This window comes from Engystomops pustulosus, chromosome 7, assembly GCF_040894005.1.
Source record: "Engystomops pustulosus chromosome 7, aEngPut4.maternal, whole genome shotgun sequence".
NCBI classification, from domain to species: domain Eukaryota; kingdom Metazoa; phylum Chordata; class Amphibia; order Anura; family Leptodactylidae; genus Engystomops; species Engystomops pustulosus.
In genome coordinates, this window is record NC_092417.1 from 10,336,758 (window position 1) to 10,468,799 (window position 132,042).

Consider the following 132,042-nt stretch of genomic DNA (forward strand, 5'->3'; position numbering starts at 1 on the left):
TAACCCCAATGTCTCACTGCACAACCAGTCTCAGGACGTGATAGCGCCATTACTCAGCCAGGCCCCGCCCTTCCATGGAAAAACAGAGACTTCTAACAAATCACAAAGGGATTTTCTAGCTCAGCGGTTCTCAACCTGGGGGTCGAACGACCAAAACACAGGGGTCACCTAAAGCCATCGGATCCACAATTTTATTGCATTTTTTGGCACAAATACAATATTGTATTGTACATGGTTTGGGGTCACCGCAACATGAGGAACTGTATTGCGGTGTCACAGCATTAGAAAGGTTGAGAACCACTGTTCTACCTGGGGTGCACCAACCATGAGACGAGCAGAGTCTACTACCTCAGGCAGCACCACCTGCAGCAACATGGGAGGTGCACAGTTAACTGCTACAAAGTGCAACATCCCTGCCAATGCATAGGCAAGGTGGTTGTTGTGAATAGCGCCTTCCCCTTGTCAGGATCTATCTGGTGAGCCTGTGCAACTCTTCCAGAAGCTACTGCCTGGTAAACTTTGTAATTACAGCTGGAAGTCACCAGAGTTAACATGTGAAATGTTATTAACCAATGATATCCTTTGTAGTATTATTAAGCAATCTGGAGGCTGATTGGAGAGTGCTGTCACCTGACCAGGGGAGTATAAAAAACCCCTGGTGGGCGGGAGCACATGGTCTGTAGTTCTAGTACATTCTAGGGGCAGAGTGAGAAGCAGGTCCAGGGCGCAGCTCCTACAGAGCTGCCATCCAGACACACTACCAGGAAGCAGAGCTGCTATTCAGACACACTACCAGGAAGCAGAGCTGCTATCCAGACACACTACCAGGAAGCAGAGCTGCTATCCAGACACACTACCAGGAAGCAGAGCTGCTATCCAGACACACTACCAGGAAGCAGAGCTGCTATCCAGACACACTACCAGGAAGCAGAGCTGCTATCCAGACACACTACCAGGAAGCAGAGCTGCTATCCAGACACACTACCAGGAAGCAGAGCTGCTATCCAGACACACTACCAGGAAGCAGAGCTGCTATCCAGACACACTACCGGGAAGCAGAGGTGCCTCCGGCCATTGCCTGACACCTATAGCCAGTCAGAAGACTAAGCCCCTGAGCAGAGGTCCACTGTCCGGACTTGGCTCCATCTTTACCAGCCCAGCCTGAAGTTACTACCAGGCTGTGAGCAGCCCTCCCTGCGAACCAGCTATCGCCATCAGCCTTCCAGCCTGCTGAATCTGCTGCTGCTGTTTGGCCGTTGCTTGCTCTTCCAGTTCGAATAAAGAACTGTAAGTTGATTTGCACAACGTTGCCTCCATATGATCCCTGGATACGGCTGTTACCACCACGGGCTTCCCCATCCATTACCCAGGGACCTATCTTACACACACTCAGGGAGAACCAGTACATCAGCCTCTCCCTCCATATTTCTTGCACACACCACCGCTGGAGACCTGCCAGGCTGTAGGCCCGTCCTCCGGTCCCCAGGATGGCACCGTGACCACAACGTGCCCTAGGCCGCAACCGCCAGCCACTCCGGTATTCTGGGCCCCCGCTGTCTACAGCCACAGAAGAAAGGCTAGGCCCCGGTGGGAGATGTTGCAAAAGCAGCACCGTTCTCTGTGTAGTGGTCAGACCAGGTTACTGCATATAATCTGGTGTAATATAATAGTGGTGTAAGGTTATGGCTGCCCCTTCCCCCTGTGGAGCGGGGAGCTGACTACTACCTGCTTCACCGTTGCAGTCACCCCCTCAGGACGTATAGAGTTGTCGGACCCTCCTCTGCCAGTGTCTAACCCCACACCAATCCGATTGATGGGTCATCTATATTATTACCCCCTCCGTCTCGCCTGGACGTATCAAACCTGAGAATGTGATTACATTAAAAAGTTTCGAGGGGAATTCCAGGAAGGAAGAGGTTACAGTAATGGTGTAGCGTGATTCAGCCCGTCCCTGCGATTAGCATATACACAGGCGTCGCTCGCAGGCGTAACATACCTGTGTACGGTTCACACACCGCGCCGACCCCACAGCGCCCCCAATGGTCACCTCACCAAAATCACTCAAAAAAGTTGTGGAGGTCCTGAAGGGGACTGCTGTGCCACCCCCACCACTGCTAGCAGGGGGTCTATGTAAATATTAACCCTCCACTAGCTGGTGAATATTCCAGGGCCGTGTCATTGTGTTATGACGGCAGGTGTCCCTGACACAGAGGCACGAACCTCCTCCCCCTCTGCAGTCTCACAGGTTTCTGGGTTTCAGTAAATGTGAGTGTCTCCAGGCTGAGCCGGTGTATGCCAGGAGGAAGCAGCCGGGAGGGCATGGCCGCCATGAGGAAGTGGCAGACTATATTCACAAAGCAGACGTACCGACCCGCAGCGGTGAGTAACCCCAGGGGCATCACAGCAAAGGGGGCACAGGACAGGGAGGGGCAACCGCAGGCGTGGAGGGGCTCATTGGGCAGATATCACAATCAGTGGGTTCAGATACAAATCACGGAAAGGGACACTGATCTATTTTCTACTTGTGTTGAATTGATGTCCCATCTATTGTTCCCTGTTATCAGCTGGTTTGGGATATAGTGTCATTATTTTGGGATGAAGGTTTGGGAGTGCGGAGCCCTCACTGACAGCTGATGGTCAGTGATACACTCAGTGGGGGAGATTTTACTAGTAGTAAAACTGTTCTAGTTTCCTATGGAAACCAATCACAGCACAGCTTTCATTTTATAAACAGCTGTGGGAAAATGATTGGTTGTCCTGGGCAACTAGAACAGTTCTCATGATAAATCTCTTGCAGTATACAGCCAGTGGTGAGACCCCGCACAGGTATCTATATATATCATAGGCTCCAGCACTGTGGGGCAGATTTATCAAGTGTCTGAAAGTCAGAATATTTCCAGTTGCCCATGGCAACCAATCACAGCTCAGCTTTCATTTTACCAGTGCTGATGAATATTTTAAAAGGGAGCTGTGATTGGTTGCCATGGACAACTGGAAATATTCTGACTTTCAGACACTTGATAAATCTGCCCCTGTATGTCATCATATTTCCCTCCATGGGAAGTGTCAGGAGAAAAGCTGTTCTAGTTACTCACGGCAACCAATCAGCGCTTAGCTTTCATTTTATAAACTACAGTGGGAACATGAAAGAGTTCTGATTGGTTGCCATGAGCAACTGATAACATTTTTACTCAGACGCTTCTGTCCCCCAAGTGTCAGCGTGTCCCTGTCCTGTCCCCCAAGTGTCAGCGTGTCCTTGTCCTGTCCCCCCAAGTGTCAGCGTGTCCCTGTCCTGTCCCCCAAGTGTCAGCGTGTCCCTGTCCTGTCCCCCCAAGTGTCAGCGTGTCCCTGTCCTGTCCCCCCAAGTGTCAGCGTGTCCCTGTCCTGTCCCCCCAAGTGTCAGCGTGTCCCTGTCCTGTCCCCCCAAGTGTCAGCGTGTCCCTGTCCTGTCCCCCAAGTGTCAGCGTGTCCCTGTCCTGTCCCCCAAGTGTCAGCGTGCCCCTGTCCTGTCCCCCCAAGTGTCAGCATGTCCCTGTCCTGTCCCCCCAAGTGTCAGCGTGTCCCTGTACTGTCCCCCCAAGTGTCAGCGTGTCCCTGTCCTGTCCCCCCAAGTGTCAGCGTGTCCCTGTCCTGTCCCCCCAAGTGTCAGCGTGTCCCTGTCCTGTCCCCCCAAGTGTCAGCGTTTCCCTGTCCTGTCCCCCCAAGTGTCAGCGTGTCCCTGTCCTGTCCCCCAAGTGTCAGCGTGTCCCTGTCCTGTCCCCCCAAGTGTCAGCGTGTCCCTGTCCTGTCCCCCAAGTGTCAGCGTGTCCCTGTCCTGTCCCCCAAGTGTCAGCATGTCCCTGTCCTGTCCCCCCAAGTGTCAGCGTGTCCCCGTCCTGTCCCCCCAAGTGTCAGCGTGTCCCTGTCCTGTCCCCCCAAGTGTCAGCGTGTCCCTGTCCTGTCCCCCAAGTGTCAGCATGTCCCTGTCCTGTCCCTCCAAGTGTCAGCGTGTCCCTGTCCTGTCCCCCCAAGTGTCAGCGTGTCCCTGTCCTGTCCCCCAAGTGTCAGCGTGTCCCTGTCCTGTCCCCCCAAGTGTCAGCGTGTCCCTGTCCTGTCCCCCAAGTGTCAGCGTGTCCCTGTCCTGTCCCCCCAAGTGTCAGCGTGTCCCTGTCCTGTCCCCCCAAGTGTCAGCGTGTCCCTGTCCTGTCCCCCCAAGTGTCAGCGTGTCCCTGTCCTGTCCCCCCAAGTGTCAGCGTGTCCCTGTCCTGTCCCCCCAAGCGTCAGCGTGTTCCTGTCCTGTCCCCCCAAGTGTCAGCGTGTCCTTGTCCTGTCCCCCCAAGTGTCAGCGTGTCCCTGTCCTGTCCCCCCAAGCGTCAGCGTGTTCCTGTCCTGTCCCCCAAGTGTCAGCATGTCCCTGTCCTGTCCCCCCAAGTGTCAGCGTGTCCCTGTCCTGTCCCCCAAGTGTCAGCGTGTCCCTGTCCTTTCCCCCAAGTGTCAGCGTGTCCCTGTCCTGTACCCCAAGTGTCAGTGTGTCCCTGTCCTTTCCCCCAAGTGTCAGCGTGTCCCTGTCCTGTCCCCCCAAGTGTCAGCGTGTCCCTGTCCTGTCCCCCAAGTGTCAGCGTGTCCCTGTCCTGTCCCCCAAGTGTCAGCGTGTCCCTGTCCTGTACCCCAAGTGTCAGCGTGTCCCTGTCCTTTCCCCCAAGTGTCAGCGTGTCCCTGTCCTGTCCCCCAAGTGTCAGCGTGTCCCTGTCCTGTCCCCCCAAGTGTCAGCGTGTCCCTGTCCCCCAAGTGTCAGCGTGTCCCTGTCCTGTCCCCCCAAGTGTCAGCGTGTCCCTGTCCTTTCCCCCAAGTGTCAGCGTGTCCCTGTCCTGTCCCTCAAGTGTCAGCGTGTCCCTGTCCTGTCCCCCAAGTGTCAGCGTGTCCCTGTCCTGTCCCCCCAAGTGTCAGCGTGTCCCTGTCCCCCAAGTGTCAGCGTGTCCCTGTCCCCCAAGTGTCAGCGTGTCCCTGTCCTTTCCCCCAAGTGTCAGCGTGTCCCTGTCCTGTACCCCAAGTGTCAGCGTGTCCCTGTCCTGTACCCCAAGTGTCAGCGTGTCCCTGTCCTGTCCCCCAAGTGTCAGCGTGTCCCTGTCCTGTACCCCAAGTGTCAGCGTGTCCCTGTCCTTTCCCCCAAGTGTCAGCGTGTCCCTGTCCTGTCCCCCAAGTGTCAGCGTGTCCCTGTCCTGTCCCCCCAAGTGTCAGCGTGTCCCTGTCCCCCAAGTGTCAGCGTGTCCCTGTCCCCCAAGTGTCAGCTTGTCCCTGTCCTTTCCCCCAAGTGTCAGCGTGTCCCTGTCCTGTCCCCCCCCCAAGTGTCAGCGTGTCCCTGTCCTGTCCCCCCCCCAAGTGTCAGCGTGTCCCTGTCCTGTCCCCCAAGTGTCAGCGTGTCCCTGTCCTGTCCTCCCAAGTGTCAGCGTGTCCCTGTCCTGTCCTCCCAAGTGTCAGCGTGTCCCTGTCCTGTCCCCCAAGTGTCAGCGTGTCCCTGTCCTCCCAAGTGTCAGCGTGTCCCTGTCCTGTCCCCCCCCCAAGTGTCAGCGTGTCCCTGTCCTGTCCCCCAAGTGTCAGCGTGTCCCTGTCCTGTCCTCCCAAGTGTCAGCCTGTCCCTGTTCTGTCCCCCAAGTGTCAGCGTGTCCCTGTCCTTTCCCCCAAGTGTCAGCGTGTCCCTGTCCTTTCCCCCAAGTGTCAGCGTGTCCCTGTCCTGTCCCCCAAGTGTCAGCGTGTCCCTGTCCTGTCCCCCAAGTGTCAGCGTGTCCCTGTCCTGTCCCCCAAGTGTCAGCGTGTCCCTGTCCTGTCCCCCCAAGTGTCAGCGTGTCCCTGTCCTGTCCCCCCAAGTGTCAGCGTGTCCCTGTCCTGCCCCCCCCCAAGTGTCAGCGTGTCCCTGTCCTGTCCCCCCAAGTGTCAGCGTGTCCCTGTCCTGTCCCCCAAGTGTCAGCGTGTCCCTGTCCTGTCCCCCCAAGTGTCAGCGTGTCCCTGTCCTGTCCCCCCAAGTGTCAGCGTGTCCCTGTCCTGTCCCCCCAAGTGTCAGCGTGTCCCTGTCCTGTCCCCCAAGTGTCAGCGTGTCCCTGTCCTGTCCCCCCAAGTGTCAGCGTGTCCCTGTCCTGCCCCCCCCAAGTGTCAGCGTGTCCCTGTCCTGGTCCCCCCAAGTGTCAGCGTGTCCCTGTCCTGTCCCCCAAGTGTCAGCGTGTCCCTGTCCTGTCCCCCCAAGTGTCAGCGTGTCCCTGTCCTGTCCCCCCAAGTGTCAGCGTGTCCCTGTCCTGTCCCCCCAAGTGTCAGCGTGTCCCTGTCCTGCCCCCCCCAAGTGTCAGCGTGTCCCTGTCCTGCCCCCCCCAAGTGTCAGCGTGTCCCTGTCCTGTCCCCCAAGTGTCAGCGTGTCCCTGTCCTGTCCCCCCAAGTGTCAGCGTGTCCCTGTCCTGTCCCCCCAAGTGTCAGCGTGTCCCTGTCCTGTCCCCCCAAGTGTCAGCGTGTCCCTGTCCTGTCCCCCCAAGTGTCAGCGTGTCCCTGTCCTGTCCCCCCAAGTGTCAGCGTGTCCCTGTCCTGTCCCCCCAAGTGTCAGCGTGTCCCTGTCCTGTCCCCCCAAGTGTCAGCGTGTCCCTGTCCTGTCCCCCCAAGTGTCAGCGTGTCCCTGTCCTGCCCCCCCCAAGTGTCAGCGTGTCCCTGTCCTGGTCCCCCCAAGTGTCAGCGTGTCCCTGTCCTGTCCCCCAAGTGTCAGCGTGTCCCTGTCCTGTCCCCCAAGTGTCAGCGTGTCCCTGTCCTGTCCCCCAAGTGTCAGCGTGTCCCTGTCCTGTACCCCCAAGTGTCAGCGTGTCCCCGTCCTGTCCCCCCAAGTGTCAGCGTGTCCCCGTCCTGTCCCCCCAAGTGTCAGCGTGTCCCTGTCCTGTCCCCCCAAGTGTCAGCGTGTCCCTGTCCTGTCCCCCCAAGTGTCAGCGTGTCCCTGTCCTGTCCCCCCAAGTGTCAGCATGTCCCTGTCCTGTCCCCCCCAAGTGTCAGCGTGTCCCTGTCCTGTCCCCCAAGTGTCAGCGTGTCCCTGTCCTGTCCCCCCAAGTGTCAGCGTGTCCCTGTCCTGTCCCCCAAGTGTCAGCGTGTCCCTGTCCTGTCCCCCCAAGTGTCAGCGTGTCCCTGTCCTGTCCCCCCAAGTGTCAGCGTGTCCCTGTCCTGTCCCCCCAAGTGTCAGCGTGTCCCTGTCCTGTCCCCCCAAGTGTCAGCGTGTCCCTGTCCTGTCCCCCCAAGTGTCAGCGTGTCCCTGTCCTGTCCCCCCAAGTGTCAGCGTGTCCCTGTCCTGCCCCCCCCAAGTGTCAGCGTGTCCCTGTCCTGGTCCCCCCAAGTGTCAGCGTGTCCCTGTCCTGTCCCCCAAGTGACAGCGTGTCCCTGTCCTGTCCCCCAAGTGTCAGCGTGTCCCTGTCCTGTCCCCCAAGTGTCAGCGTGTCCCTGTCCTGTACCCCCAAGTGTCAGCGTGTCCCCGTCCTGTCCCCCCAAGTGTCAGCGTGTCCCCGTCCTGTCCCCCCAAGTGTCAGCGTGTCCCTGTCCTGTCCCCCCAAGTGTCAGCGTGTCCCTGTCCTGTCCCCCCAAGTGTCAGCGTGTCCCTGTCCTGTCCCCCCAAGTGTCAGCATGTCCCTGTCCTGTCCCCCCCAAGTGTCAGCGTGTCCCTGTCCTGTCCCCCAAGTGTCAGCGTGTCCCTGTCCTGTCCCCCCAAGTGTCAGCGTGTCCCTGTCCTGTCCCCCAAGTGTCAGCGTGTCCCTGTCCTGTCCCCCCAAGTGTCAGCGTGTCCCTGTCCTGTCCCCCCAAGTGTCAGCGTGTCCCTGTCCTGTCCCCCCAAGTGTCAGCGTGTCCCTGTCCTGTCCCCCCAATATTCATTATCCCACTACTAGGACAAGAGCAACCCACCTGAGAACGTCCACTTTTACATACTTGTTTTGGACAGGTGGCATTAATGAATATTAACAAATACATTTGGGCATTTACTCCCCCGGCCTTAGAGTTCAGTGAGAGTGCATTGTCCGAATATAACTCTGTGTGTGGCGATTCACTAAGATCCTGCACCCGAAATCTTGTTACACAATCAGTCCGAATCAGTTGGACCGCCACATGGCGCGCCCCGTAAATTGTCGCGTGGAGACCAGCACAGCTGCACCAGGAAAAGGGTTGCGTGCACCACAATCGCAGAGCAGACACCTGTAAATACCTGTGCAAGCCGAGTAATCCCCGAAAAAGGTGCACATCTCCACAAAAGTGAGCAGCGCGACCCTTAATAACTGAACCTTAATCTCTTATTTCCTAAAATAAGTTCCACGTTTTGTCAGCAGAGGGCGCTGTGTCCCTGGACATACAATTTTCTCCACGAAACTTGTATGTTAAATTTAAAGGAGTTTTCCCACCAAGCAAATCAGGCCCCATCCAAAGATCTCCACAGGTCAGGCCCCATCCACAGATCTCCACAGGCCAGGCCCAATCCACAGATCTCCAGAGGTCAGGCCCCATCCACAGATCTCCACAGGTCAGGCCCCATCCACAGATCTCCACAGGTCAGGCCCAATCCACAGATCTCCACAGGTCAGGCCCAATCCACAGATCTCCACAGGTCAGGCCCCATCCACAGATCTCCACAGGTCAGGCCCCATCCACAGATCTCCACAGGTCAGGCCCCATCCACAGATCTCCACAGGTCAGGCCCCATTTACAGATCTCCACAGGTCAGGCCCCATTTACAGATCTCCACAGGTCAGGCCCCATTTACAGATCTCCACAGGTCAGGCCCCATTTACAGATCTTCACAGGCCAGGTCCAATCCACAGATCTCCACAGGTCAGGCCCAATCCACAGATCTCCACAGGTCAGGCCCAATCCACAGATCTCCACAGGTCAGGCCCAATCCACAGATCTCCACAGGTCAGGCCCAATCCACAGATCTCCACAGGTCAGGCCCAATCCACAGATCTCCACAGGTCAGGCCCAATCCACAGATCTCCACAGGTCAGGCCCAATCCACAGATCTCCACAGGTCAGGCCCAATCCACAGATCTCCACAGGTCAGGCCCAATCCACAGATCTCCACAGGTCAGGCCCAATCCACAGATCTCCACAGGTCAGGCCCAATCCACAGATCTCCACAGGTCAGGCCCAATCCACAGATCTCCACAGGTCAGACCCCGTCCACAGATCTCCAGAGGTCAGGCCCCATCCACAGATCTCCACAGGTCAGGCCCCATTTACAGATCTTCACAGGCCAGGCCCAATCCACAGATCTCCACAGGTCAGGCCCAATCCACAGATCTCCACAGGTCAGGCCCAATCCACAGATCTCCACAGGTCAGGCCCAATCCACAGATCTCCACAGGTCAGGCCCAATCCACAGATCTCCACAGGTCAGGCCCAATCCACAGATCTCCACAGGTCAGGCCCAATCCACAGATCTCCACAGGTCAGGCCCAATCCACAGATCTCCACAGGTCAGGCCCAATCCACAGATCTCCACAGGTCAGGCCCAATCCACAGATCTCCACAGGTCAGGCCCAATCCACAGATCTCCACAGGTCAGACCCAATCCACAGATCTCCACAGGTCAGACCCCGTCCACAGATCTCCAGAGGTCAGGCCCCATCCACAGATCTCCACAGGTCAGGCCCCATTTACAGATCTTCACAGGCCAGGCCCAATCCACAGATCTCCACAGGTCAGGCCCAATCCACAGATCTCCACAGGTCAGGCCCAATCCACAGATCTCCACAGGTCAGGCCCAATCCACAGATCTCCACAGGTCAGGCCCAATCCACAGATCTCCACAGGTCAGGCCCAATCCACAGATCTCCACAGGTCAGGCCCAATCCACAGATCTCCACAGGTCAGGCCCAGTCCACAGATCTCCACAGGTCAGGCCCAATCCACAGATCTCCACAGGTCAGGCCCAATCCACAGATCTCCACAGGTCAGGCCCAATCCACAGATCTCCACAGGTCAGGCCCAATCCACAGATCTCCACAGGTCAGACCCAATCCACAGATCTCCACAGGTCAGGCCCCATCCACAGATCTCCACAGGTCAGACCCAATCCACAGATCTCCACAGGTCAGGCCCCATCCACAGATCTCCAGAGGTCAGGCCCCATCCACAGATCTCCACAAGTCAGGCCCCATTCACAGATCTCCACAGGTCAGGCCCCATCCACAGATCTCTACAGGTCAGGCCCCATCCACAGATCTCCACAGGTCAGGCCCCATCCACAGATCTCCACAGGTCAGGCCCCATTTACAGATCTCCACAGGTCAGGCCCCATTTACAGATCTCCACAGGTCAGGCCCCATTTACAGATCTCCACAGGTCAGGCCCCATTTACAGATCTTCACAGGCCAGGTCCAATCCACAGATCTCCACAGGTCAGGCCCAATCCACAGATCTCCACAGGTCAGGCCCAATCCACAGATCTCCACAGGTCAGGCCCAATCCACAGATCTCCACAGGTCAGGCCCAATCCACAGATCTCCACAGGTCAGGCCCAATCCACAGATCTCCACAGGTCAGGCCCAATCCACAGATCTCCACAGGTCAGGCCCAATCCACAGATCTCCACAGGTCAGGCCCAATCCACAGATCTCCACAGGTCAGGCCCAATCCACAGATCTCCACAGGTCAGGCCCAATCCACAGATCTCCACAGGTCAGCCCAATCCACAGATCTCCACAGGTCAGGCCCAATCCACAGATCTCCAGAGGTCAGGCCCCATCCACAGATCTCCACAGGTCAGGCCCAATCCACAGATCTCCACAGGTCAGGCCCAATCCACAGATCTCCACAGGTCAGGCCCAATCCACAGATCTCCACAGGTCAGGCCCCATCCACAGATCTCCACAGGTCAGGCCCCATCCACAGATCTCCACAGGTCAGACCCCATCCACAGATCTCCAGAGGTCAGACCCAATCCACAGATCTCCACAGGTCAGACCCCGTCCACAGATCTCCAGAGGTCAGGCCCCATCCACAGATCTCCACAGGTCAGGCCCCATTTACAGATCTTCACAGGCCAGGCCCAATCCACAGATCTCCACAGGTCAGGCCCAATCCACAGATCTCCACAGGTCAGGCCCAATCCACAGATCTCCACAGGTCAGGCCCAATCCACAGATCTCCACAGGTCAGGCCCAATCCACAGATCTCCACAGGTCAGGCCCAATCCACAGATCTCCACAGGTCAGGCCCAATCCACAGATCTCCACAGGTCAGGCCCAATCCACAGATCTCCACAGGTCAGGCCCAATCCACAGATCTCCACAGGTCAGACCCAATCCACAGATCTCCACAAGTCAGGCCCCATTCACAGATCTCCACAGGTCAGGCCCCATCCACAGATCTCCACAGGTCAGGCCCCATTCACAGATCTCCACAGGTCAGGCCCCATCCACAGATCTCCACAGGTCAGGCCCCATCCACAGATCTCCACAGGTCAGGCCCCATCCACAGATCTCCACAGGTCAGGCCCCATCCACAGATCTCCACAGGTCAGGCCCCATCCACAGATCTCTACAGGTCAGGCCCCATCCACAGATCTCCAGAGGTCAGGCCCCATCCACAGATCTCCACAGGTCAGGCCCCATCCACAGATCTCCACAAGTCAGGCCCCATTCACAGATCTCCACAGGTCAGGCCCCATCCACAGATCTCTACAGGTCAGGCCCCATCCACAGATCTCCACAGTACAGGTACCCGGGACCCCTTCTGACCCCTTGTGATCTATGGGGGTCTCACCCTTTCCTGTGGATACGGCATAACTTCCTTGGTGGGAAAACCCCTTTTAACCAAGAAAATAAAGTTTCCTGGAGACGTAAAACCACAAAAACAAATAATTGTGATGAGACTGATATCCAGCCATCACATATCTGAGGTTAATCTCGCAGACGTCCTGTAAATACCCAGGGGCTGTGGTCTTACATTCCATGTATGTGATAGGGTCTATATTTAGGTACATGTTGTATACGGTGCAGGTACCACGTCAGCGCCGTCACACTGGGTCATGTGTCCTCCGGGGACCCTGTGGATCCCCGTGCAGGTGTGGGGTGGGGGCAGGTGTGGGGTGGGGGCAGGCAGCACAGCGGCTTGGGATCCTTTATAATGAAAGTTCCCATTGAGCGACACATTGAGATTATATTACAGGATACAAAGGGCTTTTCATTGTGTTCTTAAATCCTTTGTGTCTGAGTATGTGCCCCCCCCCCCAGCACCTGTGTACACACCAGCCGGGGCACCTACTGTTATACTGCGTGATCCCTATCACTGTGTACACACCAGCCGGGGCACCTACTGTTATACTGCGTGATCCCTATCACTGTGTACACACCAGCCGGGGCACCTACTGTTACAATGCGCTGCTCTGCCCCACCCCGAGTGATCCCTATCACTGTGTACACACCAGCCGGGGCACCTACTGTTATACTGCGCAGCTCTGCACCACCCCGAATGATCCCTATCACTGTGTACACACCAGCCGGGGCACCTACTGTTATACTGCGCTGCTCTGCCCCACCCCGAGTGATCCCTATCACTGCGTACACACCAGCCGGGGCACCTACTGTTATACTGCGCTGCATCTGTCCCACCCCGAGTGATCCCTATCACTGTGTACACACCAGCCGGGGCACCTACTGTTATACTGCGCAGCTCTGCACCACCCCGAATGATCCCTATCACTGTGTACACACCAGTCGGAGCACCTAGTGTTATAGTGTTATACTGCGCTGCATCTGCCCCACCCCGAATGATCCCTATCACTGCTTACACAACAGCCGGGGCACCTACTGTTATACTGTGCTGCATCTGCCCCACCCCTAGCGATCCCTATCACTGTGTACACACCAGCCGGGGCACCTACTGTTATACTGCGCTGCATCTGCCCCACCCCGAGTGATCCCTATCACTGTGTACACACCAACCGGGGCACCTACTGTTATACTGCGCTGCATGTGTCCCACCCCGAGTGATCCCTATCACTGTGTACACACCAGCCGGGGCACCTACTGTTATAACACGCTGCATCTGCCCCACCCCGAGTGATCCCTATCACTGCATACACTCCTTATCCTCTACACTGCGTCTGCAGGGGGGGAGACACCACTACCCCTCCCCGAGTGATCCCTATTACTGCCTACACTCCTTATCCTCTACTGATCTGTTATACTGCACTGCATCTGCCCCACCCCTAGTGATCCCTATCACTGTGTACACAACAGCCGGGGCACCTACTGTTATACTGCACTGCATCTGCCCCACCCCTAGTGATCCCTATCACTGTGTACACAACAGCCGGGGCATCTACTGTTATACTGTGCTGCATCTGCCCCACCCCTAGTGATCCCTATCACTGCGTACACTTCTTATCCTCTACTGATCCTCATATACATCTTGTAAAATGTCAAAAAGTTATAATATAATAATTTTGTAAGATAAACACAAAACTAAACATTGATTCCTCCTCCCCTATTATATATGCAAACCCGGGCCAACGTATAGTCAGGGGGTAGTTGTGAATAGCGCCCTCTACCTGTCAGTCCCATCTGATGAGCCTGCGCCTCTCACCCGGAGGATAATGCAGGGAGGTCTCAGGTAATAACAGCTGAAGCCTCTGCCTGGACAGGCCATAGTTACATGGATGTAAGGGATGATGGGGTGATTGTCACTATGGCGCACACTGGTAGTCAAAAGTGATTCGGAGAGCACTTCATAACAAAACTGTTTATTGGTGTCTCGGTAACACAACGCGTTTCGGAATCAGCGGCGATTCCTTTTTCAAGTGAGGAGAGACTAAAAAAATATATAGGTACAATGTGTGTCGATAAAGGACAAGAAATTAAAAATAAAAAATAAAAGCAATCCATATAAAAATGCCCATAGAGTGTCAGGGCGATGTAGATACAACATTGCATGATATCATAGCATGGTATAAACTGACAAAAAACGTACATAACAAGTATTAATAGGTAAGCCAACATAAAATTGCATAAAAAGCATCAACTAAGTTTGATACAGAGTCCAATACAATGGATTAAGCATATATTGAAATTGAGCAGAAATATAAATAAATATAGATATAAAATAAATAAATATGAATGTAAATATAACTATAGATTCAAATAAATAAATGTGAATATAGATACAACAATAGATATATCAATGAATATATACAAATGACAGGATAAAAAGAATGTGGAAACTTAATCCATTGTATTGGACTCTGTATCAAACTTAGTTGATGCTTTTTATGCAATTTTATGTTGGCTTACCTATTAATACTTGTTATGTACGTTTTTTATCAGTTTATACCATGCTATGATATCATGCAATGTTGTATCTACATCGCCCTGACACTCTATGGGCATTTTTATATGGATTGCTTTTATTTTTTATTTTTAATTTCTTGTCCTTTATCGACACACATTGTACCTATATATTTTTTTAGTCTCTCCTCACTTGAAAAAGGAATCGCCGCTGATTCCGAAACGCGTTGTGTTACCGAGACACCAATAAACAGTTTTGTTATGAAGTACTCTCCGAATCACTTTTGACTACCAGTGTGCGCCATAGTGACAATCACCCCATCATCCCATGCATCTCATCCAGACCGGTGTGGCTACTGGGCTCTGATGATCCCGTCAACAGGCAGCACCTGAGTGGTACTCAGCTCAAGCCTTCCACTAGTGTTGTGCCTGGAACTTGCACAACTCTATCTGGTGAGCCTCATTCTTCCCTCCCCCATCTGAATTTGTCCATTGTTGTACAAACTACTACTCTATGAGCGCTTTTTGGTATCTCCCTGTTCGCCTTTCCTTTACATGGATGTAAGATGTTATCCAATCATGTGGCTGTATTGTAATCTGGAGTGTGATTGGAGAGATTCTACCATCTGACCAGGGGGAGTATAAAACCCCTGTGCAGGGGGAGCACATGGTCCAGACTTCCTCTTACCACCACGTCTCTCAGCACATGGTCTGAGTGAAGAGAGAGTCAGTGTGGAGAACACCTTTAGTGCTATCACAGACACTAATCCCAGGAACTGAGTCCGGAGACTCTAACCCAGAGCTGCGGCTTCCACAGTTTGGACACAGCTCCATCTCCATTATCCCGGCATCTACTACCAGGCTGGTGCCTTATCATGAGGACCCCTCTCCATGACCTCTCCGGTACCAGAATCTGCTGTGAGACCGTTTTGGCCATTGCCTGCTACCTGTTGTTCAATAAAGAACCGTGAGTTGATTTGCACAACATTGCCTCCATCTGATCCCTGGATACGGCTGTTACCACCACAGGCTCCCCATCCATTACCCAGGGACATATATTACAGACACTCAGGGGCTGCCCCAGGGAGAACCAGTGCTTCAGCCTCTCCCTCCATATTTCTTGCACACACCACCTGCTGGAGAGCTGCCAGGCTGTAGGACAGCCCTCCGGTCCCCATACCAAGCACCGTGACACTAACGTGCCCTAGGCCGCAACCGCCAGCCACTCCGGTATTCTGCTGCCTCCAGGCCCCAAGAAAAGGCCCCGGTGGGGCTCACCTGCCGCTCCAGCACCGTTCACACTGAGCAGCAATAATAACTATTACAGTACATTCACTGTGCAAAGAGCAGGCAGGGGAGGGAGGGGGATGGGGAGGAGGAGAGGATAAATATATGAGGAGACACAGGCTGCAGCCAGGTCATGTGAATGAAACTTATATACAGTACTGAAATAATACAGAATGCTGACACAGTATAGCAGAGTAACTGAGACCTGTCAGGAGCCCCCTAGAGGAAGGAGTGGACAATACAACACAATACAACAATTCTTATTTCAGCCACATGTGTGACCCCCAAATAGTCCCACCAGGGGCACTGCCAGCGCCGTGACATCTATAATACACTACAAACTAATGAGCAGATCCAGGAGTCGTGTGAGATAGTACAAGAGACACCATCCAGAGCCACCAGAGGGCGCACAACACATCACCTCAACAACTCACTTCATGGCTTTCCCAAAAGATGGGTGGAGCTATAAGAAGGTATAACCTGGGGATCTCCTGTATATAATGATATATGTACAGCCGGTATAACCTGGGGATCTCCTGTATATAATGATATATGTACAGCCGCTATAACCTGGGGATCTCCTGTATATAATGATATATGTACAGCCGGTATAACCTGGGGATCTCCTGTATATAATGATATATGTACAGCCGGTATAACCTGGGGATCTCCTGTATATAATGATATATGTACAGCCGGTATAACCTGGGGATCTCCTGTATATAATGATATATGTACAGCCGGTATAACCTGGGGATCTCCTGTATATAATGATATATGTACAGCCGGTATAACCTGGGGATCTCCTGTATATAATGATATATGTACAGCCGGTATAACCTGGGGATCTCCTGTATATAATGATATATGTACAGCCGGTATAACCTGGGGATCTCCTGTATATAATGATATATGTACAGCCGGTATGACCTGGGGATCTCCTGTATATAATGATATATGTACAGCTGGTATAACCTGGGGGTCTCCTGTATATAATGATATATGTACAGCTGGTATATCCTGGGGATCTCCTGTATATAATGATATATGTACAGCCGGTATAACCTGGGGATCTCCTGTATATAATGATATATGTACAGCCGGTATAACCTGGGGATCTCCTGTATATAATGATATATGTACAGCCGGTATAACCTGGGGATCTCCTGTATATAATGATATATGTACAGCCGGCATAACCTGGGGATCTCCTGTATATAATGATATATGTACAGCCGGCATAACCTGGGGATCTCCTGTATATAATGATATATGTACAGCCGGTATAACCTGGGGATGTCCTGTATATAATGATATATGTACAGCCGGTATAACCTGGGGATCTCCTGTATATAATGATATATGTACAGCCGGTATAACCTGGGGATCTCCTGTATATAATGATATATGTACAGCCGGTATAACCTGGGGATCTCCTGTATATAATGATATATGTACAGCCGGTATAACCTGGGGATCTCCTGTATATAATGATATATGTACAGCCGGTATAACCTGGGGATCTCCTGTATATAATGATATATGTACAGCCGGTATAACCTGGGGATCTCCTGTATATAATGATATATGTACAGCCGGTATAACCTGGGGATCTCCTGTATATAATGATATATGTACAGCCGGTATAACCTGGGGATCTCCTGTATATAATGATATATGTACAGCCGGTATAACCTGGGGATCTCCTGTATATAATGATATATGTACAGCCGGTATAACCTGGGGATCTCCTGTATATAATGATATATGTACAGCCGGTATATCCTGGGGATCTCCTGTATATAATGATATATGTACAGCCGGTATAACCTGGGGATCTCCTGTATATAATGATATATGTACAGCTGGTATAACCTGGGGATCTCCTGTATATAATGATATATGTACAGCCGGTATATCCTGGGGATCTCCTGTATATAATGATATATGTACAGCCGGTATAACCTGGGGATCTCCTGTATATAATGATATATGTACAGCCGGTATAACCTGGGGATCTCCTGTATATAATGATATATGTACAGCTGGTATAACCTGGGAATCTCCTGTATATAATGATATATGTACAGCCGGTATAACCTGGGGATCTCCTGTATATAATGATATATGTACAGCCGGTATAACCTGGGGATCTCCTGTATATAATGATATATGTACAGCCGGTATAACCTGGGGATCTCCTGTATATAATGATATATGTACAGCCGGTATAACCTGGGGATCTCCTGTATATAATGATATATGTACAGCCGGTATAACCTGGGGATCTCCTGTATATAATGATATATGTACAGCCGGTATAACCTGGGGATCTCCTGTATATAATGATATATGTACAGCCGGTATAACCTGGGGATCTCCTGTATATAATGATATATGTACAGCCGGTATAACCTGGGGATCTCCTGTATATAATGATATATGTACAGCCGGTATAACCTGGGGATCTCCTGTATATAATGGCGTATGTGGGTCAGTACTTGTAGTTCTGTTCATGCAGATCCAGTCAGTTTTATGAGTTTGTCGCCCATGTCGGGAATGCGGGCGAGCGGGTGACTGCTATTAGCCCAAATAAATGTCACATCCGGGGATTTGCATGAGAAGTTCTTTGCTTTGTAAATCTGAGCGGCCGGATACACGAGGTTATTTATCACCTCCAAAAGATAGAGAACCAATCTGCAGAGCATCGCTCCTCTACCTCCTGATACATAGTGATATATCCTGCAGAGCATCGCTCCTCCACCTCCTGATACATAGCGATATATCCTGCAGAGCATCGCTCCTCCACCTCCTGATACATAGAGATATATCCTGCAGAGCATCGCTCCTCCACCTCCTGATACATAGCGATATATCCTGCAGAGCATCGCTCCTCTACCTCCTGATACATAGCGATATATCCTGCAGAGCATCGCTCCTCTACCTCCCGATACATAGCGCTATATCCAGCAGAGCATCACTCCTCTACCTCCTGATACATAGTGATATATCCTGCAGAGCATCGCTCCTCTACCTCCTGATACATAGTGATATATCCTGCAGAGCATCGCTCCTCTACCTCCTGATACATAGTGATATATCCTGCAGAGCATCGCTCCTCCACCTCCTGATACATAGTGATATATCCTGCAGAGCATCGCTCCTCTACCTCCTGATACATAGCGATGTACATCCTGCAGAGCATCGCTCCTCTACCTCCTGATACATAGCGATATATCCTGCAGAGCATCTCTCCTCTACCTCCTGATACATAATGATATTTCTTGCAGAGCATCGCTCTTCTGCCTCTTGATACATAGTGATATTTCCAGCAGAGTATTACACTACTGACCTCTCTTCTGCAGCACATTGCTCCTCTACCTCCTGATACAGGGTTGTATCTCCTGCAGATTATTCCACTTCTGGCCTCTCTAGCTCTCTGCAGAACATTGTTATCCTGCAGATGATTGCGCCTGTGACTTCCTGTGCAGCTGTGAGTTAACCCTTCCTGTTGGCCTGTGTGTATGTGGGCCTCCTGGTGTGGGGCTGTACATGACATATTTTGGGAGAGCTGCAGATGTTTCTGCTGGGGATGCATGTCCGGGCCTGCATGCTCCAGTTTCGGTGGCTGACACCCTGTGACGGGTGTTTTGTTTGTGGATCCCTGTACTTTATCGAGGTAATAAAGAGAGACCCATCATCACCTGGCGGGCGCGCCCAGCCCTGTCTACACCAGAGCCGTGCGGCCTCCCCAGAGCCCCCCAGCAGGCCCTGCTTAACCCTTCACCCTCTGGGGTTCGCCTCTACAGGCCGCTGTCTACGGCGCGCGCAATCCTCTCTGACTGAGAGTACATGCATGCTCAGCCGAGACTTTCATACGGATATAATGTAACGTGACGAGGGTCTTGGTCGTCTCATATCTGTGTACACATGTACACTCAGCCCAGCGTTCACAGAGCTATTCCCTCTGACTCCTCCATACACATGTACACTCAGTTCCAGCGCTCACAGCGCTATTCCTTCTGACTCCTCCATTACACATGTACACTCAGCCCAGCGTTCACAGAGCTATTCCCTCTGACTCCTCCATACACATGTACACTCAGCCCAGCGTTCACAGAGCTATTCCTTCTGACTCCTCCATTACACATGTACACTCAGCCCAGCGTTCACAGAGCTATTCCCTCTGACTGCCCCATACACATGTACACTCAGCCCAGCGTTCACAGAGCTATTCCTTCTGACTCCTCCATACACATGTACACTCAGCCCAGCGTTCACAGAGCTATTCCTTCCGACTCCTCCATACACATGTACACTCAGCCCAGCGTTCACAGTGCTATTCCTTCCGACTCCCCGATACACATGTACACTCAGCCCAGCGTTCACAGAGCTATTCCTTCTGACTCCCCCATACACATGTACACTCAGCCTATTGTACACAGAGCTATTCCTTCCGACTCCTCCATACACATGTACACTCAGCCCAGCGTTCATAGTGCTATTCCTTCCGACTCCCCGATACACATGTACACTCAGCCCAGCGTTCACAGAGCTATTCCTTCTGACTCCCCCATACACATGTACACTCAGCCGAGCATTCAGATAGCTATTCCTTCCGACTCCTCCATACACATGTACACTCAGCCCAGCGTTCACAGAGCTATTCCTTCTGACCTCCCCATTACACATGTACACTCAGCCCAGCGTTCACAGAGCTATTCCTTCCGACTCCCCCATACACATGTACACTCAGCCCAGCGTTCACAGAGCTATTCCTTCTGACTCTCCCATACACATGTACACTCAGCCCACCATTCACAGAGCTATTCCTTCTGACTCCTCCATACACATATACACTCAGCCGAGGGTTCACAGATCTATTCCTTCCGACTCCCCCATACACATGTATACTCATTCCAGCATTCACAGTGCTATTCCTTGCGACTCCCCCATACACATGTACACTCAACCGAGCGTTCACAGAGCTATTCCTTCCGACTCCTCCATACACATGTACACTCATCCCAGCGTTCACAGAGCTATTCCTTCTGACTCCCCCATACACATGTACACTCAGCCTAGCATTCACAGAGATATTCCCTCTGATCCCCCCATTAGAAATGTACACTCAGCCGAGCGTTCACAGAGCTATTCCTTCTGACTCCCCCATTACACATGTACACTCAGTTCCAGCGCTCACAGAGCTATTCCTTCTGACTCCCCCATACACATGTACACTCAGCCTAGCATTCACAGAGCTATTCCCTCTGACCCCCCCATTAGAAATGTACACTCAGCCGAGCGTTCACAGAGCTATTCCTTCTGACTCCCCCATTACACATGTACACTCAGTTCCAGCGCTCACAGAGCTATTCCTTCCGACTCCTCCATACACATGTACACTCAGTTCCAGCACTCACAGAGCTATTCCTTCCGACTCCTCCATACACATGTACACTCAGTTCCAGCGCTCACAGAGCTATTCCTTCTGACTCCCCCATACACATGTACACTCAGCCGAGCGTTCACAGAGCTATTCCTTCCAACTCCTCCATTACACATGTACACTCAGCCCAGCATTCACAGAGCTATTCCTTCCGACTGCTCCATACACATGTACACTCAGCCCAGCGCTCACAGAGCTATTCCTTCCGACTCCCCCATTACACATGTACACTCAGCCGAGCATTCACAGAGCTATTCCTTCTGACCTCCCCATTACACATGTACACTCAGCCGATGGTTCACAGAGCTATTCCTTCCGACTCCTCCATACAAATGTACACTCAGCCCAGCGTTCACAGAGATATTCCTTCTGACTCCTCCATACACATGTACACTCAGCCGAGCATTCACAGAGCTATTCCTTCTGACCTCTCCATTACACATGTACACTCAGCCCAGCATTCACAGAGCTATTCCTTCCGACTCCTCCATACACGTGTACACTCAGCCCAGCGCTCACAGAGCTATTCCTTCCGACTCCCCCATTACACATGTACACTCAGCCGAGCATTCAGAGCTATTCCTTCTGACCTCCCCATTACACATGTACACTCAGCCCAGCGCTCACAGAGCTATTCCTTCCGACTCCCCCATTACACATGTACACTCAGCCGAGCATTCACAGAGCTATTCCTTCAGCCCTCCCCATTACACATGTACACTCAGCCCAACATTCACAGAGCTATTCCTTCTGACCTCCCCATTACACATGTACACTCAGCCCAGCACTCACAAAGCTATTCCTTCTGACTCCCCCATTACACATGTACACCCAGTTCCAGCGTTCACAGAGCTATTCCTTCTGACTCCCCCATTACACATGTACACTCAGTTCCAGCGCTCACAGAGCTATTCCCTCTGACCCCCCCCATTACACATGTACACTCAGCCGAGCGTTCACAGAGCTATTCCCTCTGACCCCCCCATTACACATGTACACTCAGCCGAGCGTTCACAGAGCTATTCCTTCTGACCTCCCCATTACACATGTACACTCAGCCGAGCGTTCACAGAGCTATTCCCTCTGACCCCCCCATTATACATGTATAGGTCATCCTCCAGGTCAGACAGGAAGCTGCTGCCTGTCGTGTCCATCAATGAGGTCATTGGGAATCCCCCCCCCCCCCCCTATTTCCAGGATCCCTTTAAATCTCCACGATGTCCCTTTAAATGCCCAAATCGTATTGAGTGACATAGAGGGTCATGGGGACACTGAGACAGAACATGAGGGAATCATCACGTCGTCTGCGTCACCACTAAAGCCACAAAGAACATGTGATGAGGGATAAATTACAGCATAAACATTTCGTGAAATTTCAGCTTCATGTATTTAATATTCATTAAAATCTCCTCTCGTTTTGTGTATGCAGGCTCAGCGCAGACCAATGTGTCTCCATGGCAACAGACTACAAATAAACCCGGTGTAGTCTGATCCTGATGTCATTATAGTCAATGATGGTAGAAGAAGGGGAGGTCACAGAGGGGTCATTCATCAAGTGGTTTTTGTTTTTTTGGCCTAGATTTGCAACTTCTACAGCCATGTTCCCCACTGCTAGACACACGTTTCCAGACTTCTGAAAGTTTGTTTGTAGTCTGATACCATGGAGACACTTGGTTCTGCAGAGGTGCTGTATACAGTACATGGTGTATTCGTAATCACGGCTATTCCTTTATTTTTAGAAAAAGATATGGGAAATGATCATACACACCTCATACACACACCTCATACACACACCTCATACACACACCTCATACACACCTCTTACACACCTCATACACACCTCATACACACACCTCATACACACCTCATACACACACCTCATACACACACCTCATACACACCTCATACACACCTCATACACACACCTCATACACACCTCTTACACACCTCATACACACCTCATACACACCTCATACACACCTCATACACACACCTCATACACACCTCATACACACACCTCATACACACCTCATACACACCTCATACACACACCTCATACACACCTCTTACACACCTCTTACACACCTCATACACACACCTCATACACACCTCTTACACACCTCATACACAGTATACACACCTCTTACACACACCTCATACACACCTCATACACACCTCTTACACACCTCATACACAGTATACACACCTCTTACACACCTCTTACACACACCTCATACACACCTCTTACACACCTCATACACACCTCTTACACACCTCATACACAGTATACACGCCTCTTACACGCCTCTTACACACCTCTTACACTGATTATACACACCTCATACACACCTCATACACACCTCATACACTGATTATACACACCTCATACACACCTCATACACACCTCATACACACACCTCATACACACACCTCATACACACACCTCATACACACCTCATACACACACCTCATACACACCTCATACACACCTCATACACACCTCATACACACCTCTTACACACCTCATACACACCTCATACACACACCTCATACACACACCTCATACACACCTCTTACACACCTCATACACAGTATACACACCTCTTACACACACCTCATACACACCTCATACACACCTCTTACACACCTCTTACACACCTCTTACACACCTCTTACACACCTCTTACACACCTCTTACACACCTCTTACACACCTCATACACACACCTCATACACACACCTCATACACACACCTCATACACACCTCTTACACACCTCATACACAGTATACACACCTCTTACACACCTCTTACACACACCTCATACACACCTCTTACACACCTCATACACACCTCATACACACCTCATACACACACCTCATACACACCTCATACACACCTCTTACACACCTCATACACACACCTCATACACACACCTCATACACACACCTCATACACACCTCTTACACACCTCTTACACACCTCATACACACCTCTTACACACCTCATACACACACCTCATACACACCTCTTACACACCTCTTACACACCTCATACACAGTATACACGCCTCTTACACGCCTCTTACACACCTCTTACACTGATTATACACACCTCATACACACCTCTTACACACCTTACACTGATTATACACACCTCATACACACCTCATACACACCCCATACACACCTCATACACACCTCATACACTGATCATACACACCTCATACACACACCTCATACACACCTCATACACTGATTATACACACCTCATACACTGATCATACACACTTCATGCACAGATTATACACACATCATACATACATGATACACTGCCGGCTCAGATTTCTCTTGATTTCCTGCCACATGTAACCTTATATAAACCCACAACCTCACACCTCACCGGGATCCAACCCACATCTGCCCACACACATTCCTCAGCGCCCCCCAATACCTCCCCAACTGGGGGACAGGACAGGGACACGCTGACACTTGGGGAGAGGACAGGGACACGCTGACACTTGGGGAGCAGGACAGGGACACGCTGACACTTGGGGGGACAGGACAGGGACACGCTGACACTTGGGGGTACAGGACAGGGACACGCTGACACTTGGGGTACAGGACAGGGACACGCTGACACTTGGGGGGACAGGACAGGGACACGCTGACACTTGGGGGGACAGGACAGGGACACGCTGACACTTGGGGGACAGGACAGGGACACGCTGACACTTGGGGGACAGGACAGGGACACGCTGACACTTGGGGGGACAGGACAGGGACACGCTGACACTTGGGGGACAGGACAGGGACACGCTGACACTTGGGGGACAGGACAGGGAGACGCTGACACTTGGGGGACAGGACAGGGACACGCTGACACTTGGGGGGACAGGACAGGGACACGCTGACACTTGGGGGGACAGGACAGGGACACGCTGACACTTGGGGGGACAGGACAGGGACACGCTGACACTTGGGGGGACAGGACAGGGACACGCTGACACTTGGGGGACAGGACAGGGACACGCTGACACTTGGGGGACAGGACAGGGACACGCTGACACTTGGGGGGACAGGACAGGGACACGCTGACACTTGGGGGACAGGACAGGGACACGCTGACACTTGGGGGACAGGACAGGGACACGCTGACACTTGGGGGACAGGACAGGGACACGCTGACACTTGGGGGCACAGGACAGGGACACGCTGACACTTGGGGGCACAGGACAGGGACACGCTGACACTTGGGGGACAGGACAGGGACACGCTGACACTTGGGGGACAGGGACACGCTGACACTTGGGGGACAGGGCAGGGACACACTGACACTTGGGGAGCAGGACAGGGACACGCTGACACTTGGGGAGAGGACAGGGACACGCTGACACTTGGGGAGCAGGACAGGGACACGCTGACACTTGGGGAGCAGGACAGGGACACGCTGACACTTGGGGGACAGGACAGGGACACGCTGACACTTGGGGGGACAGGACAGGGACACGCTGACACTTGGGGGGACAGGACAGGGACACGCTGACACTTGGGGGGGACAGGACAGGGACATGCTGACACTTGGGGGGACAGGACAGGGACACGCTGACACTTGGGGGGACAGGACAGGGACACGCTGACACTTGGGGGGACAGGACAGGGACACGCTGACACTTGGGGGGGACAGGACAGGGACATGCTGACACTTGGGGGGACAGGACAGGGACACGCTGACACTTGGGGGGACAGGACAGGGACACGCTGACACTTGGGGGGACAGGGACACGCTGACACTTGGGGGGACAGGGACACGCTGACACTTGGGGGGACAGGACAGGGACACGCTGACACTTGGGGGACAGGACAGGGACACGCTGACACTTGGGGGGGGGGGGGACAGGACAGGGACACGCTGACACTTGGGGGACAGGACAGGGACACGCTGACACTTGGGGGACAGGACAGGGACACGCTGACACTTGGGGGGGGGCAGGACAGGGGCACGCTGACACTTGGGGGACAGGACAGGGACACGCTGACACTTGGGGGACAGGACAGGGACACGCTGATACTTGGGGGACAGGACAGGGACACGCTGACACTTGGGGGACAGGACAGGGACACGCTGACACTTGGGGGGGGGGCAGGACAGGGGCACGCTGACACTTGGGGGGGGGCAGGACAGGGGCACGCTGACACTTGGGGGACAGGACAGGGACACGCTGACACTTGGGGGACAGGACAGGGACACGCTGATACTTGGGGGACAGGACAGGGACACGCTGACACTTGGGGGAGAGGACAGGGACACGCTGACACTTGGGGGACAGGACAGGGACTCGCTGACACTTGGGGTGGACAGGACAGGGACACGCTGACACTTGGGGGACAGGACGGGGACACGCTGACACTTGGGGGGACAGGACAGGGACACGCTGACACTTGGGGGACAGGACAGGGATATGCTGACACTTGGGGGACAGGACAGGGACACGCTGACACTTGGGGGGACAGGACAGGGACACGCTGACACTTGGGGGGACAGGACAGGGACACGCTGACACTTGGGGGGACAGGACAGGGACATGCTGACACTTGGGGGACAGGACAGGGACATGCTGACACTTGGGGGACAGGACAGGGACACGCTGACACTTGGGGGGCAGGACAGGGACACGCTGACACTTGGGGGACAGGACAGGGATATGCTGACACTTGGGGGGACAGGACAGGGACACGCTGACACTTGGGGGGACAGGACAGGGACATGCTGACACTTGGGGGACAGGACAGGGACACGCTGACACTTGGGGGGACAGGACAGGGACACGCTGACACTTGGGGGACAGGACATGGACACGCTGACACTTGGGGGACAGGACAGGGACACGCTGACACTTGGGGGGACAGGACAGGGACACGCTGACACTTGGGGGGGACAGGACAGGGACACGCTGACACTTGGGGGGACAGGACAGGGACACGCTGACACTTGGGGGGACAGGACAGGGACACGCTGACACTTGGGGGGACAGGGACACGCTGACACTTGGGGGGACAGGACAGGGACACGCTGACACTTGGGGGACAGATTAGTGGTTATGATTCCTGGCTGCGGCACATGAGGGGTTAAGCCCCGGTGCAGGGGGAGGACTCTGCGGATGGTGACTCCCATCTTCCTGGGAGGCTTCTCCCTGGTCCTGCTTGTGTCACTGGCGCTGGGCAGGATGAGCGCTTAGTCCTTGCACTTTCTCTCCGCACCATGAAGAAGATCTTCTCCTGCTCCACTTCTCAGTTCCCTGTAAGTGACTCCTGTTATGGGGGTGTATGATGGGGGTGGTAGTCCGGTAACAGGACAGAACTTGTGGCACTGATACCTTGTCTGTGCTGTGACCTGCAGATGTGGCGGAGCTTGTCCTGGAGATTGGGAATGTTATGTGTGTTACATGGGACTGCACCTACATTACTACCTGTGTATGTTCTGTATATGTGACAGGACACTATATACCAGGTCCCTGCGCTGCTCGTGTAGCACCGGGTGGTGCAGGGAGAGGTGTTTGCTCAGTTATCAGACGTGTACAATAATAATATACAGACATCATTGTGTTACCTGGGACCTGACATGGAAACAGCCAAGTCTCTGGAGATAAACCGTAACCAGCCGGATATCTACCAGACAGCGTCACCACACAGGGGGGCAGTATTATAGTAGTTATATTCCTGTACATAGGGGGCAGTATTATAGTAGTTATATTCCTGTACATAGGGGGCAGTATTATAGTAGTTATATTCCTGTACATAGGGGGCAGTATTATAGTAGTTATATTCTTGTACATAGGGGGGCAGTATTATAGTAGTTATATCCCTGTACATAGGGGGCAGTATTATAGTAGTTATATTCTTGTACATAGGGGGCAGTATTATAGTAGTTATATTCCTGTACATAGGGGGCAGTATTATAGTAGTTATATTCTTGTACATAGGGGCAGTATTATAGTAGTTATATTCTTGTACATAGGGGACAGTATTATAGTAGTTATATTCCTGTACACAGGGGGCAGTATTATAGTAGTTATATTCCTGTACATAGGAGGCAGTATTATAGTAGTTATATTCTTATACACAGGGGACAGTATTATAGTAGTAATATTCCTGTACATAGGAGGCAGTATTATAGTAGTTATATTCCTGTACATAGGGGACAGTATTATAGTAGTTATATTCCTGTACATAGGGGCAGTATTATAGTAGTTATATTCTTGTACATAGGGGGCAGTATTATAGTAGTTATATTCTTGTACATAGGGGGCAGTATTATAGTAGTTATATTCCTGTACATAGGGGGCAGTATTATAGTAGTTATATTCCTGTACATAGGGGGCAGTATTATAGTAGTTATATTCTTGTACATTGGGGCCATATTATAGTAGTTATATTCTTGTACATAGGGGGCAGTATTATAGTAGTTATATTCCTGTACATAGGGAGCAGTATTATAGTAGTTATATTCTTGTACATAGGGGGCAGTATTATAGTAGTTATATTCTTGTACATAGGGGGCAGTATTATAGTAGTTATATTCCTGTACATAGGGAGCAGTATTATAGTAGTTATATTCCTGTACATAGGGGGCAGTATTATAGTAGTTATATTCCTGTACATAGGGGGCAGTATTATAGTAGTTATATTCCTGTACACAGGGGGCAGTATTATAGTAGTTATATTCTTGTACATAGGGGGCAGTATTATAGTAGTTATATTCCTGTACATAGGGGGCAGTATTATAGTAGTTATATTCCTGTACATAGGGGGCAGTATTATAGTAGTTATATTCCTGTACATAGGGGGCAGTATTATAGTAGTTATATTCTTGTACATAGGGGGCAGTATTATAGTAGTTATATTCTTATACACAGGGGACAGTATTATAGTAGTTATATTCTTGTACATAGGGGGCAGTATTATAGTAGTTATATTCCTGTACATAGGGGGCAGTATTATAGTAGATATATTCCTGTACATAGGGGGCAGTATTATAGTAGTTATATTCCTGTACATAGGGGCAGTATTATAGTAGTTATATTCTTCTACATAAGGGGCAGTATTATAGTAGTTATATTCTTGTACATAGGAGGCAGTATTATAGTAGTTATATTCCTGTACATAGGGGGCAGTATTATAGTAGTTATATTCTTGTACATAGGGGGCAGTATTATAGTAGTTATATTCCTCTACATAGGGGGCAGTATTATAGTAGTTATATTCCTCTACATAGGGGGCAGTATTATAGTAGTTATATTCTTGTACATAGGAGGCAGTATTATAGTAGTTATATTCCTGTACATAGGGGGCAGTATTATAGTAGTTATATTCTTGTACATAGGGAGCAGTATTATAGTAGTTATATTCTTGTACATAGGGGCAGTATTATAGTAGTTATATTCTTGTACATAGGGGGCAGTATTATTGTAGTTATATTCTTGTACATAGGGGGCAGTATTATAGTAATTATATTCTTGTACATAGGGGCAGTATTATTGTAGTTATATTCTTGTACATAGGGGGCAGTATTATAGTAGTTATATTCTTGTACATAGGGGGCAGTATTATAGTAGTTATATTCCTGTACATAGGGGGCAGTATTATAGTAGTTATATTCTTGTACATAGGGGGCAGTATTATAGTAGTTATATTCTTGTACACAGGGGGCAGTATTATAGTAGTTATATTCCTGTACATAGGGGGCAGTATTATAGTAGTTATATTCTTGTACATAGGGGGCAGTATTATAGTAGTTATATTCTTGTACATAGGGGGCAGTATTATAGTAGTTATATTCTTGTACATAGGGGGCAGTATTATAGTAGTTATATTCCTGTACATAGGGGGCAGTATTATAGTAGTTATATTCTTGTACATAGGGGGGCAGTATTATAGTAGTTATATTCTTGTACATAGGGGGCAGTATTATAGTAGTTATATTCCTGTACATAGGGGGCAGTATTATAGTAGTTATATTCTTGTACATAGGGGGCAGTATTATAGTAGCTATATTCCTGTACATAGGGGGCAGTATTATAGTAGTTATATTCCTGTACATAGGGGGCAGTATTATAGTAGTAATATTCCTGTACATAGGGGGCAGTATTATAGTAGTTATATTCCTGTACATAGGGGGCAGTATTATAGTAGTTATATCCCTGTACATAGGGGGCAGGATTATAGTAGTTATATTCTTGTACATAGGGGGCAGTATTATAGTAGTTATATTCCTGTACATAGGGGGCAGTATTATAGTAGTTATATCCCTGTACATAGGGGGCAGTATTATAGTAGTTATATTCTTGTACATAGGGGGCAGTATTATCGTAGTTATATTCCTGTACATAGGGGGCAGTATTATAGTAGTTATATTCTTGTACATAGGGGGCAGTATTATAGTAGTTATATTCTTGTACATAGGGGGCAGTATTATAGTAGTTATATTCTTGTACGTAGGGGGCAGTATTATAGTAGTTATATTCTTGTACGTAGGGGGCAGTATTATAATAGTTATATTCTTGTACGTAGGGGGCAGTATTATAGTAGTTATATTCTTGTACGTAGGGGGCAGTATTATAGTAGTTATATTCTTGTACATAGGAGGCAGTATTATAGTAGTTATATTCCTGTACATAGGGGGCAGTATTATAGCAGTTATATTCTTGTACATAGGGCGCAGTATTATAGTACTTATATTCTTGTACATAGGGGGCAGTATTATAGTAGTTATATTCTTGTACATAGGGGGCAGTATTATAGTAGTTATATTCTTGTACATAGGGGGCAGTATTATAGTAGTTATATTCTTGTACATAGGGGGCAGTATTATAGTAGTTATATTCTTGTTCATAGGGGGCAGTATTATAGTAGTTATATTCTTGTACATAGGGGCAGTATTATAGTAGTATATTCTTGTACATAGGGGGGCAGTATTATAGTAGTTATATTCTTGTACATAGGGGGCAGTATTATAGTAGTTATATTCTTGTACATAGGGGGCAGTATTATAGTAGTTATATTCTTGTACATAGGGGGCAGTATTATAGTAGTTATATTCCTGTACATAGGGGGCAGTATTATAGTAGTTATATTCTTGTACATAGGGGCAGTATTATAGTAGTTATATTCCTGTACATAGGGGCAGTATTATAGTAGTTATATTCTTGTACATAGGGGGCAGTATTATAGTAGTTATATTCTTGTACATAGGGGGCAGTATTATAGTAGTTATATTCTTGTACATAGGGGGCAGTATTATAGTAGTTATATTCTTGTACATAGGGGGCAGTATTATAGTAGTTATATTCCTGTACATAGGGAGCAGTATTATAGTAGTTATATTCTTGTACATAGGGGGCAGTATTATAGTAGTTATATTCCTGTACATAGGGGGCAGTATTATAGTAGTTATATTCCTGTATATAGGGGGCAGTATTATAGTAGTTATATTTTTGTACATAGGGAGCAGTATTATAGTAGTTATATTCCTGTACATAGGGGGTAGTATTATAGTAGTTATATTCCTGTACATAGGGGGCAATTTTTATTAGTAAAAAACAAACATAAATACAGAAATACTTTTCCATCAAAATAAATCATAGATCATTCAGTATAAATCATACATGTTCATAAAAAATAAAATGTATATTAAATGTAACTTAAGAGTCCATTTTAGCTGAAAGGGAAACAAAAAAACAGAAAAAAAATAAATGCTTCCACATTATATAATCAGACATATTTCACTCCAGATGAATGTTCCTCCAAAGTCTTATATTCTCCCCCTTTTTCCTGACCTCTAATGACCGGATCCACCTGAGCTCGGACATGATGAGACTTATGGCCTTATGATGGTGGAAGTCCTCGCTATGGATGGACACTCTGGTTCTCATGTGCCAGTGGTAGTACTTGATGACCTGGATCACTATATACATGGTCTCCTGGTTGGTGTTACTTACAGTATGTGTCACACCATAGAGGATCTCTGGGTACCTGAGGGACTGCAGTGATGTTAGTCTTAGCTTGGTGGATATGTCACGCCAGATATTCCGTCCACCCCAGCACTCTGATATAAAATGGACCATAGTCTCCTCTGTCTGACACCCGAGGGGACACATACGATCTACCATACTGAGGAACTTAAGATTCCCCCTGACAAACAGTTTCCCCTGTAATGAGAGCCAGGCGATGTCACGAAACTTATGGGGCAGCCTCCGACCATTCAGAAACCTCAGGCTGTCCTTTAGGGTGGTGGTTGGACAGTCTGGAAGTGCCAGCTGCAGAGAATAGAAGGTCCTACAGACTCTGGAGTACAGATCTCTCCTGGTATTACTTTCAATAAAAGACTTATCTATCCCCCATTTCCGTAAACACCTGAGACCATACTCCAGATACTGGGGGAGGAAGCCAGGAGTCCATCGGCCCCTCTTGAGACTGCCGCCTCGCACCCAAGACTCTGCAAAAGGCAATATCCAGTCCCTGACACTACTTACCCACAGGAGACCATTATTTGAGTCCAGGCTACCGAAATTAACTTTCAGAAACACTGAGTCAAAGAAGACCCTTGGATTTAACATATCCAGCCCACCCTCTCTCCTCTGCAGGTAGGTGATCCCTCTTTTTACTGGGTTCAACCTGTTCCCCCATAAAAGTTGGAAGAACAGGCTAAAGAGCCTAGCGGAGGAAGATTCTGGCAAAGGAAAGACAACAGAGACGTAGAGGAAGACAGGGACCAGGTAAGTCTTCAGCAGAGCAACCCTTTCTCTATAGGTCAGCCTCCAGTTCTTCCATCGCTGAACCTTTACATTTCCGGCTTCCAACTTCTCCCCCCAATTTAGTGCAGAATTATCTTCCCTCCCGAATTTAACCCCAAGGATTTTAATATGGGTGGAGGCCTTTACAAACTGTGGCAGATCAAAGCCAGGAGCAGTATCCAATGTCCAGAAAGCTTGACTCTTCTCAAGCTTAACCAGAGACCCGGAGGCCTCTGAGTAACTTCTGATGGCTGCAGACAACATCTCCACCTCACGAGGTTCAGATATCACCACAGTCACATCATCCGCGTAGGCAACAACATCCAGGGGCAAGCAATGGGGGACCTGCACCCCCTGAAAATCACACCGCTGCAGTGATCGCAGAAACAAGTCTATGGCAAACACATACAGCAGTGGACTCAGGGAGCAGCCCTGCCTCACCCCCGCCTCTACCCTGAAAGTGTCACCCTGCCAACCATTGATCAGAGGAAAGCTCTTCGCCTCTCTATATAAAGTTCTCAGCCAATCCACAAATTCTCCCGGAATACCGTACTTTGATAAAGTTGCCCATAGATAATCGTGGTCAACCCTGTCAAAGGCTTTAGCCTGGTCCAGACCTACAACATATCTCCCACACCTCAGAGCTTTACATCTCTCAAACATCTCCCTTATCGAGAGGACTGCTCCAGAGATGTTCCGCCCTCTTACTGTGCCGTACTGAGAGCCTGCCAACAGTGCCGGGGACAAACAGACTAATCTAGAAAAGAGGATTTTTGCCAGAATTTTCCTATCAACATTCAAGAGGGCGATGGGCCTCCAGTTCTTGATGTCACTTGGCTCTTTCCCTTTGGACAGCAGAATTAGCGATGAGACCCTCATGGATGGAGGCATCAGGTGATTTTCTAGACAATTTCTGTAAACATCCACAAGGATTGGAGCCAAGAGGTCTCTGAACTTCTTATAAAATTCTGCTGTAATACCATCTGGACCTGGTGCCTTCTTCAGATGTAACTTATCAATGGCCTCTTTTATCTCCTCCACTGTTATTTCTGCTGTCAAAGGAGAAAAGTCCAATTCTCTAGTATCAGGGCCTGGAGTTGCCTCCAAGAATTGGGTCACTTTTTCATTATCCAAAGCCTTCTTCTGAAACAAGTCAGTATAGTACGATCTCACCACTCCCAGGATACCCTCCCGAGACTCTTGTAAAACACCCTGGGAGTCAGTGAGACCTGCGATCAGTTTCTTCTCTACACGCTCCCGGCAATTCTCAAATGGATCCGGTGCCCCTCGGGTTCCATAGTCCCTTTCCACTACCAGGGAGGTGTACCTACTGTACTGATACTGCCTTATCTCAGATTTCAGCCGGTCAATCCTTTGTTGGTCATCCCCACCCGCCGAATAGAGTGACTCCAATTCTTTACGCAGTCTCAGATACTGGCTGTACTTACTTCTCCCCTTCTTAATTGACAGTTTCTGTAAGAGGGACCGGATCTCCTCCTTGACGTCCTCCCACCAGTCAGCCATGTTGTCATAAAAATCCACTCTGTCCAGTTGGTGCAGCAAAAAAGATGAAATGTATTCCTGGACAGAAATATCATCTAACAGACTAGAATTTAGTCTCCATAGTCCTCTTCCAACATCAGGATACTTAGAGGAACCCAAACAAAAATATAAGGCAAAGTGATCCGAATATGGGACATTCCTTTCCATTCTCTCACTGATGGCTTCAGTAGGACTTACCAGAGCGAGATCTATCCTGCTGCTGCGTCCTGCACAGGTGTAGGTGAACTTTGGACTCCTACCACCCTGTACAAAAACATCAGACAGGCCAGCCTGCTGAATAATACTGTTAAGGACCTTACAGTCTCTGGTAAGAGGCCTACTGTTCCTGTCCCTGGTGGTAGTGGTGGCATTAAAGTCCCCGGCCATGATGACAGGAATTGATGTGAACAGATAAGGCTTTACATCGTTAAAAAGCTGAGTCCTTTCGGTCACTGTCTGTGGGCCATAGATGTTAATGAGCCGGAGTCTTCTGCCTCTGATGGTGACCTCTAGCAGCAGGCACCGTCCCATCGATATCTCAGTGAGTCTGTGGACGGTGACATCATGGGTGTTAAACAAGATGGAGACCCCGGCATAAGGCTCCACAGCCAGCGACCAAAAGGAAGGACCAGACTGCCAATCTCTCTCCGCCTCTCGCATGAGACCCAAGGTGTTTAAACGGGTCTCCTGTAAGAAAAACACATCGGCATTGAGATATCTTAGATGATCATACACAACATGTCTGGTCCTTCTAGCCCTAATACTGTTTACATTACTGGTGATCACAGTAAGATGGAAGTCTGCCATTAGAAAAAGAAGAAGAAAGACCATCCCCATCATCATAAGTCAGAGTCAGAGTTATCTTCCTGACTACCGGTTTCCATATCCCATACTGACTGAGACTCGGCATGAAGGGGTTTCCTTTTTGTGGGAGGATCCCCCCCTGGATCATCATCATACTCCTCCATCATGCGCTTCAGTTCTCTCTCTATTTCCTCCTCTCCATCTGACTCGGACAGTACGCTGTACCTATTTGTGGTTACAGTAACATCAGCCTGACTCTGCATTTTCATTTTAGAGGGTTTTTGGACGGTGGTCCACGCACTCTCGGGTTTTCTGGTGCTCTTATCCTTCTTCCTCTTTTTAACACTATGATTTCCCCCAGTGGTCGGTGTCAGTTCGGGGGAAGGGACAGGCACTGGCTGCTCTATAGGCTGCTCCACTACCTCCATGTCTCCCTCTGTGTTACCTGTCCCTGGATGGTCCGGGGTAGCACCACTAATATCTGGGGTCTCTGGCACAGTACACACTGACCCTGACAATAGGGCCTCCTCCTCCTGCTCCTCTTCTGGTACATCTGCCCCTTCCATTAGGTCTTCATCGGGGAGGTCCCTACAGATGTTGTGCCAGGCTTCAGGACAGTCTCTGTGGGGGTGACCGATTTGACCACAAAGGTTGCATCTGATGGTCTGGCAGTTGGCGCTCACATGGCCGAGGTCCCCGCACAGGGTGCACTTCACTGTGGTGCAGTTACTTGCCACGTGACCTGATCTCCCACACCTAAAGCATAGCCTGGGCTGACCGACATAGAAACACACACCCTTCTCTCTGCCAATAAAGAAGGAGTTGGGGAGGTGATGGGTGATGTTCTGGTTCTGATGTAATTTAACCAGGACCCTCCACCCCCCGGTCCAGATCCCATCCTCATCCCTGGTCTTGGTCATGTCTGACATGAGGGTGCAATGTCTCTTGAGCCATATGATGATATCTTGAGGGGGGACAGACTCGTTCCAGAACATTATGGTGACAATCGCTGTATCTAGTTTGGAGATGGGAATGAAACTAAACTTGTTCCACCCCTCAGTATCTCTATAACGGGGTTGTTGAGCCCAGAAACGGTCCAGATTAGACATCAGCTTGAAGCTAATGTCATACCCCTGTCTGTCAGGCAGATTTATTACGGCCAGGATGTCGGCTGGCTGGAAACCCATCTGGGTGCATAACATATCCCTCACCACGTGCCTCCTGTCAGGCAGATCCTCCTTAGCCCCTCTATGCCTAAACCTGACAACGTTCCTCCTCTTGAAAGCCTGGCCGGTGTAATGGGTGCTAGAGGAGAAAAATGGGGAACCCCGACTCCATGCATTCCCTGATGACTGACCCCTGTCCTGCTGTAGGGGATGTGTGGGCCGGGGACCATCAGTAGTAGGGGGCTGCTGACCACCCGGACCATGGGGCTCTGCTGTCTGTGGTGTAACTAAGGGGGGGAACTCTTCAGCCGTAGATTGACCCGCTCCCTCCGCAACAACATCAGGGCCCTCTGTGTCTCCAGTTTCCATATACTGCACCTGAGATGCCTGCTCAGCTAGGACATTATCCACAGAGACATCAGCAATTTCAGACACTTCAGTAACAGAAATATCAGCAATTTCAGACATATCAGCAACACTATTAAGAGCATTAAGCTCCTGCAGATCACAGTCCTGAATGTCCTGCTCACATACACCCCTCACCACACAGTTCTGTGTAAATACATCCTGAGGTGCTACAGAGTTACCTTCTGGTGGGAGTCCAGAGTCCTCCTGAAGTGCACTGCCACCTGGGACTTGTGGTGCCTCCTCCACTTCACTGCTGTTATCAGGTAATAGTCCACGGACAGCTGGAACTTGCAGTGCCTCTCCAGAGGTTGCTGGGACTTGTGGTACCTCACCAGTGGTTGCTGGGACTTGTGGTGCCTCACCAGCGGTTGCTGGGACGTGTGGTGCATCACCAGCGGTTGCTGGGACGTGTGGTGCCTCACCAGCGGTTGCTGGGACGTGTGGTGCATCACCAGCGGTTGCTGGGACGTGTGGTGCATCACCAGCGGTTGCTGGGACGTGTGGTGCATCACCAGCGGTTGCTGGGACGTGTGGTGCATCACCAGTGGTTGCTGGGACTTGTGGTGCATCACCATGGGTTGCTGGGATGTGTGGTGCATCACTGGGAGCTGTTGCAGGACTTGGCTGTTGCTGTCTTTTCTTATACACGACTCCCTCCTCAAAAGGCAGAGTAGCTGGTTGCAGTATGGGTCTCACATGGGGCTGCGGGGTCTCACACCTGGATGATGAGGCCTGGTCTCTCTCAAACCTTTGTTGGTTCCTGTATGTCTCTCCCACTGGTCCCATCTGCTCAATGGTGGCCTCCATCTCCTGCACAACGTCAGCCAGTTGTTTGGCCAGTGAGTCCAGCTTCTTGTCTAGCAGGACCTGCTTCCCTGGGTTTGCTGCCCTCAGTTTGTAAGTGCAGTCTATCTGTTTCTGCAGGTGAAGTTTCTGGATTTTGAGTGTCTCCATCTTCCTCACCAGTCCTGGGATCTGTCTGGCCAGCTGGAGCTCAGGTGATGGGGGCTGCAGTTTGCTGCTAGGGTGCTGTTTGCTTGCAGGCCTGGATCCTGTAGCCACACTACCACCGCTCTTTCCTGGCCCCTGAGATTTTGGCACAGAGTCCTGGGACTTCTGGTGTTTTGCGGTCGCTGTAACTGCACTGGGGTCACAAACTGCTAATGGGCGATTGAGCCCCGGATGTTTTGCAGACACAACATTAGTGGTACCTCTAGATGTTCCTTCCTGGCCGCCTTTGGTCTCCTTTCCAGCTTGCAGGCCCCCAGACCTTGTGCGCTCCGCTGGTAACATAACTCGCTGCTGCATGTTCTCCTGGATGGTCTGCCTCTCCAGTGATGTCCTCCTCTGCCTGCCCGGGGTGGAGGTGGATGGTCTGCCTCTCCAGAGATGTCCTCCTCTGCCTGCCCGGGGTGGAAGTGGATTGTCCACCTGAGGCCTGGGATGGAGGCTGCTGCACACTCTGCATGTTTCTTGCTCTTGGACTTTCCAACAGCTTACTTTTACTTTCAGTCATACCTAGCTTCACCAGGTTCTTACATGTTCCTACTTCCACACCGACTGTCCTTCCATTACTGGAACTTGCACTGCTGCCACTGCTGCTTCCTTCCATAAAGACTTTAGGATTTACATCCCTTTCTTTAGCTGGCTGGTTGCTGTTTGCCAGATTAGGCCTTGGAGCCTGGGCCTTGCTTGGGGAGCTTCCCCACCCAGGGTGGCCCCGCCCTGGGCTATCTCCAGACATGCAGAGGTCTCAGGAGCTCAAACCACGCACAACCTCACCTCTAGGAGGCAGGATTATAGTAGTTATATTCCTGTACATAGGGGGCAGTATTATAGTAGTTATATTCCTGTACATAGGGGCAGTATTATAGTAGTTATATTCTTGTACATAGGGGGCAGTATTATAGTAGTTATATTCCTGTACATAGGGGGCAGTATTATAGTAGTTATAGTCTTGTACATAGGGGGCAGTATTATAGTAGTTATATTCCTGTACATAGGGGGCAGTATTATAGTAGTTATATTCTTGTACATAGGGGGCAGTATTATAGTAGTTATATTCTTGTACATAGGGGGCAGTATTATAGTATGTATATTCCTGTACATAGGGGCAGTATTATAGTAGTTATATTCTTGTACATAGGGGGCAGTATTATAGCAGTTATATTCTTGTACATAGGGGGCAGTATTATAGCAGTTTTATTCTTGTACATAGGGGGCAGTATTATAGCAGTTATATTCTTGTATATAGTGGAGGTATAGGGGCGGTATTATGTAGTGTAGATACCAGGTCTCTCCCTGTGATCACTTTCCAGCTTTGTCCTCCCTGTGTAAACACCTTCTTTCCTCTCATGGCTGCTCCTATAACATCCGTGTCATCCCGCTCTGTTACTCCGATGAATTGGATGTAATTAGAGGCTTCATTCAGCAATTTCTGGCGCCAAAAGCCTCAGGCAGGTGACGGTGATGTACATGAGGAAGAATAGGGCGCTCTCAGAGGTGACACGGGGGCAGAGATGGGGTCAGGGGGCGTCCTTACTGGATAATGTGAGATTATATATGGTGACTGGGGGAGTCATAAAGGTGAGAGGAGGCCGGAAGATGTAGGTAATAAATGCCGCACCATCTGCCTGATATCTTGTGTAGTCAGATCTGTGGTAGGTTTAAAGGGGAGTCACAGAACTCAGCCACATGGACATGACAGGGTAAGTCGGATCTTGAGCTTGGGCCCCCCAGTCTTCCTGGTATAAGGACCAGCAGCACTCTGAACTTGCAGGAGCTTCAGCCTTGTATCTGGGTCGTGTCGGAGCTGTAATCTCTACTACTGATTGTTACTGACCCTTCTGAAGAATTTGTCTTGGTTAATAACTTTTTGAAGCTGAGAGCGGTGATCGTCTGCTCAGGCCTGGCGGTGGATCGGCTGTATACACAGTAGGTGGACCTGCGGTCGGGGGGGGTGGGTGCTCGTATGTTCTGGATGGATTGTGGTTTGTGTTCCCGGACACCCCGGGCTCGTTTCCCACATCTGGATCCAACCTGATGATCTGAATCCAATCTAAGCTTGGCTCGGATTCTCCGTCACATTCCATCCGGCGCTATCCTAAGCTTTAATCTCATGGAATTAACGATTTTTCCGAGTCCATTTTATGCCAGAACCGTCATATGTTGTCTGAAAAGCTCCGAACGGTAATTACCACTGGATCTCACGTGTTCTTCACCTCGAGGCGCTGTGCATTGTATACCTCCCCAGACAACCACAGTACATGTGTATAGGACCATCCCTTTAAGGGGCCCCGTCTAGGAGCAGACAGTAATTGACCCCAGATCTTCACGCTTTATCTAATATTAACACTGAAGTCAGCCACAACTTTGTAACGTTACTTTATTTTGTGTTTCGGTACCTGGAAACCATCAGCAAGAAGCTGATGACGGATCCGTTATCTCTATGGTCTAGTAGTTTTGGAAATGTTCTGTATTTAGGTTCATTCGGTTCCTTCTGTAAAAGATGACGCGTCTTCTCTGTATGAGGGGGTGAGTCAGGGGGATGGGAGATAAAAATAAAACTGATATCACGACTGGGAAACCATCAGCAAGCGCCTGATGATGGACCTGATGTTCCTGAAGGTCCTGCTTTACGTGTGTAATGCTGCAAACGTTTGTAGGACAGCTTTATTTATAAGTAACAGACAAGTAACAAGTCATCTGGAGGATGTCAGGTGGGGGGGTCAATCCCTTTAAGCCCTAGCATTTATATATAGTGCAGCATTGTCTATTACACAAGCAGAAAGTAGAGGCCCTGGTGTAGGCCTTGTGTATAGTTGTTTTACATCATGAATTTGTAGAGTTGTGCAGAATTTTGGCTTCCACTACATTTCCCATCATGCCTCTGGCTTGAGACAATAAGGAGGAGTCTCGCCACAAAACTCCTATCCCTTTACTCTGGGGTGTCAGCGTTTTCTCCCCTGCCTCCTGCTTGTGATGGGTTTCCCCTTGAAAAGTTGGAGGCAGTGAGCGGTGTGACGTTACATCCCACGGGATACACCGGAGATCCTGCACACAGGCGGCTCAGTGACTCCTATGTGATGCTGATACATTGTATCTTTCTGTCGGCTCTTACCAGCAGGAGGCGGAGAGCAGAGTAAAGCTATATACCATTATATACCAATGATAAAGCTACATCCCACAGGATACACTGGAGATCCTGCACACAGGCGGCTCAGTGACTCCTATGTGATGCTGATACATTGTATCTTTCTGTCGGCTCTTACCAGCAGGAGGCGGAGAGCAGAGTAAAGCTATATACCATTATATACCAATGATAAAGCTACATCCCACAAGATACACCGGAGATCCTGCAGACAGGCGGCTCAGTGACTCCTATGTGATGCTGATACATTGTATCTTTCTGTCGGCTCTTACCAGCAGGAGGCGGAGAGCAGAGTAAAGCTATATACCATTATATACCAATGATAAAGCTACATCCCACAGGATACACTGGAGATCCTGCACACAGGCGGCTCAGTGACTCCTATGTGATGCTGATACAGTGTATCTTTCTGTCGGCTCTTACCAGCAGGAGGCAGAGAGCAGAGTAAAGCTATATACCATTATATACCAATGATAGAGCTGCATCCCACGGGATACACCGGAGATCCTGCAGACAGGCGGCTCAGTGACTCCTATGTGATGCTGATACATTGTATCTTTCTGTCGGCTCTTACCAGCAGGAGGCGGAGAGCAGAGTAAAGCTATATATCATTATATACCAATGATAAAGCTACATCCCACGGGATACACTGGAGATCCTGCACACAGGCGGCTCAGTGACTCCTATGTCATGCTGATACATTGTATCTTTCTGTCGGCTCTTACCAGCAGGAGGCGGAGAGCAGAGTAAAGCTATATACCATTATATACCATTGATAAAGCTACATCCCACAGGATACACTGGAGTTCCTGCACACACCGGACCCAGTGAATCCTATATGATGCGGCTTCATCCTCTTTCCTGTCACCTGCTGCAGGAGGCAGAGAGCTGCCTGAACCTACATCTCATAGGACCAGGGTCAACTCCAGGTTTCAGTAGGCCCCTGGGTGACAGAGCCTCAGTGGGCCCCTTTACAGTAAACTCACGTGGCGGAATTAAAAATTCAGAATTGAAAACTCCTGTTCCCTAGTTTATCATCCCAAACAGCCCCCTCATTGTTATTTTATATACAGCCCCCCCCCCTCACTCTCTTTGCATTTATTATATACAACTCCTCTCACCCCATGTATTCCTTATATACCTACAGCCTTTTGTGGGCCCCCTCCATCAGCCCCGGGCCCGGCACTTGCCCAGGTATGCCCAGTGCTGGCGCCGGCCCTGCATAGGACACACTGGAGATTCTGTTTACACAGGTCACAATTCATCCTATTCGATTCGTCTCCCCTCATTCCTGCTTGTAGTTTCTTCCTGTCAGCTCTTACAAGCAGGAGGCACATAGAAGTGTGACGCTGCATCTCTTGGATCCATAGAGATTCTGCACACAGTGGCCTCAGTGTATACTAAGTAACACCGTTTTGGGTCACTTTCTCTGAATTCTATGTGTGGTGGGTTTCTTTGTATAAGCTCTTACAAGCAGGAGGCAGGTAGTAGTGTGAAGCTACATATCATAGGATACAAAGAAGATTCTGCACACAAAGGTCACAGTTTATCCTATTTGATCCTTCTTCTTGTTTCCCCTACTTCCTGCTTGTAAAAAAAAGTTTTACCCCTGCCAGCTCTTACAAGCAGGAGGCAGGTAGAAGTGTAAAGCTGCATCTCATAGGATACACTGAAGGCGTTGCTCACAGCAGTGTAAGTGTATACCATGTGACCAAGCATCAGTGTGTCTCCTGTACCTCCTGCTTGTTAGAGAATATCTCCCTGTCAGCTCTTACAAGCAGGAGGCAGGTAGAAGTGCAATGTTACATCTCATAGGATACACTGAAGGAGCTGCTCACAGCAGTGTAAGTGTATACCATGTGACCAAGCATCAGTGTGTCTCCTGTACCTCCTGCTTGTTAGAGAATATCTCCCTGTCAGCTCTTACAAGCAGGAGGCAGGTAGAAGTGCAATGCTACATCTCATAGGATACACTGAAGGAGCTGCTCACAGCAGTGTAAGTGTATACCATGTGACCAAGCATCAGGGTGTCTCCTGTACCTCCTGCTTGTTAGAGGTTATCTCCCTGTCAGCTCTTACAAGCAGGAGGCAGGGAGATCAGTGTGAATTGTATCTCATAGGATACACTGAAGGTTCTGCATACAGATAGTATGGACAGGGCTGAAATGATATCTCCAGCAGAGCCCTATACATGAGGGTCACCCAGAGGACCGAGGTAGGTGGATCTAGGATTGGAAAGAGAGAGACTGAGATCAGAGCGAGTGTGTAGTACACAGACAGCGGAGGAGAGCCCCCTGTAGTCTGGTGATCACACGACCTGGAGCCCATTATTAAATGGGTCACATTGTACGTAAGGCAGAAGCAGCCTAGCTGGGACAGAGCTGATCCCACCCCAGGAATATCGCATTATGTGCTCCTGTAAGTGCTTCCACTTGTGAGGTTATGAAATGTTTTTCCTCTTGGCTGCATTGGGCTCTTGGTGCGAGTATTAAAGGGGAAGGTCCTAGAGGCGAGGCAGTGATGGGTTTATACTGAAGACGTGTGATGTTACCCGTAGCGACCAATCAGAACCTTCTGTAAACAATTTGCTGAACAAGCATTGACAGAGCCGACCTCTGACCCTGTACCTGACCGTCTCTGGACCAATCAATGACTGGTAAATATTGTCACAACTGCTAAATACACAACAGAACGTGGTCCCCCAAGGTGTATCGCAGGATGGGATTAGATACACGGCTCAGCAGGCTGTATCACACGGGATAGAATTAGATACACGGCTCAGCAGGCTGTATCACACAGAATAGGATTAGATACACAGCTCAGCAGTCAGTATCACACAGGATAGGATTAGATACACAGCTCAGCAGACAGTATCACACAGGATAGGATTAGATACACAGCTCAGAAGACAGTATCACACATGATAGGATTAGATACACCGCTCAGCAGACAGTATCACGCAGGATAGGATTAGATACACAGCTCAGCAGACAGTATCACACAGGATAGGATTAGATACACAGCTCAGCAGACAGTATCACACAGGATAGGATTAGATACACAGCTCAGCAGTATCACACAGGATAGGATTAGATACACAGCTCTGCAGACAGTATCACACAGGAGAGGATTAGATACACAGCTCAGCAGTATCACACAGAATGGTATTAGATACACAGCTCAGCAGACAGTATCACACAGGAGAGGATTAGATACACAGCTCAGCAGTCAGTATCACATTGATAGGATTAGATACACAGCTCAGCAGTCAGTATCACACAGGATAGGATTAGATACACAGCTCAGCAGTCAGTATCACACAGGATAGGATTAGATACACAGCTCAGCAGTCAGTATCACATTGATAGGATTAGATACACAGCTCAGCAGTCAGTATCACACAGGATAGGATTAGATACACAGCTCAGCAGTCAGTATCACATTGATAGGATTAGATACGCAGCTCAGCAGTCAGTATCACATTGATAGGATTAGATACGCAGCTCAGCAGACAGTATCACAAAGGAGAGGATTAGATACACAGCTCAGCAGTCAGTATCACACAGGAGAGGATTAGATACACAGCTCAGCAGTCAGTATCACACAGGATAGGATTAGATACACAGCTCAGCAGTCAGTATCACATTGATAGGATTAGATACGCAGCTCAGCAGACAGTATCACACAGGAAAGGATTAGATACACAGCTCAGCAGACAGTATCACACAGGAAAGGATTAGATACACAGCTCAGCAGACAGAATCACATTGATAGGATTAGATACGCAGCTCAGCAGACAGTATCACACAGGATAGGATTAGATACGCAGCTCAGCAGACAGTAGGGCACTCTTCAGGCTTAGATACATGGAGGACTGTGGAATGATAATGATGGGTCCAGGTCTTGGCTCTGGAGTTACAGATGTGAGAACAGGACGGGCCGGGTGCTGTGTGGGGCCCGGGGCAGAGGAGGAGACGTCAGGGGTGTAACATGTAACGTGTCCGCTCCGTGTCAGGGTCACCAGTATCTGGAGCAGAGAGAACTGCAGCCTAAGTGTGATGTCATCTCCCTCTCTAGTGATGTCATCATATCCTGTAGTGTTACAGGAGTAGTAGTACTGTGCACTGTGATGTTACAGGAGTAGTAGTACTGTGCTCTGTGATATTACAGGAGTAGTAGTACTGTGCACTGTGATGTTACAGGAGTAGTAGTACTGTGCTCTGTGATATTACAGGAGTAGTAGTACTGTGCACTGTGATGTTACAGGAGTAGTAGTACTGTGCGCTGTGATATTACAGGAGTAGTAGTACTGTGCGCTGTGATATTACAGGAGTAGTAGTACTGTGCACTGTGATATTACAGGAGTAGTAGTACTGTGCGCTGTGATATTACAGGAGTAGTAGTACTGTGCGCTGTGATATTACAGGAGTAGTAGTACTGTGCACTGTGATATTACAGGAGTAGTAGTACTGTGCTCTGTGATATTACAGGAGTAGTAGTACTGTGCTCTGTGATATTACAGGAGTAGTAGTACTGTGCGCTGTGATATTACAGGAGTAGTAGTACTGTGCGCTGTGATATTACAGGAGTAGTAGTACTGTGCGCTGTGATATTACAGGAGTAGTAGTACTGTGCACTGTGATATTACAGGAGTAGTAGTACTGTGCGCTGTGATGTTACAGGAGTAGTAGTACTGTGCTCTGTGATATTACAGGAGTAGTAGTACTGTGCGCTGTGATATTACAGGAGTAGTAGTACTGTGTGCTGTGATGTTACAGGAGTAGTAGTACTGTGCACTGTGATATTACAGGAGTAGTAGTACTGTGCGCTGTGATGTTACAGGAGTAGTAGTACTGTGCGCTGTGATATTACAGGAGTAGTAGTACTGTGCTCTGTGATATTACAGGAGTAGTAGTACTGTGCTCTGTGATATTACAGGAGTAGTAGTACTGTGCGCTGTGATATTACAGGAGTAGTAGTACTGTGCTCTGTGATGTTACAGGAGTAGTAGTACTGTGCGCTGTGATGTTACAGGAGTAGTAGTACTGTGCGCTGTGATGTTACAGGAGTAGTAGTACTGTGCTCTGTGATGTTACAGGAGTAGTAGTACTGTGCGCTGTGATATTACAGGAGTAGTAGTACTGTGCGCTGTGATATTACAGGAGTAGTAGTACTGTGCGCTGTGATATTACAGGAGTAGTAGTACTGTGCTCTGTGATATTACAGGAGTAGTAGTACTGTGCTCTGTGATATTACAGGAGTAGTAGTACTGTGCTCTGTGATATTACAGGAGTAGTAGTACTGTGCTCTGTGATATTACAGGAGTAGTAGTACTGTGCTCTATGATATTACAGGAGTAGTAGTACTGTGCGCTGTGATGTTACAGGAGTAGTAGTACTGTGCGCTGTGATGTTACAGGAGTAGTAGTACTGTGCGCTGTGATGTTACAGGAGTAGTAGTACTGTGCGCTGTGATGTTACAGGAGTAGTAGTACTGTGCGCTGTGATGTTACAGGAGTAGTAGTACTGTGCGCTGTGATATTACAGGAGTAGTAGTACTGTGCGCTGTGATGTTACAGGAGTAGTAGTACTGTGCGCTGTGATGTTACAGGAGTAGTAGTACTGTGCGCTGTGATGTTACAGGAGTAGTAGTACTGTGCTCTGTGATATTACAGGAGTAGTAGTACTGTGCTCTGTGATGTTACAGGAATAGTAGTACTGTGCTCTGTGATATTACAGGAGTAGTAGTACTGTGCGCTGTGATATTACAGGAGTAGTAGTACTGTGTGCTGTGATGTTACAGGAATAGTAGTACTGTGCGCTGTGATATTACAGGAGTAGTAGTACTGTGCGCTGTGATATTACAGGAGTAGTAGTACTGTGCGCTGTGATATTACAGGAGTAGTAGTACTGTGCGCTGTGATATTACAGGAGTAGTAGTACTGTGCGCTGTGGTGTTACAGGAGTAGTAGTACTGTGCGCTGTGATATTACAGGAGTAGTAGTACTGTGCGCTGTGATATTACAGGAGTAGTAGTACTGTGCGCTGTGATATTACAGGAGTAGTAGTACTGTGCTCTGTGATGTTACAGGAGTAGTAGTACTGTGCTCTGTGATACTACAGGAGTAGTAGTACTGTGCTCTGTGATATTACAGGAGTAGTAGTACTGTGCGCTGTGATATTACAGGAGTAGTAGTACTGTGCGCTGTGATGTTACAGGAGTAGTAGTACTGTGCGCTGTGATATTACAGGAGTAGTAGTACTGTGCTCTGTGATATTACAGGAGTAGTAGTACTGTGCTCTGTGATATTACAGGAGTAGTAGTACTGTGCGCTGTGATATTACAGGAGTAGTAGTACTGTGCGCTGTGATGTTACAGGAGTAGTAGTACTGTGCGCTGTGATATTACAGGAGTAGTAGTACTGTGCTCTGTGATATTACAGGAGTAGTAGTACTGTGCGCTGTGATGTTACAGGAGTAGTAATACTGTGCTCTGTGATATTACAGGAGTAGTAGTACTGTGCGCTGTGATATTACAGGTGTAGTAGTACTGTGCGCTGTGATGTTACAGGAGTAGTAGTACTGTGCGCTGTGATATTACAGGAGTAGTAGTACTGTGCTCTGTGATATTACAGGAGTAGTAGTACTGTGCGCTGTGATGTTACAGGAGTAGTAGTACTGTGCGCTGTGATATTACAGGAGTAGTAGTACTGTGCGCTGTGATATTACAGGAGTAGTAGTACTGTGCTCTGTGATATTACAGGAGTAGTAGTACTGTGCACTGTGATATTACAGGAGTAGTAGTACTGTGCTCTGTGATATTACAGGAGTAGTAGTACTGTGCTCTGTGATATTACAGGAGTAGTAGTACTGTGCGCTGTGATATTACAGGAGTAGTAGTACTGTGCGCTGTGATATTACAGGAGTAGTAGTACTGTGCGCTGTGATGTTACAGGAGTAGTAGTACTGTGCACTGTGATATTACAGGAGTAGTAGTACTGTGCGCTGTGATATTACAGGAGTAGTAGTACTGTGCTCTGTGATATTACAGGAGTAGTAGTACTGTGCTCTGTGATATTACAGGAGTAGTAGTACTGTGCACTGTGATATTACAGGAGTAGTAGTACTGTACACTGTGATATTACAGGAGTAGTAGTACTGTGCTCTGTGATATTACAGGAGTAGTAGTACTGTGCTCTGTGATATTACAGGAGTAGTAGTACTGTGCGCACTGTGATATTACAGGAGTAGTAGTACTGTGCGCTGTGATATTACAGGAGTAGTAGTACTGTGCTCTGTGATATTACAGGAGTGGTAATACTGTGCTCTGTGATATTACAGGAGTAGTAGTACTGTGCACTGTGATATTACAGGAGTAGTAGTACTGTGCGCTGTGATGTTACAGGAGTAGTAGTATTGTGCTCTGTGATGTTACAGGAGTAGTAGTACTGTGCGCTGTGATATTACAGGAGTAGTAGTACTGTGCTCTGTGATATTACAGGAGTAGTAGTACTGTGCTCTGTGATATTACAGGAGTAGTAGTACTGTGCGCACTGTGATATTACAGGAGTAGTAGTACTGTGCGCTGTGATATTACAGGAGTAGTAGTACTGTGCTCTGTGATATTACAGGAGTGGTAGTACTGTGCTCTGTGATATTACAGGAGTAGTAGTACTGTGCACTGTGATATTACAGGAGTAGTAGTACTGTGCGCTGTGATGTTACAGGAGTAGTAGTACTGTGCACTGTGATATTACAGGAGTAGTAGTACTGTGCGCTGTGATGTTACAGGAGTAGTAGTACTGTGCTCTGTGATGTTACAGGAGTAGTAGTACTGTGCGCTGTGATATTACAGGAGTAGTAGTACTGTGCGCACTGTGATGTTACAGGAGTAGTAGTACTGTGTGCTGTGATGTTACAGGAGTAGTAGTACTGTGCGCTGTGATATTACAGGAGTAGTAGTACTGTGCGCTGTGATATTACAGGAGTAGTAGTACTGTGCGCTGTGATATTACAGGAGTAGTAGTACTGTGCGCTGTGATATTACAGGAGTAGTAGTACTGTGCTCTGTGATATTACAGGAGTAGTAGTACTGTGCGCTGTGATATTACAGGTGTAGTAGTACTGTGCGCTGTGATGTTACAGGAGTAGTAGTACTGTGCGCTGTGATATTACAGGAGTAGTAGTACTGTGCTCTGTGATATTACAGGAGTAGTAGTACTGTGCGCTGTGATGTTACAGGAGTAGTAGTACTGTGCGCTGTGATATTACAGGAGTAGTAGTACTGTGCGCTGTGATATTACAGGAGTAGTAGTACTGTGCTCTGTGATATTACAGGAGTAGTAGTACTGTGCACTGTGATATTACAGGAGTAGTAGTACTGTGCGCTGTGATATTACAGGAGTAGTAGTACTGTGCTCTGTGATATTACAGGAGTAGTAGTACTGTGCTCTGTGATATTACAGGAGTAGTAGTACTGTGCACTGTGATATTACAGGAGTAGTAGTACTGTACACTGTGATATTACAGGAGTAGTAGTACTGTGCTCTGTGATATTACAGGAGTAGTAGTACTGTGCTCTGTGATATTACAGGAGTAGTAGTACTGTGCGCACTGTGATATTACAGGAGTAGTAGTACTGTGCGCTGTGATATTACAGGAGTAGTAGTACTGTGCTCTGTGATATTACAGGAGTGGTAGTACTGTGCTCTGTGATATTACAGGAGTAGTAGTACTGTGCTCTGTGATATTACAGGAGTAGTAGTACTGTGTGCTGTGATATTACAGGAGTGGTAGTACTGTGCTCTGTGATATTACAGGAGTAGTAGTACTGTGCACTGTGATATTACAGGAGTAGTAGTACTGTGCGCTGTGATGTTACAGGAGTAGTAGTATTGTGCTCTGTGATGTTACAGGAGTAGTAGTACTGTGCGCTGTGATATTACAGGAGTAGTAGTACTGTGCTCTGTGATATTACAGGAGTAGTAGTACTGTGCTCTGTGATATTACAGGAGTAGTAGTACTGTGCGCACTGTGATATTACAGGAGTAGTAGTACTGTGCGCTGTGATATTACAGGAGTAGTAGTACTGTGCTCTGTGATATTACAGGAGTAGTAGTACTGTGCGCTGTGATATTACAGGTGTAGTAGTACTGTGCGCTGTGATGTTACAGGAGTAGTAGTACTGTGCGCTGTGATATTACAGGAGTAGTAGTACTGTGCTCTGTGATATTACAGGAGTAGTAGTACTGTGCGCTGTGATGTTACAGGAGTAGTAGTACTGTGCGCTGTGATATTACAGGAGTAGTAGTACTGTGCGCTGTGATATTACAGGAGTAGTAGTACTGTGCTCTGTGATATTACAGGAGTAGTAGTACTGTGCTCTGTGATATTACAGGAGTAGTAGTACTGTGCACTGTGATATTACAGGAGTAGTAGTACTGTACACTGTGATATTACAGGAGTAGTAGTACTGTGCTCTGTGATATTACAGGAGTAGTAGTACTGTGCTCTGTGATATTACAGGAGTAGTAGTACTGTGCGCACTGTGATATTACAGGAGTAGTAGTACTGTGCGCTGTGATATTACAGGAGTAGTAGTACTGTGCGCTGTGATATTACAGGAGTAGTAGTACTGTGCTCTGTGATATTACAGGAGTGGTAGTACTGTGCTCTGTGATATTACAGGAGTAGTAGTACTGTGCTCTGTGATATTACAGGAGTAGTAGTACTGTGTGCTGTGATATTACAGGAGTGGTAGTACTGTGCTCTGTGATATTACAGGAGTAGTAGTACTGTGCACTGTGATATTACAGGAGTAGTAGTACTGTGCGCTGTGATGTTACAGGAGTAGTAGTATTGTGCTCTGTGATGTTACAGGAGTAGTAGTACTGTGCGCTGTGATATTACAGGAGTAGTATTACTGTGCTCTGTGATATTACAGGAGTAGTAGTACTGTGCTCTGTGATATTACAGGAGTAGTAGTACTGTGCGCACTGTGATATTACAGGAGTAGTAGTACTGTGCGCTGTGATATTACAGGAGTAGTAGTACTGTGCTCTGTGATATTACAGGAGTGGTAGTACTGTGCTCTGTGATATTACAGGAGTAGTAGTACTGTGCACTGTGATATTACAGGAGTAGTAGTACTGTGCGCTGTGATGTTACAGGAGTAGTAGTACTGTGCACTGTGATATTACAGGAGTAGTAGTACTGTGCGCTGTGATGTTACAGGAGTAGTAGTACTGTGCTCTGTGATGTTACAGGAGTAGTAGTACTGTGCGCTGTGATATTACAGGAGTAGTAGTACTGTGCGCACTGTGATATTACAGGAGTAGTAGTACTGTGTGCTGTGATGTTACAGGAGTAGTAGTACTGTGCGCTGTGATATTACAGGAGTAGTAGTACTGTGCGCTGTGATATTACAGGAGTAGTAGTACTGTGCGCTGTGATATTACAGGAGTAGTAGTACTGTGCGCTGTGATATTACAGGAGTAGTAGTACTGTGCGCTGTGATATTACAGGAGTAGTAGTACTGTGCGCTGTGATATTACAGGAGTAGTAGTACTGTGTGCTGTGATGTTACAGGAGTAGTAGTACTGTGCACTGTGATATTACAGGAGTAGTAGTACTGTGCGCTGTGATGTTACAGGAGTAGTAGTACTGTGCGCTGTGATGTTACAGGAGTAGTAGTACTGTGCGCTGTGATATTACAGGAGTAGTAGTACTGTGCGCTGTGATGTTACAGGAGTAGTAGTACTGTGCGCTGTGATATTACAGGAGTAGTAGTACTGTGCGCTGTGATATTACAGGAGTAGTAGTAATGTGCGCTGTGATATTACAGGTGTAGTAGTACTGTGCTCTGTGATATTACAGGAGTAGTAGTACTGTGCTCTGTGATATTACAGGAGTAGTAGTACTGTGCACTGTGATATTACAGGAGTAGTAGTACTGTACACTGTGATATTACAGGAGTAGTAGTACTGTGCTCTGTGATATTACAGGAGTAGTAGTACTGTGCTCTGTGATATTACAGGAGTAGTAGTACTGTGCGCACTGTGATATTACAGGAGTAGTAGTACTGTGCGCTGTGATATTACAGGAGTAGTAGTACTGTGCTCTGTGATATTACAGGAGTGGTAGTACTGTGCTCTGTGATATTACAGGAGTAGTAGTACTGTGCACTGTGATATTACAGGAGTAGTAGTACTGTGCGCTGTGATGTTACAGGAGTAGTAGTATTGTGCTCTGTGATGTTACAGGAGTAGTAGTACTGTGCGCTGTGATATTACAGGAGTAGTAGTACTGTGCTCTGTGATATTACAGGAGTAGTAGTACTGTGCTCTGTGATATTACAGGAGTAGTAGTACTGTGCGCACTGTGATATTACAGGAGTAGTAGTACTGTGCGCTGTGATATTACAGGAGTAGTAGTACTGTGCTCTGTGATATTACAGGAGTGGTAGTACTGTGCTCTGTGATATTACAGGAGTAGTAGTACTGTGCACTGTGATATTACAGGAGTAGTAGTACTGTGCGCTGTGATGTTACAGGAGTAGTAGTACTGTGCACTGTGATATTACAGGAGTAGTAGTACTGTGCGCTGTGATGTTACAGGAGTAGTAGTACTGTGCTCTGTGATGTTACAGGAGTAGTAGTACTGTGCGCTGTGATATTACAGGAGTAGTAGTACTGTGCGCACTGTGATATTACAGGAGTAGTAGTACTGTGTGCTGTGATGTTACAGGAGTAGTAGTACTGTGCGCTGTGATATTACAGGAGTAGTAGTACTGTGCGCTGTGATATTACAGGAGTAGTAGTACTGTGCGCTGTGATATTACAGGAGTAGTAGTACTGTGCGCTGTGATATTACAGGAGTAGTAGTACTGTGCGCTGTGATATTACAGGAGTAGTAGTACTGTGCGCTGTGATATTACAGGAGTAGTAGTACTGTGTGCTGTGATGTTACAGGAGTAGTAGTACTGTGCACTGTGATATTACAGGAGTAGTAGTACTGTGCGCTGTGATGTTACAGGAGTAGTAGTACTGTGCGCTGTGATGTTACAGGAGTAGTAGTACTGTGCGCTGTGATATTACAGGAGTAGTAGTACTGTGCGCTGTGATGTTACAGGAGTAGTAGTACTGTGCGCTGTGATATTACAGGAGTAGTAGTACTGTGCGCTGTGATATTACAGGAGTAGTAGTAATGTGCGCTGTGATATTACAGGTGTAGTAGTACTGTGCGCACTGTGATATTACAGGAGTAGTAGTATTGTGCGCTGTGATATTACAGGAGTAGTAGTACTGTGCGCTGTGATGTTACAGGAGTAGTAGTACTGTGCGCTGTGATGTTACAGGAGTAGTAGTACTGTGCGCTGTGATGTTACAGGAGTAGTAGTACTGTGCTCTGTGATGTTACAGGAGTAGTAGTACTGTGCTCTGTGATATTACAGGAGTAGTAGTACTGTGCGCTGAGATATTACAGGAGTAGTAGTACTGTGCGCTGTGATATTACAGGAGTAGTAGTACTGTGCTCTGTGATATTACAGGAGTGGTAGTACTGTGCTCTGTGATATTACAGGAGTAGTAGTACTGTGCACTGTGATATTACAGGAGTAGTAGTACTGTGCGCTGTGATGTTACAGGAGTAGTAGTATTGTGCTCTGTGATGTTACAGGAGTAGTAGTACTGTGCGCTGTGATATTACAGGAGTAGTAGTACTGTGCTCTGTGATATTACAGGAGTAGTAGTACTGTGCTCTGTGATATTACAGGAGTAGTAGTACTGTGCGCACTGTGATATTACAGGAGTAGTAGTACTGTGCGCTGTGATATTACAGGAGTAGTAGTACTGTGCTCTGTGATATTACAGGAGTGGTAGTACTGTGCTCTGTGATATTACAGGAGTAGTAGTACTGTGCACTGTGATATTACAGGAGTAGTAGTACTGTGCGCTGTGATGTTACAGGAGTAGTAGTACTGTGCTCTGTGATGTTACAGGAGTAGTAGTACTGTGCGCTGTGATATTACAGGAGTAGTAGTACTGTGCGCACTGTGATATTACAGGAGTAGTAGTACTGTGTGCTGTGATGTTACAGGAGTAGTAGTACTGTGCGCTGTGATATTACAGGAGTAGTAGTACTGTGCGCTGTGATATTACAGGAGTAGTAGTACTGTGCGCTGTGATATTACAGGAGTAGTAGTACTGTGCGCTGTGATATTACAGGAGTAGTAGTACTGTGCGCTGTGATATTACAGGAGTAGTAGTACTGTGCGCTGTGATGTTACAGGAGTAGTAGTACTGTGTGCTGTGATGTTACAGGAGTAGTAGTACTGTGCACTGTGATATTACAGGAGTAGTAGTACTGTGCGCTGTGATGTTACAGGAGTAGTAGTACTGTGCGCTGTGATGTTACAGGAGTAGTAGTACTGTGCGCTGTGATATTACAGGAGTAGTAGTACTGTGCGCTGTGATGTTACAGGAGTAGTAGTACTGTGCGCTGTGATATTACAGGAGTAGTAGTACTGTGCGCTGTGATATTACAGGAGTAGTAGTAATGTGCGCTGTGATATTACAGGTGTAGTAGTACTGTGCGCACTGTGATATTACAGGAGTAGTAGTACTGTGCGCTGTGATATTACAGGAGTAGTAGTACTGTGTGCTGTGATGTTACAGGAGTAGTAGTACTGTGCGCTGTGATATTACAGGAGTAGTAGTACTGTGCTCTGTAATATTACAGGAGTAGTAGTACTGTGCGCTGTGATATTACAGGAGTAGTAGTACTGTGCGCACTGTGATATTACAGGAGTAGTAGTACTGTGCGCTGTGATGTTACAGGAGTAGTAGTACTGTGCGCTGTGATGTTACAGGAGTAGTAGTACTGTGCGCTGTGATGTTACAGGAGTAGTAGTACTGTGCGCTGTGATGTTACAGGAGTAGTAGTACTGTGCTCTGTGATGTTACAGGAGTAGTAGTACTGTGCTCTGTGATATTACAGGAGTAGTAGTACTGTGCGCTGAGATATTACAGGAGTAGTAGTACTGTGCGCTGTGATGTTACAGGAGTAGTAGTACTGTGCGCTGTGATGTTACAGGAGTAGTAGTACTGTGCGCTGTGATGTTACAGGAGTAGTAGTACTGTGCGCTGTGATGTTACAGGAGTAGTAGTACTGTGCGCTGTGATGTTACAGGAGTAGTAGTACTGTGCGCTGTGATGTTACAGGAGTAGTAGTACTGTGCGCTGTGATGTTACAGGAGTAGTAGTACTGTGCGCTGTGATATTACAGGAGTAGTAGTACTGTGCGCTGTGATGTTACAGGTTGTGCTCTGCATCTATTATTACCTGGGAATATGATCCTTCTATTCTGGGATTTCTCGCTGTGGTAGGAGGAAGTTGCTGTATCCTGGAGGAGAACAATGGGGTATTAATTCTTTGTATTACTTATGATAGTATCTGGGCTCCCGCCCTAAGAAGAAGGTCACCCCAATCCCGTACCTATTCCTGGACTCCACAAGGCTAGATCCTGGGTCATGTGACAGGTCATCCGCTCTGTCCTGGGGTCATGGGTCAGAGTCCTGTGTATTTGTCAATGGATATGCCCCAGGGAAGGGTCACAGGTAGAGAACCCCTACAGTATCTACAGCACAGCACCCCGACCTCTGCAGACAACGCTTGTTGTCAGTGAATGGACCAAGCAGTAATAACCTGCCCCTCTCTCTACAGGTCGACAAGTGGAACCGACATGACCAGAAGTTCCTGGAAGCCGTAGAAAAGGGAGACACCAAGAAGGTCACCTCCCTCCTGGGCAAGAAGCAGGTCAGAGCCACCAAGACCGGCCCCGGGGGACAGTCAGCGTGAGTATCAGCTGTATCACACAGGAGAGGGTTAGATACACAGACCAGCGGACTGTATCACACACAGGAGAGGGTTAGATACACCGCCCAGCGGACTGTATCACACAGGAGAGGGTTAGATACACCGCCCAGCGGACTGTATCACACAGGTGAGGACTAGATACACCGCCCAGCCGACTGTATCACGCAGGAGACGACTAGATACACCGCCCAGCGGACTGTATCACACAGGAGAGGGTTAGATACACCGCCCAGCGGACTGTATCACACAGGATAGGACTAGATATACCGCCCAGCGGACTGTATCACACAGGAGAGGACTAGATACACCGCCCAGCGGACTGTATCACACAGGAGAGGACTAGATACACCGCCCAGCGGACTGTATCACACAGGAGAGGGTTAGATACACCGCCCAGCGGACTGTATCACACAGGAGAGGACTAGATACACCGCCCAGCGGATTGTATCACACAGGATAGGTTTAGATACACAGCTCAGCAGTCAGTATCACACAGGATAGGATTAGATACACAGCTCAGCAGACAGTATCACACATGATAGGATTAGATACACAGCTCAGCAGGCAGTATCACACAGAATAGGATTAGATACACAGCTCAGCAGACAGTATCACACAGGATAGGATTAGATACACAGCTCAGCAGTCAGTATTACACAGAATATGATTAGGTACACAGCTCAGCAGACAGTATCACACAGGATAGGATTAGATACACAGCTCAGCAGACAGTATCACACAGGATAGGATTAGATACACAGCTCCGCAGACAGTATCACACAGGATAGGATTAGATACACAGCTCAGCAGACAGTATCACACAGGATAGGATTAGATACACAGCTCAGCAGTATCACACAGGATAGGATTAGATACACAGCTCAGTAGTATCACACAGGAGAGGATTACATACACAGCTCAGCAGACAGTATCACACAGGATAGGATTAGATACACAGCACGGCAGTCAGTATCACACAGGATAGGATTAGATACACAGCTCAGCAGACAGTATCACACAGGATAGGATTAGATACACAGCTCAGCAGACTGTATCACACAGGATAGGATTAGATACACAGCTCAGCAGACAGTATCACACAGGATAGGATTAGATACACAGCTCAGCAGTCAGTATCACACAGGATTAGATACACAGGTCTCTGGATACGATGGTTACACATGATGGGACATTGCTTTGCAATAGAGATATTTCCCTCACATGTATATTGTGTGTTATGAGGTAGTAATAAGCAGCCAATCAGATTCCAGTATTCTCTTCCCAATCTGCCATGTGATGGGGTGCTGGGTGTTAGCCGTTGGCACCCATGTCCTTATAAACATGACCGCCATATGATAGAGATCTGTGCACTACCGCCGTGCCATGGCTTCCTGCCACCCGTCTCCATGGACACAGTTTCCAGTCATAAATAAAGTCGGCCATTTTGTTCTTCCTACATGTTTGTGGTTAATGTGCAAAATCTGTCACCACAGGATGGAAAGATCTAGTGAGATGTGACAGGCAGCTGAGGAGCTGATCAACTCTCACTTAAAGGGATCACACATGACTGATTCTAGTGATATAATAGTCCAGGTGTTGTGTAATAAGCCCTGTAGTACATAATAATTAGTCATCCCAGTGTGTCTGCCGCCATTGTTCTGGGACAGACACACCTAGAGCAGAGATGTGTTCTGGGAGTCGCGTGCCGTCTGTCTATTAGTCATGTCTGACGTCCTCTCCTGCAGGTTCCACCTCGCCGCCTCCAGGGGACTGGTAGACTGCGTCAGCGCCATCTTATCCCATAAAGTAGAGATCAACGCCAAAACTGACGATGGTAAAGGTCACATGTGTCACAGTCATTGGTGTCCCCTCATCTCCTCCTGTGTCACAGTCATTAGTGTCCCCTCATCTCCCCCCTGTGTCACAGTCATTAGTGTCCCCTCATCTCCCCCTGTGTCACAGTCATTAGTGTCCCCTCATCTCCTCCTGTGTCACAGTCATTAGTGTCCCCTCATCCCCCCCTGTGTCACAGTCATTAGTGTCCCCTCATCTCCCCCTCTGTCACAGTCATTAGTGTCCCCTCATCTCCCCCTGTGTCACAGTCATTAGTGTTCCCTCATCCCCCCCTGTGTCACAGTCATTAGTGTCCCCTCATCTCCCCCTGTGTCACAGTCATTAGTGTCCCCTCATCTCCTCCTGTGTCACAGTCATTAGTGTCCCCTCATCTCCCCCTGTGTCACAGTCATTAGTGTCCCCTCATCCCCCCCTGTGTCACAGTCATTAGTGTCCCCTCATCTCCTCCTGTGTCACAGTCATTAGTGTCCCCTCATCTCCCCCTGTGTCACAGTCATTAGTGTCCCCTCATCCCCCCCTGTGTCACAGTCATTAGTGTCCCCTCATCTCCCCCTGTGTCACAGTCATTAGTGTCCCCTCATCTCTCCGTGTCACAGTCATTAGTGTCCCCTCATCTCTCCCTGTGTCACAGTCATTAGTGTCCCCTCATCTCTCCCTGTGTCACCGTCATTAGTGTCCCTTCATCTCTCCCTGTGTCACCGTCATTAGTGTCACCTCCTCTCCCCCTGTGTCACAGTCATTAGTGTCCCCTCATCTCCCCCTGTGTCACAGTCATTAGTGTCCCCTCATCTCCCCCCTGTGTCACAGTCATTAGTGTCCCCTCATCTCCCCCTGTGTCACGGTCATTAGTGTCCCCTCATCTCCCCCCTGTGTCACAGCCATTAGTGATCCCTCATCTCCTCCCTTTGTCACCGTCATTAGTGTCCCCTCATCTCCTCCCTGTGTCACCGTCATTAGTGTCCCCTCATCTCCCCCTGTGTCACAGTCATTAGTGTCCCCTCATCTCCCCCTGTGTCACAGTGATTAGTGTCCCCTCATCTCCTCCTGTGTCACAGTCATTAGCGTCCCCTTATCTCCCCTGTGTCATGTCATTAGTGTCCCCTCATCTCCCCTGTGTCATGTCATTAGTGTCTCCTCATCTCCCCCTGTGTCACAGTCATTAGTGTCCCCTCATCTCCCCCGTGTCACAGTCATTAGTGTCCCCTCCTCTCCCCCCTGTGTCACAGTCATTAGTGTCCCCTCATCTCCTCCCTCTGTGTCACAGTCATTAGTGTCCCCTCATCTCCCCCCTGTGTCACAGTCATTAGTGTCCCCTCATCTCCCCCTGTGTCACAGTCACTAGTGTCCCCTCATCTCCCCCTGTGTCACAGTCACTAGTGTCCCCTCATCTCCCCCCTGTGTCACAGTCATTAGTGTCCCCTCATCTCCCTGTGTCACAGTCATTAGTGTCCCCTCATCTCCCTGTGTCACAGTCATTAGTGTCCCCTCATCTCCCCCTGTGTCACAGTCATTAGTGTCCCCTCATCTCCCCCCGTGTCACAGTCATTAGTGTCCCCTCATCTCCCCCCGTGTCACAGTCATTAGTGTCCCCTCATCTCCCCCCCGTGTCACAGTCATTAGTGTCCCCTCATCTCCTGTGTCACAGTCATTAGTGTCCCCTCATCTCCTGTGTCACAGTCATTAGTGTCCCCTCATCTCCTGTGTCACAGTCATTAGTGTCCCCTCATCTCCCCCCGTGTCACAGTCACTAGTGTCCCCTCATCTCCTCCTGTGTCACAGTCATTAGTGTCCCCTCACCTCCCCCCGTGTCACAGTCATTAGTGTCCCCTCACCTCCCCCCGTGTCACAGTCATTAGTGTCCCCTCATCTCCCCCTGTGTCACAGTCATTAGTGTCCCCTCATCTCTCCCCGTGTCACATTCATTAGTGTCCCCTCATCTCCTCCTGTGTCACAGTCATTAGTGTCCCCTCATCCCCCCCTGTGTCACAGTCATTAGTGTCCCCTCATCTCCCCCTGTGTCAGTCATTAGTGTCCCCTCATCTCCCCCCGTGTCACAGTCATTAGTGTCCCCTCATCCCCCCCTGTGTCACAGTCATTAGTGTCCCCTCATCTCCCCCTGTGTCACAGTCATTAGTGTCCCCTCATCTCCCCCTGTGTCACAGTCATTAGTGTCCCCTCATCTCTCCCTGTGTCACATTCATTAGTGTCCCCTCATCTCCTCCTGTGTCACAGTCATTAGTGTCCCCTCATCCCCCCCCTGTGTCACAGTCATTAGTGTCCCCTCATCTCCCCCTGTGTCACAGTCATTAGTGTCCCCTCATCTCCCCCTGTGTCACAGTCATTAGTGTCCCCTCATCTCCCCCTGTGTCACAGTCATTAGTGTCCCCTCATCTCCCCCTGTGTCACAGTCATTAGTGTCCCCTCATCTCCCCCTGTGTCACAGTCATTAGTGTCCCCTCATCTCCCCCTGTGTCACAGTCATTAGTGTCCCCTCATCTCCCCCTGTGTCACAGTCATTAGTGTCCCCTCATCTCCCCCTGTGTCACAGTCATTAGTGTCTCCTCATCTCCCCCTGTGTCACAGTCATTAGTGTCCCCTCATCTCCCCCTGTGTCACAGTCATTAGTGTACTCTCATCTCCCCCTCTGTCACAGTCATTAGTGTCCCCTCATCTCCTCCCTGTGTCACAGTCATTAGTGTCCCCTCATCTCTCCCTGTGTCACAGTCATTAGTGTACTCTCATCTCTCCCTGTGTCACAGTCATTAGTCCCCCCTCATCTCCCCCCTGTGTCACAGTCATTAGTGTCCCCTCATCTCCCCCTGTGTCACAGTCATTAGTGTCCCCTCATCTCCCCCTGTGTCACAGTCATTAGTGTCTCCTCATCTCCCCCTGTGTCACAGTCATTAGTGTCCCCTCATCTCCCCCTGTGTCACAGTCATTAGTGTACTCTCATCTCCCCCTCTGTCACAGTCATTAGTGTCCCCTCATCTCCTCCCTGTGTCACAGTCATTAGTGTCCCCTCATCTCTCCCTGTGTCACAGTCATTAGTCCCCCCTCATCTCCCCCCTGTGTCACAGTCATTAGTGTACTCTCATCTCCCCCTCTGTCACAGTCATTAGTGTCCCCTCATCTCCTCCCTGTGTCACAGTCATTAGTGTCCCCTCATCTCTCCCTGTGTCACAGCCATTAGTGTCCCCTCATCTCCCCCTGTGTCACAGTCATTAGTGTACTCTCATCTCCCCCTCTGTCACAGTCATTAGTGTCCCCTCATCTCCTCCCTGTGTCACAGTCATTAGTGTCCTGATGTGCCCCTCTCCCATGTGGTGTATAACATTTGCCCTCTCTGTAGGTTGTAGCGCTCTGCACCTGGCGGCCAGTAACTGTCACCCGGAGTGTGTGAAGCTTCTCCTGCAGGTAAGTCACTGCTTCTATCTTTGGGTAGTGTTTCATGTCACACGTTCTCTTCTAAATGTTTCTACCATCAGTCTCAATTACAGCTGTGAAGGGCTTGGAGTTTCTGACATTAGGTTGTCCCAAATTTTACCCATTGGTAGATGTTCAGTTGCAAATGGATCAGTCATTAGTTCTTCCTTCTCCCTAATACGCGTGTATGGGAAGAAGGGGAACCATGCGGTCGAGCTGTAAGGGCCATCTACTTCTATGTGGTTGGTGGGTGACAATGATTGTATCTTGCTGTTTTGTTCTCGTAGCATGGAGCTCATGAAGACTCTATCGATTTCCACAGCCGAACTCCATTACACTGTGCTGGTGAGTCTATCTATGTATCTATCTCCTATTTATCTATCTCTGTATCTATCTATCTCCTATCTATCTATCTATGTATCTATCTATCTATCCCATATCTATCTCATATCTATGTATCTATCTATCTTTCTGCCTGTGTTATATCTACAGCAGGTGTAAGTATTAAACACGTCACCAATTTTCTAAGTAAATTAATTTCTAAAGGTAAATAAATCACACAATAGATGTTCATGTATTGTGTTACACTATGTATGATAACTAGAATTAACACAGGGAAAAAAGGGAGGTGAAAAAAGTCATGACCCCACCTAAAATCCATCAGTAATTAGAAAGCAATGCTGACACTTAGTGAAAAATAATATCATATACATAATACGGCTAATTTAAAATGTGTGAATGCGGCCTTATGCCTCAAGCACATGACCATCTTCTCACTTGCGCCATAACCTGGGCGTAGCACACAGCCGGGTGGAGAAGAGAGGGGGAGCGAGCGCTCCTCTCCCCTCCTCTCTCCATTGGTGGACGGATGGACATGTCCCATGTGTTGCGGCGCTGGCCACCTAGCTCGGTCACAATGTGGCGAGACACTGAGTGCTCACTGCACCAAGAATGGGTGCCATATGGGCGCCATGATCGATTGTGCAGCCTTATCACCCGCCCCTGATACGGTCGCATGTATGGGGCCTTAGGATATGATGAGTATGGGGAGGCATGGTTTCTCCATATATAACGATCTATCTGTATTTGTATTTTCATATTATTATTATTTTATCTCATCATTTCTTGTATTTATCTTGTTCTGATTGATCTTTATGTCTCCTCGTTATCTTGCAGCCACCTCGGGGTGCGTGTCCAGCGTGCTTCTCCTCTGTGATGCAGAAGACACCCTCCTGGACGCTGCGGATGATGTGAGTTCCCCCTCGGCAGTATATCTTGTATATATCATGTGTCACTGTATGACAGGAAATTCCAGGGGTCTCGTTATCAGCTTCTGTCCCACGCTCGCAGGGGCAATGTGCGTGGGGTTTTCTCACTATTTCACATGTGGGGCAAGGGTCAGTGCTGAGGCCTAAAATCTGTGGAATTGTTGTTGTTAGGAATTAAAATTCCAAAATTGTCTTTGCTTTGTATCCACCACAGGACGGGCGGACGCCTCTTATGATAGCCGCCCAACGTAACCATCCCACCGTGTGCTCCCTGCTGCTGGACCGTGGGGCTCAGGTGGACGTCTGTGACCGGGATAAGAAGTAAGTGGCTATAAGGTCTTGATTTAGGCAGTTCCTAAATATTTTTTTCTAGAAAAAACTCTTAACGCCTTTTTACTTGACAGGACAGCGCTGCTTTTGGCTTGTGAAAAGGGCAACATCCAGGCTGCGGAGACCCTGATCACCAAAGGTGCGGATCCATCAGTGTGCGACAACAAAGGCTGCGATGCTCTGCACTACACCAGCATGTCCAGGGATGAGCCCCTCAGAAGACTGATCCAAGCCGCCCTGGACCGGAGGAAAAATAATGGTAATTTAGACGCTCAAACCACCATCTACATCAGTGTCCACCTCTATTCTAGCGGAGAAGGCTGTGGACATTGATGCGGATAGTGATTTGATTTTAAAGAATTTCTGGAACTGAAAAAAAAAGCTGAAAATCCTGATCTGTTTTTACATTCTTTTGGCAGAGTCACATATCCGAAATAATGACAGCTCTGCTGCTTCCAAGGTATGTATCACAACAAGAATGAGACCTACGTAGCAGTGAGAAAGATTCTGTGCAATGCAAAAGTCTTCACACCCCTTGCACTTTTTTAAAAAAAATGTTACCACCACAATCTTAAATGTATTTTATGTGATATGTAAACAGCAACAGTCAAATCACATATATATATAGATTAATTCTACACCAGGTCAGATCCTCATAGTATATCCTAGGCATCATGCCCCGACGGGGGGATATTAAGACTGGCGCATGATGAGCCAATTTTAATGAATTTTTGAAAACTTAAACTTTTTTTTACACTTTATAATTACCTGATACTTTGTGTTGATTTATTACATAAAATATCAATAAAATGGGGCACATTTACTTACCCGGTCCTGCACGTTCCCCGATCCGGATTGTCCTTGTATTGCACTCTGCCGTGATTCACTAAGCTCGTGCGCCCGATATCCTGCATGTGCCGCTTCCCTGCTCAGGTCTGACGGAGTTCACCACCTTCTTCCCGGTGCATGTAAGCGCTCTCCCGCGCTTAGTCCGAATCAGTCAGATCATCTGACGGCCACGCCCCCTCGGTTTCTGCCGCATGAAAGCCACCTCCGACGCGCCAAAATCCGGTCGTGCACGACACAATCCCCTTCTAAATCCCTGTCCCAGTGGCGCGATCCCCGTAAACATCGGAAAACCCGACAGAAATGCGGCTGTGGGACCCTTGGTAAATAAGCCCCAATGGGGAAGATTTATCAAGCTGTCTGAAAGTCAGACAGCTCCGCTTTAAAATATTCATGAGCACTGGTAAAATGAAAGCTGAGCTGTGATTGGTTGCCAAGGGCAACTAGAAATATTCTGACTTTCAGACAGCTTGATAAATCTGCCCCTTTGTGTTTAAGTTTGTGGCTGTAACGTCTATAAATGATGAAAGGTTCAAGGGGGTGAAAGATAGATAGATACATAGATAGATAGATACATAGATAGATAGATAGATAGATAGATAGATAGATAGATAGATAGATACAAAGATAGATAGATACAAAGATGGATAGATAGATAGATAGATAGATACATAGATAAATAGATAGATAGATACAAAGATGGATAGATAGATAGATAGATAGATACATAGATAAATAGATAGATAGATACAAAGATGGATAGATAGATAGATAGATACAAAGATGGATAGATAGATAGATACAAAGATGGATAGATAGATAGATAGATAGATAGATATTTGGTAGATAAATAGATAGATAGATAGGAGATAGATAGGAGATAGATAGATAGATAGATATTTGGTAGATAGATATATTTACTACCGCTTAGAGTTATGTAACTATCCAGTTAACTAGCATTTACTCTGTTGTCTGCCGCCCCTACAAATTACACGCTCTGCATTTCTGTGGTCCTATAAATATATCAGTGTCATAAAGACGTCTTTTTCCCCTGGTGGCTTACAAAGTGCAAGTGTTCATTCACAAGCTGGAAAATATCTCTCCATGTGTCATAAAAGTAGGAATTCTGTGCGCACCTACCCTGTAGAGGAGTGTAGGAGATGGCAGATAGAGGCCTGGCCTAAACTCTAACTCACTATGTGTATATTCCAGGCCGTCCCTCAGCCCCCGAGAAGAGAACAGGATCTGCTCAATATGTGGAAGAAAAGATATGAAGAAGAACAAAAGCGTGGTGTGTGGCTCCAAGGAGAGTTGATGATGAAGACCCAAGACCTTGAAAGGATATCTGAGGAGCGTAGTCTTGAGTCCAGCCGAATCCTGGACCTGGCTGATGCACTCAATGGTCTACTTGAAGGCAGTGCTGACAAAATAAGGAATAAGACACAAGATTACGATATTAATGACCCTTGCGATCCCCTGACACCACTTCTAGATCAGGTTAAATCTTTTAAAGAAGAGCAGCTGAGAGAACGCAACCGTCTAGAAGAAATAATCAGAGACCTCAATGCCAAATCTACCAAGATGGGGACAATGGAAGAACTACACCAAGAAGAGATGAGACGTCTTCAGGGTGAAGCCGCTGCTGCGAAAGATAAGGAAGAAAGTGCTCGAAGGAGGGTGACGGAGCTGGAGGGTCACCTGGAGAACATGAGGGAAGTACTGTCACAATTTGAGAAGAGAAAGCGGGTACAGAGCACAGTGGTGGAAGATCTGCAGGAACAGATCTCAGAGGTGACACGTGAAAAAGAAGAACTCCTGGTTATGCTGCAGAAACTTCAGGAGCAGGAAACAAATGTGGGCAATGTCCATTCACAGAGATGTGAGGACGGCCAAGCCTTACCTGACCACAGTATACTCAGTCACTTTATTAAAAAATTAAAAAGTCAATGTATTTCTGTAGATATAAAACAAGGCAATGGAATATCTCAAAGATGCTCCGGTTATGTGCCAAGAGAGTTCCTGGAAAAAAATGCAGACGATTGGAAGTCATCAGTCAAAGGGTTGGAGAACTATATGGTAGCAGTCGAGAGGATGCAGAAGAGCCTGGTCGCTGGCAGACCAGAGAGGACGGACCCAGTACTAGTGAATGGTGCCAGTGATGAGCACAACAACGGGCACCATCTTGTAAGAAGTGCCAATCAACTCTACAAGGTAGAAACTAACATAGCCTGCTTACAGGGGGATATAATACACCAACGTAACAACAGTATGACCAAACCAGAGAGCAGTGCACCCCCGGACAATGTCCACCCAAGGATAACAGAATTAGAAGCCCAGTTGTCATCTCTCAAGGGGACTCATGACAATCTCCTCGCCCGTATGAACCAGGTTGTTCAAGAAAAGCAGAATTTAGAAGAAGGACTCCTTGCCCTACAGGAAAGCATGCAGTCAGAATTTGCCATGAGACAAGAAACCGAGAAGCGATGTAAGGACTACAAACACCAGATCTTAGTCTTGTCCGACGAGCTACTGGCAGAACAAGACAAGCTGAAAAAGCTCAACTCCAGACTGGACACTCAACAGAATGAAATGGTCATGCTAAGGGACAGTTTCCCCCCAGATATTATTCGGGAAGAAAGCAGCAGATCAGTAGAGATGTTCAGTTCTGATACCTTGGAGGAGTTGTACTGGAATGTTGGGACCCTCGTAAGAAGATACAATGATGCCCTCCAGGAGGCGGCTGCTTTGCAGAAGGAGAACCTGAAACTTCTGGATGACCAGATGCAGACAATATCGATGACTGAACACAAAAACATTCTGAACGAGATTAAGAACCAGTTACACGCTAAGATCAGGGAAACCGAGGATCTGAAACAAAGGTTGTACCAAACAATGGGAAACGTGGTGGAACTTAAAGAACAGTTGGCGACCCAGACTTCCAACTCCATCCCTAAAGAAGAGTTTGAGGGTCGCTTGGTGGACCTGGAACGAATCGTTACAGCGCTGAAGGAGGAGAACGAGGCATGTAAAGTGGCTCTGGAGGGTAAATGTGAAGAAGTCATAGTCCTCAAACAACAACTGGAACATGAGTCTGAAGAGGGACAGACTTTACGGCTTAAGGAAGCAAGCATGGCCCAGGAAATAGAGACAGTCCGGACTGGTCTGGAAATCCAGATTCGAGCTTTACGAGAGGAAGTGGAGGGGCTTTCTGAGAAGTATACTCAGGCTTCAAAGGAAGTTGAGGGCAGTAAACTAATGCTGTCATCTGAGAAGGACAAGGTTCTGATTCTACAGGGGAAAATTCAAGAACTGAAGAAAGAAGCCGAAGAACTAAGGATACGGTGCCAAAAACATGAGGAGGAAAATAGTCACCTCACCAGGAAGTGTGAAGACATCTCCAAAGCTTCTCAGGAGACACAGGAGAAGGTGCGTACAAAGAGTAATGATACACAAGCTAGGGTGTTCCACCAACCTTGCTCAGTGTGTCTACTGGAGGTACCCGACAAACCCAGAAACTCTGCAGTTCTAGGTTTAATCCAGTAAATCCCACACACACGTAGAGAACTTGTTTGTGTGTCACCGGCCTAAGTGTAGTTACTGTGCTCCAAACCGGTATGTATGTAGGTTAGAGTCACTTTATAAAATATACATAGAGTTAAGTTCATAGCAAATATTCATTGTAAATATAACCGTAAGATCACAGGTTCACACGGCGACATCAGTGACAAGAGAAAAAAGAGAGTACAGGGTAACGCGTTTTGGACAGGAACAGGTCGTAGTCTTTAGTCATAGCAATCATGAGGAGTACAAACCTTCTTCCAATTGTAAATTTCTTGCGGCTGGGATTCACTTGGCAAATGTCAGCAATTTATAATTCAGTTTTTAACGTGTGTTGCTGATCCTAAAACACGTGAGTTATGGCTAAGATCAGTGGGATAGAGCAAAGCCCTTCCAAATTTTGCTTCCAAGACCAAAGTTTCTGTCTGAGTGGATACAAAGTTAGGCTCTATACACACTAACATCAAGGAGGGGATGAGCGTCGCTCACCCCCGCCCCTCTCCATAGAGAAACATGGGGCACGGCGCCGGATTACGGGGAAAGACAGAACATGTCCTGTCTTTCTCCCGGCTACGGAACGGTACGGTGTCGCACATGCGCTGCATCGTATCACTCCTGTATGGCGCCATGCACCCATTGCCGTCTATGGGGGACTTATAAACGTCGTATTTACGTCTCCTCATATGGCAGTGTGAATGTAGCCTTAGGTTGAGTTCACATGGACCAGGCTAGGGATGTATTGGCTGGATTTATTGGCTCAAAGTGGCTCAGATAAACTAAACCCAGCATGTGGCTAGGGATAAATGTGGCGGATACACGGAGCAGGCACCGACCCTCAGCTATGTGGCACCAGCCCTACTCCTGATTTATCTGAAGCTTTTTGTGTTCCTCTAAGATGGGCCATTCTATGAAGGAAGTGACTAGAGAAATGGAGCGGCACCAGAAGCGCTGTCAGGAGCTGACCAATAAACTTGAGGTATGTGGTTAGTCACTGACTGTCGACCCATTGTAACTCCTACTACTCCACAACTGCTACGGCTAGAAATTATTTTTGTCTAACTTTAGAGTAGTCTTCACATTTTCAGAAGACTTAAAGGGCATTTACCACCAGGATGAAAGACTGTATGCAAATTAGCATGAGGGGCTCAAGGCTCCATTAACACCTATGGGGCATGGAGTCCCTCAGGCTCATTTGCATACAGACCTTCATTCTGTTGGTAAATGCCCTTTAAAGAGAACCTGTCACCAGGTTTTACCTCACTGAACTACTTCCCCCTTAGATAGGGGATAAAATGTCTGTTTTACATTCTCTCTCTTATGTGGAATTTCACCCATTTGCCTATAAAAAAAATCTCCTCCAAAGTGAAATATGACTCTTCTCATCCCATTTCTACATGAGTTAAGTTTAGTTGTTGCAAGGGGGTGACACTTTAGAAGCCCCGATCTTCTGTTCCGCACCTAGAAAACATGCTTTTTGTATCCTATTAAAGGTAAGAATCTCATCTTTCAGATCCAGATTATTACCTGGACAGAACGGGACATACAGGCAGTAAATAAATAGGCGAGAACTGGGTCTTCATCTGTGGCTTGCATTTCCAAATATGTCTTTAACTGTCTGTATGTCCAGGTCTGTAGCTCACAGAAGATGTAGATCTGGAAAATGAGATTCTTATCTTTAATATGACACCGGCAGCATGTTTTTATGGGCTATAGAACAGAAGATAAGGGGCTTCTGAATTGATACTACTCCTGCAACCACTAAACTTGACCACTTAAAAATGAGATGAGAAGAGTCATATTTACCTGACTTTGGGAGCGATTTTATTTTATAGTTAAATGGGTGAGATTTCACATTAAAGGGGGAACTCTAGAAGGGACATGTCATACTTGAGTTAAAGGGGTTGAAAATTTATTGGGGTAAACCCTGGTGACAGGTTCTCTTAAAAGTCAGTGTATAGCAGATCATTTCGTTCCCGAATTCCTCCAGCAGGGGGCAACATTTCATTACATTCTATGGACTTTCTTATCACCTTATCCTCTAGTGAAAATTTCAGAATTATAAAATTATTTTATAAGAAAATCATTTTAATAAGTTTAATTTATACAAGAATTTTGAATAAATATTGTTGTCATTCACATATTCCAGTATTGATGGATATAGCTGGCCAGATTGGGAGGTGTGAAGAGGGGATGAATGTTCCATCATTTTCCAGCCACGTCCTGCCCATTTATGTTACTGACAGACATTGCTCCCACAGCCCCATAAAAGTGTATGGAGTGTCTCCGCTGTACACTCCCAACCTACGCCCTGCCCACTTCTATGGAGCACCGGGAGATAGCACCGGGTGCTCCATGGGAATTGGGGCCCTCATTCTCGTGATTGCAATGGCTTTGACATTTTTTATTTTTACAGGACACCAACAAACGTCATGGGGAGATAATCTCCATTTACAGGACTCATCTCCTTAATGCAGCTCAGGTAGGTGCACCCTACCCCCGCCCTCCCGTCGAGTCATCATATACTCCGTTCTCTCCTGTATCCTGTGCTGGTGCCCAGTGTAGTAAAAGAATATCCTCTACCATAAAATTGTAGAGATGCTAGAGAATCAGAGACGGTACATCATAAGCAATGACAGGCGATTTCGTGCCGGTGAGCCTAACCTTTTCTCTTCCCTCTTCACCCCAGGGCTTTATGGATGAAGATGTCCACTTCACCTTACATTGGATTCTGAAGATGCAGAATGAGATTGTTTACTAGCTGAAGACTACAAAAAAAACATGACATTTTGTGCCAATTTTATTACGTTTCTAAACGTCCTCATATGCAGCTGCTGGAAAGTTCTATTTATATATGTAAAGGGGGTGCCAAAGAGCCTACAACCTGGACCCAGGAGCCACCACGAAGGGGCAGGTTCATCTCCGAGCACTCGCTCTACGTGCCTTAAATAGTGTCGATTATATATTAACTGTAAATATACAAGAATAGTTTTATATCAGCCGTGACGCTTCGTACCTCTCTATGTTGTTTTATATATTTAATACAGTTATTATTTACATCCGGTGACGTGTTGTGAGACAGTCCTTCCAATGACATCGGTCACAACCCCATCATGTGACATCGGAGGTCATAAGAGGGCGGAGCTGATGTGAGTGATAAGGTGGTCTGCTGTTACAGGCCACCATTGATGTATGATACGGCGGGATACTTACCACTATACTGACGAGGAAAAATTACTTACATCCGGTGACGTGTTGTGAGACAGTCCTTCCAATGACATCGGTCACAACCCCATCATGTGACATCGGAGGTCATAAGAGGGCGGAGCTGATGTGAGTGATAAGGTGGTCTGCTGTTACAGGCCACCATTGATGTATGATACGGCGGGATACTTACCACTATACTGACGAGGAAAAATTACTTACATCCGGTGACGTGTTGTGAGACAGTCCTTCCAATGACATCGGTCACAACCCCATCATGTGACATCGGAGGTCATAAGAGGGCGGAGCTGATGTGAGTGATAAGGTGGTCTGCTGTTACAGGCCACCATTGATGTATGATACGGCGGGATACTTACCACTATACTGACGAGGAAAAATTACTTACATCCGGTGACGTGTTGTGAGACAGTCCTTCCAATGACATCGGTCACAACCCCATCATGTGACATCGCTCACAACCCCATCATGTGACATCGCTCACAACCCCGTCGGAGGTCATAAGAGGGCGGAGCTGTGATAATGTGAGTGATAAGGTGGTCTAGCGTCACAGGCTACCATGGATGTATGATTTGGGGGGATACTTACCACTATACTGACGAGGAAAATAGTATTGAACCTAAATGTAATGGAGTGCGGTTGGTTGATGTACATCTCATGTATCTGGTAGATGTCCTGTTCATCCACAACACAACTATCCACCACTCCTCAATAGCAGACTCATCAATCTTTAGGTAGACCTAAGAGGAGTCTGGGACAACTTCGGGTGGGCATGTACAATAGATATCTGGCAGTACACTCATTAGCCGATCTTCCCCTGTTCAAGCACAATTGACACATCTAAGCTCACCCATCCTCCTATGTGTGTCCTCCTATCACTAGTAGAGGTGACTGTCCTATACCATGGCCCCCACATCATCACAACAGCAGGAGGCAGTGTGTCCCCCTATCACTGCTAGGGGTGACTGTCCTATGCCATGGCTCCCCACATCATCACACCAGCAGGGGGCAGTGTCCTATCACTCCTAGGGGTGACTGTCCTATACCATGGCTCCCCACATCATCACACCAGCAGGGGGCAGTGTCCTATCACTCCTAGGGGTGACTGTCCTATACCATGGCTCCCCACATCATCACACCAGCAGGGGGCAATGTCTTATCACTCCTAGGGGTGACTGTCCTATACCATGGCCCCCACATGATCACACCAGCAGGGGGCAGTGTCCTATCACTCCTAGGGGTGACTGTCCTATACCATGGCCCCCACATCATCGCACCAGCAGGGGGCAGTGTCCTTCTATCACTCCTAGGGGTGACTGTCCTATGCCATGGCTCCCCACATCATCACACCAGCAGGGGGCAGTGTGTCCTTCTATCACTCCTAGGGGTGACTGTCCTATGCCATGGCTCCCCACATCATCACACCAGCAGGGGGCAGTGTCCTATCACTCCTAGGGGTGACTGTCCTATGCCATGGCTCCCCACATCATCACACCAGCAGGGGGCAGTGGCTCCTCCTATCACTAATAGGGGTCAGGTCGATTCTGGACACTTTGCTAACAACATTACTAACAACTGAGAACAGAGCCACCAGATCACTGACACCTTGTCTGACACTACGCGTACTGGTGCTGCCTCACACACTGGTATCAGTCAGTGACACAGACATTAGTGACATCGGGTACCTCACAGGTGATGATCTGCTCCATCAGGAAGAGGACTGGATTATGATTTCTCACAGCCGTCACTTATCACTACTCAATTCATTGCCAGATGTCTCCGGCTCCGTGCAGCAAATCCCCCACACTGTGCTCCTAAAAATACCACAGTCACAGTATAATGTCACCTGAATAACAGTGCTCCTAAATCACTTATAAACACAACTGACAACACAAATAAAACATCCTCTTTGTAGTCCACCAAATAAATCGAAGTATATACAGCACCAACAATTTATTATATATACCGGACTCCCCTACCCCATAGATAGTCTAGACAGGCAGGCGGCCCCCTCCCCCATAAATTGTATATACAGGCAGGTGGCCCCCTCCCCCATAAATAGTATAGACAAACAGGCAGCTCCCCCTTCCTCAAAAATACTATATACAGGCAGGCAGACACCTCCCCCATAGATAGTATATAAAGGCAGGTGGCCCCCTCCCCCATAGATAGTATATACAGGCAGGCGTCCCCTCCCCCATAGATAGTATATACAGGCAGGTGGCCCCATCCCCCATAGATAGTATATACAGGCAGGTGGCCTCTCCCTCATAGATAATATAGGCAGGCAGACCCCTCCCCCATAGATAGTATATACAGGCAGGCGTCCCCTCCCCCATAGATAGTATATACAGGCAGGTGGCCCCATCCCCCATAGATAGTATATACAGGCAGGTGGCCTCTCCCTCATAGATAGTAGAGACAGTCAGCAGCCCCCTCCCCCATAGATAGTATAGACAGGCAGACCCCTCCCCCATAGATAGTATAGACCAGTAATGGCGAACCTTTTAGAGACCGAGTGTCCAAACTACAACATAGACCCGCTTATTTATCGCAAAGTGCCAACACAGAAATGTAATTAGTGATTTATACTCCCTTCTCTGTCACAGTTTTCATTGATACCAGCCCCTGAGGACACCAATAAAGCAGAAAATAGTCCCAGGTACAGCTGTCACTTTAAAATAGCTCTGTGCACAGCAAGTCCTGGGCTGTCTGGGACTGCAGGAAGATACCTGGAGTCATCTCCGGTGATGGCCTGAGTGCCCACAGAAAGGGCTCTGAGTGCCACCTCTGGCACCAGTGCCATAGGTTAGCCATCACTGGTATAGACAGTCAGCGGTCCCCTCCCCCATAGATAGTATAGACAGGCAGGTGGCCCCTCCCTCATAGATGGTATAGACAGGCAGGCGGCCCCCTTCCCCCATAGATAATATAGGCCGGCAGACCCCTCCCCCATAGATAGTATAGACAGTCAGCGGTCCCCTCCCCCATAGACAGTATAGACAGGCAGGTGGCCCCTCCCTCATAGACAGTATAGACAGGCAGGCGGCCCCCTTCCCCCATATATAGTATAGACAGGCAGGTGGCACCCTCTCCCATAGATAGTATAGACAGGCGGGTGGCCCCTCCCTCATAGATGGTATAGACAGGCAGGCGGCCCCCTTCCCCCATAGACAGGCAGGTGGCACCCTCCCCCATAGATAGTATAGACAGGCAGGTGGCACCCTCCCCCATAGACAGTATAGACAGGCAGGTGGCCCCCTCCCCATAGATGGTATAGACAGGTAGGTGCCCCCCCCCCCCCATAGATAGTATAGACAGTCAGCGGTCCCCTCCCCCAGGATAGAGCAATTGCTATTTACTGCCCTCCAGTAATCACTGTATACAACCCCCCAACAATCACTATGCACAGCCCCCCAGTAATCGCTATATACAGAATCCCCAGTAATCACTATATACAGCTCCCAGTAATCACTAAATACAGCCCCCCAGTAATCACTATATACAGTTCCCCCAGCAATCACTGTATACAGCGGCCCCTGCAATCCACTATATACAGCCTCACAGTATTCACTATATCCAGCCCCCCAGTAATCAATATATACAGCACTCCAGCAATCACCATATACAGCACCCCAGTAATCACTATATACACCATCCACTAATCACTATATACAGCCCCCAGTAATAAATATATACAGCTACCCCAGCAATCACTGCATACAGCCGCCAATAATCACTATATACAGCTCCCCCAGCAATCACTATATACAGCTACCCCAGCAATCACTGTATACAGCCCTCCAGTAATCACTATATACACCATCCACTAATCACTATATACAGTCCCCCAGTAATCACTGTATACAGCCCCCCAGTAATCACTATATACAGCCCCTCAGCAATCACTATATACAGCTCTACCAGCAATCACTGTGTACAGCCCCCCAGTAATCACTAAATTCATCTCCCCCAGCAATCACTATATACAGCTCCCAGTAATCACTATATACAGCCCTGCAGCAATCATTAATGTAGTTCAGACAGGATATAACAATCGCTATATACTGCCCCCCAGTAATAAATATATACAGCTCCCAGTATTCACTATATACAGCCCCCAGCATTCACTATATACAGCCTCCAGTATTCACTATATACAGCCTCAAGTAATCACTATATACAGCCCATCAGCAATCACTATATACAGCTCCCCCAGCAATCACTATATACAGCCCCCCCCAGTAATCACTGTATACAGCCCCAAGTAATCAATACATAAAGCACCCCAGCAATCACCATATACAGCACCCCAGTAATCACTATATACACCATCCACTAATGACTATATACAGCCCCCCAGTAATAAATATATACAGCTACCCCAGCACTCACTGTATACAGCCACCAATAATCACTATATACAGCTCCCCCAGCAATCACCATATACAGCCCTCCAGTAATCACTATATACACCATCCACTAATCACTATATACAGCCCCCCAGTAATCACTGTATACACCCCCCCCCCAGTGATCACTGTATACAGCCCCCAATAATCACTATATACAGCCCCCCCCAGTAATCACTTTATACAGCTCCCACAGCAATCACTATATACAGCTGCCCCAGCAATAACTATATCCACCCCCTCAGTAATCACTATATACAGCCCCCAGTAATCAATATATACAGCTCCCTCAGCAATCACTATATACAGATCCCACAGCAATCACCATATACAGCCCTCCAGTAATCACTATATACACCATCCACTAATCACTATATACAGCTCCCCCAGCAATCACTATATACAGCTACCCCAGCAATCACTCTGTACAGCCCCCCCAGCAATAACTATATACAGCCCCCAGTAATCACTATATACAGCCCCCAGTAATCAATATATACAGCTCCCTCAGCAATCACTATATACAGATCCCACAGCAATCACCATATACAGCCCTCCAGTAATCACTATATACACCATCCACTAATCACTATATACAGCTCCCCCAGCAATCACTATATACAGCTGCCCCAGCAATCACTCTGTACAGCCCCCCCAGCAATAACTATATACAGCCCCCAGTAATCACTATATACAGCCCCCAGTAATCAATATATACAGCTCCCTCAGCAATCACTATATACAGCTCTACCAGCAATCACTGTGTACAGTCCCCCAGTAATCACTAAATACATCTCCCCCAGCAATCACTATATACAGCTCCCAGTAATCATTATATACAGCCACCAGCAATCACTATATACAGCTCCCGCAGCAATCACTATATACAGCTAATAACTATATACAGTCCCACAGTAATCACTAATGTAGTTCAGACAGGGTATAGCAATCACTATATACTGCCCCCCAGTAATAAATATATACAGCTCCCAGTATTCACTATATACAGCCTCCAGTACTCACTATATAGAGCCTCAAGTAATCACTATATACAACCCCCCAGAAATCACTATATACAACCCCCTAGAAATCACTTTATACAGCCCTCCAGTAATCACTATATACAGCCCAGCAGCAATCACTATATACAGCTCCCCCAGCAATCACTATATACAGCCCCCCCCCCCCAGTAATCACTGTATACAGCCCCCAGTAATCACTATATACAGCCTCTTATCAATAACTATATACAGTCCCAGTAATCACTATCAGCCCCCCGGTAATCACTATACACAGCCCCCAGCAATAATTATATACAGTCCCCCTAACATTACCTATATACAGTCCCACCACATTAACTATATACAGTCCTCCATAATAACTATATACACCCCCTATAATAACTATATACACCTCTGCATAATAACTACATACACCTCCCCATAATAACTATATACAATCCCCCTATAAAACCTATATACTGTCCAAGGTAAAATAATAAAATTGTACTCACCGTCCTCCTTTCCCCCAATGCGCTCCACCATCATCTTCACACACTGCGCCGATAGCAGCAGGGCACCGCCATCTTGGTTTACCTCCGCTCGTCTATGGCAGAGCAGGGAACTTATTGTTCCCTCGCTATGCCATAGGATGAAGTCGGGGCATGCCGCATGTCTGCTGGGTACGGACCGAGGAGCCTGGACTCAAATACACTGTGGGCGATTTGGGTGTTGCATCGCCCACATTTGGGCAAAGTGGTGGTGGCCCCCAGGCGCCCCCCTATAATCCAGCCCTGGTCCAATACCATGGTTAGCCACATCACAACACCAGCAGGGAGCAGTGTGTCCTCCTATCACTACTAGGGGTGACTGTCCTATACTATGGCTCCCCACATCATGACACCAGCAGGGGGCAGTGTCCTCCTATCACTCCTAGGGGTGACTGTCCTATACCATGGTTCCCACATCATCACACCAGCAGGGGGCAGTGTGTCCTCCTATCATTACTAGGGGTGACTGTCCTATACTATGGCTCCCCACATCATCACACCAGCAGCGGGCAGTGTGTCCTCCTATCACTACTAGGGGTGACTGTCCTATACTATGGCTCCCCACATCATGACACCAGCAGGGGGCAGTGTCCTCCTATCACTCCTAGGGGTGACTGTCCTATACCATGGCTCCCACATCATCACACCAGCAGGGGGCAGTGTGTCCTCCTATCACTACTAGGGGTGACTGTCCTATACTATGGCTCCCCACATCATCACACCAGCAGGGGGCAGTGTCCTCCTATCACTCCTAGGGGTGACTGTCCTATACTATGGCTCCCACATCATCACACCAGCAGGGGGCAGTGTCCTCCTATCACTACTAGGTGTGACTGTCCTATGCCATGGCTCCCCACATCATCACACCAGCAGGGGGCAGTGTCCTCCTATCACTACTAGGGGTGACTGTCCTATACTAGCAGCATTCCCTGCAGGTGATGAGCACATGAGATCATGTTTTTATATACTGATAGGTCGGGTCGGGACGTGGCGATACCTAATATATCCGGCTTCTAGAGAAAGGGGGGGGGATTTATTTTTTTTTATCTTTTTTCCTTTGACTGCTGTTTGCTATTTGGTTTATTTTTATTTATTTATTGTCCCCATCTACCTAAACCTCTCCCCTGATTACATAAAAACCCTTCTTATTATCGCTGGTCAGAGCTCTTATCTCCCCCTGACGTCTGCAAATTCTCTGAACTCACTGAAAAGATCATTTTCTGTGATAAACACGAAGTGTCCTGGGGGAGAGCGAGCCACGGGGGACCCCGACAGATGGGGGACATATCCATGGAAACGTCTCCTGCCTGAGACCGGCACAGCGGAAGGAACATCCAAATAGGAGGAAAATCTCACTCCAGAATATCCGTCTTATTATACATCATCTCATATCACTGACTAAACATACAAAAGTATAAAAACCATATAAACAACATCAGAACAAAACACTAAAGTCAAACATCAACCTGGTCCAGAGAAAACAAGTTCTTATTTGTTATCCATTCTTATCATCGGCACGTTCTAAGATCCGTGACTTCATGTGACCTCCTGAGGACTTGTTTTTTTTCTTTCTGTCCCGAGAAACTGTAAATAATAATAAAAAAAATAATATGTTTTTTTTTTACATTTTATGACAGTATACAATTTTTGAAACTTTATTTTAGTTTTGTGTCTCCCTATATCAACAGCATATCATGAATTGTAATATTTATATCCAGGCAGTAGGGTTAGGGCTTCTTTTTTGCAGGGGCGGTATATGTCTGGAGACGTGGATTTGACTTTTTTTTTTATCACTTTAGTATATTTTTTTTGTATATTTTACCAAATTTATGTAAAAGGAGTTTTTTAGACCCCAGGGAAAAAAAACCACATACCGTACTTACCTCACTCCAGCTGTCTGGTCGCACCAGTGCTTCTCGTACAGGAGCCTGTGTTTGGCTCCGATCGTGGGTCATACATACAAAGTAAAGTAAGCAAAGTAAGCGATGACAGAGAATTTCTTTAGGCATCTGTTGCCCCAAACCCCCTCGTAGCGTCGTAGTGTTTCCCCAATAGCATCCTGGACTCTCCAGGTGACTTTGTCCATCCTGTTTTTTCCCTAATAGTATCGCGGGTACATCCGTGACGGTACCCCCCCCCTCTATATAGCCTGCCAGCCCCCTGGAGTATATAGGCTGCCTGCCCTCTCAAGTATATAGCCTGCCTGCCTGCCCCCTCGAATATATAGCTTGCCTGCCTGCCCCCTCGAGTATATAGCCTGCCTGTCTGCCCCCTCGAGTATATAGCCTGCCTGTCTGCCCCCTCGAGTATATAGCCTGCCTGTCTGCCCCCTCGAGTATATAGCCTGCCTGTCTGCCCCCTCGAGTATATAGCCTGCCTGTCTGCCCCCTCGAGTATATAGCCTGCCTGTCTGCCCCCTCGAGTATATAGCCTGCCTGTCTGCCCCCTCGAGTATATAGCCTGCCTGCCCCCTTGAATATATAGCTTGCCTGCCTGCCCCCTCGAGTACATACCCTGCCTGCCTGCCCCCCTCCAGTATATAGCCCGCCAGCCCCTCTCGGTCCGTCGCAGGCACCATGACGTCAGCCGCAAGGTGACATCATAGTGTGCGCCAATGCGGCTGACGTCACAAAGACTGTGACGGATTAGGCCCGATGTCGGAGCCGCGATGGAAGCCGAGGAGCGTCAGAAGGTGAGTTCACTTTTTGTTTTTTCCCTTGACTCGAGTATAAGCCGAGTTAGGGGTTTTTCAGCACATATTTTGTGCTGAAAAACTAGGCTTATACTCGAGTATATATGTTTTTGTTCCCCAGACATGACAATAATTAGCATATATACAGACACATATATATATATTGATAGAAATAAAATTGTGTTTTGGCTTCAGTTCTGCAGTATCCGTCTGGATGGATAAATAAACAGCAAAGTATTAGTTTTTTTTTTACAGATACTTTACTTTCCGTTCGTGTCAGTTACTTTCCGTTTTTTTGCTTTTTTTTTTAATAGCCATCAGTTTTTGTCTTCAACTATCCACTCCCATAATGGAAGGTCTGATGGAAGATGTAAAAACGGAAGATACTAACGGACAACATTCCAAGTCTATAGAGATCAATGGGAAAAAAATGATCCGTTTTTTAAACGCAAAGTGCAAGAAGGAATCCTGGACGCGGAGGGGAATGGGCCCTAATTTGTAAAAACTTAATTAAACTTAATTTTTTGTGGGTGAATGTCAGGAGTTGGATTCCACAAATATTCTGCATGACGCGCAGAGGGTTAGGCGTTGTATTGCGGTATTATATAAGCCTGCAGAATGTTTTCTTGTGATTTTTATCCTATCGCGCAGTATTTTTTTTTATTTGAGAGACTAATTTTGAATTCCCAATATGTAAATCGATGCGACGGGTTGTGGTTTCGATTACTTTGTGATGTGATTGTGTTTGGTAGGAGGGACGGGATGTGACTTTGGACTCCCCCGCCCTTGGTGTGGCTGAGTGGTGATGAATTGGATGATTTCCCTCACCTCACCCTGTAGATAGGGGGGGGAGGGGGGCAGGAATGACCCCAGGCGGCCTCCCCTCCCCCACTACTCATAGCTTTCACCTCTCTTCCTGTGTTTACTCGCATACTTTTACATTTTATTTACACAACACCCTTTGCTTTTATGTGGAGGCAGGTGGGGGGTCCGGTTGGATGGGTGGGGGTCCGGTTGGATGGGTGGGGTGTGTGATAAGACAGGTGGGGGGTCCAGACAGGTGAATACAATCCACATAAGAGTGAGGCAGAGGCAGACATATCCCCGCTACCTCCATCATGTATCACTATTCCCACATGTATCGGGGAGACCCCCCACATACAGTAATGGGGGGACATAAGGGAGCGTTAGCATTGGCCCGCTCCCAGAATCCCTTGCCAGGCCCAAAGGCAGTCGTTGCTATAGCAATGATGGGGCGGGGCCAGGGCGCTCCTGCCTGTTCACTAGTAGTTAGGGAGCTGCTGACAAGCGCAAACCAAGAAGAAAAACGTAGAGAGCAGCCGATGCCTGCACAGAGGGGCGCAGGGCGCTATTCACACCCGTCCGGGGTGAGGGGAGGACGCAGCTCCCGGGCAATCACACTCAGTAACTGCAAGGGATTTATATTATTGTTGTTACCATGTACAATATTACTATATTTCCCTTATTGTGTAAACGTATAAAAAAACTATAATATATTTACTTAAATAATAGTTATTTATATAAACATAAAATTCTTAATTTCCCTTTTTCCGTGATGGATCCCCATTCCTTTTTATACACCCAAAACTAAGGGAACATATACACATATATATATATATATATATATATATATATATATATATATATATATATATACTGCCCCATACACGGACATACAACCTCCATACACTGACATACAACCTCCATACATACAGCCTCCATACACTGACCTACAGCCTCCATATATACAGCCTCCATACACTGACCTACAGCCTCCATACACTGACATACAACCTCCATACATACAGCCTCCATACACTGACCTACAGCCTCCATACACTGACATACAACCTCCATACATACAGCCTCCATACAAGCACCTATTTAGAAATTAGGCCAATTTACACATAAAAAATGAAGTGACAACGTCTTTATTGAATATATACAATACAGATATGCATTAAAATATAAGATAAAACGGGGAACGGGAAATAATGCAGGTATCGGAATGAGGGTGAAGATGGAAATTCATCACAATAGATAAATCAAATAACCGTGGGCACATCAGTGGGGGGGGGGGGGCGGGGAAAACACTAAATATCATAAAGTGCATAATGCAAATAGTAAATCGCCACAATGTCTCAACGGGCCACTCAAAGTGCTAGTGCATATCCCTATCACTTGATAACATAAAGTGCCCAATGCAAAAGATAGATTGCAACAGTGTCTCAACAGGCCAGTCAAAGTGCTAGTGCATATCAGGAGAAGGTGTAGGTCTATATCTACATATTGAGCCAAAGTGCGTGCAAAAAGGCAAAGAGAACATTGCTTACCCCTGGTGTTTGATATGTCCCAAGTGTCCCACGGACCAAATGATCCCCAACGCGCGTTTCGGCGCTAGCCTTCGTCTGGGGGAAGCCTCCATACATTGACCTACAGCCTCCATACATACATACAGCCTCCATACACTGACCTACAGCCTCCATACATACAGCCTCCATATATACAGCCTCCATACATACAGCCTCCATACACTGACCTACAGCCTCCATATATACATACAGCCCCCATACACTGACCTACAGCCTCCATATATACATACAGCCTCCATACACTGACCTACAGCCTCCATATATACATACAGCCTCCATACATACATACAGCCTCCATACACTGACCTACAGCCTCCATACACTGACCTACAGCCTCCATATATACATACAGCCTCCATACATACATACAGCCTCCATACATACATACAGCCTCCATACACTGACCTACAGTCTCCATACATACATACAGCCTCCATACATTGACCTACAGCCTCCATACATACATACAGCCTCCATACATTGACCTACAGCCTCCATACATACATACAGCCTCCATACATTGACCTACAGCCTCCATACATACATACAGCCTCCATACACTGACCTACAGCCTCCATATATACATACAGCCTCCATACATTGACCTACAGCCTCCATACATACATACAGCCTCCATACACTGACCTACAGTCTCCATACATACAGCCTCCATACATTGACCTACAGCCTCCATACATACATACAGCCTCCATACACTGACCTACAGCCTCCATACACTGACCTACAGCCTCCATATATACATACAGCCTCCATACATACATACAGCCTCCATACATACAGCCTCCATACACTGACCTACAGTCTCCATACATACAGCCTCCATACATTGACCTACAGCCTCCATACACTGACCTACAGCCTCCATACATACATACAGCCTCCATACACTGACCTACAGTCTCCATACATACAGCCTCCATACATTGACCTACAGCCTCCATACATACATACAGCCTCCATACACTGACCTACAGCCTCCATACATACATACAGCCTCCAAACATACATACCGCCTCCATACACACAGCCTCCATACACTGACCTACAGCCCTCATACACTGACCTACAGCCTCCATACATACAGCCTCCATACATTGACCTACAGCCTCCATACATACATACATATAGCCTCCATACACTGACCTACAGCCTCCATACATACATACAGCCTCCATACACTGACCTACAGCCTCCATACATACATACAGCCTCCATATATACAGCCTCCATACACTGACCTACAGCCTCCATACATACATACAGCCTCCATACACTGACCTACAGCCTCCATACATACAGCCTCCATACATTGACCTACAGCCTCCATACATACAGCCTCCATACACTGACCTACAGCCTCCATACATACATACAGCCTCCATATATACAGCCTCCATACATACATACATACAGCCTCCACACACACAGCCTCCATACACTGACCTACAGCCTCCATACATACAGCCTCCATACATTGACCTACAGCCTCCATACATACAGCCTCCATACATTGACCCACAGCCTCCATACATACATATAGCCTCCATACACTGACCTACAGCCTCCATACATACATACAGCCTCCATACACTGACCTACAGCCTCCATACATACATACAGCCTCCATATATACAGCCTCCATACACTGACCTACAGCCTCCATACATACATACAGCCTCCATACACTGATATACAGCCTCCATACATACAGCCTCCATACAATGACCTACAGCCTCCATACATACATACATATAGCCTCCATACACTGACCTACAGCCTCCATACATACAGCCTCCATACACTGACCTACAGCCTCCATATATACATACAGCCTCCATACATACATACAGCCTCCATACACTGACCTACAGTCTCCATACATACAGCCTCCATACATTGACCTACAGCCTCCATACATACAGCCTCCATGCACTGACCTACAGCCTCCATACATACAGCCTCCATATACTGACCTACAGCCTCCATACATACAGCCTCCATGCACTGACCTACAGCCTCCATACATACAGCCTCCATATACTGACCTACAGCCTCCATACATACATACATATAGCCTCCATACACTGACCTACAGCCTCCATACATACATACAGCCTCCATACACTGGCCTACAGCCTCCATACATACATACAGCCTCCATACACTGACCTACAGCCTCCATACACTGACCTACAGCCTCCATACATACATACAGCCTCCATATATACAGCCTCCATACACTGACCTACAGCCTCCATACACTTACCTACAACCTCCATACAGCCTCCATACACTGACCTACAGCCTCCATACATACAGCCTCCATACATACATACAGCCTCCATATATACAGCCTCCATACACTGACCCACAGTCTCCAAACATATAGCCTCCATACAAACATTCAACCTCCATATATACACTTACCTACAGTCTCCATACATACAGCATCCATATATACAGCCTCCATACATACATTTAGCCTCCATATATACACTTACCTAGTCTCCATACATACATAGAGCCTCCATACACACATACATACAGCCTCCATATATACAGCCTCCATACATACTGACTCCATACACTGACCTACAGCCTCCATGTGCTGCCTTACAGCCTCCATACATACAGCCTCCATGTGCTGCCTTACAGCCTCCATACATTGACATACAGCCTCCATACACTGACCTACAACCTCAATACATACAGCCTCCATATAAACAGCCTCCATATATACTGCCCCTATACAGTTACTTACAGCCTCCATACACTGACCTACAACCTCCACACATACAGCCTCCATATAAACAGCCTCCATATATACTGCCCCTATACAGTTACTTACAGCCTCCATACACTGACCTACAACCTCCATACATACAGCCTCCATATAAACAGCCTCCATATATACTGCCCCTATACAGTTACTTACAGCCTCCATACACTGACCTACAGCCTCCCTGTGCTGCCTTACAGCCTTCATACATTTTGGCATACTATAGCAAAATAATCTTAGCATGGGCAAAAACCACAAGAGCTGACCATCTAATAGCTAAGAGTTGTTACCCAGAAACTACAAATAGTGATGTAAGCTCTTGGGCACAGATAACACGACCTCCTTCTGGGTTCAGCACCCTGTCTGTGGTCCCCTTTAAGCCAAGGGTAAAGTATATAATGTTCTGTATTTTAGGTCACTATGATTGTTACCCTGGGATGCTGGTGACTCTCCTGGCTGGGGCTTATACTGGGAAAGCAAGTGAAGACAATAACAGGTTGGTCACCCAGCTTTCCCGGGTCTGGCAGCAGATAGATGAGCCTGCACTGCCTCTGTCCTCCTCTGGGGGTGCTAGTGATCCTGCACTGCCTCTGTCCTCCTCTGGGGGTGCTAGTGATCCTGCACTGCCTCTGTCCTCCTCTGGGGGCGCCAGTGATCGTGCCGCCTGTGTATTTCCTGAGAGTCACTTCCATAAAGTGAAAGTCGTGCAGGATTGTGGATTTATATGTTGCTGATTTCTCTTCTTTTCACCTTAAATTTGGTCTCGAGGGACTCAGGATCCAGGGGGCACCAGGCAGGACCAGACTTTTATTGAGGTGGGGGCTGCAGGAGGAGCCCCCCACCACCCCTGCAGCTGCCCCTGCTCTGGGTAAGTACAATGCCTCCTACAACTTGCAGCCTTTGCTTCCCCCCAGAGCTGCACTCTGTTGCCCCTGTATTGGAGGGGGATGATGTGGGGGGTCTTTGCTCTCCTATTTTGGGGTCTGAGCTTTGAATTTTCGGTGGTCTGCAGCCTCCATGTCTTAACAAAGACACCTCCTGGGGACCGGCTTAACCCTGTGCTGCCTGCATTAACCCTGCGCTGCCCAGAGCCCTCTCTATAGGATTGGAGGGTGAATTTGGAATGAATGGGGGTCTCTCCGCACATCTATCAACCCCTGGTTCCCTGCTGTGGTTTCTCGCTACATTGTATCTGAATGTTTCCTTATTGTATCGTAATCAGAAAGTATCCGATCAGGTGGATACAGTGTTACGGATTCCCAGCCTGGCATAGATGTAAATACGGGGTGGGGGAGGGCATCTGAGGGCAATCGATTGTTAGCAGGGGATGGACGGGAGGCGTGCGGCATCATGTGACTATACATTGGGCATCGCTGGGGGTAGAAAGTTTTGGCTTGATTGATTGAGGGTGCAGGTGGGGGGCGATGATGTTGGCACGGCGTGTGGGCGGTTGGTTTACAAGGTCATGGCACGTCAGGACGGCGGTGCCCAGGCTGTGTTTGGATTGTGCCCTGTCTACACGTGGCACGCGGGGGAATATTAATGATTAGCGTTGGTGGGGGGGCAGCGGGTAGATGTCGCGGTGTCGGGTCACTGCCAGGCTCTGTGCCTGCCTGTTACATGGCAGCTGCCCGTGTCCTTATGTCACCCCAGGGGGTCGCTGGCAAATTATCCTGTAAGATTTACTGGTACAAGGTGCCCACGTATTGGCATAATTGTTTCAGCGAGTGCCCCTGGCATGGGGGGTATAAAGAGTTCCTCTAGTCGTGATGAGGGAGGAATAGCGGTGCCCCCCTTGTTGGGTTCATCTCACTTTGGCATCACCCTGCTGTAATGAATGTCTACAAATGATTGGGATCTCTCTGCCATGATAAGGGGTCCCCTCTATAATCATTGGGCAACAACTGCAGCTCATGATATGATATGATAGTACTGATTGTGCCCCCACTATCATGATACCAAGCAGTGGGGTCCTCTCTGTCGTGATATCATCCTGACAAAATTAGCAGAGTCCCCCTATTGCGATAATGTGGTAATAATGACAGGGATCCCTCTTAGCATCTGCCCAATTTATAATATATCATGATATCGGCGGTAATGATGGTCACCCCAGTATAAACTCGTGATAGTGAGGTCATAATAATGTAGGATCCCCATGTCATAGTGATTTTAGGGTCCCTCTTACCACGGGCCCTATTTATAACCAAATTACCACCAAATATAATGATATTCAGTGGTAATGAAGGTCACCGCACCAGAACAACATACTATGTCACGCCAGTATAAGGTAGGGATAGTGAGGTACGTCATGACGTGATAAGACCCCCTTGTTTCGTTATTATGTAATGGCAGGGTCCCCTAGTGATAATATTCCTCCTTGTGGAATAACAAATAATGGGGTTGTCTCCTATTTCGAGATATCTGCGGTTTGGAGGGGGTCTGATCTATCGTGATATCCTTGTTATCCGGCCCACATATATGGCCCGCATCCCGTTATATTATATCATAATATGTGGGGGTCTGTCGTGATAACGGTAATGGGCAAGTCACAAATCTTGTCATAATAGCAGGGTCATGATAATGTAATAGCTGTGGACCTATTCCTTGTCATGATAATATAGTAAATGCAATGTCCTCCATGTCGTGAAAGTATAGTAATAGTGGGGTTCTTTTCCCTGTCGTGATAATTAGTTAATGGTGGTGTACCCCTTAAATTGTTATAAAAACTTTTCCCATATTACAATAGTGATAATTTAGTATTGGGGTCCCCATATCACGATTAACAGCCGGGTTCCCTTTTTCATTACCATGCAGTAAGGAAAAGATGGCCTCTTTTTTGATAACAGAAGTGATGGCAGAGGTCTCTATCACGATATGACCGTGCGCAGGTAATTTCTGTCGTAATTGCATGGCCCCTATCACGATATGTCCGGCTAGGTAGTAATGGCGTGGCCCCTATCGCAATATGCCTGGATCTGTAGTAATAATCGCGTAGCCACCATCACGATATACTCGTCTCTGTAGTAATGACGTGGCTCCTATCACGATATGCCCCCTCTCTCCCTCTGTAGTAATAGCGCGGCCCCTAGCACGATATACCCGTCTCTGTAGTAATGGCGTGGTTCCTATCACGATATGCCCCCTCTCTCCCTCTGTAGTTATGGCGCGGCCCCTATCACGATATGCCCGGCTCTGTAGTAATCATGGCGTGGCCCCTATCACGATATACCCGGCTCTGTAGGAATAGCGCGGCTCCCATCACGATATACCCTGCTCTGTAGTAATTATCGCGTGGCCCCTATCACGATATGCCCGGCTCTGTAGTAATGGCCTCTCTCGTCGCCCCCTCCCCGGCCTCTCCCACACGCTCCCGGCCGGGCTGGCTATTTCTCCCCGGTCCCTGGCTCTCGCCAGTTCCCGAAACATGTCTCAAGATGGCGGAACTGGCGGAGCTGAAGGTACCGGGGAGGTAGCAGCGGGAGACGGCCGAGGCCTCTGCGGGGAATAGTGATGGAGAGGCCGGGTAGAGATCTGGGAAACAGCGGAGTCTGAGATGAGGCCTAGTGGATGACGGGGAGAGGAGGCTGCATGGCGGCTGCTGTATCCTGTGCTTATATACTGCACCGGGTTATATCGTGTGATCATCACTGACCTCATATAACCTGCACTGTTAGTACTACAATAATGTACTATAATATCGTGATGGGACCCCCCACCACTACTATACTATAATATCGTGATAGGACCCCCCCACTACTACTATACTATAATATCGTGATAGCACCCCCCACTACTACTATACTATAATATCGTGATGGGACCCCCCACTACTACTATACTATAATATCGTGATGGGACCCCCCACTACTACTATACTATAATATTGTGATGGGACCACCACTACTACTATACTATAATATCGTGATGTGACCCCCCACTACTACTATACTATAATATCGTGATAGGACCCCCCACTACTACTATACTATAATATCGTGATGGGACCCCCCACTACTACTATACTATAATATCGTGATGGGACCCCCCACTACTACTATACTATAATATTGTGATGGGACCACCACTACTACTATACTATAATATCGTGATAGGACCCCCCACTACTACTATACTATAATATCGTGATGGGACCCCCCACTACTACTATACTATAATATCGTGATGGGACCCCCCACTACTACGATACTATAATATCGTGATGGGACCCCCCACTACTACTATACTATAATATCGTGATGGGACCCCCACTACTACTATACTATAATATCGTGATAGGACCCCCCCACTACTACTATACTATAATATTGTGATGGGACCCCCCACTACTACTATACTATAATATCGTGATGGGACCCCCCACTACTACTATACTATAATATTGTGATGGGACCCCCCACTACTACTATACTATAATATCGTGATGGGACCCCCCACTACTACTATACTATAATATCGTGATGGGACCCCCTACTACTACTATACTATAATATCGTGATGGGACCCCCCACTACTACTATACTATAATATCGTGATGGGACCCCCCACTACTACTATACTATAATATCGTGATGGGACCCCCCACTACTACTATACTATAATATCGTGATGGGACCCCCCACTACTTCTATACTATAATATCGTGATGGGACCCCCCACTACTTCTATACTATAATATCGTGATGGGACCCCCCACTACTACTATACTATAATATCATAATGGGACCCCCACTACTACTTTTATACCATAATATCGTGATGGGACCCCCCACTACTACTATACTATAATATCGTGATGGGACCCCCCACTACTACTATACCATAATATCGTGATGGGACCCCCCACTACTACTATACCATAATATCGTGATGCGACCCCCCACTACTACTATACCATAATATCGTGATAGGACCCCCCACTACTACTATACTATAATATCGTGATGGGACCCCCCACTACTACTATACTATAATATCGTGATGGGACCCCCCACTACTACAATACTATAATATCGTGATGGGACCCCCCACTACTACTATACCATAATATCGTGATGGGACCCCCCACTACTACTATACTATAATATCGTGATGGTACCCCCCACTGCTACTATACTATAATATCGTGATGGGACCCCCCACTACTACTATAATATCGTGATGGGACCCCCCACTGCTACTATACTATAATATCGTGATGGGACCCCCCACTACTACTATACTATAATATCGTGATGGTACCCCCCACTGCTACTATACTATAATATCGTGATGGGACCCCCCCACTGCTACTATAATATCGTGATGGGACCCCCCACTGCTACTATACTATAATATCGTGATGGGACCCCCCACTACTACTATACTATAATATCGTGATGGGACCCCCCACTACTACTATACTATAATATCGTGATGGGACCCCCCACTACTACTATACTATAATATCGTGATGGGACCCCCCACTACTACTATACCATAATATCGTGATGGGACCCCCCACTGCTACTATAATATTGTGATGGGACCCCCCACTGCTACTATAATATTGTGATGGGACCCCCCACTGCTACTATAATATTGTGATGGGACCCCCCCACTGCTACTATACTATAATATCGTGATGGGATTCCCCACTACTACTATACTATAATATCGTGATGGGATTCCCCACTACTACTATACTATAATATCGTGATGGGACCCCCCACTGCTACTATACTATAATATCGTGATGGGACCCCCCACTACTACTATACTGTAATATCGTGATGGGACCCCCCACTACTACTATAATATAATATCATCATGAGTTGGAGGATAGGACATGGTATGGCCGCGCTGGTGGAGCTGTCCCCTCTGTAGCGACAGGTGCGGTCATGATCACCGCCCGCTGTCAGGTGGTCATTGAGAACCTCTTACTCACAGGTTATTAGTGTTTGTCTGGTGGTCCCTGGGGTTCTTGTGGTTTGGTTTATCTCTTACTCACAGGTTATTAGTGTTTGTCTGGTGGTCCCTGGGGTTCTTGTGGTTTGGTTTATCTCTTACTCACAGGTTATTAGTGTTTGTCTGGTGGTCCCTGGGGGTCTTGTGGTTTGGTTTATCTCCTCACCCCCTTCCTCTCCCTTCTTCTCCCCCTAGCACATGGTTGTGAGCTTTAGAATCTCCGAACTGCAAGTTCTTTTGGGTTTTGCCGGCAGGAACAAGAGTGGCAGGAAGCACGAGCTCCTCTCCAGGGCCCTTCATCTGGTGAAGTCTGGCTGTAACCCCACCATCCTGATGAAGATCAAGGAGCTGTATCGTAGGAGATTCCCTCGCAAGGTCCTCAACAGCACAGAACTGTCCATGCTGCACATGCAGGCCGGGGCGCTGCCCACTGCCACCTCTTTGGCTCAGGGTGCGGTGTGCCACCTGGGGTATGACAGTGGCGCCATGCCAAGCTCACTGCCATCATCTGTGCTATCCCCGATTCCCATTCTCGGGCCTAAACATGAGACAGACATTCAGCACCTATCCCCACCCATACACCCAGTCCACCCGGACGTGAAGATGAAGAGGCTTCCATTCTACGACGTTTATGATGAACTGATCAAACCAACCACATTGGGTAAGTCTGACACCAACGTATCCACATAAATGTTGTGTGTCTGTGGCACCAGCCTCGTGTGCTCTGTACCAACTTGCTGACTTCTCCCTTTGTCTTCCCCCAGCCTCCACAAGCACGCAGCGCTTCGAGGAGGCCCACTTTAGCTTTGCACTGACGCCCCAACAAGTCCACCAGATCCTCACTTCCAGGTGAGCAGGTGAAGCCATCCATGTCAGCCTTGGACTGGGTGCTGAGCTGGGGACCCCATACTAGTAACTACAACCCCCAGCAAGCCCTTATAACAATGAGAGTTATAGTCCAATCTTATAAGACTGATGAGAATTCTTTTATTTCAGAGACATCCTGCCCGGCGCTAAATGTGACTACACAGTCCAGGTCCAGCTCAGGTAAGTGGAGCTCATGCACCCTGTCCATATCAGTAGTGGGCAACGCACAGGTCCCATATGTCATAATTTGAGGAATACTGAGTGGCTGATAGACAGATTTCTCTTCTATCTAGAATTCCTGCCAGTCATGTGCCGTACAGTCCCAGTTGCAGCCTTTGTCACCTGTGATTGTACTGTCCATGCTCCGACCAGGAAAATCCAAGAGCAATCACAGTGTTGGAAGAAGTAGAGAGAAATAAGATCAATCAGATATCATTGGTCTTGGAGGTTCTGGCACTCGCTTGTTGATCCGGTGGTCCATACCAGTCTTGTCCTACTTGTCATGAAGTGGTGGCATCATGTTCAAGTCTTGACCTGTGCCATGCCTGCCGGGATCATGCCGAGGCCAATCACTGATTGTCAGACTTCTCCTTCTATTTCTCATGCATGTACCTTACAAAAAGTCCCCCTGCTGGGCTAGTCATGGGTTTTATCTGTATTTGGAGTCTAAATCAAAAAGAGGTGAGTGAAGAGTTAACTCTGTAGTTTCCTGTTTTAGTAAAAATAACACTGGTCCTGTGGTGTTGGTGGCAGTAGAGGACGAGGGTGGCCCTTGTCATGGGGATGTAGACTCTCTAGATGCTGATGTGTGGGGATGGGTGCTGATCTCTGGTGCTCTCCCTCTGCAGGTTCTGTCTGTGTGAGACCAGCTGCCCGCAGGAAGACTATTTCCCCCCCAACCTCTTTGTGAAGGTGAACGGGAAGCTGTGCCCGCTGCCGGTGAGTGTGACCCCGCATCCTGCTCCCCCTGACACCTTCTACGTCATGGCAGGAGGAGGCAGCGTTATACCTTGTTACTGATAAGCATTTCCTTCTCTAGGGATATTTACCCCCCACCAAGAACGGTGCAGAGCCCAAAAGGCCAAACAGACCCATCAACATCTCCCCACTCATCCGACTGTCGTCCACCGTGCCCAACAACATCGTGGTTAACTGGTCATCAGAGTTTGGCAGAGTAAGTATTGATAGGTAATTTATTGTAGGTTTAAGAGTATTGGATACATAATATACAGGAAGTGTAGGGGCACTGGATACATAATATACAGGAAGTGTAGGGGGCACTGGATACATAATATACAGGAAGTGTAGGGGCACTGGATACATAATATACAGGAAGTGTAGGGGGCACTGGATACATAATATACAGGCGGTGTAGGGGGCACTGGATACATAATATACAGGAAGTGTAGGGGGCACTGGATACATAATATACAGGTGGTGTAGGGGGCACTGGATACATAATATACAGGAGGTGTAGGGGGCACTGGATACATAATATACAGGAAGTGTAGGGGGCGTTAGATACATAATATACAGGTGGTGTAGGGGCACTGGATACATAATATACAGGAAGTGTAGGGGGCGTTAGATACATAATATACAGGCGGTGTAGGGGGCACTGGATACATAATATACAGGTGGTTTAGGGGGCACTGGATACATAATATACAGGTGGTGTAGGGGCACTGGATACATAATATACAGGAAGTGTAGGGGGCACTGGATACATAATATACAGGTGGTGTAGGGGGCACTGGATACATAATATACAGGTGGTGTAGGGGGCATTAGATACATAATATACAGGTGGTGTAGGGGAGGGACTGGATACATAATATACAGGAAGTGTAGGGGGCACTGGATACATAATATACAGGTGGTGTAGGGGGCACTGGATACATACTATACAGGTGGTGTAGGGAGCACTGGATGTATAATATACAGGTGGTGTAGGGGGGGGGACTGGATACATAATATACAGGAGGTGTAGGGGGCACTGGATACATAATATACAGGTGGTGTAGGGAGCACTGGATACATAATATACAGGTGGTGTAGGGGGCACTGGATACATAATATATAGGTGGTGTAGGGGGCATTAGATAATATACAGTAGGTGTAGGGGGCATTAGATAATATACAGGTGGTGTAGGGGGCACTGGATGTATAATATACAGGAAGTGTAGGGGGCACTGGATACATAATATACAGGCGGTGTAGGGGGGACTGGATACATAATATACAGGTGGTGTAGGGGGGGACTGGATACATAATATACAGGAGGTGTAGGGGGCACTGGATACATAATATACAGGTGGTGTAGGGAGCACTGGATACATAATATACAGGTGGTGTAGGGGGCACTGGATACATAATATACAGGAGGTGTAGGGAGCACTGGATACACAATATACAGGTGGTGTAGGGGGCACTGGATACATAATATACAGGTGGTGTAGGGGGCATTGGATACATAATATACAGGTGGTGTAGGGGGCACTGGATACATAATATACAGGTGGTGTAGGGGGCACTGGATACATAATATACATATGTGGTGTAAAAGGGGCACTGGATATATAATATACAGGAGATGTAGGGGGCACTGGATATATAATATACAGGTGGTGTAGGGGGGCAATGGATATAATATACAGGTGGTGTAGGGGGGGCACTGGATATATAATATACAGGTGGTGTAGGGGGCACTGGATACATAATATACAGGAGGTGTAGGGGGCACTGGATACATAATATACAGGTGGTGTAGGGAGCACTGGATACATAATATACAGGAGGTGTAGGGGGCACTGGATACATAATATACAGGTGGTGTAGGGGGCACTGGATATATAATATATAGGTGAGACCACTATGGCCTGACTCTGACGCTCCCTGTCTTGCAGAATTACTCGCTGTCCGTGTACCTGGTAAAGCAGCTGACGTCCGTCACCCTCCTGCAGAAACTGCGTGCCAAAGGCATCCGGAACCCGGACCATTCCAGAGCGCTAAGTGAGTCCCAGCCGACCCCTGACCTCTGATATCTCTGCTCTGATTGGGCACTCAATCAGTTGTATTTTTATTTTTACTCCTTCAGTAAAAGAGAAGCTGACGGCTGACCCTGACAGTGAGATTGCCACCACCAGCCTGCGGGTGTCGCTCATGTGTCCGGTAAGTGCTGTAGTAGCAGATCCTCTGTAGGTGTGGCCCCGCCTCTGAGGAACATGGGGTGTCGGGGGTAGTCTATAACCTTATGATATGTGATACTTAACCCTTCATATCCACAGCTTGGGAAGATGCGTCTGACAGTGCCCTGTAGGGCCACCACCTGCACCCACCTCCAGTGCTTCGATGCCGCCCTCTACCTGCAAATGAACGAGAAGAAACCAACATGGACGTGTCCGGTGTGCGACAAGAAGGCGCCATATGATATGCTGATAATAGACGGGTGAGTAATGGGACAGCACCCTCTAGTGGTGATTATTAGCGACCCCTAGTAGCCACTGATGCCCCTTTTCTCCCCCTTAGTCTCTTCATGGACATCCTGAACTCCTGCACGGACTGCGACGAGATTCAGTTCATGGAGGACGGATCCTGGTGTCCCATGAAACCCAAAAAGGAGAAGCAGGACCTGCTGCAGCCCACGTCCTACGGTGGGATAGACAGTAAGTGTGCCGGAGGTGAGGGTTGTCACTGGCCACGTCACCGTGGACACAAGTCACGTTCCGCCTATGTCTTATCCTTCAGCAGGAACCATCTACAACCTCAGCTCTGACCTCAAGCACAACACAGAGACCAAGAAGAAGGTGGAGGTCATCGACCTGACCCTGGATAGCTCATCAGACGAGGACGAGCCCGCACCCAAGAGGCCGTGCCCCATCACCTCCGCAGCCATACCCTCTGTGGGGTCCAAAGGGTAATAGCTGGGGGCCACGTCTTGTAGAAGAGGGGGAGTCTGTATACAGGAGGGATATTGAGTCTTACTGTTTATGTCACTCTTAGGGTGATCAGCATTGACCATCAACCCTCGTCTGTTCTGAGGAGTCCCCCTATGGCGACCATCGGGAGCGACTACCTGTCCAGCCTCCCTCTACCCGACTACCGGACCTTCCCAGTGCCAAGTGACCTTCAAGGTAAGCCTCTGCTTGACCAGCACACAGATCTGCTACAACTGATAGTCCCGGTCACCGAGGGTTATTTAAGGGTATGACAGCCATTGTTGTGTATTGTCCCTGGAGAGATGTGTACTCTGACCTTTGTGTATGTTGTTAGTAGGAGCAGGACTGTTAAATATGGATTTACATTCCCATATTTTACTAGACACATATCTGAACACTGCTGTGCTCTGCGATCTCTCCAGCCTGTATCGGCATTGTCCCCGGAGAGATGTGTAGGATTATATGAGGAATATCCTCACACTGCTGTGCTCTGTGTTCTCTGTAGCCAGTATCCGGCATTGTCCCTGGAGAGATGTGTAATCAGACCTTTGTGAATGGTGTTCAGACCTCACACTGCTGTTCTCTCTGCAGGAAGGCCTTGGAGAGATGTGGATTTATTTTCCAGTATTTGAATAGGGACATGTCCTCACACTGCTGTGCCTTTAGCTCTCTTTATTGAATCGCTCCAATACCCCTCTCCTTTTCTTTGAGTGATGTAGAATACAACAAGAAGTAAAAGCATTGGCTTTAGAGTGCAGAGAGCTAAGAGCACAGCAGTGTGAAGACGGCATACGGGGGCTGTACCCGTTTGGACTGCTGGCCTCTTATATCGTGTAACTCGTCTGCTTCTTCTCCTCAGGTCTGGATATCTTCTCCTTCCTTCAGACCCCAGATAATCAGGTGAGTGAAAGATCTGTCATTGTAGCTCCTCGGGGGCGGAGCCAGGTTTCAATTTACTGGTCATGTGCTGCTTCTGAGCCAGTTACATCCCAAATGCCTTGGAAGTCGTTCTCTCACCTTGGTGATGACCAGGTTACATGACACATACAAGGCAGTGCATCCTGTTACTCTCTTAGCCCCGCCTCTTCATGGATTGAGGGGGCAGGGCTTGTAGTTAAGTAACACATGACCACAGTAAGCTCCGCCTTGTGAAATAGGAATTCTTATCACCCCTTTAACTCTCCTTTTCTGTCCTCAGCATTACAGCCCATCAGTCATCACCTCCTTGGATGAACAAGATGCGCTCAATCACTTCTTCCAGTACCGGGCCCCCCCGACGCATTACATGAGCCCCCTCACCCAGGCCATGGCGGGATCCCACGGAGTGAGCAATGGTGCCAGCCGGATCAGCAGCATCGTGTCTACCAGCACGTTACGGGAAAGCCACGGACACAGCACATCCCAGAACTCCACCCCCACCTTACCGGGGTGCAGGCCGGACATTATATCACTGGACTGAGCAGAGTCACGTAGGAGGGGCCTGTTACAGGAAGGCGGAGCTCAATGAGGATTTGGCTGACTTCTATTTCCTATAGGCCCCTCCCTCTCTTGGGACTCTTGCCCTGGGGCGGCACACGGACAGCAGGAATGTCTACAGGACGGATGATTGTAGTATTGCGCTCCAATCGCTCCACAATCAGGTCTTATATCGGATTATTCCACTTTTTTTATCACAGCGGCGTGGTCCAGGCATAAGCCCCACCCCTCATTGTTACTCCCTGTTATCAGACTATTGACTGTAGCCTCCTTCCACGTGCGCTACTATATGTCACCGTATCCGGTGTAAATTATCAGAAAAAAACATCAATTCTGTATGTATTTTTTATTTTTTTTAGCATCTGTTACAGTGAGATCATTCCTGACGCAGCTTGCAGTACCGCCACAGCCTATAGGTGGCGCAGGAGACTAGCGTTTGTCTCTCTCTACAGGCAGCAGGCGGTACTGCACTTCCTCCTTTGCTTATTAACTTCCTGTAATCAGCGGATTTTCCCGATCATGGTGCATATGAAGTGTATTAGCGCCTTTTTTATGCCCCTCCCCTTTGTATATTAACCTTTCTATGTATATTTTTCTTCTCCGCTGTACAGAGATTAATGCCAATAGACATCTATATATTTTCAGGGTTTTTTTTAATTTTTAAGGTATCCAAACTCCAAAGACCTCCTTCCCACGTATCCCCGGCACCTGTCAGTGGATTCCGGATCTCCTCCTCCTGGCGCCTCATCTGCATATTTATGTATTTAATATAAGATGTACGTGTACTCAGTCTCTTTCGTATTCGCGGACATCGGGCGACCACATTCTTCCACGGAGAAAAGGAAATAAAAACAAACAATTTTTTTTCAATGGGAATAAACCCCTTTTATTTATTCAGTGCTGGTCCTGTCGTGTGTGCTGGAGCCTGCGGGGGCGCTGTGCTGGGTCATACATTGTATCATAGAGTCTGTAATGGCGACTGAGTGACGTCCTCCCGTCGTAGGGTCTCCAGCCACAGTGCCAGCGCATACTTAGTACCGGTACTGACCCGCTCTGTGTCCTCACCGTCTACAGGTGCCGTGCGGAGGAGCGAGGTCAGTGGGAGGGGCTTCTGTGTCAAGGAGCGACCACTAACTTCTGTTATCCTAGAAACACAGCAACATTACTGACATGAGATCTGAAGAGCATCGCTCCTCTGTGCCCTGACAAATACATAGTGATATATCCTGACGAATATTGCACTACTGAAAGATCTAGAGTTCTGCAGAGCATCGCTCCTCTGCTTTCCGATACAATTTAGATTATTAGACCCATGCCTTCTCTAGAGATCTGCAGAACATTGCTCCTCCTGGTACACAGTGATAAATCCTGCAGATTATTACACCTTACATTACTGAGGTCTGCGTTCCAGGCCTTTTCCTCCCAGAATCCTCTTCTCCATCTCCGGTGGCCACAATCTGCTCTGCGATGTCCTGGTCCAGCCACACACAGGCGCTCACCTCCTGCTCGTCTGGGCACAGCTTCTCCTGCGGAATAGGGAAGTTAAAGTACCGGTGCTCCTGTTATGTCCACAAGTAGTATCTGGCCACCTACCTGCAGCTCCTGGTGGGTTTCATTGGAGGAGACCAGCAGGTAAGTGACAATGTGATGGCGGGTGGGAAGTCCACGGCTCAGTAATGGGGGGGAGGCCGACTGTGAGATAACAAGGGGTTAATTCCTGAGCGGAACCAAGTAGTATAATCCACACAGACTGTCGCTGCCCTTGGATACGACACAGATCTGCAATGGGCGCCATATTTACCTCCCACAATCCCAGAATGCTCCAGGGCAGGTTGGCGCCTCGCAGACTTATCCCCGTCTCCTCCTGAAGTTCTCGCAATCCGGCATCGAGGAGCTGTTATGGGAGAAGATCCTGCCATCAGCCACTGATAATGACTCTCCCCTAAAAGGGATCCCTACAAGTGGGTCTGATTTAAAGGGGCGCTTCTTATCCAGAACTACTTACCTCTTCTCCATCCTCCATGTGGCCTCCTGTGAAGAGAAGACAATATAATGATATAATAATGTGCTCACATCACATAAATCCGCCATTGTGACAGGATCAATAAGCACTGAATATAAATGACCTAAGGAGTCATGGGGGCGGAGAAGGGTCAGGCTGGGACCTCCCCTCCTGCAGTGATCAATGACACCCAGATTCAGATACATGATCTCAAGTCTAGGGGGCAGGCAGCTCCTGATGATAGATTGTGATGGCGATTAGTCAGGCCAGGAATGGTCCACGTGACTCTTCTCCGGCCCCGTGGCTCCCGCAGGGCTTTATGCTAAATCTCCCAAAATCTAGAATGACACTTGTATCTTTGCCATTCTGATAATGATAATTTCTAGGTGCAGCTTTGGAAGTGACTGGAGTTCTGACGTGGAATCGTTCACCTTCCTGATTGTCTCCTGTATAAATCCCCTTCCCTCAGGCCGCGTTCACATTAGTGCATCGTAAAGAACTGCAGTGAGTTTTGTTGGACTTTTTTCAGTGCAGTTCCTCCAAACTGCGCAGTGTGAATGCGGCTTTATGAATTTCGAGGTGATGGCACAGACCTGGCGGCACCCAGACGTTGGGGAAGATGTGCAGGCCCTTGGAGCGTCTCGTTAAGAGAATTCTTTTATTCACAGACTCCAACAAGATGGCGACCCCCACGTCCACTCCGCGGCCACTGATCTCCTCCGGCAGAGAGGCCGCCTGCTCCGCGCTCAGGTTCTTAATCGGACAAAATGCCGGTCTCTAAGGGAAGGAAACACAGACCAGGGGTCACCACAGCTGTCACCCAGCTTTCCCAGAATCCTGGGAATGTAGCGCATTTAAACCTCCCCCTGGCGGTCACTTACCTGTAACTCCGCCTTTCTGGATCCGTTAAATGGCCTATCAGAGATAATGAATCGATTATGATCCAGACCACAGTTCACCGTCACCCCGTCCGGATTCTCGGTGCCGTAGAACCCAGTGACGCCCTAAAAACAGACCGGTATCAGAAATCGGTAATGTACAGTTCCTATGACAACATGACCGCCATTCTACCTGCACAAACGTGGCGCGTTGCAGCAGAGACGCCTCTTTGCTCAGATACACCAGAACGCGTTTCGCAGACGCCATATTGCTTTGTCATCGACTGACCAATAAAATTGTCATCGTCCTCAGCGCCGACTGCGACAGACAGACAAGAGACTAATGCTGGGGGCCGGTTATGTGTCAGACATTGTCCTGCATGGACTATAGAACAGGAAGCCGCCATGTCCCACAATCCTTAGCGAGAAGAAATGGCCTGTGTGCTAGCGCCCTCTGGTGGTGAAATTCTGGCACCACTGCTATCAGCAGACCTTTTTTTAGCATAAAACAATTGTTCTTTTTTTACATATATATATTTTTTTTTTATAACTATTTTATTTGTCATTTTAAATAAAGTTTGTTGAAACACAGGAAGTAGTCCCAGAGGAAGGAGATTTATTATAGATGGTATATATGGGCCATAGTAACCAATCACAGCACAGCTTTAATTTCATTTTTAGCAGTTATAGGATGGAAGCTGAGTTGTGATTGGTGGTTATGGACAGCAGGGACAAATCCTTATAATGGATCATTAAAGGGGACGTGTCACTAACTTTATTGGCTCATATCAGAAGAGATGCCCCATGCGATACCCAAAACTGGGGACTGCAAGTCTCCCAAACTTCCTCCATAACAGTTATGACAAAACCCCTTTAATATAATATGGGCAGGTGACACCCAGCACCCCCATATCCCCTGTAATCAGATATTCATGCACACTATTCACTTTCCACCAAGAACAGCGCCATATACTATATTGTGGTCGTGTTTGGAATTGCATCTCAACCTCTTTCACTTGTAAGGGATTGAACTACACACCGACCAATGACTGATGGACAAGGTCATAGATCCGAGGAGGAAGACAACAGACTGCAACGCGGTCACAGCTTCATGAAACCAAGAGGTGGCGGGACACGGAGTGAGATAAGAACTGGAGTGCGCCTTTAAGATCTGCTTTGCTGTCCTACAACATTCTTCTCAATGGTGAGGAGACAGTATCACACAGGATAGGATTAGATACAGAGCTCAGCAGACAGTATCACACATGATGGGATTAGAGACACAGCTCAGCAGGCTGTATCACACAGGATAGGATTAGATACACAGCTCGGCAGACAGTATTACACAGGATAGGATTAGATACAGAGCTCTTAGATACACAGCTCAGCAGACAGCATCACACAGGATAGGATTAGATACACAGCTCGGCAGACAACATCACACAGGATATGATTAGATATACAGCTCGGCAGAGTATCACACAGGATGGGATTAGATACACAGCTGGGCAGAGTATCACACAGGATGGGATTAGATACACAGCTCAGCAGACAGTATCACACAGGATGGGATTAGATACACAGCTGGGCAGAGTATCACACAGGATGGGATTAGATACACAGCTCAGCAGACAGTATCACACAGGATGGGATTAGATACACACCTCAGCAGGCTGTATCACACAGGATAGGATTAGATACACAGCTCAGCAGACAGTATTACACAGGATAGGATTAGATACAGAGCTCTAGATACACAGCTCAGCAGACAGCATCACACAGGACAGGATTAGATACACATCTCAGCAGACAGCATCACACAGGATAGGATTAGATACACAGCTCAGCAGACAGCATCACACAGGACAGGATTAGATACACATCTCAGCAGACAGTATCACACAGGAGAGGATTAGATACACAGCTCAGCAGGCAGTATCACACAGGAGAGGATTAGATACACAGCTCAGCAGTCAGTATCACACAGGAGAGGATTAGATACACAGCTCAGCAGACTGTATCACACAGGATAGGATTAGATACACAGCTCAGCAGACAGTATCACACAGGATAGGATTAGATACACAGCTCAGCAGACTGTATCACAGGATAGGATTAGATACACAGCTCAGCAGACAGTATCACACAGGAGAGGATTAGATACACAGCTCAGCAGACAGTATCACACAGGAGAGGATTAGATACACAGCTCAGCAGGCACTATCACACAGGAGAGGATTAGATACACAGCTCAGCAGGCACTATCACACAGGAGAGGATTAGATACACAGCTCAGCAGTCAGTATCACACAGGACAGGATTAGATACACAGCTCAGCAGTATCACACAGGAGAGGATTAGATACACAGCTCAGCAGTCAGTATCACACAGGATAGGATTAGATACACAGCTCAGCAGTCAGTATCACACAGGAGAGGATTAGATACACAGCTCAGCAGACAGTATCACACAGGAGAGGATTAGATACACAGCTCAGCAGTCAGTATCACACAGGATAGGATTAGATACACAGCTCAGCAGACAGTATCACACAGGATAGGATTAGATACACAGCTCAGCAGACAGTATCACACAGGATAGGATTAGATACACAGCTCAGCAGTCAGTATCACACAGGAGAGGATTAGATACACAGCTCAGCAGGCAGTATCACACAGGATAGGATTAGATACACAGCTCAGCAGTCAGTATCACACAGGATAGGATTAGATACACAGCTCAGCAGTCAGTATCACACAGGATAGGATAAGATACACAGCTCAGCAGACAGTATCACACAGGATGGGATTAGATACACAGCTCAGCAGTATCACACAGGATAGGATTAGATACACAGCTCAGCAGTCAGTATCACACAGGATAGGATTAGATACACAGCTCAGCAGACAGTATCACACAGGAGAGGATTAGATACACAGCTCAGCAGGCAGTATCACACAGGAGAGGATTAGATACACAGCTCAGCAGTCAGTATCACACAGGAGAGGATTAGATACACAGCTCAGCAGACAGTATCACACAGGAGAGGATTAGATACACAGCTCAGCAGACAGTAACACACATGGTGGGATGAGATACACAGCTCAGCAGACCGTATCACACAGGAGAGGATTAGGTACACAGCTCAGCAGACAGTAACACACAGGATAGGATTAGATACGCAGCTCAGCAGACAGTAACACACATGGTGGGATTAGATACACTGAACCATGAAAACCTCAGAACCTGCCGAACCACAATCATAGGCAGAGACAGACACAAGAATCAAACTCAAATATATTTATTCAGAATTTCTTCCTTTTAAAGGAGAAGTGCTCAGGAATAGGAGGCTCCGCTCCAGCGCCCCCGGTGGTTGTGGAGTGCAATGACACCCAGGATTATTCCTTCCATGTGATGGTCAATACTCTGGATGAACCATACAGTAAACATTGAGTGATGACTGGTCTCCTGCACATGGGGGCGCTCATGGTATATACAAGAAGGAGGATGGGGGTGGTAGTCCTTGTATCAGGAGCTCTTGGCTCTTGTGCTATTGACATAAGACTCCAGAATGAAGATGGTTTCATCCACTTGGATCTCGCTGGCGTCTAGTCTGCGGGTCAAGGAGGAAAAGTCAAAGGTCAAATCTCATCCTTTATATACTGATCCCTATCCCCCATGACGCTAGGTTATAATCGGCCATTCAGATTAGTGATGATATCCCAGTGATGATGTCATCGCTCCACTCACTTGTTGACGTTGCGTTTCAGGTTCTCCAGCTGCTGTCGCTCCGGGGCGGTGATCATCTCTTCGATCTCCTGCAGCTGAGACTCCTCGGCCCCCGTGGCCTGCATGGAGGCGATGATGGCCTCAATCCTCTGAGACTTCTCCAGCAGCCTCCTGCACAGCACAGGTAGAGGGAGGAAGGGACGTTACATCACCAGCGGGAGGTGCACCATTATACTACAGGGAGGAGGGGAGGCGCACCATTATACTACAGGGAGGAGGGGAGGCGCACCATTATACTACAGGGAGGAGGGGAGGCGCACCATTATACTACAGGGAGGAGGGGAGGCGCACCATTATACTACAGGGAGGAGGAGGGGGGGGGGCGTACCATTATACTACAGGAAGGAGGAGGGGGGGGGGGCGTACCATTATACTACAGGAAGGAGGAGGGGGGGGGGGCGTACCATTATACTACAGGAAGGAGGAGGTGGGGGGACGCCCTTATACTACAGGGAGGAGGAGGGGGGGGGACGCCCTTATACTACAGGGAGGAGGGGGGGGGGACGCCCTTATACTACAGGGAGGAGGAGGAGGGGGGGGGGACGCCCTTATACTACAGGGAGGAGGAGGAGGGGGGGGGACGCCCTTATACTACAGGGAGGAGGAGGAGGGGGACGCCCTTATACTACAGGGAGGAGGAGGAGGGGGGGGGACGCCCTTATACTACAGGGAGGAGGAGGAGGGGGGGGGCGCCCTTATACTACAGGGAGGAGGAGGGGGGGGGGGGACGCCCTTATACTACAGGGAGGAGGAGGGGGGGGCGCCCTTATACTACAGGGAGGAGGAGGGGGGGGCGCCCTTATACTACAGGGAGGAGGGGGGGGGGGACGCCCTTATACTACAGGGAGGAGGGGGGGGGGGGACGCCCTTATACTACAGGGAGGAGGAGGAGGGGGGGGACGCCCTTATACTACAGGGAGGAGGAGGGGGGGACGCCCTTATACTACAGGGAGGAGGAGGAGGGGGGGGGACGCCCTTATACTACAGGGAGGAGGAGGAGGGGGACGCCCTTATACTACAGGGAGGAGGAGGAGGGGGGGGACGCCCTTATACTACAGGGAGGAGGAGGAGGGGGACGCCCTTATACTACAGGGAGGAGGAGGAGGGGGGGGACGCCCTTATACTACAGGGAGGAGGAGGGGGGGGGGACGCCCTTATACTACAGGGAGGAGGAGGAGGGGGGGGACGCCCTTATACTACAGGGAGGAGGAGGGGGGGGGGGACGCCCTTATACTACAGGGAGGAGGAGGGGGGGGAGGGACGCCCTTATACTACAGGGAGGAGGGGGGGGGGGGGGACGCCCTTATACTACAGGGAGGAGGGGGGGGGGACGCCCTTATACTACAGGGAGGAGGGGAGGCGCCATTCTGGACAGACATTCTTACTTGTTTTCCTTGGTCTCGAATTGTCGTCTCTCAATGAGATTTGCCACAGTCTGAGGGGAGGAAGGAAGAAATAATACTGAGGGAATCACAAGCAGCTTCTCTACTTCACCTGCTGGTGGCGCTATGGGGCATGTGGACATAGGACATAGTCCTGCACCCTGTGTCAGAGATGCAACTAGTACATCTATGGTAGCAGCACAAGTACCTTGTAACATCTCTGTAGTAACATCCGGGCAGCCGGGAGGGAATTTACCGCATACAGGTAAATGGTTCTAGATGGAGCGTGATCCGGAGTCTTGGGAATCTCCTGTATAAGAAAGAGAAGAAGTCTAAGATGAGTGAAAACAGATAAGAAACATCAAATACTGCCGCCTATGTACAAGAATATAACTACTATAATACTGCCCCCTATGTACAAGATTATAACTACTATAATACTGCCGCCTATGTACAAGAATATAACTACTATAATACTGCCCTCTATGTACAAGAATATAACTACTATAATACTGCCCCCTATGTACAAGAATATAACTACTATAATACTGCCCCTATATACAAGAATATAACTACTATAATACTGCCCTCTATGTACAAGAATATAACTACTATAATACTGCCCCCTATGTACAAGAATATAACTACTATAATACTGCCCTCTATGTACAAGAATATAACTACTATAATACTGCCCCCTATGTACAGGAATATAACTACTATAATACTGCCCCCTATGTACAAGAATATAACTACTATAATACTGCCCCTATGTACAAGAATATAACTACTATAATACTGCCCCCTATGTACAAGAATATAACTACTATAATACTGCCCCCTATGTACAAGAATATAACTACTATAATACTGCCCCCTATGTACAAGAATATAACTACTATAATACTTCCCATATGTACAAGAATATAACTACTATAATACTGCCCCCTATGTACAAGAATATAACTACTATAATACTGCCCCCTATGTACAAGAATATAACTACTATAATACTGCCCCCTATGTACAAGAATATAACTACTATAATACTGCCCCCTATGTACAGGAATATAACTACTATAATACTGCCCCCTATGTACAAGAATATAACTACTATAATACTGCCCCTATATACAAGAATATAACTACTATAATACTGCTCCCTATGTACAAGAATATAACTACTATAATACTGCCCCTATATACAAGAATATACCTACTATAATACTGCCCCCTATGTACAAGAATATAACTACTATAATATTGCCCTCTATGTACAAGAATATAACTACTATAATACTGCTCCCTATGTACAGGGAAATAACTACTATAATACTGCTCCCTATGTACAAGAATATAACTACTATAATACTGCCCCCTATGTACAGGAATATAACTACTAGAATACTGCCCCCTATGTACTAGAATATAACTACTATAATACTGCTCCCTATGTACAGGGAAATAACTACTATAATACTGCTCCCTATGTACAAGAATATAACTACTATAACACTGCCCCTATGTACAAGAATATAACTACTATAACACTGCCCCCTATGTACAAGAATATAACTACTATAATACTGCTCCCTATGTACAGGGAAATAACTACTATAATACTGCCCCTATGTACAAGAATATAACTACTATAATACTGCCCCCTATGTACAAGAATATAACTACTATAATACTGCCCCCTATGTACAGGAATATAACTACTATAATACTGCCCCCTATGTACAAGAATATAACTGCTATAATACTGCCCCCTATGTACAGGAATATAACTACTATAATACTGCCCCTTATGTACAGGAATATAACTACTATAATACTGCCCCCTATGTACAAGAATATAACTGCTATAATACTGCCCCCTATGTACAGGAATATAACTACTATAATACTGCCCCCTATGTACAGGAATATAACTAGTATAATACTGCCCCCTATGTACAAGAATATAACTACTATAATACTGCCCCCTATGTACAAGAATATAACTACTATAATACTGCCCCCTATGTACAAGAATATAACTACTATAATACTGCCCCTTATGTACAAGAATATAACTACTATAATACTGCCCCCTATGTACAAGAATATAACTACTATAATACTGCCCCCTATGTACAAGACTATAACTACTATAATACTGCCCCCTATGTACAAGACTATAACTACTATAATACTGCCCCCTATGTACAGGAATATAACTACTATAATACTGCCCCCTATGTACAAGAATATAACTACTATAATACTGCCCCCTATGTACAAGAATATAACTACTATAATACTGCCCCCTATGTACAAGAATATAACTACTATAATACTGCCCCCTATGTACAAGAATATAACTACTATAATACTGCCCCCTATGTACAAGAATATAACTACTATAATACTGCCCCCTATGTACAGGAATATAACTACTATAATACTACCCTCTATGTACAAGAATATAACTACTATAATACTGCCCCCTATGTACAAGAATATAACTACTATAATACTGCCCCCTATGTACAAGAATATAACTACTATAATACTGCCCCCTATGTACAAGACTATAACTACTATAATACTGCCCCCTATGTACAGGAATATAACTACTATAATACTGCCCCCTATGTACAAGAATATAACTACTATAATACTGCCCCCTATGTACAAGAATATAACTACTATAATACTGCCCCCTATGTACAAGAATATAACTACTATAATACTGCCCCCTATGTACAAGAATATAACTACTATAATACTGCCCCCTATGTACAAGAATATAACTACTATAATACTGCCCCCTATGTACAGGAATATAACTACTATAATACTACCCTCTATGTACAAGAATATAACTACTATAATACTGCCCCCTATGTACAAGAATATAACTACTATAATACTGTCCCCTATGTACAAGAATATAACTACTATAATACTGCCCCCTATGTACAAGAATATAACTACTATAATACTGTCCCCTATGTACAAGAATATAACTACTATAATACTGTCCCCTATGTACAAGAATATAACTACTATAATACTGACCCCTATGTACAAGAATATAACTACTATAATACTGCCCCCTATGTACAAGAATATAACTACTATAATACTGCCCCCTATGTACAGGAATATAACTACTATAATACTGCCCCCTATGTACAAGTATATAGCTACTATAATACTGCCCCCTATGTACAAGAATATAACTACTATAATACTGCCCCCCTATGTTATTGACCTGCAGGGTGACCAGGTTGGCAGATAACATGCGGTATAACATGTCTTTCGCCTCCTTTGCTGGGATCATGGCGAAGTCCTCCACCTGCTTCTGCTCCAGGTGTCTCTTACGTAGGAGGAGTCTGAAGATCCGGGCACAGCGGGAGCCAAACCTGAAGATGAAAAAAAAAAAATTATTATTTTAAAATGCGTAGTTAAGCATAGATGACTATGTGGCGCCCCCTCCTGGCTCCTCACCTCTCCTGCACTATGGACTCCAGGTTGGAGGTGGCCAGGGAGGCCACAGCTTTGTGCAGATCTCATGGGGTTAAGGCACAACAATACAATATTGTAACAATAAACATCTAAAAATATTAAAAACCCTCTAAATCTGCGGAATAATAGGAGGCAGGTAAAGGATACTGATGACAAACATCCCGCCGCCGCTGTCCCCCGAGCGCCCCACAAACTCCAACTACAACCAACAAGAGATCAGAGTTATAAAAGGGGCGGTCTCTGAGCTGTGCGTAGGCGGAGAGGGCGGAGCTATTACCGGGTCATCCGCCAGCAGTGTCAGGTACTGGTCCAGCACCTGCTTGGAAATGTTGTATCCTGCAGGTAAAGCTCGGAAAATCTGCAAACACAGAATAGGATCAGGCTCTTAAAGGCAAAGTCTATATCACATGCTCTACCATAAACCTGATGGCTGCTTAAAGGGAACAATGTGTAATCAGACCTCACACTGCTGTGCTCTGTGCTGTCTGCAGCCAGTGTTATGTATTATCCCTGGAGAGATGTGTAATCAGACCTCACACTGCTGTGCTCTGTGCTCTCTGCAGCCAGTGTTATGTATTGTCCCTGGAGATATGTGTAATCAGACCTCACACTGCTGTGCTCTGTGCTCTCCGCAGCCAGTGTTATGTATTGTCCCTGGAGACATGTGTAATCAGACCTCACACTGCTGTGCTCTGTGCTCTCTGCAGCCAGTGTTATGTATTGTCCCTGGAGACATGTGTAATCAGACCTCACACTGCTGTGCTCTGTGCTCTCTGCAGCCAGTGTTATGAATTGTCCCTGGAGAGATGTGTAATCAGACCTCACACTGCTGTGCTCTGTGCTCTCTGCAGCCATTGTTATGTATTGTCCCTGGAGAGGTGTGTAATCAGACCTCACACTGCTGTGCTCTGTGCTCTCTGCAGCCAGTGTTATGTATTGTCCCTGGAGAGATGTGTAATCAGACCTCACACTGCTGTGCTCTGTGCTGTCTGCAGCCAGTGTTATGTACTGTCCCTGGAGAGATGTGTAATCAGACCTCACACTGCTGTGCTCTCTGCAGCCAGTGTTATGTATTGTCCCTGGAGAGATGTGTAATCAGACCTCACACTGCTGTGCTCTGTGCTCTCTGCAGCCAGTGTTATGTATTGTCCCTGGAGAGATGTGTAATCAGACCTCACACTGCTGTGCTCTGTGCTCTCTGCAGCCAGTGTTATGTATTGTCCCTGGAGAGGTGTGTAATCAGACCTCACACTGCTGTGCTCTGTGCTCTCTGCAGCCAGTGTTATGTATTGTCCCTGGAGAGATGTGTAATCAGACCTCACACTGCTGTGCTCTGTGCAGCCAGTGTTATGTATTGTCCCTGGAGACATGTGTAATCAGACCTCACACTGCTGTGCTCTGTGCTGTCTGCAGCCAGTGTTATGTATTGTCCCTGGAGAGATGTGTCATCATATCACTATGTTTGTTGTTAGTAGCAGCAGGGCTGTGATATATGGATTTATATTCCAGGATTGTACTGGGGTCGTGTCCTTACACTGCTGTGCTCTGTGCTCTCTGCAATTTTACATCTCTTCCCCTGTAGTTGGCTTCAGAATAAATAGAACAGTTTTTAAATCCTGCTTCTTATAAGAACAGACATCTAGTTTAGATGACACATCTCTCCTGGATCAATGCTTAACACAGTCAACAGTTGAGTGCACAGAGAACAGCAGTGTGAGGACACACAGTGATTCAACCTGTCAGTCACACTATGCTGGTACCTCATTGGAGGAGAGGGGCTGTGTGTAGGCGGCGCCGGAGGAAGTGGTGATCTCGCTCATCCTCAGCATGGTGCGGACAATCTCACTGCTGGTCTGGAATACAGAGAGGAGACTCGTATCACGCCCCGCGGCCCCAGAGCGGAGGCTCACACCACGCCCCGCGGCCCCAGAGCGGGTGCAGACTGAGCGCCCCCTGCTGGCTGCCTCCTACCTGGTCCATCTTGTTGGACACGGCGCTGATGATGGCCTGGTCCCTGAAGTGCTGGTGGAAGCGCACCATGTTTATCTGCCAGTAGATGGCGTCGTCCTGGCCGCTCTAGTGGAGGAGGGGAACATGGTCACATGACCCGAGACAAGATGGCCGACAGTGTGCAGCTGAAGGCTCCAGACTGCACCCCCCCCCCCAACTGGCCAGGACTCACCTCTGCTCCTGCATCTTTTCTTGGCTTTTTGCTCTGTGTCGCCCCCTCATCATCATCAGAGGAACGGCGCCGCTTCCCCCTCCCTGCAAGAAACGGGAAGACCTCAGAGATTGATCTGGGGGCCACAATGCACCCTCCCCAAGATAGAGGGTGGGCCACACTGCACCCTCCCCGAGATAGAGGGTGGGCCACAATGCACCCACACTGCGCACCGCATGTTGAAGGATCTGTGGGTACCACACCACTTTTCTCAAGCACAGAAACCAATATTGGACACAATCTCCTTACCAATCAGAGTGACTTTGGGCACGGTGAACATCTCCTTCTCATTGGTGGAGAGTGTGGGGGCCGGGGGCGGGCGCCCCTCTGTGCTAGACGTCTCCCCAGTATTGTTGATGCCCGGACACCTATGTACAAAGTGAGTGTCCGCCAGCTGAGTGAAGGTCGCCAGCACCTCGCTGTACTCCACGCTCTTCCCATCTGTAGGAAGATAAAGCATTGTCAGGATGGGGCAATTGTAACAAAACCTCAGCTGCAAGTAGGAAGAGTAGTCAGCCTATGAATATAAATCATACAACTGTGACAAATTCTCATTACAGCTGAGGCTCTGTTACAGTAGCAGCATATTAATCCAGAGACTGCGCTCTCATCAGACTTGTAGCTGAAGCTTTGTTACGGTTTCAACCCTCACATTCAACTGCAACTGTAACAAAGCCTCAGCTGTCTATGGGACAGGTGTTCAGCCTATGAATATAAATTCTGCAGCTGTTACATATCCTAATTACCGCTTTGTTACAGTTGAAACTCATATAAAGGATAAGTGCTCAGCCTACGTACAGCTGCAGATCTGTTACAGTAGCAGGATTTATATATGGAGGTTGAGGGATCCATCCCAATTACAAATGCTCAGTGCTCAGCAACTGTAACAGAACCTCAGCAGTGAACAGTATGACGCTGAATAACACTCGACGCAGTAGCAGCTCCTATAGTCATAGGATGAGAGCTCAGTGTAACAAAGCCTCAGCAGTGTGATAGTAAAGGGGATCGTCACCCTCCATGGTCTCGGTCAGGCGGTCGGCGACCTTCTTGACGCTATGGGTGAGGGTCATCTTCCCGTTGAGCAGCAGTTCCTCCACGATGAGCTCCCCGGTGTCCCCGTACAGGGTCTTGGCGGTGTAGATGTAGCGAGGGAAGCGCAGGATGCGGAGGCAGCGCTCGCTCTGGGCCACGTATTCCACAAAGCCACGCTTATGCATCTGATAGGTCACCAGGCCGTGCTGCAGGAGCACACACAGCGCCTTCTTCACCTGTAACAGGGCAGAGGTCAAAGGTGAGAGGCAGTAGACAATCCCTAAAGGACCTCCAGCACCTTGTCACAGCTGGCGGTTTGTTACAATGTGGTCTAGACAGTCCATAACTGTACAAATCACTGTCCTGTCTTGATAGTTTGTTACAATGTATCAGTGCAGGAAACCTGCATCATTAGATGTAACAATCCTCCAGGCAGAATAGGATTCGGCAATGCGGTAGAGGAGTCTCACCTGATCGGTGGAGGTGGCGGTCTCAGTGACGATGACCCTAAGTGGCTGCGCACCCGTCCGGATCAGGAAGGTTCCCACGCGCTCCACAATCTCACCGTAATGTTCACGTAACAGCAGAGAGCTGAGCTGCGCCTCCATCGCCGTCATGTCTGCCGCTCCCTGGGCCCGCGCTGCAGAGAGAAGAGACACACGAGATGCTGGGAGGTGTAGTACAGGTATAATATAGGAGGAGCCGCGCTCCGAGGACACGCTGGGAGCTGTGGTACCACGGGAGCCGCGCTCCGAGGACATGCTGGGAGTTGTAGTACCACGGGAGCCGCGCTCCAAGGACACGCTGGGAGTTGTAGTACCACAAAGGATCAATATTCTGGAATGTGTAGTTCCACAGCAATAAATGGCTGCAGTTGCAGAGCATGTTGGGACTTGTAGTACAGGAGCCGCGCTCCGAGGACAGGCTGGGAGTTGTGGTACCACGGGAGCCGCGCTCCGAGGACACGCTGGGAGTTGTGGTACCACGGGAGCCGCGCTCCGAGGACAGGCTGGGAGTTGTGGTACCACGGGAGCCGCGCTCCGAGGACAGGCTGGGAGTTGTGGTACCACGGGAGCCGCGCTCCGAGGACAGGCTGGGAGTTGTGGTACCACGGGAGCCGCGCTCCGAGGACAGGCTGGGAGTTGTGGTACCACGGGAGCCGCGCTCCGAGGACAGGCTGGGAGTTGTGGTACCACGGGAGCCGCGCTCCGAGGACAGGCTGGGAGTTGTGGTACCACGGGAGCCGCGCTCCGAGGACAGGCTGGGAGTTGTGGTACCACGGGAGCCGCGCTCCGAGGACACGCTGGGAGTTGTGGTACCACGGGAGCCGCGCTCCGAGGACACGCTGGGAGTTGTGGTACCACAAAGGATCAATATTCTGGAATGTGTAGTTCCACAGCAATAAATGGCTGCAGTTGCAGAGCATGTTGGGACTTGTAGTACAGGAGCCGAGCTCCGAGGACAGGCTGGGAGTTGTGGTACCACGGGAGCCGCGCTCCGAGGACACGCTGGGAGTTGTGGTACCACGGGAGCCGCGCTCCGAGGACAGGCTGGGAGTTGTGGTACCACGGGAGCCGCGCTCCGAGGACAGGCTGGGAGTTGTGGTACCACGGGAGCCGCGCTCCGAGGACAGGCTGGGAGTTGTGGTACCACGGGAGCCGCGCTCCGAGGACAGGCTGGGAGTTGTGGTACCACGGGAGCCGCGCTCCGAGGACAGGCTGGGAGTTGTGGTACCACGGGAGCCGCGCTCCGAGGACAGGCTGGGAGTTGTGGTACCACGGGAGCCGCGCTCCGAGGACAGGCTGGGAGTTGTGGTACCACGGGAGCCGCGCTCCGAGGACACGCTGGGAGTTGTGGTACCACGGGAGCCGCGCTCCGAGGACACGCTGGGAGTTGTGGTACCACGGGAGCCGCGCTCCGAGGACACGCTGGGAGTTGTGGTACCACGGGAGCCGCGCTCCGAGGACACGCTGGGAGTTGTGGTACCACGGGAGCCGCGCTCCGAGGACACGCTGGGAGTTGTGGTACCACGGGAGCCGCGCTCCGAGGACACGCTGGGAGTTGTGGTACCACGGGAGCCGCGCTCCGAGGACACGCTGGGAGTTGTGGTACCACGGGAGCCGCGCTCCGAGGACACGCTGGGAGTTGTGGTACCACGGGAGCCGCGCTCCGAGGACACGCTGGGAGTTGTGGTACCACGGGAGCCGCGCTCCGAGGACACGCTGGGAGTTGTGGTACCACGGGAGCCGCGCTCCGAGGACACGCTGGGAGTTGTGGTACCACGGGAGCCGCGCTCCGAGGACACGCTGGGAGTTGTGGTACCACGGGAGCCGCGCTCCGAGGACACGCTGGGAGTTGTGGTACCACGGGAGCCACGCTCCGAGGACACGCTGGGAGTTGTGGTACCACGGGAGCCGCGCTCCGAGGACACGCTGGGAGTTGTGGTACCACGGGAGCCGCGCTCCGAGGACACGCTGGGAGTTGTGGTACCACGGGAGCCACGCTCCGAGGACACGCTGGGAGTTGTGGTACCACGGGAGCCGCGCTCCGAGGACAGGCTGGGAGTTGTGGTACCACGGGAGCCGCGCTCCGAGGACACGCTGGGAGTTGTAGTACCACAAAGGATCAATATTCTGGAACGTGTAGTTCCACAGCACTAAATGGCTACAGTTGCAGAGCATGTTGGGACTTGTAGTACAGGAGCCACGCTCTGAGGACACCCCAGTAGTCCCATATTAGCACTATATGCTGGGAGTTGTAGTTCCACAACACTGATGACGCTGCCAGCAGCCTCTTACCTCCAATCACCAAGCGCTGATCCCCAGTATAGCAGACATGTGAGTTTGTGCGTCAACTTAGGTTGTTAATAAAGTTTGTTGAGCATCCTAAGGTAGCGCGGCCATGTGACTCCGACGCTCTGTGATCTTCACTGTGGTTGTGGAGGACTGTAGTGAGTGGGCGCCTCTCAGTGGTCGCCGGGGGGATAGAGCGGCTGTGCAGGGGGCGGCGCTCTCCCCGCTCTCTCGCTGCTGCTGGGAGGACTGACGTGACGAGGGGAGCAGCAGCGGCCGGAGCGGGCGGAGGAGGAAAGAGGAAAATGGCGGAGGCGGCGGCGGTGTCTCAGCATCGCTTCTTCTGCCACCACTGCAAGGGGGAGGTCAGCCCCAAACTGCCGGTGAGTACCCGGGGCCCTAACATGGCGGAGGGCGGGGCAGCCGTGGGGCCCTAACATGGCACAGCCCTACTGTCATCAGCTGTGGCCCCTGAGAGACCAGGATGTGGCCCCAGGGATGGAATCACTACTGTCACAGCAGCTGTGGCCCCCGAGGTGCAGAATTCACATACTGGGGCCCCCAAGATGTCCCCTATATGTGGCCCCTATGGGATCCTACAGTATACAGGTGCTGGGACTAGCAATACCTGACATATAGGGGGCCCCTTAGGGCCACATCAATAACAGCACCTGATTATGGGCCTGAGGGTGTCTTGCGGTGTATGTGGGGGCTGGGCCCCTGGGGTGTCCTGCGGATTATGTGGGGGCTGGGGCCCCTGGGGTGTCCTGCGGATTATGTGGGGGCTGGGCCCATGGGGGTGTCCTGCGGTGTATGTGGGGGCTGGGGCCCCCGGGGTGTCCTGCTGCGGTGTATGTGGGGGCTGGGGCCCCCGGGGTGTCCTGCTGCGGTGTATGTGGGGGCTGGGGCCCCTTCTGTGTGATCCCCAGCTTTCCTTGGAGACTGAGTGGTCTCCCCCGGTTCAGTACACAATGAAGGGGATGAGGCAGAGATGTCACTGTTACTCTACTCACATTTGTAGGATCTCTGCTTCCTGTCACTGGAAATCTCAAGCTGAGTGACTGCTGCTCAGAGCTGAAGGTTCGGCGCAGTGTGTCTGATCTAGGCCGCCCCCTCACAGCAGCTCAGGGATTTCTTCTGGATTGTTTGTTTTATTAGAACAGGGAACTTTGTCCATGCCGGATACATTAAAACAAACCCTCAGCTGTGTGTTAACCAGCGCTGTACAGATCTGAATGGTGGCAACTGTTCTCCTCTTTCACTGGCAGCAAGCGGAGATCTGACGCATGGAGGGGGAAGGCAAAGGATGTAAGCTGGGTGATGATGGCTTCCACAAGAGTTGGTATTTAGCTGGGTGATGATCTCCCGAATGGCAATGGTGTAAGACAGTCTGGGAAAGATGGGTGACAACCTATATGGCCGCCAGTAAAAGCACCACCATCACCCAACTTTCCCTGGTGAGTCATACAGGACTTGCTGTATGTTGCAGGGGTCAGGGAAAAGCTGGGTGAGGACAAGTAGCATTATGGAAGGATTGTCACCCAGCTTTCCTGGGCTCCTGATGAGCACATGCTGATAACAGAGGACAGTAGATTTGCTGTGTCACCGGGGAGGAGCTGGCACTTTCACTTTCTCATTGCCTGGCCCTGGTATGTGATGCAGATATGTTCTGCTGGAACCTGGGAAAGCTGGGTTATTCCCCCTGCAGTACAGGCTGGAGAGCCCCTGGCGCGTGACCCCCCCTCGGGCAGGTGCCCAGCAGATCCCAGGGAGCGGTTCTGTTCTGGTACCATAGTGACGGCTGTGAAGATCAGACATACTTTCAGTATCAGGCTTGGGGGGGGGCGCTGTTACATTGATGTCTATGGGGATTTCTGGTGGCCAGGGGCGGTACTGCAGGGGGTAGAAGGGGGTTACCGTGTAAGCAATGGGAATCAGAAAGTAAAAGCTGATCAGGAGTGGGTGAGGATAATCCCCGGGTGTGCATGGCATGTGATGGGTGGGGGCACTATCCCTTTAACGCTGAAAGGAGCAGGTGGTACAGAAGTCATGAGGGCGCTGTGATGGGTCCCCTCAGTGGTAGTGGTGTCCAGGGGTCCTCCACCCACCCCCATCATACACATTACCGCAGAAATCCTCTGACAGCCCGAGTGTTTAGTCTTTAGGTGATCCCCTTCCCCCAGGTACAGGTATAATCTATATCTACTATATACCCCCACCGGGTACAGGTATAATCTATATCTACTATATACCCCACCGGGTACAGGTATAACCTATATCTACTATATACCCCCACCGGGTACAGGTATAATCTATATCTACTATATACCCCACCGGGTACAGGTATAACCTATATCTACTATATACCCCACCGGGTACAGGTATAATCTATATCTACTATATACCCCACCGGGTACAGGTATAATCTATATCTACTATATACCCCCCCAGCTACAGGTATAATCTATATCTACTATATACCCCCACCGGGTACAGGTATAATCTATATCTACTATATACCCCACCGGGTACAGGTATAACCTATATCTACTCCCCTATATACCCCCACCGGGTACAGGTATAATCTATATCTACTATATACCCCCACCGGGTACAGGTATAATCTATATCTACTATATACCCCCACCGGGTACAGGTATAATCTATATCTACTATATACCCCACCGGGTACAGGTATAATCTATATCTACTATATACCCCACCGGGTACAGGTATAACCTATATCTACTCCCCTATATACCCCCACCGGGTACAGGTATAATCTATATCTACTATATACCCCCACCGGGTACAGGTATAATCTATATCTACTATATACCCCCACCGGGTACAGGTATAATCTATATCTACTATATACCCCCACCGGGTACAGGTGTAATCTATATCTACTATATACCCCCACCGGGTACAGGTATAATCTATATCTACTATATACCCCACCGGGTACAGGTATAATCTATATCTACTATATACCCCACCGGGTACAGGTATAATCTATATCTACTATATACCCCACCGGGTACAGGTATAATCTATATCTACTATATACCCCCACCGGGTACAGGTATAATCTATATCTACTATATACCCCACCGGGTACAGGTATAACCTATATCTACTCCCCTATATACCCCCACCGGGTACAGGTATAATCTATATCTACTATATACCCCACCGGGTACCGGTATAACCTATATCTACTCCCCTATATACCCCCACCGGGTACAGGTATAATCTATATCTACTATATACCCCACCGGGTACAGGTATAATCTATATCTACTATATACCCCACCGGGTACAGGTATAACCTATATCTACTCCCCTATATACCCCCACCGGGTACAGGTATAATCTATATCTACTATATACCCCCACCGGGTACAGGTATAATCTATATCTACTATATACCCCCACCGGGTACAGGTATAATCTATATCTACTATATACCCCCACCGGGTACAGGTATAATCTATATCTACTATATACCCCCACCGGGTACAGGTATAATCTATATCTACTATATACCCCCACCGGGTACAGGTATAATCTATATCTACTATATACCCCCACCGGGTACAGGTATAATCTATATCTACTATATACCCCACCGGGTACAGGTATAATCTATATCTACTATATACCCCACCGGGTACAGGTATAATCTATATCTACTATATACCCCACCGGGTACAGGTATAATCTATATCTACTATATACCCCCACCGGGTACAGGTATAATCTATATCTACTATATACCCCACCGGGTACAGGTATAACCTATATCTACTCCCCTATATACCCCCACCGGGTACAGGTATAATCTATATCTACTATATACCCCACCGGGTACAGGTATAACCTATATCTACTCCCCTATATACCCCCACCGGGTACAGGTATAATCTATATCTACTATATACCCCCACCGGGTACAGGTATAATCTATATCTACTATATACCCCCACCGGGTACAGGTATAATCTATATCTACTATATACCCCCACCGGGTACAGGTATAATCTATATCTACTATATACCCCCACCGGGTACAGGTATAATCAATATCTACTATATACCCCCACCGGGTACAGGTGTAATCTATATCTCCTCCCCTATATACCGGGTACAGGTGTAATCTATATCTCCTCCCCTATATACCGGGGACAGGTATAATCTATATCTCCTCCCCTATATACCGGGGACAGGTATAATCTATATCTCCTCCCCTATATCCCGGGTACAGGTATAATCTATATCTCCTCCCCTATATCCCGGGTACAGGTATAATCTATATCTCCTCCCCTATATACCGGGTACAGGTGTAATCTATATCTCCTCCCCTATATACCGGGGACAGGTGTAATCTATATCTCCTCCCCTATATACCGGGGACAGGTATAATCTATATCTCCTCCCCTATATACCGGGGACAGGTATAATCTATATCTCCTCCCCTATATACCGGGGACAGGTATAATCTATATCTCCTCCCCTATATACCGGGGACAGGTATAATCTATATCTCCTCCCCTATATACCGGGGACAGGTATAATCTATATCTCCTCCCCTATATACCGGGGACAGGTATAATCTATATCTCCTCCCCTATATACCGGGGACAGGTGTAATCTATATCTCCTCCCCTATATACCGGGTACAGGTGTAATCTATATCTCCTCCCCTATATACCGGGTACAGGTGTAATCTATATCTCCTCCCCTATATCCCGGGTACAGGTGTAATCTATATCTCCTCCCCTATATACCGGGGACAGGTGTAATCTATATCTCCTCCCCTATATCCCGGGTACAGGTATAATCTATATCTCCTCCCCTATATCCCGGGTACAGGTATAATCTATATCTCCTCCCCTATATACCGGGGACAGGTGTAATCTATATCTCCTCCCCTATATACCGGGGACAGGTATAATCTATATCTCCTCCCCTATATACCGGGTACAGGTGTAATCTATATCTCCTCCCCTATATACCGGGTACAGGTGTAATCTATATCTCCTCCCCTATATACCGGGTACAGGTGTAATCTATATCTCCTCCCCTATATCCCGGGTACAGGTGTAATCTATATCTCCTCCCCTATATACCGGGTACAGGTGTAATCTATATCTCCTCCCCTATATACCGGGTACAGGTGTAATCTATATCTCCTCCCCTATATACCGGGTACAGGTATAATCTATATCTCCTCCCCTATATACCGGGTACAGGTGTAATCTATATCTCCTCCCCTATATACCGGGTACAGGTATAATCTATATCTCCTCCCCTATATCCCGGGTACAGGTATAATCTATATCTCCTCCCCTATATACCGGGTACAGGTATAATCTATATCTCCTCCCTATATACCGGGTACAGGTATAATCTATATCTCCTCCCCTATATACCGGGTACAGGTATAATCTATATCTCCTCCCCTATATACCGGGTACAGGTGTAATCTATATCTCCTCCCCTATATACCGGGTACAGGTATAATCTATATCTCCTCCCCTATATACCGGGTACAGGTATAATCTATATCTCCTCCCTATATACCGGGTATAGGTGTAATCTATATCTCCTCCCCTATATACCGGGGACAGGTGTAATCTATATCTCCTCCCCTATATCCCGGGTACAGGTATAATCTATATCTCCTCCCCTATATCCCGGGTATGACTCCTGTGCTGGGGGGGGGGGGGGGTGTGAGGCTATAAATACCTCGTGTACATGTAGGTATCTCTGGCGGTTGGTGTAATGGGGCAGGAGATACGCCGGTGACTGGTGCCTCCTCCTGCCAGTGACAGACCCCAGACGCCTCTCCTGACACTCCTCACCCAGCTTTCCCTGAGGCTGTGGTGGTCGCACTCGCTGCCTCCATGACATGAGGCCGGTGTTATATCTCCCCGGCCCTGGCCTCACTGCTGTATACTGGGGGGCAGCAGGGACTGGGGGGCAGCAGGGACTGGGGGGCAGCAGGGACTGGGGGGCGGGGGCTGTTGTGCCTCTCTGTGAAGAGGTTCTTGAAAAAATGGGCGTGGGCTCTATCTTCTGTGGTGGTGTCACTCAGCTTTCCCACACTGCTGACCGGCTGCATTTAGAGCCCCTCCCTGGTTATCCAGATTATTCTGGAAACTTTCTCCCCTGCAGATCTGGTGGTGACTAGAGATAATCTCCATGATCTTATCATTGCATCATCCTTTGCATACCTGTTCTCTGCTCACCTCCTCTGCAGTTACACCTAGATCAGTTTCCACCGCATGTCATACTCCAAACACACCCAGAGCAGCAGCCGCTACTTTCGTACTTTCATTCAAAGCTGCACTGAGCTCTTTCCTGTTCACACCCGGAGCAGCATTCACTGCTGTCCACAATTCACAACTAGAGCTGCACTCATTATCCTCCTACTCTGTACACTAAACACACTGCATTCACCACTGTCCTCTATTCACAACTAGAGCTGCGTTTATCAATCACATTATGTGCACAAATCACACCTGGAGCTGCGCTCACTATCCTCATACTTCGGCCACAGCTGAGGCTGAAGTCGTCATGCTCTAGTCACACACAGAGCTGCAGTGTGTGTGGTGTATGACTCCTGGAGGGGAGTGTCCGCAGCTCTGGTGGTGGCTGGAGCAGTCTGACCCTGTGATCCCTCTTGTCTTGCAGGAGTATATCTGCCCCCGATGTGACTCTGGTTTTATTGAAGAAGTGACAGAAGACTCCAGGTAGGTGCTGCTCTAGTCCCTCCGCAGTCTGCAAGATTAGCTTTGTATCCGGCTTTCTGAGCAGAGTTTATCCAGCCGTTGTGCTCAGCACCCGGTGGAAACTGATTCTGTGTCGATGCAGCTTTGCATGTGACTGGAGTCGGGTCGTCATCATCCTTGATCCTTTGTGTTATTTAACCCTCGATGTCACTTCTGCACATCAGGATCTCTCTGTAACAGCCTGTAAGCGGCCCGTCTTGTACTCTAGTCGTACCCAAAGCAGTTTCGTGCAGTGCATTAGTCTTGGCAGCAGTGAGATATGAGGGTCTTGCATGCATGCAGCTTTGGATGTGACTAGTGTAGAGTGTGTACAGTAAAGGTCTTACAAGTTGTGAGCTCTCCTCTGTGTCTGGGCAGGGACCGGATACCTGTCATTCTTGCTGCGGGGTTCAGCAGAGTTTGCAGCTTGCGGGGTGAGCTGTGCTCTGGGCGGAGTCGCCTCTGATCCTCTTCCTTGTTTGTCTTCAGTTTTCTAGACTCCGGAGGAAACACAATAGACGATAATGGGACGACACATTTTGCAGAGGTGAGCGCTGAGGGTTATTTGGGGGTCTGGGGGCCCGGGGGGCCCCTGCTGTGTGTATTGGGGGGGGGGATGTCTTCCTGCAGGCACTGACCTCCTTTAGCTCTCTCAGCTCTGGGACCATTTAGACCACACCATGTTCTTTCCGGATTTCCGGCATTTCCTGAGCAGCAGCTCCTTGGACCAAGATAACAGGGAGGGCGAGCGGCGCCACCAGGGCCAATCAGACATCAGGGTGACCCGCCGGCCCCCCAGACAGCCCACCACCAGGTACAGGTCCCGCGTCAGCTCCCGGCCTGACCGCTCCCCAGCCATCGAGGGGTAAGTTCTGTGCACCGGGAGGTTTCCCTGCTCCCTCCATACCTGACAGTTACTCTGGGGCGGGGACTGTAGCTTAAGCCCCGCCCTCGAGGAACAGATCTAATATTTTTTTCCATTATTTTCGCAGTATTATCCAACAGATCTTTGCCGGGGTCCTCGCTAATCCCCCCTTACCAGGGTCACCCCATCCCTTCTCATGGTAAGGGAAAGCTGCAGTGTAAAGCATGGGGGAAGCACCAGGACACGGTCTATATTAAGGCCAAAATTGTCAATTTTTATCAAACTGGTGATGAGGCAGTAGTGCATCGGATCATAGTGCACAGGGTGGATGATGGGGGTGGTTGTCCTGATATAGAGACAGATGGCATTGGGCTGAGTGTATCGTGATCTGCCTGCGGGGGGGCACTCATCCGCATCGGTACTCACAGCTGGTGTGCGGGGCGAGGCGCAGGTTATATTACAGATCCTCATCTCTGTAACATAATAACCCCCTCCCCTCCACAGACAGATAAGATCTGGTGCTGCCCCCTGCTGGAATATGTTATCTGTATAATTGCTTTCATCTGCTGCCCTCCTGTGGCTGGTACATGTCATGACACAATGTGACGCGCCTCTACTGCCCTCCTGTGGCTGGTACATGACATGACACAATGTGACGCGTCTCTGCTGCCCCCCTGTGGCTGGTACATGACATGACACAATGTGACACGCCTCTGCTGCCCTCCAGTGGCTGGTACATGTCATGACACAATGTGACACGCCTCTGCTGCCCTCCAGTGGCTGGTACATGTCATGACACAATGTGACACGCCTCTGCTGCCCTCCAGTGGCTGGTACATGTCATGACACAATGTGACACGCCTCTGCTGCCCTCCAGTGGCTGGTACATGACATGACACAATGTGACGCGTCTCTGCTGCTCTCCAGTGGCTAATACATGACATGACACAATGTGACGCGCCTCTGCTGCCCTCCAGTGGCTGGTACATGACATGACACAATGTGACGCGCCTCTGCTGCTCTCCAGTGGCTAATACATGACATGACACGATGTGATGCGTCTCTGCTGCCCTCCTGTGGCTGGTACATGACATGACACAATGTGACGCGCCTCTGCTGCCCTCCAGTGGCTGGTACATGACATGACACAATGTGATGCGCCTCTGCTGCCCTCCAGTGGCTGGTACATGACATGACACAATGTGACGCGTCTCTGCTGCCCTCCAGTGGCTGGTACATGACATGACACAATGTGACGCGTCTCTGCTGCCCTCCAGTGGCTGGTACATGACATGACACAATGTGACGCGTCTCTGCTGCCCTCCTGTGGCTGGTACATGTTATGACACAATGTGACGGCGTCTCTGCTGCCCTCCAGTGGCTGGTACATGACATGACACAATGTGATGCGCCTCTGCTGCCCTCCAGTGGCTGGTACATGACATGACACAATGTGACGCGTCTCTGCTGCCCTCCAGTGGCTAATACATGACATGACACAATGTGACACGCCTCTGCTGCCCTCCAGTGGCTGGTACATGACATGACACAATGTGACGCGCCTCTGCTGCTCTCCAGTGGCTAATACATGACATGACACAATGTGACGCGCCTCTGCTGCCCTCCAGTGGCTGGTACATGACATGACACAATGTGACGCGTCTCTGCTGCCCTCCTGTGGCTGGTACATGTCATGACACAATGTGACACGCCTCTGCTGCCCTCCAGTGGCTGGTACATGACATGACACAATGTGATGCGCCTCTGCTGCCCTCCAGTGGCTGGTACATGACATGACACAATGTGATGCGCCTCTGCTGCCCTCCAGTGGCTGGTACATGACATGACACAATGTGACGCGTCTCTGCTGCCCTCCAGTGGCTGGTACATGACATGACACAATGTGACGCGTCTCTGCTGCCCTCCAGTGGCTGGTACATGACATGACACAATGTGACGCGTCTCTGCTGCCCTCCAGTGGCTGGTACATGACATGACACAATGTGACGCGTCTCTGCTGCCCTCCAGTGGCTGGTACATGACATGACACAATGTGACGCGTCTCTGCTGCCCTCCAGTGGCTGGTACATGACATGACACAATGTGACGCGTCTCTGCTGCCCTCCTGTGGCTGGTACATGACATGACACAATGTGATGCGCCTCTGCTGCCCTCCAGTGGCTGGTACATGACATGACACAATGTGACGCGTCTCTGCTGCCCTCCAGTGGCTGGTACATGACATGACACAATGTGACGCGTCTCTGCTGCCCTCCTGTGGCTGGTACATGACATGACACAATGTGACGCGTCTCTGCTGCCCTCCTGTGGCTGGTACATGTCATGACGCGCCTCTGCTGAGCAAGTTAATGACCTTTGCCTTTCCTCTAAGGGGCGGGATGCTTCACTCAAATCCTGGGGACTACGCCTGGGGGCAGAGCGGCCTGGACTCTATAGTCACTCAGGTAAGTGTCCCCTCCTCTGCCTGTGGTCAGCGCTGCTCCGGAGGTTGTCACTTCTTCTTCTCTTCTGCAGCTTTTGGGGCAGCTGGAGAACACGGGCCCCCCTCCGGCCGACAAGGAGAAGATCTCGTCCCTGCCCACAGTCACAGTAACTCAGGAGCAAGTGGGTGAGTAGCGGAGCGGGCACCGGGGGGGTTAAGTGCCTCCCTCTCCTCCTCGGCAGCTGGTGCTGACCCGTATTCTCTCCGGCAGATCTGGGTCTGGAGTGTCCCGTGTGTAAGGATGACTACACGGTATCGGAGCAGGTCCGGCAGCTGCCCTGCAATCACTTCTTCCATGGAGACTGCATTGTGCCTTGGCTGGAGATGGTAATTATCCCTCCACATCCCCTTTAACCACGCGGCACCCCCTTTAAAGGTGCAAGGGTTCCCAGAGTTTTTTGGGGCCACCTATTAGCTCAGTCATCATGTATAACATTTTGTGGCTTCTTTCGGTCATGTAGCTCTTATAGCACATTACAACCTGAACAAAGGATCTGCACAGAGCACAGCAGTGTGGAAGCTCCGGTCCTGTGACCTTTGCCCTCTCTCTCTCTCCGCAGCATGATACTTGCCCGGTTTGCCGAAAAAGTTTAAACGGGGAGGACTCGACGCGACAAGCGGCAGGATCCGAAGCCTCGTCCAGTCACAGCTACAGCGGCGAGAGCCAAGCGCACGACAGGTGGACCTTCTGAGGAGGGGCCCCAACCCCCCCAGGGGGCCCCGCACCCTGCAGCGTCTACATAGTGTGAGAGAGAACCTCATCGCCAACACCCAGAGCACGGGCCCCGCCCGCCGCATCCCAACCAAAAACGGACATTGTACATCTCCTCCCCCTGCGGGTCACATGATCAGTGTACGGACGCTCGGACTATGACTGGACAATACGGCCCCTCCCCCCAACCCCGCAACATCATACCGCGCTGAGGGGGTGGAGCCTGGGCCTTGTTTTTTTTTCTTTTGCACATATGCCCCTCCCCCTTTGGACTCCTCCCCATTTCAGTTTTCCTTTTGGCTGGTCGTGGGGAAGATTGAAATAATTCAGAAAAATCTATAACGTTAAATATTTGTAAATTTAAGATAAAGTTGTTCATATTCCCGGAAAGAAGGGACGACTTGTACGACCTCCTAATTCATGGGCGGAGCCTGAGCCAAGGTCAACTACTACTCCCAGCATGCCTCTCTCTAGTGATGGATAGGCTGTATTCTCAGTGATGGCACCGCTGCTCTCTAGTGATGGATAGGCTGTATTCTCAGTGATGGCTCCGCTGCTCTCTAGTGATGGATAGGCTGTATTCTCAGTGATGGAACCGCTGCTCTCTAGTGAGGGATAGGCTGTATTCTCAGTGATGGCGCCGCTGCTCTCTAGTGAGGGATAGGCTGTATTCTCAGTGATGGAACCGCTGCTCTCTAGTGATGGATAGGCTGTATTCTCAGTGATGGCACCGCTGCTCTCTAGTGATGGATAGGCTGTATTCTCAGTGATGGCACCGCTGCTCTCTAGTGATGGATAGGCTGTATTCTCAGTGATGGCACCGCTGCTCTCTAGTGAGGGATAGGCTGTATTCTCAGTGATGGCCCCTCTGCTCTCTAGTGATGGATAGGCTGTATTCTCAGTGATGGCACCGCTGCTCTCTAGTGAGGGATAGGCTGTATTCTCAGTGATGGCCCCTCTGCTCTCTAGGGATGGATTGGCTGTATTCTCAGTGATGGCAGCGCTGCTCTCTAGTGATGGATAGGCTGTATTCTCAGTGATGGCACCGCTGCTCTCTAGTGATGGATAGGCTGTATTCTCAGTGATGGCAGCGCTGCTCTCTAGGGATGGATAGGCTGTATTCTCAGTGATGGCACCGCTGCTCTCTAGTGATGGATAGGCTGTATTCTCAGTGATGGCGCCGCTGCTCTCTAGTGATGGATAGGCTGTATTCTCAGTGATGGCGCCGCTGCTCTCTAGTGATGGATAGGCTGTATTCTCAGTGATGGCGCCGCTGCTCTCTAGTGATGGATAGGCTGTATTCTCAGTGATGGCGCCGCTGCTCTCTAGTGATGGATAGGCTGTATTCTCAGTGATGGCGCCGCTGCTCTCTAGTGATGGATAGGCTGTATTCTCAGTGATGGCGCCGCTGCTCTCTAGTGATGGATAGGCTGTATTCTCAGTGATGGCGCCGCTGCTCTCTAGTGATGGATAGGCTGTATTCTCAGTGATGGCGCCGCTGCTCTCTAGTGATGGATAGGCTGTATTCTCAGTGATGGCGCCGCTGCTCTCTAGTGATGGATAGGCTGTATTCTCAGTGATGGCGCCGCTGCTCTCTAGTGATGGATAGGCTGTATTCTCAGTGATGGCGCCGCTGCTCTCTAGTGAGGGATAGGCTGTATTCTCAGTGATGGCGCCGCTGCTCTCTAGTGAGGGATAGGCTGTATTCTCAGTGATGGCGCCGCTGCTCTCTAGTGAGGGATAGGCTGTATTCTCAGTGATGGCGCCGCTGCTCTCTAGTGAGGGATAGGCTGTATTCTCAGTGATGGCGCCGCTGCTCTCTAGTGAGGGATAGGCTGTATTCTCAGTGATGGCGCCGCTGCTCTCTAGTGAGGGATAGGCTGTATTCTCAGTGATGGCGCCGCTGCTCTCTAGTGAGGGATAGGCTGTATTCTCAGTGATGGCGCCGCTGCTCTCTAGTGAGGGATAGGCTGTATTCTCAGTGATGGCGCCGCTGCTCTCTAGTGAGGGATAGGCTGTATTCTCAGTGATGGCGCCGCTGCTCTCTAGTGAGGGATAGGCTGTATTCTCAGTGATGGCGCCGCTGCTCTCTAGTGAGGGATAGGCTGTATTCTCAGTGATGGCGCCGCTGCTCTCTAGTGAGGGATAGGCTGTATTCTCAGTGATGGCGCCGCTGCTCTCTAGTGAGGGATAGGCTGTATTCTCAGTGATGGCGCCGCCGCTCTCTAGTGAGGGATAGGCTGTATTCTCAGTGATGGCGCCGCCGCTCTCTAGTGAGGGATAGGCTGTATTCTCAGTGATGGCGCCGCCGCTCTCTAGTGAGGGATAGGCTGTATTCTCAGTGATGGCGCCGCCGCTCTCTAGTGAGGGATAGGCTGTATTCTCAGTGATGGCGCCGCCGCTCTCTAGTGACGGATAGGCTGTATTCTCAGTGATGGCGCCGCCGCTCTCTAGTGACGGATAGGCTGTATTCTCAGTGATGGCGCCGCCGCTCTCTAGTGACGGATAGGCTGTATTCTCAGTGATGGCGCCGCCGCTCTCTAGTGACGGATAGGCTGTATTCTCAGTGATGGCGCCGCCGCTCTCTAGTGACGGATAGGCTGTATTCTCAGTGATGGCGCCGCCGCTCTCTAGTGACGGATAGGCTGTATTCTCAGTGATGGCGCCGCCGCTCTCTAGTGACGGATAGGCTGTATTCTCAGTGATGGCGCCGCCGCTCTCTAGTGACGGATAGGCTGTATTCTCAGTGATGGCGCCGCCGCTCTCTAGTGAGGGATAGGCTGTATTCTCAGTGATGGCGCCGCTGCTCTCTAGTGAGGGATAGGCTGTATTCTCAGTGATGGCGCCGCTGCTCTCTAGTGAGGGATAGGCTGTATTCTCAGTGATGGCGCCGCTGCTCTCTAGTGATGGACAGGCTGTATTCTCAGTGATGGCGCCGCTGCTCTCTAGTGATGGACAGGCTGTATTCTCAGTGATGGCGCCGCTGCTCTCTAGTGATGGACAGGCTGTATTCTCAGTGATGGCGCCGCTGCTCTCTAGTGATGGACAGGCTGTATTCTCAGTGATGGCGCCGCTGCTCTCTAGTGATGGATAGGCTGTATTCTCAGTGATGGCGCCGCTGCTCTCTAGTGATGGATAGGCTGTATTCTCAGTGATGGCGCCGCTGCTCTCTAGTGATGGATAGGCTGTATTCTCAGTGATGGCGCCGCTGCTCTCTAGTGATGGATAGGCTGTATTCTCAGTGATGGCACCGCTGCTCTCTAGTGAGGGATAGGCTGTAGTCCCAGTACACATACACACAGCAGGTTTGGTCTATATCTTTATTACCCTGTGAGTCCAGTTCTCTATGGAAACCATCAGTAAGCTGCTGGGATGGATCCTCCTGTGTGGTGACCGGTGCTGATCCAGGAGTCGCTGAGGTCACTGATCCGGTCACCACTTTCCTCAGATCCAGCGGCCGGGGTCTTCCTGCTTATTGATGGTTTCCACTTACACAATTACAGTCCAGTTTTATCCCTGTACAGAATATAAAATGATTATTCTCTATTATACATCGGGCCATGTGGTGGCGCTGCTGCTGCTGTCATCAGGAGGCCTCACACTAACAGGGAACCTGTCAGCAGGATGACACTGCAGCCAGTGCTCTGTACTGTCCCTGGAGAGATGTGTAATCAGACCTGTGTGTAGGAGTGTTGTTAGGAGCAGCAGAACTGTGTCCTCACACTGCTGTGCTCTGTGCAATAAGCTGCTTTTTAGCCCCCCCCCCCCCTTGCTCTGGATGACTTCAGAATCTTGATACGGATTTACCTTTAGCAGAGGTCGGGGGTCACGACCCTCAGTACAATCCTATATTATAACTCTGCTTTTCACAGTCCTGCTGTTACTAACTACATACACAACGGTCTGATTACACATCTTTCCAGGGACAGTACAGAGCATGGACTGCACAGAGCACAGCAGTGTGAGCTCCCACTTGCTGATGGTTTCCGTGTAAGTCCCTGTTTCTATACATTATAAGCCCCGCCCCCAGAGTTTGCTGTAATAATCCTGAGAATCCTTCCTTGCGCTGCAGGAGACTCCGTGTAGCGTCTCCTTAGTGTCCGTACAGTGTGCGGGGCACAGCACTGCTGCCACATTGTCCATTTATAAGGTCTGGGGCCTCTATCATCAGTGTCCTGCCCCGTGGCCCCCCATAGCAGCTGGTGTAAGGGGGGTATCTGACATCAGGATGTGGGGTCAGAGCTTTCCTCCTCTGTACCGGCTGCAGATCATTGCTCCTCCTTGGCGGCTGCTTCCTCCTTCTCCTCTCCCTGCATCTTCCTGGCAAAGAATCCAAACTGGAGGAGAAGAAACATAGTCAGGGGCGTGGTGTGGGCGTAGGGGCGCAGTGTGGGCTGTCAATTGGTGTGGGTGCTGGGCCGTCTGGGTGCAAGGAGGACAGGGTGCGAGCCGTAGGTGGTGGGGGTGCGGGCCATTTGGCGTTCTGGGTGTAGGAACGGGAGGGTGGGTGATACGGGTGGCCGGGGGGTAGGTTTTTTTTTTGCAGGGGGTGTGCTTTGGTTTGGGTGCATTTCAAAAAACGTGACTGTGCTGCAGACTCCTCAGCTCTTGGCCCACACCTTTGTGCTCCTGTACAGCTCCTCCCACCACCACTGATGTCAGCTCACCAGGCTGTGACCTATGTGCAGGAGCAGGAGGGAGGAGCTGTATATGAGCACAAAGGTGGGGGCTGAGGAGCGAGCAATGCAGACAAGTCACATGTTTTTTCAAATGCATCCAAAGCCCAACCCCTGGGACTACACCGAGGATTCTGTCAGGATGCAAGGTAACACACAATTATATTGTAATGCAAATTAGGTCCCTTGTGACAGGTTTCTTTCAATACACCTAATAGTGACCACTAGATGACACCACCGTCCTAATGTTTCATATAGAAGGCGCGGGGACACGGCAGGGGCAGTCCAAGCGAGTATGGGGTGAATTTATTTTCAGCTACATGGCAGGAAGTGTTGTCGTAGGGGCGGTCCGTAACCATTAAGTAATTGATTGTGTCTTAGGACGGGACTTACCTTCCACAGGATGAAGATGATCAGTGCTAGTAGGAGGAGCCCCCCGATCACACTGCCAATCAGGATCCACAGAGAGAGGGGGAGGAGCACCGGCTGCAGCAGCTCCAGCACACTCTGCAAAGAGGCAATGCATCAGTCACAGCGCCCCCTACTGAGTGTATACAGCGCTGCACTACTGCCAGGGATATACACCTGTGTATGTGAGGAGCGCCCCCTTACTGTATGTATACAGCTCTGCACTACTGATGGTGTGGGGGGGGGGGGCTGTGCTGGTGACACTGTTGGGTGTGATGGTGTGGGGGGGGCTGTGCTGGTGACACTGTTGGGTGTGATGGTGTGGGGGGCTGTGCTGGTGACACTGTTGGGTGTGATGGTGTGGGGGGGCTGTGCTGGTGACACTGTTGGGTGTGATGGTGTGGGGGGCTGTGCTGGTGACACTGTTGGGTGTGATGGTATGAGGGGCTTTGCTGGTGACACTGTTGGGTGTGATGGTGTGGGGGGCTGTGCTGGTGACACTGTTGGGTGTGATGGTGTGGGGGCTCTGCTGGTGACACTGTTGGGTGTGATGGTGTGGGGGGGCTGTGTTGGTGACACTGTTGGGTGTGATGGTGTGGGGGACTATGCTGGTGACACTGTTGGGTGTGATGGTACGGGGGACTATGCTGGTGACACTGTTGGGTGTGATGGTACGGGGACTATGCTGGTGACACTGTTGGGTGTGATGGTGTGGGGGGCTGTGCTGGTGACACTGTTGGGTGTGATGGTGTGGGGGGGGGGCTGTGCTGGTGACACTGTTGGGTGTGATGTGTGGGGGGGCTGTGCTGGTGACACTGTTGGGTGTGATGGTGTGGGGGACTATGCTGGTGACACTGTTGGGTGTGATGGTGTGGGGGACTATGCTGGTGACACTGTTGGGTGTGATGGTGTGGGGGCTTTGCTGGTGACACTGTTGGGTGTGATGGTGTGGGGGGGCTTTGCTGGTGACACTGTTGGGTGTGATGGTACGGGGACTGCGCTGGTGACACTGTTGGGTGTGATGGTGTGGGGGGCTGTGCTGGTGACACTGTTGGGTGTGATGGTGTGGGGGGCTGTGCTGGTGACACTGTTGGGTGTGATGGTGTGGGGGGGCTTTGCTGGTGACACTGTTGGGTGTGATGGTGTGGGGGGGCTTTGCTGGTGACACTGTTGGGTGTGATGGTGTGGGGGGCTGTGCTGGTGACACTGTTGGGTGTGATGGTGTGGGGGGGGCTCTGCTGGTGACACTGTTGGGTGTGATGGTGTGGGGGGGCTTTGCTGGTGACACTGTTGGGTGTGATGGTGTGGGGGGCTTTGCTGGTGACACTGTTGGGTGTGATGGTGTGGGGGGCTTTGCTGATGACACTGTTGGGTGTGATGGTGTGGGGGGCTGTGCTGGTGACACTGTTGGGTGTGATGGTGTGGGGGGCTGTGCTGGTGACACTGTTGGGTGTGATGGTGTGGGGGGGGCTCTGCTGGTGACACTGTTGGGTGTGATGATGTGGGGGGGCTGTGCTGGTGACACTGTTGGGTGTGATGGTGTGGGGGGCTTTGCTGGTGACACTGTTGGGTGTGATGGTGTGGGGGGCTGTGCTGGTGACACTGTTGGGTGTGATGGTGTGGGGGGGGCTCTGCTGGTGACACTGTTGGGTGTGATGGTGTGGGGGGCTTTGCTGATGACACTGTTGGGTGTGATGATGTGGGGGGGCTGTGCTGGTGACACTGTTGGGTGTGATGGTGTGGGGGGCTGTGCTGGTGACACTGTTGGGTGTGATGGTGTGGGGGGCTGTGCTGGTGACACTGTTGGGTGTGATGGTGTGGGGGGCTGTGCTGGTGACACTGTTGGGTGTGATGGTGTGGGGGGGGGCTCTGCTGGTGACACTGTTGGGTGTGATGGTGTGGGGGGCTGTGCTGGTGACACTGTTGGGTGTGATGGTGTGGAGGGCTGTGCTGGTGACACTGTGACCTCCAGAGTCACCAGACCTGAACCCAATCCAGATGGTTGGGGGTGAGCTGAAGTGCAGAGTGAAGGCAAAAGGGCCAACAAGTGCTGAGCATCTCTGGGATCTCCTGGAAGACCATTTCAGGTGACTACCTCTTGTATCTCCTCAAGAGATACAAGACTCCTGCAAGACTGTGCAGAGCAGTGATCACAGCACAAGGACCT

At 49.0% G+C, this 132,042-nt stretch overlaps 6 protein-coding genes across 16 annotated transcripts in view; 3 read left to right on the forward strand and 3 right to left on the reverse strand.

The window, feature by feature from the left end:
* The first annotated feature begins 2,231 nt into the window (after nucleotides 1–2,231).
* ANKRD35 (ankyrin repeat domain 35) lies at nucleotides 2,232–70,004 on the forward strand. 3 transcript variants are annotated; one of them, XM_072114632.1, is made up of 13 exons: nucleotides 2,232–2,379; nucleotides 55,582–55,712; nucleotides 57,480–57,568; nucleotides 60,938–61,002; nucleotides 61,299–61,356; nucleotides 62,188–62,261; nucleotides 62,494–62,600; nucleotides 62,684–62,868; nucleotides 63,029–63,069; nucleotides 64,668–66,881; nucleotides 67,909–67,989; nucleotides 69,427–69,492; nucleotides 69,700–70,004. In XM_072114632.1, exons 1-13 carry the CDS (start codon nucleotides 2,293–2,295, stop codon nucleotides 69,769–69,771), a joined length of 3,270 nt encoding a protein of 1,089 aa, XP_071970733.1. In that variant the 5' UTR covers nucleotides 2,232–2,292; the 3' UTR covers nucleotides 69,772–70,004. The 3 variants fall into 3 exon arrangements, with proteins under 3 accessions (XP_071970733.1, XP_071970732.1, XP_071970734.1); XM_072114631.1 differs by lacking the exon at nucleotides 2,232–2,379 and adding an exon at nucleotides 19,150–19,233; XM_072114633.1 differs by lacking the exon at nucleotides 2,232–2,379 and adding an exon at nucleotides 27,175–27,301.
* Nucleotides 70,005–84,732: 14,728 nt separating this feature from the next.
* On the forward strand, nucleotides 84,733–97,220 carry PIAS3 (protein inhibitor of activated STAT 3). Of its 7 annotated transcripts, none has more exons than XM_072114677.1 (14): nucleotides 84,733–84,946; nucleotides 90,238–90,703; nucleotides 90,807–90,891; nucleotides 91,039–91,089; nucleotides 91,758–91,848; nucleotides 91,949–92,083; nucleotides 93,816–93,921; nucleotides 94,007–94,080; nucleotides 94,197–94,357; nucleotides 94,438–94,574; nucleotides 94,657–94,825; nucleotides 94,912–95,042; nucleotides 95,707–95,747; nucleotides 96,046–97,220. In XM_072114677.1, exons 2-14 carry the CDS (start codon nucleotides 90,241–90,243, stop codon nucleotides 96,304–96,306), a joined length of 1,905 nt encoding a protein of 634 aa, XP_071970778.1. In that variant the 5' UTR covers nucleotides 84,733–84,946; nucleotides 90,238–90,240; the 3' UTR covers nucleotides 96,307–97,220. The 7 variants fall into 7 exon arrangements, with proteins under 7 accessions (XP_071970778.1, XP_071970781.1, XP_071970779.1 ...); XM_072114680.1 differs by having other exon boundaries at nucleotides 90,297–90,703; XM_072114678.1 differs by lacking the exon at nucleotides 84,733–84,946 and adding an exon at nucleotides 86,916–86,966.
* Nucleotides 97,192–99,606, reverse strand: NUDT17 (nudix hydrolase 17). Of its 2 annotated transcripts, none has more exons than XM_072114705.1 (8): nucleotides 99,397–99,606; nucleotides 99,207–99,329; nucleotides 98,919–99,102; nucleotides 98,329–98,354; nucleotides 98,125–98,217; nucleotides 97,917–98,015; nucleotides 97,713–97,849; nucleotides 97,192–97,468 (listed from the first exon to the last, which is right to left on the reverse strand). In XM_072114705.1, the coding sequence occupies exons 1-8, from the start codon at nucleotides 99,469–99,471 to the stop codon at nucleotides 97,282–97,284; spliced, it is 924 nt and encodes a 307-aa protein (XP_071970806.1). In that variant the 5' UTR covers nucleotides 99,472–99,606; the 3' UTR covers nucleotides 97,192–97,281. The 2 variants fall into 2 exon arrangements, with proteins under 2 accessions (XP_071970806.1, XP_071970807.1); XM_072114706.1 differs by having other exon boundaries at nucleotides 97,331–97,468; nucleotides 97,708–97,849.
* A 2,944-nt stretch (nucleotides 99,607–102,550) lies between these two features.
* POLR3C (RNA polymerase III subunit C) lies at nucleotides 102,551–114,091 on the reverse strand. The gene is made up of 15 exons (XM_072114685.1): nucleotides 113,942–114,091; nucleotides 111,614–111,783; nucleotides 111,124–111,379; nucleotides 110,361–110,552; nucleotides 110,073–110,155; nucleotides 109,862–109,966; nucleotides 109,651–109,743; nucleotides 108,168–108,248; nucleotides 108,038–108,089; nucleotides 107,873–107,933; nucleotides 107,637–107,787; nucleotides 104,583–104,684; nucleotides 104,378–104,427; nucleotides 102,954–103,103; nucleotides 102,551–102,816 (listed from the first exon to the last, which is right to left on the reverse strand). The coding sequence occupies exons 2-15, from the start codon at nucleotides 111,758–111,760 to the stop codon at nucleotides 102,732–102,734; spliced, it is 1,608 nt and encodes a 535-aa protein (XP_071970786.1). The 5' UTR covers nucleotides 111,761–111,783; nucleotides 113,942–114,091; the 3' UTR covers nucleotides 102,551–102,731.
* Nucleotides 114,057–125,184, forward strand: RNF115 (ring finger protein 115). Of its 2 annotated transcripts, none has more exons than XM_072114707.1 (9): nucleotides 114,057–114,318; nucleotides 120,635–120,693; nucleotides 121,201–121,258; nucleotides 121,359–121,576; nucleotides 121,704–121,775; nucleotides 123,969–124,041; nucleotides 124,112–124,205; nucleotides 124,291–124,406; nucleotides 124,640–125,184. In XM_072114707.1, exons 1-9 carry the CDS (start codon nucleotides 114,241–114,243, stop codon nucleotides 124,769–124,771), a joined length of 900 nt encoding a protein of 299 aa, XP_071970808.1. In that variant the 5' UTR covers nucleotides 114,057–114,240; the 3' UTR covers nucleotides 124,772–125,184. The 2 variants fall into 2 exon arrangements, with proteins under 2 accessions (XP_071970808.1, XP_071970809.1); XM_072114708.1 differs by having other exon boundaries at nucleotides 114,059–114,318; nucleotides 121,368–121,576.
* Nucleotides 125,185–131,966: 6,782 nt separating this feature from the next.
* The window catches only part of ITGA10 (integrin subunit alpha 10), a 34,722-nt gene continuing 34,646 nt past the window's right edge, over nucleotides 131,967–132,042 (reverse strand). The window contains exon 27 of the mRNA XM_072116300.1: nucleotides 131,967–132,040. Within this exon, the coding sequence (XP_071972401.1) occupies nucleotides 131,967–132,040 (74 nt within the window). The remainder of the gene's footprint in view (nucleotides 132,041–132,042) is intronic.

Excerpts from the sequence above, each read along its gene's own strand:
- ANKRD35 (XM_072114632.1), top strand. The coding sequence starts at position 2,293 with ATGCCAGGAGGAAGCAGCCGGGAGGGCATGGCCGCCATGAGGAAGTGG. Across the intron at positions 55,713-57,479 it reads GGCCCCGGGGGACAGTCAGC|GTTCCACCTCGCCGCCTCCA; the intron begins GTGAGTATCAGC and ends CCTCTCCTGCAG. Across the intron at positions 61,003-61,298 it reads GTGTGAAGCTTCTCCTGCAG|CATGGAGCTCATGAAGACTC; the intron begins GTAAGTCACTGC and ends TTGTTCTCGTAG.
- PIAS3 (XM_072114675.1), top strand. The coding sequence starts at position 87,405 with ATGGCCTCTCTCGTCGCCCCCTCCCCGGCCTCTCCCACACGCTCCCGG. Across the intron at positions 92,084-93,815 it reads GGTCATCAGAGTTTGGCAGA|AATTACTCGCTGTCCGTGTA; the intron begins GTAAGTATTGAT and ends CCTGTCTTGCAG. Across the intron at positions 94,081-94,196 it reads GGGTGTCGCTCATGTGTCCG|CTTGGGAAGATGCGTCTGAC; the intron begins GTAAGTGCTGTA and ends TCATATCCACAG.
- NUDT17 (XM_072114705.1), bottom strand. The coding sequence starts at position 99,471 with ATGGCGTCTGCGAAACGCGTTCTGGTGTATCTGAGCAAAGAGGCGTCT. Across the intron at positions 99,330-99,396 it reads AACGCGCCACGTTTGTGCAG|GGCGTCACTGGGTTCTACGG; the intron begins GTAGAATGGCGG and ends GTCTGTTTTTAG. Across the intron at positions 99,103-99,206 it reads CCAGAAAGGCGGAGTTACAG|AGACCGGCATTTTGTCCGAT; the intron begins GTAAGTGACCGC and ends TCCTTCCCTTAG.
- POLR3C (XM_072114685.1), bottom strand. The coding sequence starts at position 111,760 with ATGACGGCGATGGAGGCGCAGCTCAGCTCTCTGCTGTTACGTGAACAT. Across the intron at positions 110,553-111,123 it reads CCTGACCGAGACCATGGAGG|ATGGGAAGAGCGTGGAGTAC; the intron begins GTGACGATCCCC and ends ATCTTCCTACAG. Across the intron at positions 102,817-102,953 it reads CTGAAACGCAACGTCAACAA|ACTAGACGCCAGCGAGATCC; the intron begins GTGAGTGGAGCG and ends CTTGACCCGCAG.
- RNF115 (XM_072114707.1), top strand. The coding sequence starts at position 114,241 with ATGGCGGAGGCGGCGGCGGTGTCTCAGCATCGCTTCTTCTGCCACCAC. Across the intron at positions 121,259-121,358 it reads GGACGACACATTTTGCAGAG|CTCTCTCAGCTCTGGGACCA; the intron begins GTGAGCGCTGAG and ends GACCTCCTTTAG. Across the intron at positions 124,042-124,111 it reads TGGACTCTATAGTCACTCAG|CTTTTGGGGCAGCTGGAGAA; the intron begins GTAAGTGTCCCC and ends TCTCTTCTGCAG.